This window comes from Sorex fumeus, unplaced genomic scaffold (assembly GCF_029834395.1).
Source record: "Sorex fumeus unplaced genomic scaffold, SorFum_2.1 ptg000075l, whole genome shotgun sequence".
In the NCBI taxonomy this organism is placed as follows: Eukaryota; Metazoa; Chordata; class Mammalia; order Eulipotyphla; family Soricidae; genus Sorex; species Sorex fumeus.
In genome coordinates, this window is record NW_026606132.1 from 2,527,680 (window position 1) to 2,671,858 (window position 144,179).

Consider the following 144,179-nt stretch of genomic DNA (forward strand, 5'->3'; position numbering starts at 1 on the left):
GCTCCAGCCCAGCTTTATAACAGAATAGATAAAGTTAGCTTTTTAAAAATAAGGTGATAAAAAAGGGATAGACATTAAAAAAACATAGGTCTGAATAAAATAAAAATATATTACACGTAGTATAGTGTACCAAATGATGGAGAATTAAAATGCACAAAGTAATTATTAACTGAACTAAGTGTAGTACTGATAGCAGTGCAATAATAACAAAGGCATTTTGTTGATGTTATTTTTTTTCAGGCCACACTTGGCAATATTCAGGGTTTATCCCTGGCTCTGTACTCAGGGATTACTCCTGGCAGTGTTGAGAGGACCATATGAGATGCCAGGGATTGAACTTGGATCAGCGTCATGCAAGGCTACCCACTGTCACTCTGGCCCCTAGGATTTTATATTTGAATTAAATGACTTTTGTTTGGAGGCCACACCCAGCAGTGCTCAGGGTTAAGTCCTGTTGAAGGTCAGGAGATACTTCCTGGGGATCAAATCCAGGTTAGCCACCTGCAAGGCAAGTACCATTCCTGCTGTATTATTTCTCCAGCCCATATAGTAGACGATTTTATTACTCACTCTCATCCATGGATAGATCAACTAGACAGAAAATAAATAAGAAAGCCTTAAACAGCCTTAAACGAGGAACTAGACCAGATGGGAACAATAGATGTTTACAAACTACTTCACTCCAAACAGCTGAATTTATGTTTTTATAAAGTGCACACAGATCATTATCAAGGATAGACCATATGCTTGGACACAAAACAATTGTCAATTGAGACTGAAAAGAATATACAGTGGGTAGGGAACTTGCCTTGCACATGGCTAAATCAGGTTTGATCACCAGTGTCCCATAAGTCTTCCTGAGTACCACCGGTAGTAATTCCTGAGTGCAAAGTCTATGCATCTTTGGGTACAGCCCCAAAACAAAAATAAAACCGTCAATAAACATTATGATAAAAACCATGCCAGATATTTTAATCACAAGGTTATAAAATTAGAAATCAACTGTATCACTGTATCACTGTCATCCCGTTGTTCATCAGTTTACTCAAGTGGGCACCAGTAACATCTCTATTTGTCCCAGCCCTGAGATTTTAGAAGCCCCTCCTTACTCATCTTTCCCAATGATTGGAGGATCTTTCAGGGTCAGAGGAATGAGACCTGTTATAGTTACTGGTTTTGGCATATTGAATATGCCATGGGGAGCTTGCCAGACTCTGCCTGTGTGGGCAGGATACCCTTGGTAGCTTGCCAGGCTCTCCAAGAGGTCACTGTCACTGTCACTGTCCTCCCATTGTTCATCAATTTGCTTGAGCGGGCCCAGTAATGTCTCCATTGCAACACTTGTTACCGTGTTTGGTATATTGAATAAGTCATGGGTAGCTTTCCAGGCTTTGCCATGTGGGTGTTATATATATTCTCTCTATTATCTGTTGCCTACAGTCTGAACTCCATCAAACATGGTGTGGTAATCATGAAAAATGGGTAGGAAGTGTCTTAAGATGTGTCGCACAGCCACAAAGCATGTCCGGAATGCGGCCTGGAGAGTGGCTGTAGTTGGGTAGTGGAGGTCAGCTGCCGGGGCTGGGTCCCTTGGGGCAGGGAGGGCTCTCACCCGCACCCCTCTTGGGTGCTCTGAGTGGAAACAGCCTGGCGTACAGTTCAGCGGCATGGCCATGGGGCCCTCCTTTTATACTCCCATTCAGGAGGAGCAGACGTAAGTTCTGGAGGGTGTTCGATGAGGAAATTATCTGGTGCCAACAGGGTGTGGTTTATGGGTGTGACCCCTGGGTCACCGAAGATTGGGCAGAGGATCTCTGCTCCCGGGTCCCATTGAGGCCAGAGTCTAAGGTCTATAAAAATGAAGCACTGTAGCACTTGTAGCACTGTCCTCCTGTTGTTTATCAATTTGCTCAAGTGGGCCCAGTAACGTTGTGAGACTCGTTACTGTGTTTGGCATATCAAATACGTCACGGGTAGCTTGCCAGGCTTTGCAGTGTGGGTGAGATACTCTCAGTAGCTTGCCGGGCTCTCCAAGAGGGGTGGAGAAATCGAACCTGGCTCGGCCAGGCTGGCCACGCACAAGGCAAACACCCTACCGCTGTGCTATCACTCCAGCCCTATAAAATGAAATCAACTATAAAATGCACTGTCCTGTTGTTCATCAATTTGCTCGAGCGGGCCCAGTAATGTCTCCATCATGAGACTTGTTGTTACTGTGTTTGGCATATCAAATATGTCAGGGGTAGCTTGCCAGCAAATACGTCACAGGTAGCTTGCCAGGCTTTGCCGTGTGGGCGAGATACATCATGCAAATACGTCATGGGTAGCTTGCCAAGCTTTGCCGTGCTGGCGAGATACTCTCGGTAGCTTGCAGGGCTCTCCGAGAGGGGCAGAGGAATCGAATTCGGGTCGGCCATGTGGGCCACATGCAAGACGAATGTCCTACCCACTGTGCTAGCGATCCAGCCACATATATATATATATATATATATATATATATATATATATATTTCCCATAAGGTCTTCCTGAGCACCACCGGTAGTAATTCCTGAGTGCAAAGCCAGGAATATATATATATATATATAATCATACCCAACATCTTTCAGGGCTTATTCCTGGCTCTGTGCTCAGGGATTACTGTGCAGGGCAAAGGCCTTATCCACTGTACTATCCCTTCAGTAATATATTTCTTTTTTTAATAGAATAACTGTGAGACAGACCCTTACAAAGCTGTTCATGATTAGGTTTCAGTCACACAGTTTTCCAAAACCCATCACTCCAACAGTGTATGTTTACCAGCACCAGTGTCCCCAGTTTCCCTCCCTTCAACATCCCCTGTACCCCCGCACACATAGCCTGCCTCTATGGCAGGCAATTTCCTTCTGTTTCTCTTTCTCTCTCTTTCTCACCTCTTTTGGGCATTCTGGTTTGCAATTCAGATGCTAAAAACTATAAAAACGAAAACCAGAAAAGGCTCAAACATGTAGAATATAAACAAGATGCTTCAAAATAAACGTTGGTCCAAATACCTGGGGACAAATATAAATGGAGACAGTTTATCAGAACTATGGAATGCATCAAAATCTATACTAAGAAGCAAGTTAAGAGCAACATAAGCATTCAAGAAAAAAATAATCACATACATTCAGACCCATGGAATAGAACTAAGAGCCAAGAAATGTGTCCTCCTATATATGGACAATTTATGACAAAGCATAAAATGGAGAAATGATGCCTTTCATAAGTGGTGTTGGGTAAACCAGATAGCCACATGCAAACGAATTAAAAATTCTCACATCATGAACAAAAGTTACCTTAACTGGATTTTATATTTGGATATTAGACTCACATCTATCTAAAAAAGCTGAAGACATTGGTAAAACACTTCATGATAATAACTTCAGTCATGATTTCAGGAATTTAACCTCCTTGGCAAGGAAATCAAAAGCAAAAATCAACCAATGGGATTACATCAAACTGAAAAGCTGTTGTACTGTGAAAGAAATCCACTAGCACTGAAGAGATGGCTCAAGCATAGAGAACAGGCGTAACGTGTACAAAGCCCTGAGTTCCCCAGAATGTCATAGCTCCAAAAGTACAGCCAAAAGGAATCCTCTGTGCCCCTTAATGACTGCTGAATCCAAACATCTTACCACAGGTATAACACCAAACCCTTGGTCTTCCCAGACCCCTGTAGCAATTCTGTTTTTGGTCTTTATAGGAGAAAAGTCATGCTACTGAATGGGAAAAAGTATTTGCATACCATACACCTGGCATAAGGCCAATGTCCAAAATAGAGCACTCAAAAAACTCAATAACAAAAATATCAAACAACACTGAAAACATGAGATCCAAACTATAACAACCAAATTTTTAAAAGCTCCTGTCAAGGTTGAAGCCTGTGAGGAAATTGGGAACATTTTTGAAGGGAAGTTGACACTGATGGTGGGATTGGTGCTAGAACAATACAGTCTACCATCCAACCACTGATGGTTATTTAATAAAATTTTTAAAAAATTTAAATGAGACTGGTACCTCAAATACATGCCTATGGGGAATAGGCACATAAAAATTCTCCTTCTCACTCATTATCTGTGAAATTGAAATGAATTATCACCTCAAACCAGTAAGAATGAATATCAAAATGGCCAGAAGCAACCAGTATTGGCAGGGATGTGGAGAGAAAGTGATGCGTATTTGGATCTGGCTGAAATATAGTTTCAGACACTATTGAAAACAATCTAGAGATTTCTAAAAAAAGAATTATCATAGAATCCATCAATTTTACTCCTCGGTATATATCCAAAGAATACAAAAATATAGGTATGTACACCAATGTTCACCATATCAAGATCTAGAAACAAATAAAATAACCCATGACAGATGAGTGGCTAAAATTTTGAGGCATACATTCACAATCAATGCAATTTAACTAAAAGAAAACATGAAATCTTGCCTTTTATACAACATGGGTGGAGCTAGAGGATATCATGCTAAGAAAGTTAAATCAGAAGGAGAAAGACAATACAGAATGTCATCCATCTTATATGGTATATAAAGCAAGCAAGCATGCAAATGACAATGTCCAATGTAAACAAACCCTAAGACTCTGACAAAATAATTGAGGTTAATTGTAGGTGTAACAAGCGCACACCAATAGGCGTAAAGGATCCAATGGACAGTGGCGAAGGGAGCTAGCGCTTTGGTGGTATGTATGATATGGTATGGTAGCATCATAGTCCTAAAGTATGTAAACATTCACACTGCTGTAAACAAATGTTATCTAACAAAAACAATGGGAAAGACTTGGGATTGTATAAATACTAATACAAAAATACTATTGGATAAAGAGAAGGTTCAACTTCTGTGGCCTTGATTTGATAGTAAACGCCAATATTTTAGGTCAGTGTTTCTCATCTAAAAGACATATGGCCCTCTGTGAGTCCTCAGAACATTCCAAGGGGACTGCAGGTAATGTCACATGAAATTGGATCAACAAGATGAGACTAGGAAGGCAATCAATCTCTAGAAAGGGGAGTCAAAGGGAAGAAAACGAGATCAGAAATGGGCTATGGTTGGAAAAGGGTTGAGAAACAATGTTCTAGATTGTTAGCTTATCTTGGATAAGTTTGTACTTTATTTTGGCTTATCTCTTACTGAAACTGCTTAATGTAGAAAATGGGGACAAACCACTTTGTAAGCTCCATCTTGAAATGTCAAGTCTTCATTATTCAGCGTGTCCCTGGGTTATAAAATTTGATAATATTAGTGACTTCCATTTCTACCGTTCCTGCCAAAAGAAATCAGTCAATTGCCTAAAGCTGCCAGAGATCTGCATTTCATCAAAGTAAATTATGACCTAAGAATGTTTGGCTTGAAATATTACCATTATAATGAAAGGTCTTCTGTATTAACATGTGGTGGTACTAAGACTAACAATGATAGAATTTCCACGAAGTTAACTGTCCTTGTTGAGGCTTATTGAAAAACCCAAATCTCAGATATCCAGGAATGATATCTGAGCACAGATCCAGGAATAAACCAAGCATAGCCAAAACCAATTTTCTTGCAAGGTTTTCCTTTTTACCTGAATGGTGGTTACTTGGTAATACTTAATTTAATAATTTTGTGCATGTGATAAATATTAAAATATATTATTCCCTTAAAATGCTAAAAATATAAGAGCAATGTAAACCACAATGTGAAAAATTGATGCTTTCACAATGTCTTTCAACTTGCTACACAATATGGCTGCTCATTAATGAAATCAATAAAAGGCACAAAGTAATGTAAAGATAACCTGTGTTCACTATTTTAAAGAATAAATATCAAAATAACTAAGCTTAGCATGGTTGTTGGGGAAGTTTAGAGGGTGTTTGAACATTGTATGCATGAGAGCCTAATATCAACAACATTATAAATCACTGTGTCCAAAATAAATTAATTAAAATGAAATTATGTTATTTTAATATCTTACCTATCTTACATTAATATATAGATAAAATGCTATCCATATTAAAATACCAATGTCATTTTCAAAGAAATATAGCAGCATAGTCTAAAATTTACATGGATCTACAAAAGACCACCAAAATAAGTAAAATAGAGGCATCACCCCTTATTCTGAGCCGTTGCTGTGGCTCCAGCTTATTAGGATCTGTCGCTCACAGATCTTACTTTGATTCTTCCTTCTGTCTACAATATTCTTCCCTTAGATATCTGCCTGGGTATCTCCATAAACTCCTTTAAATCTTTGCCTTCTTAGACCATCTTACTTAAAACTATTATCTGCTATTCACAAGAGAGGAAGAGTGGTAGGGCCAATATGGTGGAAAACAGAAAATTCATTAAGCACTCTTCTGTCATCAAGGTAAGTATCTATCCTGAAAACGCTGTGAAATACCAAGTCCTGCCTGAATTCCAGTGGTTTCCCTCTGTGGATTTACAAGCAAGAGCAGCAGTTCAGACATGAGATGGAATGGATGAGCTCTAAAGACCCTGACAGCTCAAGAACAGATTTCAGTTGCAAGCATATAAGATACTGGGATACAGAATTATGTTATTCTGAGCATCCAGGCTTCAAAGTTACAAACACTGGTACTCTTTGGAGGGACTGTCACACTTGGCAGTGATCCTGGCTTACTCCTGGCTCTGGACTCAAGGATCGCTCTTGGTAGGGATCAAGGAACCACATGCAGAGCTGGTGATCGAACCAGATCAGCCTTATACAAGGCAAGTACTCTACCAGCTGTACTAGCTTTCCAGCCCCTCCAGTTCCGCTTTCACCTCTACTGGTGAATGGACCTCTACTGCAAATAAAGAAGAATTGGATGCTGGGGACAGAGACACTGCCTGGTATCATCTCTACTGATGCTGTTGGTCTGACTGGGGGCCGTCATTCCTGAGGTGAGCCCTGATATCATCCCATGTCAATTTAAGAGCAAGATTAAGGCTAATGAACACTTGCTTAACCAAACAAATAGGCTCAGGTCCTGCAGGTCCATGCTAACTATTTTCTGTTAGCAAGAAGGTGGTGTTTTCTTTAACCAGTCGTCTGTTCTTGGGCACTTGGGTTTTTCCCAAATGCTGGCTAGTGTGAACAGTGCAGCAATGAATATACAAGTGAATATGTCATTTCAACTGTACTTTTTTGCTTCTCTGGGATATATTCCCAGGAGTGATATTGCTGGGTCAAATGGGAGCTCAGTTTCTAATTTTTTGAGAATCGTCCACACTGTTTTCCAAAAGGGCTGAACTAGTCAGCATTCCCACTAGCAATGAAGGAGGGTCCCTTTCTCGCCACATCCGTGCCAACACCGGTTGCTTTTGTTCTTTCGGATGTAGGTCTGCTCCACGGCTTGGAAGCTGGAAGCACATGCTGGGGGGAAAGGCAGCTCAGAAGGGAAGGGAACACCAAGTAAAGGATGTTTGGAGGATTCACTTGGGATGCAAGATGCGTGCTGAAACTAGACTTCAGACCAAACACACCGGCCACTCAATAGCTCTATTGCAAGCCACAACACCCTAAAGGAAAGAGAGAGCAAAAGGGAATGCCTTGACACAAAGGCAGGTCGGGGTGCGGGGGATGAAGTGGGGGGGTGGGAGGGCTACTGGGATCATTGGTGGTGGAGAATGGGCACTGGTGGAAGGATGGATACTTGATCATTGCATAACTGAAACCCAAGCACAAAAGTTTGTAAGTCTACAACTGTACCTCATGGTGTTTCACTAATAAAAAAATAATAATAATAAATTAAAAAAGAAGGCAATGGTTCTAAAAGTTAGATAGACACCTTTGCTGACTGTGCAGACATTCAACTCCATTTGGGCAAGTGCGATGATGGAAGCTTCAGCTTCAGTTTATTCAATCCATATCTATCAGAAGACCTTTGTGAATGCATGGCAAATGGGGAACTGCCAGACTCTGGTGATATAAACTCTCCAATTGCAATCCAAATCCTCCCGATATGTGTGTCCAAGCACTGTGACATCTTGTGATTTGCAGCCTTGACCCTAGAGTTGAAGAAATATGATTTACAATTGTCCTGGGGCATGCACAAGCCCAAATTCCCTGGTTCCACAGTCCAGGCCCTTCTAAACTGGCAAAAAGTTACTTCTCACTGTTAAAAATATAGTATACCAGGCAGACCAGCAGAGCTATTCAAACTTAGCACAAACTGGGCCAGAGAAAATAGTACAGTGGGTAGGGGATGTGCCTTGCACACGGATAACCTGGGTTCAATACTCACAATCCCATATGGTCCCCAAAACCCTACCAGGAGTGATCCCTGAACTCACACACACACCTAACCACAAAGATCAGCTCACTGAACAGCTCTTGTTGGCAAATGTGACCACACTCTTCAGTCTGCCTCTAAACCAGTTCTGCAAGGAATATTTTTTATAAAATAATTTAATGTGTGAACTCCTAAGGAAGATATATTTCCTCAATGTTTTTCTTTCATATACTTGAATTTTTAATATTGTCCAGAGTTGAATTTTAAGCAGAGAACATTAATGAATCGTAAAGGTCTTTATCACCAAGATATAATAAGCAAAATGTTCCCTCTGCATTGACTTTTTCTAAGGAAAGTTAATTAGAGTCTCAGAAGGGTCTAAAACTCTAAACAAAAAAGAATCAGAGGTTTTGATTAAATAGTTTCTTTACTTGGATAAAATAATTTGAACACTTTTTATTATTTTTTTAATTAAAGAGCCATGATTTACAAAGTTACTGAAAACTGAGTTTTAGGCCTATAATAATTCAACTATCCCTCCACCAGTGTCAACTTCCCTCCACCAGTGTTCCTAGATTCCCTTCACATCCCATCCCTCACTCCATCCCAGCCTGTCAATTTGACAGGCACATTACAAAATTCCAGACGTTTCTGCGAGGATTATTAAATGGTCTTTTATAAAAGGCAAGGAAACCCCACTTGGAAGCTCAAAAACACATAAAATACATAAATTAGGGAGAAGGAGATTAATTATGGTGTTTCCCCAGAAATTTAACTTACTTGTTTTGAATTTAAAAGGGAAAAATAAACGTAAAACTCCAGATGTAAACTAATGATTGCCTCAAGATGAAAGTGCTCAGAAGAAATTAATGAGGCAAATGGAAGCTTGTCACTACACAAAAGGCCAATATCTAAGTATAAATGGAGAATATCAAAATGTAAATGGAGAAAAGAGAGAAACCAACACAGGTACTAAAGAAAAACCTAAAATCCTCAGAGAAAAATGGCAACAACTTCCTTTATGTCAACAGTATTGCTAAATACCAGTGGTTGAACTCCCCAGTCAGAAGACACAGACTAGGTAGATGGATCAGGAAACAAAACTCAACCACCTTCTGTGTAAGAGAGATACATTTTAACTTTCCTGATAAACACAGGCTCAACATACAAGGTTGGAAAACACTCAGGCAGGCGAATGATGATCCCAAAAAAGAGGAGAGATGTTTGTGCTTGTATCAGACATAAAAGGTTCAAACTGAAAAAGGTTCTAAGAGACATTATCTATTTACGAAAGGATCAAGGGTGCTTGACTCTTATCAACATTATATACCAAATGTAGCAGCAGCAACGTTCCTAAAGCAACTTTGAGTAAAGGCATTGAAAGCAACACAATAATAGGATACTTCAAACACCCACTACTGGAGAGATCAGCCAGACAGAAAATCAATAAGAAAACAAGACCCTTATATGAGGAGTTGAAAGAATTGTGAGTTCTGCTTAATATATATGTATCTCCTCCCACAGAAGGGAGGTACAGTGACACCATGTGCTATGACATAAAACAACTGTGCATAAAATTGTGAAAATGGAAATAATATTGTTTTGGGACAGAGAGATAGTACAGTGAGTGGGGCGTTTGACTTGCACCCGGCCAGATTCGATTCTCGGCATTCCATATTACTCCTGGAGTAATTCCTGAGAAATTCTGGTGTGACTCCTCACCAAAAAAGAGTCAAAAAAGAAAGGAAAGAAAATTGCTTCTCTTTAGATCAAAATGTTTTAAACATGAACCAATACCTGATAAAACCTCAAACATTTCAGATGATACAGTGTATCACTAAGCAATCTTTGGGTTGAAGAGGAAATCAAGAGGGAGAGAAAGAAATAGAGAGAAAGAGAAAAAGAGAGAAGAAAAATGCCTGCCATAGATAAAGGCAAGCTTGGGGGGGGACTTGGTGGGAGGGAAACTGAGGACGTTGGTGCTGGGAAACGTATACTGGTTTGAGGGATGGGTGTTGGAACACTGTACGACTGAAACCTAATCATGAACAGCTTTGCAAAGGTCTATCTCATTGTGATTCAATAATAAAATCTTTAGAAAATAATTAAAAAAATTTTTAAAAATCAAAAGCCTCCTGAAAATGGACAAGAATGGAGACACAGTGGGACACAGAAAAAAAAAACAGCACTAAGAAGGAAGCTCATTGCAATACATATTTACGTTAGGAAATAAGAACGTGCTCAAATATTTTCACATCTCTGTCACTGTCACTGTCCTCCCATTGTTCATCGATTTGCTCGAGCGGGCCCAGTAACGTCTCCATCGTGAGAGTTGTTACTGTGTTTGGCATATCGAATACGTCACGGGGAGCTTGCCAGGCTCTGCCGAGCGGGCGAGATATTCTCGGTAGCTTGCCGGGCTCTCCGAGAGGGGCGGAGGAATCGAACTCGGGTCAGCCATGTTGGCTGTATGCAAGGCAAATGCCCTACCCGCTGTGCTATCGCTCCAACCCTTTCACATCTCAAGAAATTAAAACAGGGACAGTAATTGAAAAGCAAAGCAGAAAGAAGAAATAGTGAAAATAATGTATAACTTAAGAAAACAACACTACTGATTAATGAAACAACTTGTCAAAAGAATAAACAGGATTGACAAACCCTTGGCTATATTCATGAAACAAAAACAAAAAAACACTTCTAATAAAACAGATAAGAAATACAAGGAATAAGTTACCATATAAATCCAAAAAATTTTAAATATTACTCTGTGGAAATTTATAGCACTAACTTGGAGACCTTTTAAGAAATGGATACAGTGAAGGCCATTTCCTATTGACCAAAGGATCTGTACAACAGGAAGAACTTACAATAATAAATGTATATGCACCTAATGAGAGACCAGCAAAGTACTTAAAACAATTACTCATAGATTTGGAAAAAGACATCGATAGCAACACAATACTAGTGGGAGACTTCAACACCGCTTTGTCACCTCTTGATAGATCAACCAGACTCAAGCTTAGCAAGGACATACTTCATCTGAGGGAAACAATGGAAGAAAGGGACTTAGTAGATATATACAGGACACTGCATCCTCAAAAAGCTGAATACACATTCTTCTCAAGCGTACATGGAACGTTCTCCAAGATAGACCACATGCTGAGCCACAAAACATGCCTCCATAAAATTAAGAAGATAGAGATTATATCAACAATCTTCTCAGACCATAATGCGCTGAAATTAGAAGTAAATCACACACAAAAACAGAAAACTAAATTAAACACATGGAAATTAAACAGTGCGCTATTAAACAACGAGTGGCTTAGACAGGAAATTAAAGAGGAAATCAAAAGATTCCTAGAAACGTATGAAAATGAGGACACGAGTTACCAAAACTTATGGGACACAGCAAAAGCGGTCTTAAGAGGAAAGTTTATAGCTCTACAAGCATTCCACAGAAAGGAGGAGCGAGCCCACATAAATAAACTAACCTCACAGCTTAAGAACTTGGAGAAGGAACAACAAAAGTAGCACAACCCTTACAGGAGGAAGGGAATAATAAAACTCAGAGCAGAGATTAACGAGATGGAAACCCAGAAAACAATCCGAAAGATCAATGAAACCAAGAGCTGGTTCTTTGAGAAAATTAACAAAATCGATAAGCCCCTAGCAAAACTCACAAAGAAAGGGAGAGAGAAAACCCTAATAAACCGAATCAGAAATGAAAAGGGGGTCATTACAACAGAAACTACAGAAATTCAAAGGATCCTCAGGGAGTACTTTGAAAAGCTTTATGCCACGGAACATCAAAACCTCGAGGAAATGGATAAATTCCTAGACTCCTACAGACTCCCAAGGCTGAACCAAGAAGACCTGGAATACCTGAACAGACCTATCATCATCAAGGAAATTGAAATGGTAATAAAAAGTCTCCCCAAGCACAAAAGCCCTGGCCGGATGGATTCACCAGTGAATTCTTCCAAATCTTTAAAGAAGACTTACTCCCAATCCTCTTTAAGCTTTTCCATGAAATTGAAATATCAAATACATTTCTGAACAGTTTCTATGAAGCAAATATCACACTGATACCAAAAGCAGACAGAGATAACACAAAGAAAGAGAACTACAAGCCGATATCCCTGATGAACACAGATGCAAAGATCCTCAAAAAACTACTAGCAAATAGAATCCAACTACTCATCAAAAAGATCATACACCATGACCAAGTAGGATTTATCCCAGGGATGCAAGGATGGTTTAACATTCGGAAATCAATCAACATAATCCATCATATCAACAAAAGAAAAGATAAAAAGCATATAATCATATCAATAGATGTAGAGAAAGCATTTGACAAGATCCAGCACCCCTTTATGATGAAAACCCTAGCCAAAATGGGTATAGAGGGGACTTTCCTCAGCATAGTTAAAGCCATCTACCACAAGCCTACAGCAAGCATCATCCTCAATGGGGAAAAACTGAGAGCCTTCCCTGTAAGATCAGGGACGAGACAAGGATGCCCACTCTCTCCACTGCTGTTCAATATAGTACTGGAAGTACTTGTAATAGCAATTAGGCAAGAAAAAGATATTAAGGGCATTCAGGTAGGAAAGGAAGAAATCAAGCTCTCACTATTGGCAGATGATATGATACTATACTTAGAGAACCCAATAACCTCCACCAAAAAACTCCTAGAAACAATAGACTTGTATAGTAAAGTTGCAGGCTATAAAATCAATACCCAAAAGTCCATGGCTTTCCTATACGCAAACAGTGAGAGAGAGGAAAGCTATATGAAAAAATCAATCCCGTTCACAATTGTGCCCCAGAAAATCAAGTACCTAGGAATCAGCTTAACTAAGGAAGTAAAGGACCTGTACAAAGAAAACTACAAAACGCTACTTCAGGAAATAAAAGAGGACATGAGGAAATGGAAAGACATCCCCTGCTCATGGGTCGGGAGACTTAACATTGTCAAAATGGCAATACTACCGAAAGCACTGTACAAATTCAATGCAATTCCTATAAGGATACCCATGACATTCTTCAAAGAAATGGAGCAAACGCTCCTGAAATTTATATGGAACAATAAACCCCCACGAATAGCTAAAGCAATTCTTGGGAAAAAGAAAATGGGAGAAATCAACCTCCCTAACATCAAACTTTACTACAAAGTGGTAATAATCAAAACAGCATGGTACTGGAACAAAGGCAGAACTGCAGACCAATGGAACAGAGTTGAATACACTGACATCTCCCCTCAATCATATGATCATCTAATCTTTGATAAAGGTGCAAGAAATGTGAAGTGGAGTAAGGAAAGCCTCTTTAACAAATTGTGTTGGCATCACTGGACGGCTACATGCAGAAAAATGGGCTCAGAACTCTGCCTAACACCATGTACAAAGGTAAGATCAAAATGGATTAAAGACCTCAACATCAGATCAGAAACCATAAGATACATTGACGACAAAGTTGGCAAAACCCTCCATGACATTGAGGCTAATGGTATGTTCAAAGATGACACGCCACTGGCTGAGCAAGTGAAAACAGAGATAGATAAATGGGACTATCTTAAACTAAGAAGCTTCTGTACCTCCAAAGAAACAGTGAGCAAAATACAAAGACAGTCTACAGAATGGGAAAGAATATTCGCTGAATACACATCTGACAAGGGGTTGATATCAAGGATTTACAAAATACTGGTTAAACTCCACAAGAAGAAAACATCCAACCCCATCAAAAAATGGGGCAATGAAATGAACAGAAACTTTCTCAAGGAAGAAATCCGAATGGCAAAAAAGCACATGAGAAAATGCTCTACATCATTAATCATCAGGGGGATGCAGATCAAAACCACAATGAGATACCATCTCACACCTCAGAGACTGGCCCACATTCAAAAGAACAAAAGCAACCATTGCTGGCGCGGATGTGGCGAGAAAGGGACACTCCTTCACTGTTGGTCGGAATGCCGACTGGTTCAGCCCTTTTGAAAAACAGTATGGATGTTCCTCAAAAAATTAGAAATTGAGCTCTCATTTGACCCAGCGATACCACTCCTGGGAATATATCCCAGAGAGGCAAAAATGTGTAGCCGAAGTGACATCTGCACTTGTTTGTTCATTGCAGCACTCTTTACAGTAGCCAGAAACTGGAAGAGACCTGAGTGCCCAAGAACAGATGACTGGTTAAAGAAACTTTGGTACATCTACACAATGGAGTACTATGTAGCTCTTAGAAAAGATGAAGTCATGAACTTTACATACAAGTGGTACAATATGGAAAGTATCATGCTAAGCGAAATGAGTCAGAAAGAGAGGGATAGACATAGAAAGATTGCATTCATCTGGGGGATATAAAGTAACAAAATATGAGATTAATACTCAAGAATAGCTGAGATCAACACCAGGAGAATTACTCCATAACTTAGAGGCCAGCCGGGTATTCTAGGGGAAAGGACAATTCAGATAGAAAGGGGAACACCAAGTGGAGGGTGTTTGGAGGATCCTCCCAGGAGGGGAAATGCAGGTTGAAAGTAGACTGGACTGAACATGTTCGCCACTCAATGCCTCTTTTGCTGATCACAACACCCAAAAGGAGAGAGAGAACAAAAGGGAATGCCCTGCCACAGTGGCAGGGGGGTATGGGGGGATGGGGGGAGGGATATTATCCTGGTGGTGGAAAATGGGCACTGGTGGAGGGATGGGTATTTGATCGTGGTATGACCGAGATCCAAGCACAAAAATTTGTAAATCTACAACTGTACCTCATGGTGTTTCACTAAAAAAAAAAAAATCGAACCTGGGCCGCCCAGTTTGGCTGCGTGCAAGGCAAACGCCCTACTAGCTATGCTATCTATACACACATATTATATATAATTGTTCTTTGATTAAGCATACTGATATCACTGTGGATAACTTGGTGAATTAAAATTGGGAATAAAATACAATTATAAAATGATTTATGTGTTTTATGACATGGAATTTATGAAAAAATAAATAAATTTGGAAGAAATAAAAAAAAAGAAATGGATAAATTTTTATAATTTTGCAATTCCTAAGGCTCAGAAGGAAATAGAAATCTGATAAATAGACTAAGTACTAGTACTAACTCAAAACAGTAATCAATAATCTCACCCCAGATAAAGGCCCAGATTCAGATGGGTTCATTAGGGAGTTGCTGTTGGGTTCATTAGGGAGTTCTACCACACCTTCTAAAAGAACTTTTACTTATCAAACTCATTTAGAAATGAAGAAACAATAATCCTAGTTAAAATTACTTTTGAGTTGAAGATTAATAAAAAACCAAAAGCATTCAGATAAAGCACTAAATATATGATTATTTACCACAATATAACCAATCAGATTGGTAGCCTTGACCTCTGTCCATCAGGATTGGTCACAAGGAATGTCCAGGTTGCAAGCTAGCTTCCACAATCACAAATAAGGAGTTAAGCTAGCCATTTATTAAACACAATTTCTCCTCCCCTGCCTTGACTCCCTGGCATTAGACAGGTGAGACTTTATTTCAGTTAACAGGTACATTGAGCTAACGCAGCTAATCTGTAGGCACCTTTAGAGTATAATATTAAAATCAGGGTAATCTCTTTTTCTATTCTTGCCTGGAGTACTTTCGTTTCCCCCATTGTAAAGTAAATTAGACTTGTTTCACTCCGGGGACTAATCAGACCTTGGAACTATTATTAAGGAAAATATTTCCCCAAGAAAAGAAAATTACAGACCAATGTCTCTGGTCTTATGAACTTAGATAAAAGGATCATTACCAAACTTAGTAAACTAAATTCAATGATACACTAAAACAATGAATTTGTATTTATTTCAGGGATGCAAGGATGGTTCAACAAACACAAATAAATTAGTAGGGTACACCATATTATTCCAGGGATGCAAGGATCTTTCAACATACACAAAAATTAGTATGATACACCACATTAATAAAAGAGACAAAGACCATATGATAATATCCATAGATGTAGAGAAAGTATTTCACAAGATTCATATTATTCCAGGGATGCAAGGATCTTTCAACATACACAAAAATTAGTATGATACACCACATTAATAAAAGAGACAAAGACCATATGATAATATCCATAGATGTAGAGAAAGTATTTCACAAGATTCATGATGAACACTCTAAAAATGGGAATTAGAAGAAATGTTCCTCAATGTAGTGACAGTCATTTACAGCAAAGTCAAAGTTAACATTCATAATCAACAGCAATAAAAAAATGGAAAGATCTCCCCCCCTGAGATTAGGCACATGGAAAGATTGTCCTTGCTGATTAAATGACTTATACACTAAAACTATGTTACTCTTAAGAGACACAGAAAAAAAAACAGAAGGAAATGGAAAAATATTACATGATGATGGATGGAAAAAATAACATTGAAAAAATTACTATCTCTTAACATATGTTGTAAGCTAATTTGATGAAGTTTCTTCCATAGATGAAGGAATAGTAGAAAATAGTACATTTTTCTAGTAATTATTACTAATCTGGGCTGGAGCAATAGCACAGTGGGTAGGGCGTTTGCCTTGCACGCAGCTGACACAGCCAACCCAAGTTCGATTCCTCCGCCCCTCTCGGAGAACCCAGCAAGCTACAGAGAGTATCTCGCCCTCACAGCAAAGTTTGGCAAGCTACCCATGACGTGTTCGATATGCCAAACACAGTAACAAGTCTCACAATGTTACTGGGCCCGCTTGAACAAATCGATGAACAACGGGAGGACAGTGACAGTGACAGTGACTACTAATCTACAAGAAATAGAATATTCGTATACATTGTTTACTGCAAGGATAGATTTTGAAATTCCTTCAAGTTAATGGTTGAAATATAGCAGCAAACCATGACTTTTGGACTGCTACAACATTAGTAAGAGGGTAGATACAATCCTGGATAGCATAATGATAGTTGGACTACTCCAGTAGAAATATATTAATAGGAAAAGGAATTTTAATCACAGTGGTCAAAGAATGAATTTCAGAAGACATGCATTTTTAGTTTGCCATTGCTATAGGACTGGTCTGAGACTCATATTTCTGCATAAAGATAATGGGTAGATGATTCTACAGAGGGTTGATGGTAATGTCAATAATCAAATTTGGCCAATTTGAAGCTGGTGACCTGAAGAACTCATACCTTTACTAGAAGGAGTCAATGTTTTTCATCTGCAAATTATTTTCTAGCATCACCGTATCACATTTTCTACAGAATCCTTGAATCTATATCACTTATATAAAATATATTGGGCTTTTTTAGTTTTTAAAATTAAAATAAATGTTGAAACCTGATTATACTGGAAAATATGAATCTTATCCCATACATGACTGTTTTGGGATTTTTGGTAAGAAGTAGTCATATGAGTTAAAAAAAACAAATCTTTAAAAGTCTAGGCAATGGTTCATTCCTGGAAGCTTCTTCAGTAAGAAATTTCTCCTTCCTTTATACTATTAAGATGTAAAATCCTTGCATTCATCTGGGGAACATAAATAACAAAATAGGAGACTAACACCCAAGAACGGCTGAGATTAGTACCAGGAATTCTACTCCATGGCTTGGAGGCCAACCACACATGCTAGGGGAAAAGGGAGCTAAGATAGAGAAGAGAACACCAAATAAAGGTGTTGGGAGGATCCTCCCAGGATGGGAGAAGCAGGCTGAAAGTAGACTATAGACCAAACATGATCGTCACCCATTGCCTCTTTTGCAAACCACAACACCCAATAAGAGAGAGAGAACAAAAGGGAATGCCCTGCCACAGAGGCAGGGTGGAATGGGGGGTATGGGGAGTGGGAGGGATACTGGGATCCGTGGTGGTGGGAAATGGGCACTGGTGGAGGGATGGGTATTTGATTATTGTATGATTGAAACCCAAGCACAAAAATTTGTAAGTCTACAACTGTACCTCATAATGTCTCACTAATAAAATAAATAAATAAATAAAAAGATGTAAAATCTTTCTCTTTCTCATAGTATTTGTCTCATATCAGAATTATTTTAAAAAATTTAATGATTATAGTCTAGAGTCACATGTTTACAATAGTGTTAATCTTTATGGTTTCAATGTATACAGTTAACTCACACCACCACAAAAGTGTCCAAGACCCTCCGCCACTGTTCCTTTTGCTAATTCCAGTCCATCTGTCTCATCATTCCTCTGCTTTACACCATTTACTTGGTATTCTTAGTTCTGTAATCCAAAACCAAGTATTTATTGTCATTTGATTATGTTTATTCCTTTGCTTTGATTCTATATTTATAGCACATATAAGTGACACCATCCGGTATTTTCTTTCTACCTCTCGTTCATTTTGCTTAGCATGATGATGTCAAATTCCATCCAAGTTTTAGCAAACTGAATGATTTTATCATTTTAAACAAATGCATAGTATTCCACATTGTGTATATAGACTCTAAAACTCCCTTATGCTTTAATCTGTAGCTGGACATTTGGATTGTTTCCACAGCCTGAACACTGTATTGCAATGAACATGGGTGTGCATATATTTTTTCAAATTACTGTTTTTCTGTTTTGGGGATTTGCTCGAGCGGGCCCAGTAACGTCTCCATTGGAGACCTTGTTGTTACTGTGTCTGGCATATTGAATACTCTCGGTAGCTTGCCGGGCTCTCCGAGAGGGGCGGAGGAATCGAACTCGGGTCGGCCATAGTTGGCCGCTTGTAAGGCGAACACCCTACCCGCTGTGCTATCGCTCCAGCCCTGTGCTATCGCTCCAGTGGGGATGGGCTGGAGCGATAGCACAGCGGTAGGGCATTCGCCTTACAAGCGGCCAACATGGCCGACCCGAGTTCGATTCCTCCGCCCCTCTCGGAGAGCCCGGCAAGCTACCGAGAGTATTCGATATGCCAGACACAGTAACAACAAAATCTCCAATGGAGACGTTACTGGGCCTGCTCGAGCAAATCGACGATCAACGGGAGGGCCTTTACTTACTTTACTTTACTGTTTTGGGGATAGATGCAAGAAGTGGAACAACTGGATCACATGGGAATTCTATTCTTATTTTATTAAGAAATTTAAATGTTGTTTTCTATAGAGGCTGAACAAGACAGTAGTACACCAACAGTGATTGAGGTTTCCCTTTTTATAACATCCCTCACAGTTTGTTTACAGTCTTTTTGATATATGCCATTTTCACTGGTGAGAGATGATATCCAAGTTTTATTTTCATTTCCCTCATGATGAATGCGTTTTCATGTGCCTATTGGTCATCTGTATTTCCTCATTTTGGAAGTGTCAGCTAACTTCTCTTCACATACTCTGATGGAGCTATTGAATTTTTATTGCTGATATTTCTAGTGCTCTATATATTTTGGATATTAGCCCTGTAGTGTGCAAATATTTCCCCCATTATGTTAATTTTAGCTGTTTATTTTGTTGTGGAAAACAGTTTTAATTTGCTACAATCCCATTTATTTATTTATTTTGTGTTACCTTTGCCAACGGAATCAAATCACTGAAGACACCTCAGCAGTTCATGTTCTAGAGAGTTCCGCCTACATTTTCCTCATATCTTTTATGGATTATAGTCTAATCTCAAATTCTTTAATTCCCTTTGAATTAACTTTTGTGGATGGGTTTTTTGCATTTAGCTATGCAGTTTTCTCAACACAAAGCAGTCAGGAAAATTTCCTTGCTGCAATTCATATACCCGACTTCTGTGTCATAGATTAGCACTGTAGCACTGTCCTCCCATTCATCGATTTGCTCGAGCGGGCCCAGTCACGTCTCCATTGTGAGACTTGTTGTTACTGTGTTTGGCGTGCAGACGAGATACTCTCGGTAGCTTGCCTGGCTCTCTGAGAAGGGCAGAGGAATCGAACCTGGCTCAGCCAGGCTGCCCACGCTCAAGGCAAATGCCCTGCCGCTGTGCTATCACTCCAGCCATCTGAAGACATAATCTGTCTGAGCTCTCAATTCTACCCATTTGGTTTGAGAATTTATTTTAATTCCAGTATCACATAATTTTAATGTATTTTAGTGCTGGGGATCAAACCCAGTTCTGCTGCATTGAGTGAAAAGTACCTTACATGCTGCACTATCCTTCCAGTGTTAGAATTCTGCCTTGGGATTGCACTGCAAAACTAACGAGAGGGTTCTTGTCTATAAAATTTGTCATATATAATTTAGATTATGATTAGATTAGATTAGATGGCTGATCGAACTAAACCAATAAGATACCCTTCCTGCAAAATTTGAACATGGAACTTGGGAATTTGGGTGAGTTATGACGCTTTTTATTAAATTGAGGACATGTAAGCCCAAGTGCTTTGGAGACCAGTAAAAAGCTCAGAGAAGCAAAATTTTTCTGAACATTGAAGAATGGTGCATATTTACAAAGAGAAATAGCTGGAGTTTTAGGAGAAACTATAGGGGGGTGGGAATCAGAAAGTTGGTATGTGTTGCTTATTTTCTGTTCTACAAGAGAAAAATGAGCTAAACTATAACTGCAAATAGATATAAGATATATAGATATAGATATGCTTTCTGCCTATTGACAGTAGTCTAAAATGACCTTCAATATTTTGGAGCTTTACAGAATTGGAAAAACCCAATGACTTCTATAGCTCCAAATGAAAGCTGTCAAGTTCAGTGTCTGTTGGATAACATTGGGCTGTCCTTGCTTTTCCCACAGGGAGCTTAAAGTTTATTGAGCCACTCCCACAACAGTGCAACTGAGGCACACCCAATTCCATCAGGCGCTAATAATCCTATATTGCTTTTTCTCTTTCTTTTATGACATTTGCATGGTTTAATTAGCAATGACCTTTTTGTATAGACACAGTAGAACAGTTGATGCTATGCTGTGTAAGTGGGAGTTAATCAACTCTAAAATAATATTTACTCCTGGGCATCCATATTTACTTGACTTAAGCCTCTGTTTCCCTTAGTTCTTAGCACTCCAAGAGCAGGGTCCCAATGAGGGACTGGATGGACCCAGGGTAAGCTGTGAGCTACTCTGGCATCGAAATGTGCCAGGCCAGGTGCTATAGTACTTAACTATAAGTTAAGAGCACGGTCATGGACAAACTCTGTCATGATCCAAAAAGAAGTAACTGAATAAGGACTCTGCTGGGATTAGGAAAGATTAACCTGGCCTGAGGACTGTGGTTTGGAATATATAACGAGGTGTCGCCAGGAAGGGCCAATCTTTAAACTTAATATATCTCTTACTGTGTTTATGAAAAATGACATTGCTAGAAATATTGTAAGAAGTAAATTTACTATAACTGTTTAAATGGATTATTATCCGAGGAAAGGGGATACTACACCTGGATGTGCAGAATCCACACCCTAGATGGAATCCCGCTCTTGAGTGGATCTCCTAGTAATCTGGAGTGCTGAATTCTCAGATGAGATTTTGTCCTTGAGTTAATCTCCTGAAGGAGTGGCTTTACCTCTCTTTGTTGTTATGATAAAGTTCAACCCCAACTTTGTATCCCCACCCTTAATGATTTCTATATAACTATGCTGTAAGGGGTAAGAGGGGACTAGACTCTGCAAAGGAGATGCTGAGAAGGAGATATTAAAGACATTGGGGACTAGACGCTGAAGACTAGATGCTGAAAACTAGATGCTGAAGACTAGACCTTGGGGACCAGAAAGTTAATGACGATGACACGCTGAAGGCAAGGAGGAGAACTGAGACTTTGGAGACTTTGGGACTAGAAGGAGAACCAGATGACAACAATGACTGGACGCAGAGGACTTTGAGGTCTATGAGGACACTAGGATGATGGAATTTTGATTACTGGGACTATGACCAAAATGACGACTATGACTGCGCCGAAAAGGAGAGGTTGGACTATGCGGGGGAGGAGAGACAAATAAACCGACTACCAACCAGCCTGGGGACTGGTTCCTGTTTCTCCATTCTCTCAGTCCCTTGTCCGTCCTCTGGCCTGGGGAGGTGAATCTTGGCCACCGAACGCTAGAGTCCCCTACACGGGCCCATCACACAGCCCTTCTGAAACTTACAAGTGGCAAAGAATTGACAAGTCTAGCAATTGGTAGTCTAAGCAGTTCTCAAGTAGGGCCCATGAGAAATTCTCTTATAATGCGTGATATCTCATTAGTCAGAGCCACTTTAAGACTAGGGACATGGGAAGAAAGCAAATTAGATACAAGGGTACAATTTTATAAAAAGAGAAAAAGTAAAAAATATTAGAATAGAGCTTTATAAAATCCAGATCACTGAGTTTCCTCCTACCTACTCCTATCAAAAGAAGGGCCAAGTAATGACAGTATAAGAGATTAAGCTTTTGCTTTGCTTGTCGTGGTACCTTTAGATTCCAGCACTGCATATGGTTTCCTGAGTACCACCAGGTGTCACTCCTGAGCACAGACCCAGAAACAGCCCCTGAGTGTTAGAGCTGGGAAAGGTATGCCCCTTCCCATCCCTAACCAAAAATTAACCACACTTTTGAAAAGGAAACCAATATCTCAGATGCATCTTTAGAATTCCTTTATAGTTTAGGTAAATGGTTTCAGTAGTATCTAAGTATTTAATATTGTTGTCCAAAGTTACTGCAGAACACCACCTTCAAAGTGCCCATGACCCTCTATCACTGCCTTCCAAGATTCATCTTTAAAAGGAGGATTAATTGTACCTCTTCACGCTATGGTGAATTTTTAATGACCTTAATGTAAAACCATGATAAAGGTCTTTGATAGAGCGATTAGAGAGGCTGAGTATAGTTCTATGGATGGTCTATTTCTAAGAAATACTGAGGCTTGTGGAAGGTTTTAAAGAAAAAAGTTGATGGATGTTTCTTCCTTTGACTATCACCACATGAAATAGAATTGAAGTCAAATAAGTTATAGAATGTAGAATTCTAGTTGCTGTCCCCAGCATCTATGTTCTCCTTTTTAATATAAATTTCTATTTTAATCTGGCTGTTCTATCACTTGGTGTTCAAAAAATTATTTCCCAGCAACTCTTATCATTATTCATGGCTCTATTCTTCAGTTCTTGTCAAGATGACATCAAAATAGTGTTTAGTGGGCCTTCCAAGGTCTCCTTAGACAAGAGGAGGCCTGTCCTTCTTTACCTTTCTCCAACCTACTGTCTGGAGTATAGATATGATAACTAGAGGTCTATCAGCTATCTTGAGCCATAAGAATGGCAGATAGCCCTTAGGGATGATGGGACAGAGATCTAGAAGGAAGTTCTTGCTTTATTTCAGCTCTGGTACTGGAATAAAGATTTGACATAAGGCATTTGAAATTAGCTCAAAAGTATAATTTATTTATATATATAAGATTATGGAGAGATAGCTACATCAGGGCATGTTCAAGATCATTGAATCACTGAAAAATATATCAAAGAGCCAGCTCAAAGGACTAGAGTACATACTTTGTATGTGAGAGCTGTGGGTTGTGCGTTTGATCCCTCATACTCTATGGAATGCCCATCATTGTCAGGGATGGCCTACAGATCATTGAACACAAGTAGCACCTTAGTACTACTGAGGGTGACCCTAAGCAAAAATAAATTAATTTTTAAAATTTAAAATAGGAGGTCAGAGAGATAGTACAGTGGAAAAGGTGTTCCCCCTGCACACGGCTGACCTGAGATCGATCCCCAGATTTCTATATGATCCTTTGAGTTCTGCAGAAGTGATCCATGAGTTCAGATCCAAGAGTAAACCCTGAGTATTTTGGGGTGTGGCCTAACACTCCTGAATTTTTAAAAAATAAAGTACAAGTCTTGATTTATTTGAAAAATAGATTCCAGGCTTATAAGACTTTGGGTGCACTTGGCATATGCAAATTTGGATTTTTTTTTGCTTTTTGGGTCACACACAGCCGATGCTCAGGGGTTACTCCTGGCTCTGCACTCAGGAATCACTCCTGGCGGTGCTTGGGGGACCATATGGGATGCTGGGAATCAAACTCGGGTTGGCTGTGTGCAAGGCAAACAACCTACCCACTGTGCTATTGCTCCAGCACCAAATTTGGATTTTCTATGTAGAGGACACAAGTATCATTTAATTTTTGTTTGGTACAACAAAATATTAGTTGAAGACCTTTGGTAAATTGGATGGCCTGTCAAGCTCATATGTTGTTTTTTTCTAGTAAAACAATGATAAATGATTAATTTTTTTTTTTTGCTTTTTGGCTCACACCCAGCGATGTACAGGAATTACTCCTGGTGGTAGTCAGGGGACCATATGGGATGCTTAGAATCAAACCCGGGTCTGCCACGTGCAAGGCAAACGCCCTACCATCTGTGCTATCGCTCCAGCCCCTAAATGATTAATTTTATATGTGAACAATACTTTGAGTTTATTTTAGGAATTAGCTTGCATGCTCTCAGCTTGGTTGTTCTCTCTCTCTCTTTCCTTTCCTCTCTTTCTCCCTTCCTCAATCCCTCCCTCAACTCTGTTTCTTTCTCTCTCACCACAAGGTTTCATCAGAGATGTTTGGTTCAAAACATCTGTTTTGAACAAGGTGCAAAAAATGCTTACTGTTCAATCTGAATATTCTATCCTTGAGCGTTAGGTGAACATATGAGCTAAACTGGCATAATAATGTGCCCAAACAAGGCTTGGGGTGTGTCCTTGGAACTATGATAGAGTTCTTAAAAACATTGCACTCTTAACTGATAGATTATCCAGTTAGATACAAGTGTGAATATCCCAATGGTATCACAGAGGAAAGTAGAACTGAAAAATAAAGAAGAGCAGATTCCTAATCTCATTATATATAGCTATACTTTAAGCCAAACAATTTATGGATCATTCAACTATTTGAACTCATATTTTTCCTCCTTTTGTTTGTTTCTGTGCCATATCCCGCCATGCTCAAGGGTTACTCTTGGCCTGTGTTCAGGGATCACTCCTGAATTTGGCTCACAGTATCATATGTGGTATCAGTCATTGAACCAGGGTCAGCCACATACAAGGCAAGCACCTTCAACCATTTTTAATGGATACTTGAATTATTTCCACCTTTAGGTTATTGTGAGCAACACTGCCATGAATGTGGATTTATTTTCAAATTTTCAAATGTTCAAGTTCATTTTCAAATCTTCTGGATAGATATATAGGTATCCAGGTGTGAAATGGCTGATTTGTATGCTATTTATGTATTTTTTTTAAAAAACTGTCAAACATTTTTTTTCCACCAGGGACACAATATTTTATATACCTACTAACAATGTATAAAGGTTCATACATCCTGTAATGGAGCATAACATGATGCTCACCATAACCATGCTACCGAACCCCGTGTCAGGCTGTTTCACTTTGGGCGCCACAGAAGGGGGGCAAGTGAGACCCCTCCCGGACCAAGGGTGCCAGCCTGGCAGCTGAAAACCTCCAGAACTCAAGTGCTGCCATGCTCATGACCACTCTACACCGGCTCGGGCCGAGCCTCACCCCAAGTGAACCCCCAGAAAACCCAGGTATGCAGGACTTTGTGACTGAGAACTCTGAGTTCAATGGGACTGGGAACAGAGTCCTCTGCCCGTATCCCCACCCCCTAACCCCCGCCGCATCTCCAGCAACTTATCAGTCATGCCCATAAGCTACCTCTGGCTGGTGCCAGATAATCTCGTTGTTGGCCACCATCCAGATTGCATGGCCTTCTCTCCCGGAAGGAAGCATATCATGACCTTCACCATAACTATGCTGCGGGACCCTGTGCCAGGCTGTTTCACTCTGGGCACCCCAGAGAGGGTGGGTTAGAGCCCTCCTCACTCCAGGGGACACAGCCCCAGCAACAGAAAATTTCCAGAACTTAATTGCTGCCATGCTCACAAGCTCTCGCCACACACTCGGGCCAACCCTCACCCACGAGTGAACCTTGTCCTGAATCATGTGGCCACGCAACACTTCATAGGACATACCCTGCCCATACTCCAAGAGTACAGAACTACTTTTGATTGGATTCAAATTAGGAATCAAACAACCTTAGAGGGAAATATTATATTATTTCGGTTCTACTTTGGGGCAGGGTTTGGATACGAAATGGAAACACCCAAAATATGGTGGCAGGAAGGTGTATGGTGGTGGGATTCGTGTTTGAATACTAAATGTAATCGAATATTGTGAACTACATTATAAAATAAAAAAATAAAGGTTCATACATCTTCAAATCTTCACCAACACTAGGTATTACCCATATTCTAAATGTATGATTCCCCTAATGACTAATGGTGTTGAACTTCTTCATGCGCTTATTGGCTATCTGTATATTTTCTTTGGGAAAATAGAGGTTTAATTCCTTTCTTTGTCCAATTAAAATAGATTTACTTGTCTTTTGTGGAGATCTACAATACCACTTTTTGTTTGAGTTTTTTCCCCAGTATTTGGGGCAAACAGCAATGTTCAGGGCTTACTCCTAGCTCTGTGCTCAGGGATAACTCCTGGCAGTAATCGGGGAATCGCTTGTGCTGACAAAGATTAAACCCATGTCAAATGCATGCAAGGCAAGCATCTTATATAATGCACCATTTTTAGTCACTCTGATTCTGGAAATATATCAACAGATAATATACAAACTGTAAAAAACTCAGACTGGTGGGGAACTGAAAAATATTCTAGTGGAGTGCGGTAAAATCAATGACAATTGGTTTTGATCAAGGTATTATGAGAGTTTCAAAGGGGGTACATTAAAAAACACACTAAAGAATGTAGGATATCAATACCAAAAAGCCCCAAAGCACCACCATCACATTCACCTCTGAAAAAGCATGTTGAAAGTTCGATGCAAAGCAATTCCTATATAGGTATACCTACCTACCTACCCACCTATATCTAGAGTAGTATCTATTAAATTGTTCATTCACTATAGTCTGAATAACTTTGTACATTTTACAACAAAACTTGTATGCTATTTCAAATGATTAAAATCTTGTTATATTTTGTGAAAAAAAAAAAGAATGTAGGATGTCAACATGAAAATTTTCTTTGGGAGTTAAATGCTATTTTGAGTCTCAAAGTAGGCTAGCCAGGCCCAAAGTGTGAGAATAAACATTTCAGCCCAAAATAAAGTCAACCTTGAACAATGGATTTCAGGCACGAAACAGCAAGGTGTGTGCTGGGAACTATTTACAAGCACCTACCTGTTGTTGAAGTAGCAAGTCAAAGTCAGGTAGTGGCAAGAGAAGTTGATTGAGAGGCAGACAGAGACAGAATAATGCCAGTTGTTGTAGGCTATCAAAAGGTGTGTTCAAGGCTTACCCTGAGAGTTACAGGAGTCACTGAAAGGTTTGAAACAGGAGTTGCATAGTTAAACTTGTATTTTATATTAGAGCATCCCAATATTCTAAAATTTGCATCATAGCGTGCACAGTGTGATCATTTTTTCATGGCATTCACAGGCATGTATACTTGTAGCTACATGCTGCTAGAAATGACAGGTCCAGATTTTATCTGCCCAAGGCTCAACACAGTTGTCCCAAGAGTTAAGATTGGGAAGCTGTTTTAGACAATTGTGTGAAGAACAGACTGGAGGAAAAGCGAACTCGGAGGGAGTGTGTCAAGTTAAGCTAATCAGGTAAAGTGCAGAATAAAGGAAATAACTAAGTGGATTGATTACAACTAAGTGGATTGATTACAACTAAAGTGAAATATATCGTGTGTCAGAGAAATCAAAGATAATCCCCAGGTTTCTTACTTGGAAAACTGGGTTGAGAAAGGACACATTAGAAACGAAGGGTTATGGGGCTGGAGAGACAGCACAGCCAGTAGGGCGTTTGCCTTGCACGCGGCCGACCCGGGTTCGATTCCTAGCATCCCATATGGTCCCCTGAGCACCGCCAAGAGTAACTCCTGAGTGCAGAGCCAGGAGTAACCCCTGTGCATCGCCAGGTGTGACCCCCCAAAAAAGAAATGAAGGGTTATGAATATAGGGCTGGATATAAAGCTTATATTACTTTTGAGGTGACTGGCTAGAAATACACAACAGATGGTCATTAAGTTTTTATAGGCTCTGTTGGCTATGGATAATTGAATTGCTTAAACCAAGTAGCTAATTCAGTCTGGAAATCGTAAAGCTTTAAAAGAAGCTATACCACTGATTAGACTAGAGATCCACCGTAGAAAATATTCCACAGCCTTAAAGAGTTAGCTTTCATATGTGCTATGTAACTTTAACTTCTTGACTACAACTTACCTTAACAGGATAAACAACTGACCTGGTCAATCAGATTCTCTCTCACAAGAATTCGATATCAGGGCCCAATGAGTGAATCCGTTGTTTTGGAGAAACCATGTTCGAAGGTCAAATCAATCAGTCATACTCACGTTGTGGGCCAGATTATTAGAATTGTTTGGTAACTTGCTAGAAATTCAAGTTTTTTGTAACACGCCGTATCTGGAGTAAGTCTCAACAATCTATAATTTATAAGTCTTCCTGGTGTATTGGGTGCTGATATAGCCTCTTAGGACCAGACTTCCTTTGGGGTGGGTGGTGGAGTGAAGAGAATAGGGAGAGATGGAAAAGGATAGAGAAATCAGGGAGGAGGAAGAGGGAACAGGAGAAAGGAGAGGAGAGAGGGGAGAAAATGGTGGGGAGATAAGGAGTGGAGAAGAGGAGAGGAGAAAAAGAGAGAAAGGAAGAGATAGAGAGGGGAAGGAGGAAGTGGAGGAGGAGGAGGAGGAAGATGAGGAGGAGGAATAGGAAGAAGAAGAAGAAGAGGAGGAGGAGGAGGGAGAGGAATAGGAGGAAGAAGAGTAGGAGGAGGAGGAGGAAGATGAGGAGGAGGAATAGGAAGAAGAGGAAGAAGAGGAGGAGGAGAGAGAGGAATAGGAGGAAGAGGAGTAGGAGGAGGAGGAGGAGGAAGATGAGGAGGAGGAATAGGAAGAAGAGGAGGAGGAGGAGAGCCCAGATTGTCGTGCAATTGAAATGTGTAAAACTTCCCTGTTCATGACGTAACTCCTTTTTACATACAAGGTTATTCCTTTATGCAATATGCCCCAGTTTCTTAGTTGATTTCTCAGGAAAAGTACTTTTGTTCATTTACTGTATAGCAGTTGTTCAAGGCATAATAAATGATACCAAGGTCAACTATACCTGTTTCTTGCATCCCAGATTTTCAATTTCCTCTCACATTTATATAAATCTTTATATAGTTGCAAGTGAGCCTCTCACTATTCTCACAGCTCCAGCATATTTATCAAAGGAGCAGATAGCGATCTCTTTGATACGCTAACCTCAAGGGAGACAGTGTCCTGTCTCTTAGTTACTGTAAAAGGCTAAGCCCTCCTTGGCATCTTAGTTCAATTTCCAAAATCATCTCCTGACCAATCAAGTATCACAATACAAGTGATCAAGTATCACTGTATCACTGTCATCCCATTGATCATCGAATTACTTGAGCGGGCGCCAGTAATGTCTCTATTCCTCCCAGTCCTGAGATTTTTAGCATCCTCTTCCTACTCGTCTTTTCCCAATGATTGGAGGCTCTTTCAGGGTCAGGGGAATGAGATCTATTGTCGTTACTGTATTTGGCATATCAAATACACCATGGGGAGCTTGCCAGGCTCTGCCCGTGCGGGTGGGATACTCTCAGTATGTTTCCAGGCTCTCCATAAATGGGTAGGAAGTGATCAAGTAAACACCCAATTATAAAAATTATGACCATACACATATGAAAAGTTTACTAAGTTCTCTGGTGAGCAAGTTATTATCTTGAAAGCATATATGTAATAGATTGTTATGCTGTTTATAGAGGAGGGTGAGAGTCCCTTCTGTCTGTGAAATCTCTAAGTGGACTGATTGCCTATGATGATAGTCCCATTCTGATTTAAATGCTTACCCTACAAATAAGTGTTTTGTTTCACTACTATGTTTGGGTAGAGAATTGTTGCATTGGAAGGTGATCTCTTTTTTTTCATATTTCTCCAATAGTGTTTTGGTTTGTGTGGCATATCTAGGTTAAGAAAGCAGGAGGTAGACAAAGGTAATGGTAATGTTGAGCACTAGTATCCTAGTGCAAGCTTTAATCTAAAGATCTTACTTTATGTACTCAACCCACTTTATGTACTCAACAATGTCTTTAATCTATAGACATTGAAAGCTCTAGATTTTGTCAGGGAAGTGAAATAATCCAGCTCTGAACATAAGAAAATGACTCCTGTGGTTATGTGGCGGGTGGATTTGGGCTAAAAGATATAACACTGAATATGGACACAATAATTTAAATAATTCAGTGTTTTCTTGTCTAGTATTACTCAACAGTTGCTCTTGGACTGACCTTTTTCTTTCTCTTTTTTTTTTTTGGTTTGGAGAGACTTTATTAAAAAAATTTAAATTTAGGCACTTTAGACTTATGGATAAATCTGGATCTCTCAATTTTAGCACTATACTTTTTTCTTATTTGTTTATTATGTACCACACCTGCTGGTAATCAGGGCTTACTCCTGGCTCTGCTCTAAGTGATTGAGGGACTAAATAGGGAGACTATATGAGGTGCTGGGGATGGAACCTTAACGGCCATGTACAAGAAAGGCGCCCTACTCACTGTACTATCACTCTGCTCCCAAGTACTATACATTTTTTCAGACTTTTTAATTCTCTAAAAATTAACTCGTGAGATAGTTACAAAGCTTTTATGATTGGGTTTCAGTCATACAATGATTGAACATCCATCCTTCCACCAGTGTGCATTTTCCACCATCAATATCCCCAGTATCCCTCCCGCCACCCCCACCCCATTCCACCCTCTGTCTCTGTGGCAGGCACCTTCCTTCTTACTCTCTATTTGGGGGCATCATGGTTTGCAATACAGATCCTGAGAGGCCATCATGTTGGACTGACCTTTTCCTAAGTCTTCCTACCTAACAATATCAGGATCCACATACTTTAATTTTTACCATGTAAAAATCTTCCCAGAATGTGTAGATGTGAACTATAGTGGGTTCCGGTATATGTCCATCACTGGCCATTTTTTTCCTGAATGGTTTGTGTGCTTACAGGGGTCCACAACTAATCACACTGACTCTCGGAACCTCAAGCACCTCGAGGATCTACACTATCTCTGATGGTGTCTATCAGGAGAAGGGAATTCTTATTGTGGTGGTCTTTATTAGACGACAGTCAGCTAATGAAAAACACTTGATATTTTGTGAACTTATTGTGCACCAACTGGGAAACTGAGATGCACTTGTTAGCACCAAAGTCTCATTTATTGGCATCCCCTAATTAAAGTCTCCAGTTGTGATGATTGCCTGGATTCACATGGGTTCAGATGTTTCTGGAAAACAACATGTAAATGGATTTCTAATTTGGGAGTCTAAGTAGAAATTGAGAGAAACAAGACACATTGAACTAACTATCCACACATTTATTAGTAAACAAAGGCACATCAATAATCACTTACAATATAAAGATATATAATCAACACAGTTGTCTCTCTCTGTAACTACCATTTCCCCAACAACAAGAAGTCCAGCTCTTCAGATCATGAATCTCAAAGGCAAAGTCTCAATCCTGACCATGTTCTTCTCCACCCTTTCCTTGAGACTTGCACTGATCCTCGATGTGCAGACCAATTGGTTGACCAACCTTCTGTAGTCACGATTTCTAAGGAACATGCTGGTAGCAGAAGCTTCTCAGATCCCTTCGGTATTCTCAAGTCCAGTTCTTAGTGAAAAGGTGTCTGATTAAACAAATGCAATTACTACTGTCTGATGCTATGCATCCACCATTACTCCATGATCTTTCACCAACTCATGTTCATATTTTCACATGCATGCAATGAATCATTTATTAATTCATTTGAAGACATATCCCTTTCCACTGGAAAAAACCTATGGTTTTTCTTGCCTCTCTTTTGCTTTACCCCAGGTGACCTGTCTGCCTCTGCACTGTACTGAGTTCATGCATAATATTAAAATATTGAGCTATACTGATTGGAATTTCATACTTATGCTGGTTACTGTGTCAACCTTGGAATGTTTTGCATTTGTTTTCGCCATCTGCAAGGGCAGTAATTAGACTTTCTATTCCTCTCACAAATCTCACCCTGATGTCAGTGGCTGTACTTTCAATTATCAGAGCCCTTGACCTTTACTTCCCAAATTGTCACCATTCCCCTTCCCAAGAGTGAAAAAATATTAGACCAGATACTAAAAGGAAAATCTGGAAGAGTTTAGTTCAATGGGAATTTATGTAGCATAGGGAAGAATCAAGTCAAGAATCAGAGTATGTGTGGTGCCAAGCCTTTCACTGAGATATACTTCCTACTATTGTGGGTGGTGAACATAAGTGAATTCTTGATTACGAAACTGGTATATCCACTCTCTATTCAGTACTTTGGAGGAAGGGAACACTTGGCAGTGCTCAAGGGCTTACTTATAGTTCTGTACTCAGAGATCACTCCTGGTCCAGGAAACTACATGTGGTGCTGAAGATGGTACCAGTGTGGGCAGCTTGTAAGGCAAATGCTTAATCCCTGTACTAACTCTCCAGCCCTAGGCTGATTATTATATCAGCATTTTTCTAACAATGACAAAATTCTAAGTGTCTTCCTTTATTTTCATGAGGAGGTGAATGACTATACTACTCATCCGCAGGAAATCAACTGCTGCCTAAATGTTGTGGTTCAGTACCTACATGTTTGTTTCAATAGAAGATATCTCCCTCACATAGGCATGTGGCTACTCCATGACCAAAGAGCCGTGCCTTTAAAAACACCTATACTCCCATGAGAGGCACCACATTAACACTACCAGTCTTTATAACACCATAGCATGGTTTATCTCTTCTATCCCATCTGAGAGCTACTCTTCACAGCCTGAGATACCCAACAAGAAAGTTTTGAGAGAGAAAAATCCACACATCTCAGAGACAACAGGTCCGATAAATTGCTAATATGGGGGCATCTAAATTGCCAGAGACTACTACGAAGGCTAAAGAAAAGGAGAGGCTTAAAGGATGCTGGACAAAGGGGTTGAAATATGCCAAGATAAGCTTGGTTCAGATCTGGTTATGCCCCCGGGTTAACTTGCTTCCAGCCAATAGACACTTCACTTTGAAGATGGTGGGGAACGCTTGACTGAATTCATACCTCTCATTCAGCAGCTTCAAAGAGAAACTGAATTCTGAAGAGGTCAAAGATCTCTTGTAAATTTCTATATACTGAACTGGTTTGGGGCTGGAATATCACAGACTCACAGAAACATGTATAATACATCAGAGAACTGAAAGTCAAGTGATCAAATATGCCAAAATGGGATCCACACTTAGAAATAGTAAAGAAGAGCACACATGGGGCAAAGGACCTAGAGCTCTGTATGATTCAGCTGCTACCAAGACCCATTCCTCTTACCCCTTTCCTCTTAGTAGACACATGAATAATACTTCGTCATGGCCTCTCGTCCTAATACACTTCGTTTCAGTTTTCTGGTAGTCTGACTACTCACTGATGACCAATGAAGAGAAGCTCCCAATCAGTGCTTTTCACAAGTATTTAGAAATCCCACAGAATAAAGTCTTACCAGCATCATTTCTTCTCTTTAAGACCAAAAACTATTTCCCTTTCTTTATCATGCCACTTGTTGGAGAACACTAATTTCAAGTGAGAGAAACATTTTAATAGAAAAATTCTTGCATCTTATGAAACCACTGATAAGAATATCTTGAAAAGAATAAAATAGACCGCATTGGTGTCGCATGCTACAATAAAGATCAAGATCGAAATGAAGAGCTTGGAAAATACAAACTTCTGATAAGGTGTCTCAGAAGGTGTTTCAGAATTTCTGAAGAAAAATAGAAACCAGTAAGTAGGTTCTCAAAATTTTTAGTCTCCTTTAACTAAAGTACAAGTTATTTTAAACAAGTAAATATATATATATCACATAAGTAACTTCAAGATTATAGAAACAATACATCTAACACAACGGATGTATTATGTATATAATTTTAAAATACTGAAGGTATGTTTGGAAACACATGTATTCTCTATATGAATTATAGTAGTGAATCAAATCATAAATGTAAATTTATGTTAGAATTTCTAAATATCAGAATTGATAAACTAGGACATGAATAGATTTTAATTGAACTCTTAATGTGTAATATGGATTCATAAAATATACGTAACTGAGGAATTAACACAGTTTTTTAAAAACAAAATAGAAACAGATATAGTACGCTGAAATGAGTTCATGACACACACTTCTAAACATAAACAAGCACTATGACACTGTAACGGGTAAAGAAAGAAAAATTAAGCAAGATATTTGCTTTACTGACAAACAGTTGAGAGAATGAGCATTTTGGAGGCAAAATGCCATGATAAGAACTTATAAACCATGAATCAAATCCTTACTTGCTGTACAAAGCTAATACTTTTCTCATCTGTAGCTATTTTAAAACGGACATTTAACATCAAACATCCATCTTTCTTTTTGCTACGTTATACTGAGCTGTCCTTATGAGAATGTATACTTAAGAAGAGCACACAAAGAAAAATGACGTTTTCAAATCTTAATTTAAGTTTTTGTAATTTAAGAACATAATTATAAATGGTTCATTTTCTAAAAACTAAAGAAATAACATATTGATGAAAGGAAATTTATTTTGGAAAAGGTGTGATATATTGGTCATATAATTCTCTCAACTGCTAGAAACAAAGACACAGCAACAGAATGTTTCTATCATCAACAAATAGCATCTGAACACAGACATAAAGCTTTGGAACCATGCAGCTCTATGAAAGAGAATCTTTAGGTTGTAGTTTTGAGAGAAGAGATCACTGCTTAGAAGTGGGTTACTTTCAGGTCTTGTTACAGAGGTATTTTTTAATTAAAGTTTAAAGAAACAGAAGATGACTATTGAGATGTTTTAAAACTATTTCTGAATAGCTGTTATTTCCTAGAATATGAAATATATTTTTCTTTTAGCATACTCTGTTGAGGGCGGATTCTATTTAAAGATATAATTTCTCTGGAATAAACTTAACTTTGGAGTATTAATGGGTGATTCTCTCCCAGATAAGGACAAAGCTGGAAACCATGAACTAGTTCAACTAAATCCTTTCCTGGGCTTAATAACAGAGGTCCTTTGGGGGCCCTAGTCATTGACATTCTGGTGTACGTCATCTCTTTTTACTTCATTGAACACAGCCACTGTGTTTATACTCAAGAGAGTGTGACCCAGTGGCTGTTAGTATACACAAGATACCCAGTGGCTGTCGGTGGATTGGATATCTTCTGTGATGCTTCTAGGTTCATTCTTTTTATTTTAGAGATGATTCTTCCTGACTTAAATTCCTACTATAGTTCTACTGACCTTATGAAAATAGATTCTGGCTTATATATTTGCAAAAAAACACCAACAAAAAACATAGGTTAAGTTGGAAAAATACATTTGTAGTAAGGCTGAAGTTGGAGTATCTAAGTACAGAAGAAATGAATGCCTACATCTGCTATTAATAGGAATGCTGTTCAGGTTGTTAGTTGCATGGTTGACTCTAAGTGAATATGGGTTGAAGGTGAAACAAAATGAAATTTGGAACCAACAGGCCCTGAGTTACTGGACAACTATAAGGCTTGAATTGCTTTCTGGCTTTGGTCTATTTTCCTGTCTCAGTACATGACAATTATCAAAATGGGTAGCCAACAAAAACCAACTCTTTGATGGACTCCTCCAGGGAAAGGGTGGACATCCCAAGATATCACAAATTTCAGTTATCTTTTGTGATCTATTCTTAAACTTTAAACTTTGCCAAGGTCTCACTGTCTGAGACAATAAAAGGAGACAATAAAATGGTGATCTGTAAGTGACATGGAGATGAAATTGGCAGAGATGATCTAACAACAGCCTGACCAAAACATTTTTTCCAGTCCTCATATGTGTATACGGACTGGTTCTCATTTGTTTAGTTAACTGTGGGAGACTGAAATGGCATAGCGAAGCACTTACTCTGTGGTAAGGTAAGTCAGAAAACAGCTTTTGCTTAATAGGCATGAGGTAAATAAATACGTTTTATAAGGTTGTGTTAGAAGCATTTTTTTTCCTCTGGGAAAGGGAATCAAATGACCCAAATTGGCCAAATTTAACAGGTAAAATAAATCTTTTAAAAGTTGCCAATTTGTTTTTTGATTCTTGATTTTAAAGGGGTAAAGATGGTGAGCACAAACAATTGGGTTTCTCTTAAATACCTATTGACATAACTGATCTCTGTCAACTGATAACTTAGGGAGAAAGATGACAGCTAATTTGGTCATAATGCAAATACTGTCTCTTGTGTCCAGTGGTAAAAAGAAAACCTTAGCCAGACATCTGTCTGGCTAGTGTGTACATGTGTATTTGTGTGTGCTTAGAGTGAGGATTAGTTTAAGAAGCAATCTTTGCTAGTGTTTTTGCTAGAAGGTGAAGTATTTTCACTCTTGATTAGTATTGTTAAGTGAAACTGACCAGTTACCTATTACCACAAGTCTTTTCTTTTGGTAAGCTCCAATAAACTAGAGAACCTCCACACAGCAAAGCAAAAAAAATGCTTAGGTCATGGCAAAAACTCCCTCCTTCTCAAAGCTTAGAAAGAACTCTTACTAACATTACCACTATTATCACAGACTTATTACACTAAAAAAGCTCCAAGGACTGCTATCACCATGGACTATGTACATAAGTGCAAAAAAGGTGTCTCACACATTCGCACCCTAACTGAGACTATCAGTCAGCTGCAGCATATGTCTCTTAAACACTGTTAAGGGGTCATTCCACAGTATCTTATGCATGGTTTTGAAAGAATTTGTAAAATCCATTCCTTAATCTTCACTTGGAAATATCTGTGCATGTAATTCCAGAGAAAAGAATTTTGGAGGTACAGCTGTATTTGAAAACATGGTGGTGGCAGTGGTGGATACGTCAGGAAATGGAGTATCAATGAGATGGTTGCATTTTAAAGTCTCAAATATACTGCAGAATAACCTTATCCACACAGAAAATTTTATAAGATATAAAAAAGCCTAACTCTAGAATTCATGTGTTGTAAACGTTTTGCTTAAAAAGTCACACGGGACAAAAATTCAACTCACACACAGGAGTTTGGGATTGTAAGAAAAATCAAGCCTATCTGCTGAGTGAGTCTTTCTACATTGATTGTACTGTCAAAAACCATGCTTAGTTTACATGTAAATTTTCACACATACAAAAGTGTCTCAAGGTAGCCATGTTGTTCTGTTGCTAAAGCAACAACTAAATATAATTAAAGATTATCATTTGTATATAAAATTAAGTTTGTTCTTAAACTGCTAACTGCAAAGAATAGTTATGGACTATTAAAATCTTGTTACACTTCAGTGTTAGTTTAGAACCTATCTAAGTGGGTTGAGTACAGAAAGTAAAATCTTAAAACATTCTCTAACTCTCCTTCAAAATTAAATTCACTACTTACTAAAAGATGAAAAATATAGTAAAACTTTAAAAACTAAAAAAATAAAAACAAGGCACCAATTAGTGAGTTGGTGCTCAGAACTTGTATTTGTAATTTGATTTGTTTGATCAGACTAGCAATTGAACTTACAAGAAAGTTGTTAAATGCTATTACATATTGTAGAACTGTTGCCTTTCATAAGCACTGGTAAAATTAGGCCATTATCTCCTTAAATCTATTGAGCAAAACTGGGAAATTTTATTTCTCTCAATTTTATTCTCTTATTCTATTTGTAACAAACACAGAGAAGGGAGGGAGAGAGGGAGGGAGGGAGGGAGGAAGGGAGGAAGGGAGGAAAGTAAGAAGGAAGGAAGAAATTCCAGTTTCTAGTATACCAGAACTTATCTTATGGACTGAAAAAAATTGGGAAATTTTGTGGTTGCCTTTTAATTAAGAGCACCTTCATTTACAATGTCCAAAAGAGGGGACAAAGGAAAGGAATCACATTCCAAATAGCACATAAACTTCCCCTTCAAAGTTTTTAATAAAATATAATGTCAATGTTGCTCCTTTCATCAGACATCATTATGTTTACTGGTTGTGTCATTAAAAACACAGATCCAAATTCTAAGATTAATTTCAGGCACTTCCTACTGATGATAGGTAGCAGGTAATTATTTTTCTCAAATTGAAGAGCTGGTTAAGTTAAGGTTTCCTAGTGGATCAGGACAACACTTAATGGCAAGATTAAAAGTGCTTTTAGTATGTTGAATAGTAGAAGGAAATTGATGGAGTAGAGAAAAGATGGTTTTCTGTATTACAATGAACTACAAGTTAAACATCTAGAAACAGTTAAATGAAATGCAACAGGTGACTGTGGACTCATGCTCCAATTGTGAAAGCAAATACTGTATTAAAATAGAAGTTTTATGAATCCATTTAATTTTAATTTAATATTAATCCCCTTTAGATTGCATTTAAATTGTGGTCACATAGTGCTTTTTAACAAAAACTGAAACGAATAAAACTTTAAAAGGTAAGTTTTAAGAGTATTTTCTCTATGTATGTGACCTATTTAATCTAAGTATCGGTATTCTTGCTTAATTTTGAAAAATGAGAGAACTGGACAAAAGTACCAGTTATTGATAAACAAGAAGAGGCCACTGTAAAATGCAAAGATTATGCTAAGAATTGCAAGTGGTTATAATTTTTACACAAACATTTCATCTAGTAAATCATTATTTAGAGTCACTGATTAGTTCCGTGACTTGTCTTTTTACCTGGAAATTTGTAGTAAAAATCTTATTTTCTTTTCTCAAATAAAGATAATCAAATAAATCATTGCACATCTAAAGAGTACTCTCTTAAAATTGCATGCATGTCAAAATTTTGTTTGTATCTGATCAAAACTTTAGTTCTCTGGTCTTCTTAAAGTTTATTTACAAAACAACTTTCAAAATGCCAACAATATCAAAACTCGTGGCACCAGGAATACAACTACCCTGAATATTACTCACTAATATCTCCCAGTGCCTAAATCAACACAAAAATGGCTGTACTGAGTTTACTTTATATGAACATCTTCATTATCATAAGTTTTGAAAGTTTAATGAGACAGTATATTGCATCAAAATGTAGAATTACAAACATGTAATGTTTGTTTTGCTCCGAAATCTCTCTCTCCTTTAACAAATACTTCTAAGTGAACTCAGGAGTATGCTTGCAGGAGTTATGCGATCAAATCTGCCCTTCTGCAGGGCACTGGCACGGGTCATGAAAAGCTCAGTTTCACACATAGATTTCACTCTCTATTTTCTTCCCTAACCACATGAAGATCTGAGGAAACAAATGGCTAAGGGAGTCAACAGGTAAAACTCAGTACACCTTTTGTTTTCTAGTTCCAGGAAATACTGTTAACAGATAATAATGGCTCCATAGAATGACCATTTACATATTGCTGATGATCAGGATTCAGATTGATGAATAACATCAATAGGATATCAATTACCAAAGAGTTAATTTTGCTATTTTGTATTCTGAGCCAAAATAAACCTCTTTGAAAGGATGGAGTCTGAAATATTTTGAAGCAGGTGAAACACTGGAACAACTGAGCATTGGCTGTTTCTGGGTCTGACTGTCACCAAGTAACTAAGTTAGGCAAGTCCCATGCTCCCCAGCTTGGATGGGTAGGGACTTCTGTTTTATCAACAGGGAAATGGTTTTGTCAACATCATTGTTCTGTGATTCACACATTACTATCTTAAGATATCTTGAATCATATTCTCTCTTTGCTTTTCATTTTCATGAGGGAGAGCTCCCCTTTAATAACCATAACAAATACATCACTTTGAAATAGAATATTGATATGCTTATATACACTTGAAATTTGCTGAATTTTATCCTCTCTAAAAGTGAGAGACCATATATGTCATAGGAAACAGTCTATCTTCGTTGATGCACATTGTCATGTGGTTTAACCACCGTGTAAGTACTACAACCATAATAACGGAACAGAAATGGTACACTAGATACCACAGGAACTACTTATTGTTTTACTTATTTATAAAATTATTTAATAAGGAATAGCAATGTGAATTATATAGTTTTGGGTAGTAAAGCCACTCTGTGTTCCCCAAGGGATGCTAAAACATTTCTGTTGTGCTTTTAAACACATATTTCTTAAATCCAACCAAACACACAAAAAGATATGTACTTAGTGGCATGAGAGGATGTTCATGAAGGTTGGGAAAGGGCAAAAACTGATATATCATCAGTGCTATATCTCCTTCCCTGAAGTGTTGAGCAAAACTGGAAAGTCAGTTGAACCGAAGTTAAACACAGAATGTAGATATCCCTCCCAGAACTTCTGAATAAATCAAAGAATACTTTTACATCTCTCCCCATGCCTTCCTTGCTCGCTATTTCTCCAAAACTGTACTCAGAGAAATAGAGGAAGGAAGGAAGGAAGGAAGGAAGGAAGGAAGGAAGGAAGGAAGGAAGGAAGGAAGGAAGGGGAAGGAAGAAGAAAGAAAGAAAGAAAGAAAGAAAGAAAGAAAGAAAGAAAGAAAGAAAGAAAGAAAGAAGAGAGAAGAGAGAGAGAGAGAAAGAAAGAATGAATGAAAGAAAGAAAGAATGAAAGAAAGAAAGAAAGAAAAAGAAAGAGGAAGAAGGAATGAAAGGAGGGAGGGAAGGAGGAAGGGAGGGAGGGAGAGAGGGAGGGAAGAAGGAAGGAAGGAAGGAAAGAAGTAAGGAAGGAAAAGATTTTCCATCTGAGGAGAAAAGACCTAACTTGAGATCAATTCTCTTTTTTTTCTCTTTTACCCTCATTGGCTTTTGCAAGATTGCATCTTACTTATTATTCAAAAAGCAGTCTAAAGAGTAGGAGCCATTTACTTTTAGAAAATGGCATTTGTGTAAAAGGTGACAATAGCAATGGTTTTTACACTTTCCTCCAACAGGCAAAAGCAATCTCTATGTCCTCATCTCCTGGTTTAATTTATAACCTGTAATTAGCATGCCTTTAAATGTTCAAGTACTAATTCTCAGATGAAGATGACAAATGCCTTCGGTTTAGATACTCAACCCAGGAAATAGGATCCGGGAGTTATAAACTCACACAAAATGTAATGGGCACTTTACAAAGTTTAGTATAAATGCTGAGATATTCATTTAAAGGCAAATTCTTGTTTTTCCAATGACTTAAGAGGAGTGAAAATATGGGCTGCTATTTAAAGAAGTTTCCTGTTTTTTTGTAAGTAATTGTTTCACTCACACAAAAATATAGTAGTGTGATATAATTATGCAAGGTCTTATCTGCAGATTAAAATTATATACTTTAAGAACAGGTTTTGTGCCCACGCAAAAGTGAGACTATTAAAAAGTTTTCTCCTACAGAATTATTCTAGAGAGAGTACATTAACGTTAACCTGCCATCTTTCAAGCACATGTACTTATATTTTCTGTTAACAACATTTTAGTTGAAATCAAACACCACAAATATACAACAAACTACTATAGTATGTTAAACCCTAATACAATACACCACGATACAATAATGAGGAAAGGGTACTGGATGTATTTGTTACATTCTAAATCAACCCAATAGACTACCATGTAAACAAAATAGCAAGTTAACACTTTGAAAACAGATGACTACTTATCCACTAAGGATATATGTAAACAAATATTAAACTGTTATTCACTTAAGATAATGGTTATTGGAAAATCACAACAAAGAATGTTAACAAATCACAAAATTGTATGGTCACAATCTACCTAATAATTTCAAATAAGAACTTATGACAATTCCGCTTTATTTTTTGTTTGAATTTGTTAGCTCGTATGCTTGTTTTATTTAATATATTGTGTGCACTGCACTAATGGTGTTGCCAGAAGTAGACATACGAGAAAATACGTGGAGAGGCCGAACCAAGCTTCTCGCAGAGCGATTCTGATACGCCACAGGTGTACTGGTCAGAATTTGAGCTGAAATGTAAAAAAAAAAACAGAGTGGAAAAATATTAGAGATTATTTAAATAAGACTCAGGATATGTGGGTCTGGTTCCAGTTCTATGTGTGAACTACGCCAAGATATTCCCCATTCTGAGTTTCATATTCTGTATCTAAGAATAAGGGGCTTTTGGAAATGACAAAGAGTCATAAACCATAAAAATCAATTGACTGCTAATGTGGATAACATCTCGAAGTTAACAGAGCGGCACTCAGTGATTTAAGGCGTTATCTGCACAATTCCAAAACTTTTTGACAAAAACTCATCCATTCGTCTACTTCCTTCAACACTATATGTATCAGAAATAAGCTCAATGTGAAATCTAAGTGTATGAGATTTACAAAATTCTGTTCGGAACTTTATTCCCAAACATGTTCTGTCAGAAAGCTATTTATATTTGGCAATTTTTGTTCATTCTGATGTGAAATCACTCCTAAGAACCAGATACTTGTTTACCAAAAAAAGTTATAATTTTCAGTGCTACCTCCCAAGTTGCCACTATCCCAAATGATAACCATGAAAACTATTATAGTAACAACTATAAGCAATAGCAATAACTATTACAGTTAGCTAATCATGGATTGACTATTGAATTTCATGTTTGAAAAAGTTGTCTTTTAAAAAAACATTTCTTATGCCTTGCCACAGAGGCAGGGTGGGATGGGGGGATAGGGGGTGGGAGAGATACTGGGATCAGTGGTGGTGGAAAATGGGCACTGGTGGAGGAATGGGTACTCGATCATTGTATAACTGAAACCCAAGCACAAAAAATTGTAAGTCTACAACTGTACCTCATGGTGTTTCGTTAATAAAAATTAAAAATAAATAAAAAATAAAAAACATTCCTTATAGTTGAAGAGACCTGTTTATGTTTAAAGTATAATCAAATATATATATATATAATACTTTTCCCACAATAGTTCATTTTTTTCTGGGTGTGTGTGGGCTTCAGTAGGAGAAAAATACTAGCACAGAGTATTAGAAATGAAATTGTGTCCTCCTTGGCCAAAAGGAAACATTCCAGTGTGGTGATTTCAAACTTTCCGTGAGTAATGTATGCAGCCAGAATTGGTGTAGTTGTTCAATAATAAATCCCTTTAGCTAACTGAGACACCTAGAAGTCTTTAGTAACTTCAAAAGTGGCATATGGGGCTAGACAGAGAGTATGGTGGATAAAAATAAATGTTTGTCTTGCACACAGCCAACCCGAGTTTGATTCCCAGCATCACTGATGGTCTCCAGAGCACCACCAGAAGTGATCTCTGAGCAGAGAACCAGGAGTAGTACATGAGCACCACCAAATGAGGCCCCAAATCCCCAGCCCCCGAAGTGCTATGTTCCAAATGAGTAATTCTAATTAAGTGTATACTGTTCTAGTCTCTGAGGCAGGCAATGGGGATTAAGAGCAATACAGAAATCCAAAACCAAAAATTATTTTCAAAAACCATGATTTGAATGAAAATGATTAATGCAAATGATTGTTATGTCACTCAAAACTCTAAAGCATCAAAGCAATTCTGATGAACTTACATAGAAAGCAACAAAATGGCAGACTCTACAAAAGCACTATTTTCTATGATGCTAGAGGGAAAGCACATTATTTTTCTGTCTTTGAGTAAATCATCTCAACAAAATTGTGACCAAAAATGGCTTATCTTACTTTAACGAAACCCAAGCAAAATAAAACATTAAAAGAATTAAAATTCAACAGAGATCTGCGCCACTTTAATATCAGGCAGACACAGACTGTGTAAAACTCTTCGGGAACACAGTGTCTGCTGTGACTCCCATATACAAAACTGGACTTTCCACAAAAAGTATTTGCTTTCCACATTTCAGTTGGGAAATCTTCGAATACTTAAACATGCCCTAAGTTATAAGAAATATCTATGAATGAAATATTTTTTCACACCTTAAGCAAAAGCAATTGTTCAGAAAAAGGATATAGCCTGGAGATTGTACTTATATTAATACTTAAAGAAACTTACTGTTCTATTGGTAACTTCTACATCTGTGAAACAAACATGCTGCTATTCAGTTCATCTATTGATAATTGGGGTATCTATAGTAGTAAAAAAAGATTTTAGATTAAAATAGTTTCTAGAGAATTGCATTTGATTTGTTCACTGTTTGGGCACAGAAATTAATAATTATCAATTTCCAAGAAAAATTTAGATCTATTAACCATATCCCCTAGTAGCTAATTTTGTAAAGCATAGATCAGAGTATATTTTGTTTCCCTAATAAGTTTAATGGTCATCATACTTGCAAACTGAAATAGCAGTGGAACTTGCCATATTTAAACATTTACTATCTTCTTAAGGCAAGCCAGCCATGATATTGCACAATTATATCATTTCCTTACGATTTCAAGATCTGTCAAAAATTTACAATTCATCTTGTAAATTTATAATCTGCCTGTAAATAACTAATGCAAATGAAAAGAAAAACAAATAAAAACAATTCAAGCACATGTAATGTCAGCATGAGAAGGGATTTCAGATTTAATTACTGGGTAATGATAGGGTTATTTGTGCCTTGGAAAGAAATGTGTTATTTTGCTTTCTTTCCGGTGGCTCTAAAGGTAAATATGATCATTATACTAAGTGGAAGATAAAACACAACATCCAAAAACAACAGTAAGATAACACAAGATTATCCTCTTCTCTAGTGAAGAAACTTTAAAAGAAATGATTGGTATATGCATTTGAGGATTGGCATGGTAGTATCAACTGTATACTCAGCACACCAAGAGAAACAGACCAATGTTTCTCACCAATCCAAAAGCATCTACTGTGTCTTACCAACACGCTCTAGTTATCTAACAGGTGAAATAAACGGCCAAACCTGATTGCTTGGAGTTGTTGCAGCGAAGGGAACGCTGGTGGCAGATGTTGCTGCAGACACAGTGGAAGGTGTAGCACCGTGCATCATGGGCACTTTCAGTAGGAAACCACAGAAGCAACACATAGGAGGATGGAGCATTTATGTGATCATAATATAAACGACGGGCGGAATGGAGCGTGGTAGTTATCACAGCAACAAGCCATATGACATCATCATGATGAATACACCAGGGTGCAACATGCAATCACAGTCAGTGCAAAGCAACACAGCATGGAAGGAGGTAAAATTTAAAGAGAGAAAAGGGGAAATCGAATTATAGTTACCATTAAAGAAAACAGAATCTCTTTCAAAATTTAGTTGTCTTTTTTTCAGCACAAAAAGTTTCCATTTTCAGAAGAGATAACAACAGGTGCACACAAAACCTTATGTATTGATATGATGAGCTAATCTAGCAGAGAAGTTGCTGAGCTGCTTATTTGAAGTGGGTTTAGGGAATCGTGAAATGGTGTTTGGGCCAACTGACAGAAGTGAGTGCTGTCACTCGATTTTCAGGTGGAAAGGGACAGTTATATATACACTTACCTGATTTGTATGCAAGAAAGGAGTTGAATTGGTATCTGATAGGGGTGCAGATAGTAAGAATACACTGGACTATGAATGCAGGCTCTTGGAAATTTTGGCTATTTATCAAACACATACATGGGGGACTGCACAGTGAATATCCAACAAAGTCTTGTCTTCATAGCAATTATTACAGCCACAATGTGAGCAGCTGCAGCATCTCTTTCAGCATGCACTTCTTTGCCTTTTTCTAGTTTCTGTCTCATTGTGATCACTTTTTGAATCCCTTTCTCCTTCCTGACTCATTTTGGAAAGCAAAGCAAGGAATGAAAAGTGTGAATGGCAATGCCTGATGACAAGGATGCGTACAATAATTTATGTTTACACTGGCTGAATTCAAATTTTTCTGAAAGCCTACAAAGAAGGTGAAGGCCAGGGAGGAGGAAACAAGTCGCAACGTCAAAGAAGCTACTATTGGACCCCTCATGGTGATTAACAGGAACTCTGTAGTCTTTTGTGCTTATTCTAGAGATATACCCATTACACCTCTTACAGTATTGCATACAAATTCTAAAACCACTTTTTATCCTTCTGGGAGTACAGCAATGGTCTAGCATGCAGCACCACTGAAACACAGTTTGCAATTCTATGCAGAGCTCTTAAATGGGGGCACAAGGAGCCCATCTTACAAAACTAAAGACAGAGACACACTTCACAAACGTGAAGGTGTCTGTTCTCCTAAATCATATACTTGCAATGCTCCTGACAGTATCAAGGGAAACACTTTCATTCCTACAGGAGACAGCTAATCTCTCAGTAACAGAGGCGTTTATTCCAATACCAGGGTCAAACCCTGCTATGCAGATAAAGTGCTGATGCTAAGTGCTAATCATTTTTACCTTTTGTTTTATCCAAATAAACCTGTTAGTCATTTGGGGGGATTTTGTATCTACGTTGTTGACCAAGGTGTGTAAAGGTCAAACTGGTGCAAAGTCTCAAGGAGGAAAGGAACTGATAGGATACGAGATGAGAGGGAGGGCAGAAACCATTTCCTCTCATCTGTTCTTGGCCCTATTCCCTGGAGCTCCGGAAATGCTCTTAAAGGGGAAACATGCCAATTTCTAGTGTTCTTCTCAGTATTAGTGACATACAAAATAACTTCACAATGATTACCACATTATACTGGTGGCTAAATGATATATGTGTAAATGGTGTCCAATAGTATGTGTTTAGTTAGTTTTATTTCATTAATAAAGTTTTATAAATTATTAAAGCACATGTTACTTTCACTAAATAATATTTTCCACACTAGAGCATTTATTGAAAAGTCAAATGCTGCCAAAGAGTCATTCTAAAACGTTTCGGCTGGGCCTGGTTCTGCTGTAGACATCACATTATCCTGAACTCCGTGGTTTCCATCATGACACAACAGAATGTTTGTAGCTTTGTTTAACTCCTCCTTTCTCAAAATTATCTTAGATGTTACAGATAACTTTTTTGAGGGGTTGGGGATAAGGTATGTTTTCATACTTTACAAATTAAACACCTGAAACTGTCTTATGATTTCTCAGTGAAAGCTCTAAAGTGAAGAACAACACTGTCTATTCTGGCTAGGTAAGGAAATGTTTCAAATATTTCAGCAACAGTTTTGACGGTAAAATAGAGAAATGGCAGCCTCAGTATTTGGCCATAGTGGCAAACTGCAGGATTTGAGAGGATGACTACTGTGATACCACAAAGGCACAATACCCAACACTGAATTCTTAGAGAAGATCCAAACACAGCATTCAGTCACTCACCAATTTCATTAGACACAATAGAAAAACAAAAATAAATTGAGAATTTTTGTTCAAAACCTACCAACACTTGTTGTGGGAGCCATGCACAGTATTGGCCCTGTACACCATGCAGCAAAGCAAAAATATAAAGAAAAAAGATATTTCATTATTAAAGATTTATTGACAGAAATCATTTTCACTATAAAGATATTCATTGCAATACCAATTAATCAGCACATGCAAACCCAGGTATTTCCAATGTTTATAACTGCAGTTTATTTTTGAGGTCATAAACTAAAGATATCAAAGTAATTCTTAGATTCTTAGGTATAAAAGAAAAAATTGGTTTGGGGGGGCCATACCCAGTGGTTCTCAGGGTTTACTCCTGGTTCTTTGCTCAGGGAATACTTCCAGTGAGGCTCGGGAGACCATACATGGTGCTGGCGATTGAACAAGGAAGTCTCTTTCTCACTGTACTATGTTTCTGGCCCAAAGGTTTTTAAAAGAGTCACCTTACTTCTATTATATATTTATTATGGATGAATGCATCCTAAGGAAATTCTGTCATGAAGAATTTTAATTTATACAGAAGGATCTGGATTCTGGTACCAAGGCTCTCTTTAGATTAATAATATAAGTATTAATACTAAATACTACTGTTCCCTTTTTTTTTTTGCTTTTTGGGTCACACCCGGCGATGCACAGGGGTTACTCCTGGCTCATGCACTCAGGAATTGCTCCTGGCGGTGCGCGGGGGACCATATGGGATGCTGGGAATCGAACCTGTGTCGGCCATGTTGGCTGCGTGCAAGGCAAACGCCCTACCTGCTGTGCTATAGCTCCAGCCCCAACTGTTCCCTTTTATAACCAAGAACTTGACCATGAACATAAGGCAAATAAGCTTTTCATTGTGATAGGCTTTCAACATAAGAGGTTCATAATAAACTAAATGGGAAAAAATATTTCTAACGTTTTTGTTTATAAATGTACACTTTAAATGGGCCAAATTAAACAAAGAAGTCTGAAATTATTAGGAAAACTGGGTATTGTAATTGATATCCTGAAGAATTATTTGTGCTAGTTAATACAAAAAATCCTGTTTTAATGACTTTTCAAAAGTAATCAAATAATTATTTTACGAGTTATCAATTAACCATCAAGGTTCTTTTCAATTCTAGGTGTCCAATACTATGTGGTTAGTTAGTTTATAACATTAATAAAAGTTTATAAGTTAATTTTTAAACCATATTTATTTTCATTAAATAATATTCTCCATGCTAGAGAATTTATTTGCAAAAAATCTATTGTACTCCCAGTAGTAGGGATTTTTGTTTTATTCCTAAGAGGCTATACACTGATTCTCAAAGGAATGAGCCATGGAGAGAAAATTATTAATTCTCATATATAACATGTGTTTCAATAAAATTCTGGCTTAAATTTTTCTATACAATTTAGTGCAAAAATGTTATGCTAGTAAATATAGTTAAATGCAGAAGTCAACAAAATAAAAAAGGGTTAGGGAAATATAATGTAATTCCTATTTTTTTCTATTAAGTAGTTTATGGGTTTAGAGGATAAAACTATTTGCTTTATATCTACTATACTGCAGTATAATACAAATTTAAGGGCAATTTTATTGCCATTACCCTCGGAATAGCAAATACACATTTCTGCAATGCTGAGAGGTGGATTTAAAGGGCAAATGTGAGAAGTGATACCTAAGAGTCAAGGAATTAGTTTGAGATCGAATCAAATGATTTGATCACACAAAGCAAACATTAGAAAATGCTAAAAAGAGAAATGTTGACCACTTCTCCTACTTTGATTTAAAACCACTACTTTTCAGAAATCACAGAAAACCAGTTTGTTCCATAAAAATTAAATATGGAAACTTATATGATCTAGTGATACCATTCCTAGTCATTTATTCAAATGACATGAAAAAACAGTAATTCAAAGGGATTTCTGTCCCCCTAGGTTCATAGCAACATGATTCACAATCACCTAAACATGCAGCCAACCTGAATGACCACGATATATGTGCATGCACATGCACACACAGACACAAACACATATATACACTCAATGGAATAATATTCTAGCATTAAAAAAGAGAAAACTGGAGCCGGAGTAATAGTACTAGTACAGTGGGTAGAGCACTTGCCTTGCACGTGGCCAACCCAGGTTCGATTCCTGGCACCACATATGATCCCCTAAACTGACCAGGAGTGATTCCCAAGTGCAGAGTCAGGAGTAAACCCTGAGCACAGCTTGGGGAGGCCCCAAAACAAAACAAACCAAAAAAGAAAATAGGAAACTGTGCCCACTGGGACAAAATGGATGGACTTTGAGGTGATTATGTAAGGAACTGAAAGGCAGTGACCAGATGGTTTCACTCATGTGGAATATGAATTACTGAAATAACTGACAACAAACAGTAAAATGAACTCCTTGGCTCAGTAAGAACAGACAATAATGAAAAATGATGTACACCTGGTCTTGGAGTACAAAGCCAATCAGCAAGCAGTGGGGGTTGGGCGGTAGGGGAAATTAAGGTCAAATCAGAGGTGACATAGGGACAGTGGTGGAGGGTCTTGGGTCCTTTGGGGTTGGTGGGAGCAGTAACTTTATGCATTGATGCCATAAACTAACACTACTTTAATCATCTTACCTAAACTGTAATAAAAATAATTAAAAGGGAAAAAAAAGTACTATGTTGACTGCCAGATGGAAAGGTAAGGGCATGTGGACGAGTAAGAGAGGTCATACTTCTATGGACTGAACATGTTTGCCACTCAATGCCTCTTTTGCAGACCACAACACCCAAAAGGAGAGAGAGAACACAGGGGATTGCCCTGCCACAGAGACAGGGGGGATGGGGGATGGGGGTGGGAGGGATATTATTCATGGTGGTGGAAAATGGGCACTGGTGGAGGGACGGGTATCTGATCATTGTATAATTGAAACCAAAGCACAAAAAATTGTAAATCTACAACTTAAAAAAAAAATAAAATAAAATAAAGGGGGAAAAAATGGAAAAAAAAAAGAGAGGTCATACTTGTTCAGGGATGTCACTTGAATTTTGGTGGTGGTTGTGGTGACCATTTATATAGAGAGGTTTGAAGCTAAACCCTTGACATGTCATAATATTGTAAATTAGTTATAAGACAATGAAAAAGTAAAAATTTTCACAGAAGAAAACCAGTTTTTACTCTAAATGTTAGCAGATTAGGTATTCCTGATTGCCTGAATGCTAATCAAAATACCCGTGGGCATTCCTTACACGGAAGCTTACAGAGAAATCAGTGGGCACTGTATATATTCACAAAATCATTAAACTCACATTTTTCCAAGCCTAGTTCTTACCTGCAGGGATAAATGCCGGCGGCGGCGGTGGCGGCGGGAGCTGCAGGTTGGTCAGAGCCTGTTGGCAGTGGAAAACACTGGGATTAAAGACTGGAGTGGCACCATTGGCTTTGTCAAGTGTTGATCTCTTTGGTATCAGCTGAAGGGCACCAGGTGGTAGGGCCTATGAGAGGATGGATTACTAAATAGTAGCAAAGAAAGTGAAATACGGTATTCAAGCCAAACAAGTACCAGTTAGACGAGGCATAGCCTGGGCTATGCCCCACAATGGCCCCACAGCCAGGCAACCAACGATACCAGTGAAGCAATTCTTAGTCCCAAACAGAAAATTAACATATATTTCAATTGCAATCATTTAGACAAATAAAATGATCCTTCATGACTTGGGAAGAATGTGACAGAAATTATTAATAGCAAACAATCTTGTAAAATTAACATTTTAGAAATACTAATTTATTCAACTATTAAAATAATACTAGTTGAAGCAATAGATACAGCAGAAGAGAAATTTCTGCCAGTTAAAATTCTGATATGGACTGAGGATATTAACAATGTGCTGGTGATAAAACATCCAGTAGTTCCATAAAACATAATACAATTCATATAAAGAACTTTATGTTCAAATAGTCTGTGTTTCCCAACTAAACTAAGTAAAGCACAAATGAATTATCTGTCTCCACACTTTACACTTAGCATAAATAGCAAAATGTATGCAATTCTCAGAGGCTTGAGGTGCATTTCAACATGTACCACTTGCAATAAGTCTGTTTATGGTTTAATTTTAAAAGGAATCAGCATTTTAAAATATTCCCTTTATGTTTACAATACCTTCAAAATTCAGCTGTGCTTATAAGAATACTCAAACTTGCCCAGGGATCAGATTCATTGACATTACTTTACATTTGCCTTTCTTCAACAAACTATACACTGCTGTATAATATGTCCTAGCAATAACAATTAGGTATGCTTCAAGTTTTTAAGGAGACAAGATCACTTGTGTAGAGTAACTAGCCTTCCAAGCTCAAAAAGGGGTATGCCCTGACCTTATTTCCATAGCTAATGAAGGCCTAAAGTTATCTATCACTGTTTTCTTTCAGTAATCAACTACCAACTCTTCAAAGACTTTGATTAAATGCATATTGGCCTTCAGCAAAATCAAGCTGAGCCACATACACATGGCCAAAAACAGGGTAAACTTCTCATTAACAAAGCATTTCAACTGAATCCTTCAATTTTTTTAAAAAAAATCCTTAAACTTCTTCATAAAGTCCTGGTTGTTTAATCTTACCTCAAGCAAATTACTATGCATCCATTTGACCTTCCCACTAAGAGTCTGCTTTGATCAGCTACTTAGAAATCTGACACCAACAATCACAAGTATGAAGGCCTATTAGACATACTGCTTAATTATGCATGTGAAAATATGGAGATGACTGAACTAAAGCATTTTACCAAACATACCCAAAAGATCAGAAATGGGAACACACATATGTAAGTTCCATGCCTTCATATGGGAGAGGTCCATAAAGACACAAGCAATTCATTCATTGTAAATCACAGAATCACAGAATATGTGAACCTTTATTATTTTTTGGTTTGGAGGTTACATCTGGTGGTGCTCGGGGTTTACTCCTGGGTCTCTGCTCAGTGATTACTCCTGGGAATGCTCAGGGAACCATATTGGATGCTGAGCCTGGGCTTGGTTGAGTGCCAGGGAGCCCAAACTGTTTTACTACTGCTCTGGCCTAAGGAACCTTTATCTGTAGGGGACCAGTTGTATTCTTCTCCTTTATAATGGTTCACGCTGTTTCTGAACTCTCTACCATACACCAAAAGAGAAATTCCCCAAACTGGAGGCTTACGTTCTGCTTTGAACATTCTTATTTTTTAATAACCTAAAATTCCCTCATTCAAAAAATCTGAGACAAAAAGATTTTGATGAAGTCTTTTGGAATATTCATTAACATAGTATGCTAAGTAGTGAAGGAGAAAATCAATTTGGCTTTATTATATTTTTTCGGGGGCTAGAGCAATAGCACAGATGCTCAACCTTTTTTTGTTTGTTTTTGTTTGGGGGGGGAACAGGGCACCACACCTAATGCTGTCAGTGCTTACTCTTGGATCTGCACTCAGGGATCACTCCTAGCAGTGCTCAGGGTGCCGGAGATGGCTGTCTCCTACCCACTGTACTATTTCTCCAGACTAGGGCTCAAATATTTTATCAAAGAATGGCTTTTGTGGAGGGATGGGGGGTGGGAGGGATACTGGGATCCGTGGTGGTGGGAAATGGGCACTGGTGGAGGGATGGGTATTTGATCATTGTATAATTGAAACCCAAGCACAAAAATTTGTAAGTCTACAACTGTACCTCATGGTGTTTCACTAATAAAAATTTAAAAAAAAAAAGAATGGCTTTTGTTCTGAGAAAACAGGAATCTTGAAAAAGAAGAAAAAAAAACTGGTACAGGGTCCTTTTATCTGTGAGTAAAACTTGGGACAATGTGGAATATTTGTCTCAAAAAACCCATGAAGACTATATTCATATGGAATAGGGATTTCCTTGTTTGTTTTTTAATAAAATAATTGTTACAGGACAGAGAGGCCCATTTCAACTAACAAAGGAAGAAAACCTTGATGAACAGGAACATTTGAAAATAAATGTGTCTCTCGTATGAAACAGGGAGAAATCTCATAGGCTTTAGTCATATAGGTGACTTCCCCCCACCATGCCCCCATTATGAGATTTCCTTTGGACTTTGTTCCTTACTGGGGGTGTTATAACTCTATTACAAAAGGAGAGGCACAAAAGAAAAAAGAACTAGCAAGCAGCCTGTAAAAATAATTAACATTCAGGACAAAAATCAAGAAGTCAAAATTCCTGGTTTTCTACCTATTACACTGTAGTGGTACACAAATTATTTTCCTGTCTCCGATGGTTCGATTTCAAGATGAACTAACTTTCCCCCAAGTATGACTTGCAAGGTCAACTTGACAACCTCTTCTCACAATCACATAGAAAATACCCCCAACCTGGCCCCATCCCCACCTTTGCTGGCTACTGTTACTGCATTTGTCCTTAAAACCACTCCACCAGGCAAAAGAGAGAGTGAGAACCAGAGCAAGAAAGAGAGAGAGAGACTGTGAGAGACTTACTGCTTCAGAAATTCAAAGCAATTTAATGTTCTATCTTCCAAGTTCTCTGCTTTGATTAGGATCTTATTAGTAAAATGCTCAAGAAGTTGTCTCAAAGAGCAACTTTTTTTAGGATATTATGGTGAGTTAGGCTATAAAAGCCACTCAGAAGTACCTTGCTATTTCAATCATACAGTACTATCTCTAAAAGCTGAAGGGAAAGCACAGTTGATTAAAGTCATCAATACATCTTTTAAAAGAAATCTCTTAAGGAAATTGAGTGAATAAAGTAAAATCAATAGTTTCTCTATTCTCTGTATTTTTCATAGTTTCTCTCTTCATTCAGGAGTCTCTGGATTAAGGCCGAGATGGTGCCCAGACACAGTTCATGGGCGTGACAGCCAGGAACCCAAGTGGGCAGGGAGACGGGAAGGGGTGGCCATTCTCCACTGCTGCCATGTGGCCTGAAGTCTTATTATTATTATTATTATTATTTTGCTTCTTGGGTCATACCCAGTGATGCACAGGAGTTACTCCTGGCCCATGCATCAGAAATTACTCCTGGCGGTGTTCAGGCGACCATATAGGAGGCTGGGAATCAAACCCGGATTGGCCGCGTGGGTAGGGTGTTTGCCTTCCATGCGGCCCATCTGGGTTCGATTCCTCCACCCCTCTCAGAGAGCCTGGCAAGCTACTGATAGCATTCCGCTCGCTCAGCAAAGCCTAGCAAGCTACCCGTGATGTATTCGATATGCCAAAACAGTAACAAGTCTCACAATGGAGACGTTACTGGTACCCGCTCAAGCAAATCGATAAACAACGGGAGGACAGTGCTGCAGCGCTACAGTGCTAGTTTCTGTCTTCTCTGGATTTTAACCTTAAATGTAGATATTAAGGTTCATTTATGACTAGGGGTATAGGACAGTAGACAAATTGAAGAACATACTAATCATTTGTTCCAAAACAGAAGATCTGCAAATCCCAGTCTGTTCTTACCATTCCAGCAGCAGCGTGGTTCATCTGATGATGGGCCGCCTTGAGTTTGGCTTGCAGATGTGCAGGAGGATGAAAGTACTTGCATTTCTCCCGGGAGCATCGGCCTTTGATGTAATCCATGCAGATTGTCACAGTATTATCGCTTATATCAATCATGGATGCATCTCTGGGGTGAGCATAGCGGCAATCGTTCTCACCACGGGTACAATTTCCACGCTGAAATTCTCGGCAAACCTTACAGGAAAAAAAAAGAAAAGCATCACATTGATGATTGGAAAGTGATCATCCTTGATTAATTTTGCAGTGAATGTAGAAGCAAATGAACCCATTATTTTGTCATTGATTAAGGGAAAATCTAAAAAGCTGGCAATAATGTAAACTCAGATTTACTGAAATGTAAACAGAGATAATGTTTATAGTCTTAGAAAAATAAAATTCCATTCCCTCCAAACAAAAGTCTGTTGATTTTACTCACTTTCCTAAAGTATATTTACCTTATATTGAAGTAAAATGCCTTAGAAGTATCATTGCAAAGCAGTTTTGAATCCTCCACTTAATATACAACCTAAAGCATTATTAATTAAGTTTGCAAGAAGCGTTTATTTTATGATGATCCAAGATGAGTCTTTATCACATAGCAATGTAGTCATCCACAGCCAGTTTATGGACCATAACTGAGTTTCATAATTACATTACAGTATATTACTACACATTTAAGGAACTGCCAATGGGGCCTGATTTTATAAGAAATGAACTATTTATTTATTTCCATTTATAAAGAGCAGCAGTTAAGGGAAGGCTGGAGAACTTCCGTAAATCAAAAAACTTGCTGAAATTTATTTTCTTAGGTATCAAGAGATATTATTATGTAGCACACCTTAAAATAGAAGAAAGGTTGCAACATCATGTGATTCATTTACATTCTCCACTTACAGGAAATAAATTCGTCTCCTTTTTTTTACAGTTTATTTGAGCAAGTATAGATTCACTAACAGAGTAACCCCAGTCTGCAAAGCTAGCCTGGATAAAAGGAGAGCTCCCACAATTGCCTGTGCTGCAGCAAAGGAGTGGCATAGTCAATATCTGGGCGTTTCAAGATTTTCTTCAACTTTCTATACAAAAGAACCAATGCACATCATAGCAGATATCATTGTTGTAGCAACATCATTAACACTTTCCCAAAGGTATATAATCCTTAAGCTAAAAATCTAGGACAGTATCTGGCTCTGAGAAGGATGCTTTGGGTATGAATTTTAAATACAAATATTCTTATATCAAGTTCTCACACATTTAGCATTTATTGATGATCTTGGTGCACATGAAATTAATATCTACCTTGCAGTCATTTCCATAATTTTGTCACTAAAGTCTCAGGTCATTTTGCTCAATTTCCTAAAGCAAATTTACTAAAAATTTCTACATTTCTACATAACTACCTCCAGTTTATCCGAACGCATTGGTTTTATGCCAGGTGCTCCTGCCACTGGGAGAGGCGCATTGCCAGGAAACAGAACAGGTGTGTTCGGTAGAAGCTCAGCAGGAACCAGGCCCATCCCAGGATGAGGCATATAAGGACCAAAAGCCACGGCAGGATTCACTGCAAGTGATGGAGCCACTGGAAAAGAAGTCTGTGTGTTCAAAAGAGGGGGGGGAAAGAGGGTTAGAGTTAAGCAGAGTCTTCCTTTTTGACACAAGATGGCTTAAGAAAGCCTAAGTCGTAGATTTTTGTAGATTTTTTTCAGTTCCTTCTTTCAAATGGACATATGTTTTCTCAACACCTCAGCCCCAAGGTTTAGAAAAACTCAAGGTTTAACTTTCACTAACAATCACCTGTTAAGTAGCACGCAAGAACCCGTGTTCAGCTTTAGTAAACAATTTTAATCCTCTCTCTACCAATACTGGAGCCCATGATGTGAACTGATCTCTGAGGTAATCTTTAGTATTATTTTTTTTTTGGTTTTTAGGCCACAAGGCTTACTACTGGCTCTGTGGAAATCACTCCTTGGATGGGCTCTGAGGCCCATGTGTGGTGCTGAGGATTGAACTCAGGTTGGCCACGTGCAAGACAAACATTCTACCTGCTTTACTATTGCTCTGGCCCAGAGATAATCTTTATTTAAAAAGAAACACATTTTCTCGCAGTTTGAAGCTGATTTCTCTTTATTGCCTGGAATGACACTTACCTATGTTTCAGCTATTCATTCTGAATAACTCCCTCAGCAATGTTTTAAATACCTGAAAACATGGAGCTTTACTTTCTAGAACCATTCTTTCCCCAAATACAAAAAAAAACATTTCAAAAGTTTTGCTCCATGAATGGAAGGCCAGCCACACGTTCTAGGTGAAAAGGAAGCTCAGATAGAGAAGAGAGCACCAAATGAAGGGTGTTGTGAGGACCCTCCCAAGGTGGGAGAAGCATGCTAAAAGTAGTCTATAGACCAAACATGATTGCCACTCAATGCCTCTCTTGCAAAACACAGTACCCAAAAGAAGAGAGAGAGAACAAGGGGGAATACCCTGCCACAGAGGCAGGATGGGACGGGGGAATGGGGGGTGGGGGGGGATGCTGGGACCCGTGGTGATGGATGACGGGCACTGGTGGAGGGATGGGCACTTGATCATTGTATAACTGAAACCCAAGCACAAAATTTGTAAGCCTATAACTGTACCTCATGGTGTTTCACTAATAAAAAAAGAAAAAGAAAGAGACAACTGGAATGGAATGATTAGTACAACAGGTAGGGTGCTTGCCCTGCACAGTTCCAACGTATATTGAATTCCCAGTATCGCATGCATTTGATTTCCCAGGGCCTGAGCATAGAGCTAGGAGTAAACCCTGAGAACTGCTGGGCGTGCAAACCGCCTCCCCTCAAAAAAAATCCAAAACAATAGAGAGAACTGATTTTATAAATAAAGGATCACCTCAACTTCTTTTCCCTCAGTGTCAGTATCTCTAACAGTAAATAACAACTAGAGCAAAAAATTCCCATGAGCTCCCAGTAACTTACAAAGTACCTAGAAATTATCAAGGACTTTAGGAAATACCTCCCTAAAATGAATAAAATGCCTCATCTTTTTAATCCTGGACAGCTCTGAGAATCAGACAGATGAATGCGATAGACACTTTCCCTGAAAGAAGTCCTGTAGGCACAATAATATAGCGAGTGATCTCAGAAAGTAGAAGGACCTTGTGAAACTCATCCCAGTGTAGGGTCGTGAACTGAACTACTTGCCATTTCAGAACCTGTATTCTCTAGTAAGGATCAGAAAAAAAATCTGAACTAAAATTTGGCCAACCTTGTTTTTGATCAAAAAATCTCTGAGCTTAAAATCTGACCCCCACCCCTCTTTTTGTAGGATCAGAATGTTAAGAATGTTTTTTTTACATATTTCAAATGGTGAGGGTAAAGTAAAAATATGAAAACTATTTCATAACATATGAGAAATGTATGAAATTCACATACTAGTGTTCATAAACAAATTCTGCTCTACTTATCAGTAGAGTTGTATTTCAAACAGTTTTGGATATCTGTTTTCTCTTGTGCTATAAAATTACCTGTCTTATATTCTCTTTATATGTGGGTGGAGTAAGGGGATATGGCGCATACCCAGAGGTGCTTAAGGTCTACTCTTACCTCTGTGCTTGGAGACTATATGCAGCGCTAACGATCAAACTGGGGTCAACTATGTGCACCTAATCATCTAACCCCTTGTACTATCTCTTCAGTCAATACCCTATATTCTCAACTTTGTTCTTCTTGTCCTTCAAAGTCTAAATCATTTACCACTTAGTCACTTGCAAAAAATGTTACAAAACTATACTTTATGGGTTTAAAAAAAGCACTCTACCAATTTCTGGAGTGAAGTGCCAATGATATGTAAAGTCTACTGATATGACTCTAATGTTGTAGTAAGATGTCACAAGTAGAAAAAGTTTGACTTTAGAAACCAATATGAAAATGTTCACTAGTATGTTATTTTCAACAATTACTAAAATGAGGATTTTTAAAATTTTTATTAGTGAAACACCATGAGGTACAGTTGTAGGCTTACAAATTTTTGTGCTTGGGTTTCAGTTATACAATGATCAAGTGCCCATCCCTCCACCAGTGTCCATTTTCAACCACCACAGGTTCCAGTATCCCTCCCACCCCCCATCCCCCCACCATACCCTGACTCTGTGGAAAGGCATTCCCTTGTGTTCTCTCTCTCCTTTGGGGTGTTGTGGTTTGCAAAAGAGGCATTGAGTGGCAATCATGTTTGGTCTATAGTCTACTTTCAGCATGCTTCTCCCATCCTGGGAGGATCCTAAAATGAGGATTCTTAACTGTTTTTAGACTAATGATTGAGTGGCTAAAAATGAAGAGCAAATAGTTAGAATTTTGTAAGAGTATGATTTTCGGAGACACCATCTATTGGTCAAAGAATTCCAAAACAACTTTGAACAATAATACAATTCAACTATAAACTGTCTCAAAAATATGTCTAAGTTAAAGACACATTTTAGAAATATCAACAAAGACTTATTGTTTAAAATTAGTTATTCCTAAAATTAGTATAAAAATTAAAAGTATATCTCATGATAAATCAACCAGTATGTCTTCCTAAATCTAGTTACAGCAATAATATCCAGTCAACTACAATTATTGTTGGAAGAATGCAAAATATTTTCGATCACTTATACTATAATTGAAGCCTCCATTTTCTATCAGTTCTTGTCTAGAGGTGGAAGACAAAATATTTTCTAACATTGTTGACATTTGGACATAATTTGTTGACTTGATTTTAATATCAGAAAAATAGTACTTTAAACTTTTACTGACATTAATAATTCCTCAGTTTTATCACTAATTTACTATTTATATATTACAATGTCAGTTTGCTATATTAAACTGTATACCATCACCATGCATATATATTTTTGTCCAAAGCACACTGTAAATGTACAATTTTAGTTTCCATCAGGCTTTACTGGGCTAGAGCAATAGCTCAGCGGGTAGAGCGGTTGTCTTGCACGCAGCCAACATGGTCGACCCGAGTTCGATTCCTCCATCCCTCTCGGAGAGCCCGGCAAGCTACCGAGAGTATCTCGCCCGCACGGCAGAGCCTGGCAAGCTCCCCGTGACGTATTCGATATGCCAAACACAGTAACAACAAAGTCTCCAAAGGAGACGTTACTGGGTCCACTCAAGCAAATTGATGAACAACGGAGGACAGTTGACAGTGACAGTGACAGGCTTTACTAACTGTTCATATGGAGCACAACTGAATAAACTTGGCTTCACAAATTTTTGCTGGAAATCTCTACAGTCTAAATTCAGTGGGTAACTGAAATGGCCAAAAGACTGTAGAGACAAAGAGATAGTACCAGGGTTAAGTCACTTGCCTTGCTTGCACTGACCCAGGTTCTAATTTCCAGCACCACATGTGCTCCAAGTACCACCAGGGGTCACTACTGAGCAGAGCAAGGACTAATTCCCTGATCATGTCAGATGTGGCCCCAAGCACCATCCCCCATCCCCAGGAGCCCCCCGAAAAGCACACTGTAGGAGATTCACATAGCTTAGTTAACTGGTCCTCAGTAATTGAGAGTCAACTTTGCAGTCAGATGCAAACTAATAATGGTGTTTATGGATAAATTGTACCAGTTAATGAATAAATAAAAATGGCCCACAAAAAATTAATCAAGGGTTAAGAGTGAATAGTTGCCTTCACCTATGTCAGCTTTTCTGACATTATTAATCATAGATGTAAGAGAAAGCACCGTGAAGAGAAGGCAAGCAGGGAAAAGAGCAATAGAGTTTACTGTATAAAATTTCAAATATAGTGTGGGGGGGGGCTGGAGTGATAGCACAGAGGGTAGGGCATTTGCCTTGCACATGCATGGCCGACCCGACCCCGGTTCGATTCCCAGCAGCCTATATGGTCCCTCAAGCACACCCAGGAGTAATTCTTGAGTGCTTTAGCCAGGAGTAACCCTTGTGCATCGTCGGGTGACCCATAAAAGAAAGAAAAAATAGTGTGTGTGTGTGTGTGTGTGGGGTGCAGCTCAGTGTTTTAGGGCCAGAGTTTGATCCCCAGCATCATAAATATGGGTACATGAGTAATAAAAAGAGATCAGTTAACTATAGCACTCAAGAGAGCACAAATAGTGGTTTAGATCTGCTAGTATTTGGTGAAAGAAACTTCCAGAGAAGGTCAAGAACAGTTACAACTATTTAATTTTTTACAACTACATCTGGGAGTATCTAAATATAGGTCAGTATAACACATAAGAAGCCAGGTTCTGAAAAATGGACATATGACACCTTTTGAAGTCACAAAATTATTGACCTGAAAATTATTGGTGAGCAATAATGTAGTCATAGTGGCCAATCAACTTTAGCATTCACAAGGAAAGGGAAAGTATTTTTGAAAAAAATAAAATGGTTACCCAATCGTTTTTTTGTTTTGTTTTTTGAGTCACACCCAGAGATGCACAGAGGTTACTCCTGGCTCTGCACTCAAGAATCACCCCTGGCGGTGCTCAGGGGACCATACGGGATGCTGGGAATCGAACTCGGGTTGGCCGCGTGCAAGGCAAAAGCCCTACTTGCTGTGCTATTGCTCCCTGGTTACCCAATCTTAACAAATTGGGTGAAATAAAATAATTTTGGGGTAGCAATAGCAAAAACTGAGAAAGACTCCACAGTAAGCCTGGAGACTCCAAACATCACAATGCAAGTCTGGGATAATAGATGCAGAAGGTAATAATTACAGAGGTTCAACTACTACCCTTACCATCAACAGAAACAAAAAACAATACAAACTAAAACAAAACCTCTTCTGGTTAATAAAAAACCAAGTATACAGAGGGAAAAAAAGAAAATCCCAAAGCTATCAAAACATGGAGAATCAGGACTAAATGAGAAACTAAGATAATAAAAACATTAATTGATCATCTTACTATATACAGTTATATCATACATTTTTAGACAGTTGAGACTATTTTTAATTCATCATTTTATATCTTTTCCCCCTCTAAACGCAATGCACAGAGCAGATGCTCAATGAATATTTACTGCATTGAGTGAAAATGAATTCCAAAGCTTCTGATTATTTCTAGGCTTACCAGTAAGAAAACCCCAATTATAAAAAATCACAGTACAGAGGGTGGATTGATAGTAGAATAGGTAGGGCACTTGCCTTGCTATGTAGCCAACCATGGTTTGATCCCATATGGTCCCCCAAGCCCTCCAGGAGTGATTCCTGAGTGTGGAGCCACGAGTAACCCTTGAGTACTGCCATGTGGAGCAAAACTCAAAAAACAAACAAACAAAATCACAGTACGAAAGAAACACTCAAGGAACAAATGTCATGGCAGAGGTTGAATAAATTCATCAGTCATAGTCTGATGTATCTATATGTGTGTGTGTGTGTGTGTGTGTCTAGGTAAAATATTTCAATTAGAGTGGATTAATCACCTTCTATTAATATAGAAGGTAGCAGTAAGAATTATAGCAAAATGTTTTAGTTATATTGCAGCCCAAATTACTACTTTTTATTATTAAAATGTGTGGTTCTAAGGGAATAGTGTAGCACTGTAGCACTGTCCTCCCATTGTTCATCGATTTGCTCGCGCAGGCCCAGTAACGTTTCCATTGTGAGACTTCTGTTATTGTGTTTGGCGTATCAAATACGTCACGAGTATCTTGCCAGGCTTTGCCGTGCGGGCGAGATACTCTCAGCAGCTTGCCGGCCTCTCAGAGAGGGGCGGAGGAATCGAACTCATCTCAGCTGGGCCGGCTGCACGCAAGGCAAATGCCCTACCGCTGTGCTATCGCTCCAGCCCAAGGGAATAGTGAATTGTGAATATGGCCAGTATTAAAAGAATGGTTTAAGAGATAATAAAACTAAATGAAAAAGGGGTGGGGAGACTGAGAGACAGCACAGTTGGTAGGGCACTTGCCTTACATATGACTGACCAGGGTTTGATACCCCGCATCACATATGGTCTACTGAACACTGTCAGGAGTGATCCTGAGCATATATCCAGGAGTAATTCCTAAGCACCAACAGATGTGTCCCCCAAAAACCCAAATAGTAGATGGGGGAGGTATAAAATAAAATATAGTATCTCCACGAAATTTATTCAGCAAAATAAATATGATTTGATGGGGCACTTGAGATTAATATCAGGTATGGGGGAAACCATGGTGGATTTATACTAGGTCTTCTACTGGTTCTCTTAGCTGACAAATGACTGACCTATTGATTTGAGTAAGAGGGTGTTTTTTGATTGTCACCCACTGAACTTGTATATTCATGTGGCTGTTTGCTTTGTTTTACCTCCATAAGGGAAAAAAAATTTCATAGAGCCATCTAAACTTCCTGCCTGCAATTCATCATCAACAGCAAGTGATTCTGAGGTATCTGTCACTTAACTGTGACCAAGAACAGAAAAGTAAACAGGTCCACATAGTCTCATTAGCAGCAGGTTCTAACCTACTGAACTAACCAGCCTCAGAGGAGAAGCACACAAAATGGGCTGAATGGAGATTATGTTTAATTTATCCCATGGGATTTAATGAGAGGATAAAGGGAGAATGTTAAAATGCATTACTCTCAAGGAAGCTGGGCACTGCAAAATATCTCCCAAAATGTCCTCTAGAGTCCCAATGTCTCATTTTCGTTCAACTTTTGGAGAATCAAGCTTTCAAATTTTATAGTAACAAATTCGGAGCAAAACAGCTAAACTCTTTCTGGTATCACTAATTTTGTTTCCATGTGTACAGCTTCCCAAAAGTAACTGAGTAACTACTTTATTTTATTTTTTTAAATTTTTGTTTATTTATTTATTTTTAATAGTGAGACATCATGAGGTACAGTTGCAGACTTACACATTTTTGTGCTTGGGTTTCAATTATACAATGATCAAATAGCCATCCCTCCACCAGTGCCCATTTCCCACCACCACAGATCCCAGTATCCCTCCCACTCCCCATCTCCCCCATCCCCCACCCTGCCTCTGTGGCAGGGCATTCCCTTTTGTTCTCTCTCTCTTACTGGGTGTTGTAGTTTGCAAAAGAGGCAATGGGTGACAATCATGTTTAGTCTATAGTCTACTTTCAGCATGCTGCTCCCATCCTGGGAGGATCCTCCCAACACCTTTATTTGGTGTTCCCTTCTCTATCTGAGCTCCCCTTTCCCCTAGCATGTGTGGTTGGCCTCCAAGCCATGGAGTAAACTTCCTGGTACTAATCTAGGCCATTCTTGGGTGTTAGTCTCCTATTTTGTTACTTTATGTTCCCCAGATGAATGCAATCTTTCTATGTCTATCCCTTTCTTTCTGAGTCATTTCGCTTAACATGATACTTTCCATGTAGTACCACTTGTATGTAAATTTCGTGACTTGGTCTTTTCGAACAGCTCTGAGTAACTACTTTAGACTGACTAGTCCCAAGAGGAACAAATTCAGACCATGTTAAGACCTGAAGTTGCATGGGAAGGAGGAACTTTAATAACAAAGAACACAAAAATTTCTTCACAAATGTTATCAGCCAAATGTTACCAATGTTATACACATTTTGGTGTGGCTCCTCCCAAGACTTTGGCCCATGGCCTCATGTAAATGAGCACCACAAATCTCCTGTAACCTCACGGCACAACAACTTTCTGTGTACAATGTGTTGAAAACGTAAGTAATGTTAGGTAGCAGTTGCTACATCAAAAAATAAAATCTTATTTCACTTTTTAGAAAATATAGTAAAATCCAGATAGCATTTTGGGCTCATAGCAAGCCAGGCATTCACTCTTCACATATTCCTCTGAAGTGATTTGGTTAACCTCAGTCAATGTGGAACTTCATGTGATAATGACAGTCATAATTATATTAAGAGCATATTAACCTTACAATTACATAAGGCCTGTCATCTACTGACTTGAACTGCCTTGCAAAAGTCACTTTACAAAACATTAAATGTCATCACATTGAGATGAGAAAGCTAAATGTCATCATTTATTATTCCAGGAAAAAACCAAACCGACTGCAGAATCTTTATTAAAATACTCTGTAATTTCTATACTGACCAGGATACTAGCAGTCTATGATACATACATAGTTTCTGTCTCCATTAAATCTATGGACAGTCTTGCCCATCTTTATCAGGATCATTTAAAAATAGAAGCTATGAAAATGTGGGATAGCATAAATACCTCAGTCAATAAATTTAAGGAGAACTAGAAAAACTATAGCGCTGAGGTGAATATGCCAAACGCATTAAAATTTTTTGGTAAAGGAAGGATGGTTTCCTTTTGTCTTTATCTACAAAATATTTTAACTTAATATTTTCCAAAATTAAGAAGTAAATAAATATTCTGAAATTTTTTGTATATTCATTCTAAACTGGCCTAGTGGATAAATCTTACAGAACTATACAATACCTTAGAGTTATACTTAATTAAAAATTAAAATGTTGGGGCTGGAGTGATAGCACAGCGGGTAGGGCGTTTGTCTTGCATGCAGCCAACATGACTGACACAGGTTCGATTCCCAGCACCCCATATGGTCCCCTGAGCACCTCCAGGAGCAATTCCTGAGTGCATGAGCCAGGAGTAACCCCTGAGCATCGCCAGGTGTGACCCAAAAAGCAAAAAAAAAAAAAAAATTAAAATGTTAAAACCTTGGAATCTAAAAAGAATGACATTCAAAAAAGAATACTATTTATTAGAATATCTCCTTTTATCTTATCTACTAGAATATCCCCTTTTGGATCTCAAGTATTATGTCACCTTTATTCTTTATCACATTAGTGCCAGGGAAATACATACGGTAGTTTATATAAATGCATTAGGTAAAAAGAATAATAAAAATGATGTAAAAAGTTTAGAATTATCTACACAGACAATCAGATGATCCTAACAAAGATAAAGGAAAGCCTGTAGTAGAATCCTTATGTATAATCTTCGTGGTTTACAACACCACAACTTGGCCAGATGAATGAAAACTATGAAAAACATATAACAGACCAAATGGTACATTTCAATGGCTGAGCCAGATGTGAAAATCCAATAACCCATAAGTAAATCATCAGATAAACACACTTAACTAGGTCAAGTTCACATATATGAAAAGAACCACTATATTGAAAGAGAGAAACTTTTACCAGATAGAAATCATTCTAACTTGTGAAAAATGTCGAAATAATATATTCACTTTGCACAAAAATAATACACTCAGCAGTGAGAATCCTTCCTCCCCATAATGAAAATTTCTAGCTATTAAATTGAAATTGTAAAACATTGCTTTATGAGAATAAATCCAGTGCGACTGTTTCCTAAAATTTTTCAACAGTGCACATGTTTTGTCTCCTGATTATGTCAAGGGGAGTTCTGTAGCTCATGAATTTCTTTTTGCTGTAAACATCATAAACTGTCGCTCTTAAACTGCATTGACTAAGGAGTCACACCCTTAGTCTCATTTGCTAAACTTCCTCAATAAAGCTAACAAAAGCTTTCAGAGATGGAATTTTATGCTAGCAAATGTTAATTGAAACCTATTAAATACAGTGAACAAACCTGCCTGCTACAGCAAGCATTCCATCCAAATTGACTAGGTACAGGTTTTTTTATTCATTGTTCAATCACAATGAACAGAATCTTTCTACTATCATGCCATTAGGCTAGCGTTCCTTTTTTATGGGGGCTTATAATAAGCAAACTATGTTCAAGTTTCCAAAAGCAGATGTGCTCTTCTGGTATCCTAGAAACAGACCCCAAGTATGCTCTATGCTAAGACCTGAAGTTCAAGCCAGTAATATCAAATGGGTATTAATATGCAACCATATAAATGACAGGATTAGAAATTTAAACAAATACTTGGGTATTTTAGAGGTAAGAACTACAGATTATGAAAATGGGAGTGTGGGGGTGCTAAAGAGATATAAAGTTGTTCCTGAGAGTAGTTAACCAGAAAAATGAAATAAAATAATGTTACTGCTATTATAACATCAGCAACCAAAAGAACATTTCTTCTTAATCAGAATGGTGAAATTTAAAATTGCTTATACTAGCTCAATTTCAACATACTTACAAAGTAGCTTCCTAGACCACAAAAGAGGATGCTATAAACCATCTCAGAATTGGTTTTATGCTCATGATAACTGCAGAAATCAATCTTTTATCAATTTATTTCATCACAACAGCTATTGTTAAATAATCTAACAGGCAGGAAAGCAATTTCCAATTGATCCCTGGGGTCCTCTAGGGCCTTATATGTTGTGATATGCTATAAAATACATTTACTCCTGTGAATCACATCGCATTCTCCAGTTTAAAAACTCAAATTACTCTTATTGACAGAAAAAAAGAGAAACATACTCAATTCTAGAGAAGCACGGAAAATTCAATTAGAAAGCAAGAGAGGCCAGAAAGCTCAATAAACCTCTAAAAGTCACTTCCTGTTCTCGTCAGCTTGAGTCTTCATGATCATATTATTTCTGTGGCAATATCAGGATACATTCTAGGGGCTGGTATTGGGAATGGAGAGACTCTATTAGAGACTGAATAGAAGATGAATAGTAGCTCTTTATCTGTACATTACCCCAGGCTTTGCTCTCTGATTCCCTGAAACAGGTTATTTGATTGGTGCCCTGATGCTTGATGGATGAAAATATACATGCTCTTCCTCTGTAGGAAATGCTTGGCTCAGGTGTGTGATCCTATTCCTTGCTCCCTCTGAAACTGGGACACTCCATGAAATGATTGAGTATAACAGTGTGTGAAAAGCTCCCTTGCTTTTTTGAAATAGGTTTAGTTGTCTGCAGTGGAAACAGAGACTTACCCCATGTACTATCTCTCTGGCCTCTTTTCTGTTACTTTTAAATCATCTTATTATTTTGAAATAATTTTTGATATAAGTAAAGGTTATAAAAGTTTTACAGAGAGTTCTCGTATTTTACTGCAGACAACTAAACCTATTTCAAAAATAGGAAAAATCCTCATCTTCTAGTCACATTTTCTGGATTCACCAAGCACATTTGTTTCTCTGTTGCTCTGTTGATACTAATCCTCAGTATCTGAAAGACTTTCTCATCCTTACCCCTTTAGAAGTCTGAAGAAATGTTAGTATGTAAAAATGAAGCAAAGAAAAGAACTTGAAGAATTCAACCATGTAAATTACACCTCACGGTAAAGAGAAGCTCTGAGGGTGCCATTTCTTGGAATTGATCTATCAACACAATCATCACAGGGTGCCAAGACAAATATTTTAATTAATAATATAGGATATACAATCTGTTTCTTTTTGCTTAAATTGGTCTAGATATTCTGGAACAAAAATATTATGACACAAAACTTCAGTGACTTCCCATTTTTTTGCAATATCAAAGAGAAAAAACTATTAGTTGAGTGGTGCTCTATCTACATGATGTCTTTGATCTAAAAAAATGACATTATGGGCTGGAGTGACAGTACAGCGGGTAGGGCTTTTGCCTTGCACGCAGCTGACCCGGGTTCAATTCTCAGCATCCCATATGGTCCCCCGAGCACTGCCAGGAGTAATTCCTGAGTGTAAAGCCAGGAGTATCCCTGTACATCGCCAAGGTGTGAAGCAAAATGCAAAAAAAAGACATATAATGAAACAGGTTTTGCTGGGAGCAGACTGACCATGTTTTCATATTAACTTAATACTTGAGTCACTAAAGTCAATTTTCTGTGTAATTGACGTTAGTTGTCTATTACACATTGATGAAAATGGGTAACAAATAGAGTTAACATAGCACTTTCAACCTACTTCCTTGTTAAGGGTTTAAAGGAAGTAAGTCAACTAGAATTAGAATAGGACAACCTGAACGAAACGTGAGACCTGCAAGAACTCAACAGAAAAGGGATAGTTTTCAGGGACCAGAGAGATGGTGCAAGCAATGTGGTGCTTGCTTTGCACGTGCATGACACTGGTTTGAACCTGCAGCGTTGCAGCATAGTCCCCCAAGCCCTTAGTGATCCTTGAGTGATCACTGAGCACACAGCCAATAGTAAACCCTGAGTATTGCTGGGTGTGGCCCCCAAACAAAAAAAATCATCAAACACCTGGTGAGTATTCCTCAAGACTGCCATTGTCAAGGGAAATAGGAAAGACTACGAAATGGGCATAGACCAGAGAAGAAAGGAGGAAACAGGATTAAATAACTGCACCCTACAATCCTAGACTGAACACTGGACCTAAAGAGTATACTAATGAACAATGACAGCTGGGATGAAACCACTAAGTTATTTAATAGTAATGTTCAAATAGTTTTCAAAATCTACCATGAGATTAAGAGATTTACAATGACGGAAATGCTGGAAAATACGGGAACTCTCTGTAAAACTTTTATAACCTTTACTTATATCAAAAATTATTTCAAAATAATAAGACGATTTAAAAGTAACAGAAAAGAGGCCAGAGAGACAGTACATGGGGTAAGTCTCTGTTTCCACTGCAGACAACTAAACCTATTTCAATTCCTGGCACCACAGATGGACCCCTGAACACTGCCCGGAAGTGATTCCTGAGCAAAAAGCCAGGACTAGACCCTGAACACTGCTAGGTGTGGTCCTAAAAGGCAAAAAAAAAGGAAAAAAAATTCCAGCAAAACTACCATCAAAGCACATAAATAAATGGTTTAAATTAATATCTGAGAATTCAAAGGTTTACATGTAGTGGTAATCAAACCTCTTCCTTGTGTTAAGTGGATCCTTGCTTAAAGTTCTTTCCTTAACATCTTTGCTTAACTGCGTTCATGCTTAACTGCAAACCCAGCTTTTTAAATCCAACATGCCCTCACTTGCAGGACAGCTTTGTGATATCAATTAGCATATTAGCTTGCATCCTAAGTCCTTCTGTAACTCATTTCCTGAAAATCATGCAAGGTTATTCCAGTGCAGATTATCCTATCCTATCTTTTTTAAAGACATGCAATTTTTGAAAGACACAGCTGTCACTTACAAAGGATGACATCTGAGCATTCTGGAGCAGAAGCTGCATCTGTTGGGTGAACATGGCTGCGGCAGTCTTTTGTTGAATCAGATTGTTGCGTCCATTAATTTCCAGCTGAGTTTTTAAATGTGGAGGAGGGTGGAGGTACTTGCAGTTCTCCCTAGTACACCGACCCTAAAAGGAAGAATCATACAAAAAGGTTTGCTCAAGTTTCTAACAATCTGGTATGGCTATGAAAATCAAGAGTTTCTATCCAACTTTCTGCGATTGCCAAGAATGTAACTAGAAGTTAATTCCATGTGATAACTTATCAGGTCTCCCTATCGACCCTTGGAGATTAATATTCCTTAGAATCATCTTCTAGATGAGAAAACAGACTTAGAGAAGCTTCATGGGGCTATAATGTGATAAAACCAGAATGAAACTTCAGTGGATCCGACTCCAGAACTCACTTTCCTTAAGACATCGTTATTATGTTCTACTTCAACATGTACTGAATAATTTTTAAAACAAATATTAAGAATTTGTGGTAGTACTATAAAATTATATAGATCAATAAAAATTTCTCAAGATGAGATGTAAAATTGTATATGAGAAGTAAGACTCGGGATTTGTATTTGATGGAAATGAAGAAAACCGAGGGATTACATAATTACATAGAATTTACATAAAATACTTTGGCAAGTACTATATATAAAGAAATCATAAGTTTTAGATTTCAGTATTCTGGACAATTTTGGTTCTAGAGTTCCTTTTCTAGGATAAGCTGTGAGAGACATCTTAAGTTCTTTGACATCATTTTAGTTTAAGAATAAATCCCCATACCTGGCAACTCTGTGTTCCTTAGCTTCCAGAGGCAATTTCCAAAACCCTTGAATAACACACCAAAGTAATTTTGGAATCTTGACTATTTTAATGTTTTATTGATAGTTTAAGCACATGCAGACAAGATACATCTTGTGGAACCAAACATGCCTTTACAGTTGCTTCAATGCTGATACAGTTGCTGACTGTGGTATTACATGGCAGCAAAAGATGTCACTGGATAAGAATTTATCACACATATGTCAAATGTGACCTGTCGTGGTGGTGTTTCTTTAATTCATGTACACTAAAAACCTGCTAATGAGTATCTCATTTGGATTACTAGATACGCTATAATCCCCTTAAGACAAGCATGACCGCAAGCAATTCTTTTTCCCACAGTTGCAGGAGCATATGGAGAAAGGGCGTGGAGAAAAAAAAAAGTCTTCTCTTTTTTGTTGTTGTTGTTATCGTTAACCCAAGAGTGCAAACTGCTAAGCTACTCAAATTCCCAGGAGGAGACTTGAGTTAGTTCATCAAGTGTTTTCATTTCAACATCAGCTATAAATTTTCTTTATCAGTGATTCCTAAATCACAATCACTTCTCCATATTTACTTATCTTGTTGATAAAGCATTCCTATAATGTGCCTGAGTATCAAGATATGTCGTTCAAAATTATGTACATCTACACATAATACAAAACCATATGAAACTGCTTTTCTAAATATTATATCAATGGGATGAAGCAGCTCTTACTTTATCTCACCATCAAGAAGCTGAGTATGACCAAAAACTCAGTGTGAGAAATTCAAGGAACAACAACTGTTTTCTGCTAGGGTTTGTTTTTTATTTGTTTGTTTCTCCCATTGACCAATGCATATGCAATCAAATAAAATGATTTGATTGCCTATGCAATCAAATAAAACATGCAAATCAAATAGTACCTGTTTCAAGGTACATTTATATTCATCTATCATTCTGGAAAAGGAAGAATGTAACATAGTAAGAATTGAGAATGGTGTTAACCCAAGCCCCTCTGTAGTCATAAAAGTAGTCTAGGAATATCTGTACAGTTTCAATACATATGAGAACTCTAAGTTTCCTTTTACACCTAATACAACCTGCACCAGATCATCACAAGGATTTTTGATCCTAGAGACTCATGCAGCTGTGTTATCTGGCTCAAAACAGTGATAATTGTAGTGTCTATTATTAAATATGCTCATTTGTACTTGAGGGGTTCTTTTCCCCCTCCTTAGTTTAACATAAAAGATTCCATTCTTGCAAAGTTTCATCTAGCACTGCAGTTGCTCAGATCTTAAATCTCATATTGCTATCTCTGACCTCTCCTCTGAATTTTACTTCTTTTTATCAACAACCATCTTCAACTGAAGCAGTATTTGGAAATCCTGCACTCTAACCGGGTAAAAACAACTTATTACTAACCTTTCTCCTTAGATTACTTTTCCTCTTCTTACTCACACTCATGACTGTATAGCATCAGTCCCCATGTTTGGGGTGCAGCTACATAGCAGCAGGGGTTGGGGAAAATAGATGCCTATAGAGTAGGATTGGAGAGTCACCTTGATAACTTTTCCAGACAAGCAGCAGAGAGTCACAGACATTTACAAAGAACACAATTTGTAACCCTCCATCCAATCTAAGCATGTAATTGAATCAATTTTCACATTATTCCTAATTCCAAACAATATGTTTTTTAAAGTAAAATTAAAACTTTTTGTAATATTAGGACTTTTGTTGTTATTACTGAGTGGTTTATCATTTAAATTGACATCAACTAGAAAGGTGAAAAGAAGCAATTGAATTTGGGATGTTTGGCATATTTTTCTGCCAATCACAGATAAAGAATTACTACCTGTCTTTAATTTTACATCACTGTCCTTTAGATATATTTTCCTTAAGCTTTTTTTCCTTGGAAAACTGATGACAGTTTTGTAAAGCAAAAACCTAATACAAATAGAAAAGGCAGAGAATTAAACTTGAAATATTACATCAAGATAGGCTATAAAGCTAAAGCATGGAATACAAGGAAGCATGAGATTTTAAAAACATATTCATACAGTGGTTAGGGCATTTGTCTTGAACATGGCTAACCCATGTTTGATACCTGGCACTCTATATGCTTCCCTGAGTCCTGCAGAAGTGTTCCCCAAGTGCAGAGTCAGGAATGCCCCAAGCACTGCCGTTGTGTAGCCTCTCAACAAAAAATAACACAAAAAGCATACTCCACTTAAGTATGAGATTTTACTTGATTTATAAAGTATTCTCTTTTGAATGACAGAATCTCTATTTTAATTCTGTAACAATGCAAATGTATAGCAATATTACTATACCAGAGACTGCTGCTATGTTCAAGAAAGCTTCTTCGAGACATTTTTTTTAAATGTGCATTTTCTATCAAAACAAAGATAAGACCAAATAAGTTAGTATCATTGTTATCTGTGGAACACAATGTTTCAAAAAGAAAACCAACCACGGACCTCATATTTCTTTCAAAATTACTTTGGAAATCAGGATTTATTTATATGCACAATACTTAGCAATAATAAATCCCTTCTGCATAGAGCACTCATTCTTCAAGAAGCCAAACTCAATTACTGGCCAAAATAATTGGAGAGGGTATATACAAACTTTGTTGCTTTACATTTTCTAACATCTGTTTGTAGTCCTTGTAGAGGACTAAGGCTTTAGTGAGATATATGTGGATGGGACGGAGTGGAAGCAGGGGAGGGATTGCCCCGCACAATATGTAATCATCTATTGTTTGATCCTTTGGAAAACCGATGGCTTCAGAGTAAATTCTTTCTCGTTAAGCCAGCTAAGCCCTCTGAATGATACCCTATTATAATGGGTCTTGAACAGCCCAGAAACTATCTTGGTATGAGAAAAACGATCCTTCACGTTTCCCAAGCCACACTAATAGTGTCCCAAGTCCTCCTAGACCCACTGGTACAGAGCTATCATGTGCTCAGAGCAAAGCAACAGACCATGTCATAACAATTCCACACCATATTCCCATGACAGTCACCATCCACTGGCAGAGCAGGTTATATCCTTCAAAAAGCCGCTAAGGCTAGTCAAGACAAGTCTCTCCCTCTCTTTCTCTTTCTCTCTCCCTCCCTCCCTCCCTCTCTGTGTTCACTCCCTCCCTCCATCTCCTACATATGCATGCACACAATTAAAGAAACATTGAAAAGAACAGAGTGCAAACTCATTTATGCTTTTCTCAATGCTATTCCTTTCCATTGCCTTAAAAATAAATCATTCTCATCTGGTCTTTCACGATGCTACTGAGTTAAGAAAACAGCAAAGTGACTCAACAGGAAAGTGATTCTCTGCTGAAATGAGTGCTACTAGACCTAAGAATCTTCCAGTACCCCTTCCCTATCTACTCTCTCTGAAAATGCACCCAACAAGCAGCAGGGGAGAAAACGGCCAAAGACATTTCTGAACTACATCTGCATCAAAAAATTGATGACAAACAAAGAAAAAGTTGCAGAGCTTTTACAAAACCTCCAACAGTCACTCCTTTTCCCTACCTTCAGGCTTTTCACAAATGAGTACAAAACCTTTGACTGGGAGAGAGAAAAGTAGCAAGTAGCGTTGTAGAAATTCAAATCCCACCTAAGTCTTAGGAGTTATGAGAGCGAGACTGTCAGATCCAAGACTTCTGTGCACTTGGTGGGTAGAAAAACCTACAAATGTACTTCATGTTCATAAGAGAAAGATCTATCATCTATCATAATAAGAAAAGGCCCCTATGAAGCTGAAAATTACTCTTTGTCAGTCACAGTATCTTAAGGAGAAATAGCTGTTTGCAGAATGACTTGACTCTCAAATACACGTGAAATTATGGAAAAGAATTTCTCTCAAATGCAATGATAACTGGATTACTTTTCCAAACACTTCTCACTGGTCTGCTAGACAACCAAGAGTTAAAAGTCGAATGTTAAATAAAGCCCTGATCTCATGATTTGTTCTATGAACAATAGCATTTTATCACATTTTAATGACGGTGTGTTAAGTGAAAAATTCTATGGATAACGCTGTCTCACAGAAACATACTTACGTGCATAGACAGCAGCTTCGCGGAGGAAGTCGCTCTGAGTTCTGAAATATGAATCACTCATACTGGGTTGTCTGGTTCCTACAACTGCCAAGGACCTAGTGAAGATTGGAACTACTCTGAAGAGCTCTAAGTGAAGCAGCATCAATATAAACTATTAGGCAGCAATCAGGAGACTAATGGCAATCCCCCACTTTTTCCTCTTAGACGCCCGTCTTTATAAAAATGGATATAATCAGCATCATGTTCTCTTCCACAGAGTGTACCCATCTATGAACATTAATAGATATGCACTAATAGCAGCCTTCTAATCTTAAATAGAACTTTTCATTTAAATTTAGGGCACAGGCAAGAAATTATTTTAATAGAAATGTCTTTCATAAACCTTTCCTGAACACAGGAAGACAAAATGCAGGCAGCTGTACACAGACCCCAGAGAAAGAAGCAGCCAAGCGGTATATCAACTGCAGTCAGTCAGCATTGCATCCCCCCTTCCTTACCCCGTTGAATTCTGCTTTTATTGACACCCCATGTACAGATATACAGACCAAGGAAGTTGGCCGCAAAGGAAACTCTAAGCTCACACAAGGAGGAAAGTGGGAGAAGAGCAGAAGAATTTTCTTGCTTATGTGCCTCAAGAATGTTGCCAATCATAACCTCCCCACAAAGTATGTGTGTGTGTGTGTGTGTGTATGGGGGGCATCTCAACAATCACACTACTGTAAAGAGTCCACAAAGGTGACTTATATCTCAACTTAGATCTCCAAGTATCAACAAAGCGAAGGTAACGCAGTGGCTAAGGAACATTTTGTGAGAAAAAGAAGAGGAAGGAAGTGAAGTGTTTTGTCCTAATTCACAAGTAGCTTAGGAAAGCCAACAGTCAACTTTCCAGACTCCACTGCCCAATATGGATTTTCAGTTCAAAGGACTTCTGTACAGACTTCTGTACAGAACCTCTCCCCCCACCACCCCCGTTTAGGTCTCCCTCTTCGGTGCCTCTAACTGTACCTTGTACTCAGTTTTATCTTAGCACTTATCACTGTGCACATGGATAAATTGTTTACATGCCATTCTTCTCATTAGTCTTTGAGCTTATCTAAAGTCGGGCCTCTATCTTCCTCATCTTAGAATCACTGGGGATGTTTCTTCGGCTGGTAAATAATAGCCACTCCATAAAACTTGACTGAATGAGTGAATCAACTTTGTGAGACTAATTTTATAGGGCTTAACACTAAATCTGCCTTAGAAGCATTGTTGCTTTTCTGGCTATTTCCTTTCCTACGTTCTTTCTCTTTCCTCCAAGGAGAACAATGGCCACACATAACAGAGACTGTTCCTGGCTTACAAATGGACCGTTATTTGACTTACATTTTTTTAAAAAAAATGGCTAATTTATACCTTTTCTTCTTTTGCTAGGAATATAAAGCTAGGGGTCAGTGTGATTATCACAGCCGAAAAACTCAGTAATTCAGTGTAACTGAACCGAAGTGTCAGGACTCCAGTAGGAACACAGACACAAACTCTGTTCTAATTGCAGGGGGGTGAGGTCACAAAACATCTCCCAAGATTTAGGACCAGCAGAGCTGGAAAAAGGAACCTGCAGCAGATTCATATCTAATCAGCACCTGAGCCTGTCCAAAGGGGGACATGCATTCACAGGGTCAGCTTAGAATCAACTGCCTTCTCCAAGTGCTCCACCCCCACTAGAATTTTCCTGAACAAGTTGCAATTCAAATCCCCTGAAGCTACTTAGACAAAGGTGGAATACAAACCTTTAGAATAATCACTGTTTGTGGGACCTTCTCCTTCTCTACTACATTTCTTGACTTTGGAAAAACGTCCCCGAGAGACTTTAACAAGAACCGCATTAAGCAAGTTTCATATTAAACATTTGTTTTTAAGTTAAGTATCAGCTGATATTGTCTCTGGCATTTCTGAAGCACAAACACTAAAATCATAGTTGGTGTTGAGACAGAAAGCAAGCTCAGTGAAACCATGTCTCCCCCAAACCCCAAATCTGCTTCTTACCCCATCCTAGTCCCCCACTCTAATCAAATACAACTTTAACTGATTTTTAAAATTAATCAACTTGTGTATCTCTTATTAATTATATCTCTATAATAAGCTACTTAAGAATGTCTCACCTTGTTTATGAAACAACTGACATTCAAATTAAAACCCAAAGACAACTGAAGCACAGTGGTCCCAAGTGATCAAAAATCAGCAAGTTTCTCTGAGGCTAAGTATTCAGGGGAGCAGTCTATAAAGTTATTGATGGCTGCCAACATCAAATGTCATAAAAATATAGTACAAAAGGAACATAAAAAACTAACAGTGTTTACTCAATTTCTTACTCCAAGCTCCAAGAAATTAAGCAGAGATAAAATCATATAACCATCACTCTTTCAAAAGTTACTTATTACATCGACTTGGTTAAAGAAACCACATGAAGGAGTATTTAGCCCTTGGCCCATAAAATCTCCTGCTAAAAGCAGTAGTTCCCTCACCTTCCTTTTCCTGACACCACATCTGGTCATCTACCACAGTGACTTAGAACCAAGACAAAGAGATCACCAACTCCTTGTGCCTTTTCTTCCCAAGTAGGATTTCTGCCTAGAATCCTATCTAGGCTTGCCAGATTTACCGGTCGAAAATAGAGGACTCGTGGTCAAATTTGAATCCCAGATAAAGAAGTACACGTTGAGTGTAACTATTCCTCATACAACATTTTTCTCTGGCAACCCTTTACCCATTCTTCTATTCCACCCAAGGGAAAACTGAGCTAAAGTCACAACCTTAAAACCCCATTTGAAATTGTTCACCTTCAGGTTTTAAACAGTCCCCTGCATGGAAATCTTCCCCTGCTTTAGAAGACCTTCAAGCAAAGCAGAAAGCTCTCTCAGCCCCAGCTTACCTGACCAGCTGCAAGGGATTTATGGAAGTTGACTGTTGGAGGAAGCATTTTCTATCCCTTAGCTCCTCCCACCAAAAGCTTCACACAGATCACTACGCTGCCAGCCACTCACTGCACTTTCCCACCCACAAGTGGTGCAACAATACAATCACATGACTTTAATGCTTGCCTGAGCTCCTCCGTTAGGTTAGGATGGAGAGGGGCATGGTGAGAGATCCAAACCCCCTAACAATTGACTCTAAATATATACACATTTCTTAGCAGGAGTTATTACATGAGGATGAGGTTTTTGGGTCTGTAAGGTTTTGATCTGTGTGTGGGAGGCAAGTAGAGAGGAGGGCGGTTAACTTTTTTTTTTCTTCAGTCCTGCCTGAAGAAAACATCTCAAATTCAGGCAAATGCTATCCTTTAAAATTCAGGAAAATTGCAGCTGAAGCATCATGTTTCTCTACTCACATATAAAATCTATACAGCTATAAATTGAAAACATGCTCCAAGTAGTGTGAATCGCCTTTTTCTCCCCAGCCCACCTTTGATTACTCATATAAAGAGGCACAATTAATTCAGATGAACAAAATTATATATTCAGGATAAATGGGAAACAGTAATAGCGCTTACAGAATGTGTATATCATCGAGGTGACTGTTGTAAACATCTAGGAGTCTGTTACTAGGAACAGTCTGAATTGATTTTTAATTAATTCAGAATTCAGACTTTCTCCTTTGAATGACCCGATTCAGAATTGAGGTTAAAATGATCAAAATTGTCCTATACTGAAGCAATGGAGATGTTTACAGGCAACACGTCAGAGCAACACTCACTAGTAAAGCTGGAAAGGCACTTAGAGATTATTTAGGTTAGCATTTGCTAGTGTGTGCAGTGCAGACCACTATTCTCAAGAGTCACAATCCAGCTTCCTGGAGAAATATTTGCACAACGACCTCTCTTGGAGAGTGACAATACATGACAGGTTAAGAAAAATTCTCCTCTATGTCCTAGGCAAAAAAACATTCTGACTTCTGTTAACGTGGCAATTCCCAACATTGCTAAATCACAGAAATCACGCCCCTTACCCCCACTAAAACCTTTTAACATATCTCATTAAAACATCCTTTTGAAAAACACTAATCTAATTCAACTCCCATGTCATTTCAGAGGTAATTAACTTCCGTTCAGATATTTCCTTTCTATTTCCTCTCCTAAGTTTTACATATATGTACATATGTGTATATATATATATGTGTATATACATATATATATGATCCAAGTTCCAAAGTTCACCAAACTTGGATCTTCTGTTGAAATGAAAATGAACACTTTTTCCAATATTTCATCACTACAAAGCTAATAAGATGGAGATGCTTTTCACCCCATGATTGTTAGAAAGAAAGAGTCCACAATTTTCCTAATATGCCTTACCAAAACTGTAAATCTTATCTGAAAACATGACTGCCATAGAGCTGGAAAGAGAGCACAGAAAGTAAGACACTTGCCTGGTGTGTGGCTGAACCTAGTTCAATCCCTAGCACCCGTAGGGTTCCCTGAGCTCCAAGCCAGGAGTAATCCTGAGCACCATTGGGTGTTAGCTCAAAACCACTCCTTCAAACCCCTCCAAAAATGGGCGGCTGTAGGTTTCTCCTTTGTTTAAAAGTTTTGGCCAGAAAACTTGTGAAATAGTAATTTTAACCCTTCTTTTACTGCCTTCTCTCTCTGACTCTACCACTGTGAGTTTTGTCCCTTGGAACCATGCCAATTGCCTTGGGTTTTCCATGACATAAGGATCTTAAGTGACTTTTAGCTACCCCAAAACTGGGGAAATTATAAGGTATTTGAAAAATCCCTCAATTCATAATTTGGCACTAAATGTAAACCATAGGGTTTTCACTTAGCAAAATTAAATTTCCTGTCTCTAAATAAAAAGAATATGATTGAGACAAATAGTTTACAATAATATAAGATGAGAAAGGTGCAGATTTAAATGATATATCTGGCAGGGCTCAGTATGTTATAAAGAATAGAATAAATACTTGCCTCTATGGCCAGTTATATCTCCCTCCACCCAGAGATTATATAAAGGACAGAGGTTCACTTACATTTTGAAATTTTAGGCACAAAGATAAAAGCCAGTCCTTCTTTAGCTAAACATGATTCTTCCAGATAGAGATATTTTAAGTAATATCGAAATGATAGCTGAATTCCTTCCGCACATTTTTTTTTGCACTTGGGCCACAATCACTGGTGCTCAGTGTTTACTCCTAGCTCCATGCTCAGGATTCCCTATGTGGTGTTGGAGATTGAACCTGGGTTGGATGCATGCAATATAAAGTGCCCTACCTGACATACTATGACTCCAAACCATAACTCTTGTTGAATTTTCAAGTACGAAGTCATGTTTCAAATCCCATTTGGAACAAAATGCATACACTCTAAGTTATTACTTCACAATACTGCTCAATTACAAAAGTAATTAAAAAACAAATGAGCAATTTCAAGCAGGAAGTATTATTTTTTTCACATGAATTTCCATTAAAAGACTTTGAGAAGTGGGCTTGCTCTTCAAGTTCGGGTTCTCCCTTGAACATACATCTCAAGGGGCTGGAGCAGGTAGGTCGTTTGCCTCGCATGTGGCCGACCTGGGTTCTATTCCCAGCATCCCATATGGTCCTCTTGAGCACCGCCAAGAGTAATTTCTGAGTGCAAAACCAGGAGTAACCCCTGTGCATCACCGGGTGTGACCCAAAAAGCAATAATAATAATAACAACAACATACATCTCGCTCACTTGAACATACATTTTCACCTCACATTTTTTAATAAGTTTCATTCAATAAAAATTATGTCGCTTAATTTGGTTTGGTTTTTGGGTCACATCCAGAAGTGCTTAGAATTTACTTCTGGTTCTGAACTGAGAGATCTCAACTGGTGGGGCTTGTGGACCATACAGGATTCCACGGACAGAACTTGGGTCAGTTGCATGCAAGGCAAGTACCCAACCCACTATTATATCACTATGGCCCCAATAGAAACTATCTTGATTAACAGAAATTGGCTTTGAAAAGTGAACTAAGTCTACATTTTGTAATAATAACATTTATATTCGTCAAAGCTTACAGAAGGTTTTGTACTAAATTGTTAAAACAGTAACAACGTTAGCTTCTATTTTAAAACATAAGCATTTGAAGAAGTGATCTCCAAAGAAATTTTAAAATCCCAAATTTATCACTATTTTTTTAAAAAGTGGCTTTGTAAAGCAAAATAATTATTTGAAAAAGCATCTGAAAATTAGGTCAATTAATTTTCATTTTTGTCCTACAGACGTGAAAATTAAGTTTTTGACCCAAATTCTTTTTCTTTTAAATATAACAATTTATTATGACTGGTCTGAATTGCTGGTCAAACATATTAAATTTATCTAAGGCAAGTTTCAAAGATGTGAACACAAAGCTGGATGAAATCACCACTATTCCTTTGTCAAAGTACATGTTTTCAAACAATCTTATCCGACCCTAACATCAAATATGGGATCTCTGTTCTGCTAACATTCTGTGAGCAGTTTATATTTGATGATGAGGGGGCTGAAGCGATAGAACAGTGGATACAGTGCTTGCCTTGCATGTGGCCAATATGGGATCGATCCCCAGCATCCCATATAGTCCCCCGAGCACTGCCAGGATTAATTCCTGAGTGCAGAGCCAGGAGTAAGCAGAGCATTACCAGGTGTGCCCTCTCCCACATAAGCAAACAAACAAGCAAAATCAATTTTTAAATCTTTGATGATGATGAAACTGTCCCTGGTATTTAATGAACTAAACTAAGGTTGTCCACAAACAACATACCTAGAAGTGAGGTTAGTTTAAAGAAGATAAAATGATAAACAGAGGTTTTATGTTTTAAAACAAATCAATAGGAAACATAAATATCTCCTATCCTTACAGCGAACTGAAATATGACCTCCATCAAAGGATTCCTAACTCCGACATAAAAAAGAAAAAATAAAGAAAACTGAAGAAAAATGGAATTTAATTACACTAATTTTTAAAATCCGTGAATTGTGCTCCCTAAGTCAGTTTAAGCAGCTGACAAGAGTTAATGGGAAAGTAGTAAACTTGTAAAGATGTTGTATTCTTTAATGACAACATGCTATTTATATGAAGCATGAAAATTTTTCTGTAGTCATTAGTGTTATGGTGATTGATAGTCGAATTGGTGTCTTTTAATTAGTAAAATACGAGTTTGGGGAGGGAAAACGAAGATACCAATTTCTCCCACTATCTGACCCAGTCTGAAGTGCTGTAAAACAAAGAAGCAATAAATAACCATTAAACTTACATGGAAACATCTTCAAGCACTACTAGACTCCCCAAACAGCCTACTAAATCATATTAAGTAATAAAATAGAAACAACGACTGGAGAGATAGTACAGAGGTCAAGGCCTTGCATGGTTCAATTCCTGGCAGATGCAGATATGTAGATATGGTCCCCAGCACAGAGCTGGGAGTAGCCCCCAAGGGTGGCACATCCTCCCTACCGATATGCTGAAGCAAAAATCACCGTAACCTGGAATAAACGGAGCATTATGCTAAGTGTGTGATTGATTCCTGGGGAAGGAGCTCAACATGGCCTTGCATTGCTCAGGTTGCCTCTAGAACAGCTACTGCAAACCCCAACATTGCTTTTCAACTTTTGTATTACAAGCAGAAACCCTCTTTGATTCTCTGGCTTGTGAAAATAAGTTGCAAAGTAATCTTTTTGTAAAAGCGAAGTGGGAAGAGTTAGCTATAAACACATATCTAGCTCCATTGTGCCTTCACTGAAAATGAGACTTAAAATAGATAAATTTCAGAAAACGGCTTTCTGAAAAATTCAGTGAGTGCAGTTTTTGTGTTTTTAATATTAGATAAATCAAATTCCACTCCAGAAAACTATTTGGAAAAGTGGTGAAAGTGAAATAAATTAGAGAGTATAATATCATTGAGTCAAAGGGTCTTTTTTTCAAGTAAAAAAAACTGTTTTATTTACTTTTCTACTAAAGCGCAGCTTTTAATTATTTTATTTTGATTTGTGTTTAACATTGACTTTTAAAACTCAACTCTAGTATGAAAGGTCAAACATATTACCCTCTAGATGTAAATCAATTCTGATCATTTATGACAGGCTGGAGAATAATAACACACACAGCTTTAGCTCCTATTACTCGGCATGTGACGACTGTTGACATGCACTTAGAGAACAGATTGAGGTCCCTATAACATTACATTTTCCATTAATATCTTGAAAAAGTAGTCATACTGACTAAACTGATCAGAGGGATAAATCCCTCCAATTGGAGGGACTGTGGTCTGCCTTGCATTTTTTACACTATGTCTGCCTGAATAAGAACATCTCATTTTGTTGTGCTGCACATTTTTCAGTTATTTTATGCATTATCTCACTTAATCTTCACACAATCCCGAAGGGGTCAGTGTTTTACCATGGAGCCGAGGCACAGAGAGGTGTGAAAACATACACGAGGTGACAGTACTAATCTAATAAACTGGGATTTGGGCCGAGTGGTACAGAGCATCTGCAGCACAATCTTAACTGGCAATGACGAGGTAACTGGATGTCCTTTCCTTTTCACATAATATCCACCTGAATAATCACAGCTAACTTTATTGTGTACTTACCATGTGCACAGTTAGAAGTACTTTTAATGCACTGTGAAAACTTTTATCCTTCCTGAAGCAGAACAATTAGTGCAAACATGTCCTCCCTTTGCACAGTTTTTCAATTAATGTTTGCTCAATAGAATTCTGCCAATTTGTTTGGAAGAAGCAGTGCCCTAATATAAGGAGTTGGGATACAAGAGATTCTGCAAAACTGACAATGGCCTGACAAAGTAATTAAGTGCAGCAAAACCACATGGACATACAGAATGGATGAAAGTGGGGTCCAGCAAAGGCACTGTTTGTGTGTGCGTTTTGTGACTATTATTACCAAGCCAAAGAATCTTTTAAACATAAAATAGATGCACATGAGTTAGAAGCAAGGTTTACTCAGGCCAGAAACGTTTGAGTGCTGTAGGTATAAACTATCACAAAATAGAAAATCTTCAAACAATGACAAAAGATCAGCCTTATCACAAAGTAGCACAGGGCGTTCTGAAGCATTTCATTCCACTAAAAGCACAGGGAAATGACGACTGACATACAGTGCATACACTACCTTACAAAAGACGGTTCCAGCAAAAGCTTGCTTTTGAATGGAGATTTGATTTAAATGACCCAAGAACAGATATGCTTTGGAATGGTACAAAGCAGAGTGATGATTTGTGGACCTAGGAACCAAGGTCTGACTTTTTAAGTGCTTTAGCAGTAGCCTATAAATAAGCTCTATTTGTTCATCTTCTTTCATATATTACTTACTTGCTTTTAAAAATTTTATTATTTTTTAATTGAATCACTGTGAGATAGACCCTTACAAAGCTGTTCATGATTAGATTTCAGTCATACAATATTCCAACACCATTCCCTCCACCAGTGTACATTTTCCAGCACCAGTGTCCCCAGGTTCCTTTCCATCGCCCACCTCCCCTCCCAACCCCCCCCCCAGTCTGCCTCAGTGGCAGGGGCTTTTCTTCTTTCTCTTCTCTCTCTCTCTCTCTCTCTCTCTCTCTCTCTCTCTGTCTCTCTCTCACTCTCTCTCTCCTCCCCCCACCTTTTGGGCATTGTGGTTTGCCATACTGATACTGAACAGTTCTCAAGAATATCCCTCATTTGTTAATTCACTTATTTGTTTTCAGTCAAATAAAGAATTCCTTTTTTGATCACTCCCAGAGGAGCTCAGGGGACCACATGTGGTGCCAGAGTTTGAATCAGGGTGGGCTGCGTACAAGGAAAGCTGTTTCCCTCTGTACTATCTCCTAGGCCCACATTTCCTCTTTTTTTTTTATAGGAACCTTCCTAGTGGTGCCCGTGGGGGGGGGGGTTGTGTGGGAGGGGTACTTTGGGTGGTGGTGGGGAGGACATGTGGTGCCTGGGATGAAACTACTCATGGACTGGAGCATGCAAGGTATGCACTCCACCCCTTTCGGCTATCTCCCTGACCCCCAAGTAAACATTATTTAAACAACAGTGAAGACTTAATGCAAACCAGTACCTGGTTAAATAAACTAAACACATCAGTCAATAATACCAATCTGTTCATTTTATTCAGTGTATCTGTTAATTTTATTCAATGTATTTGTCATTTAGAATTTTCTATAGCTATTCAAAGACAAAGTGCTTAGAGACACACGTTGAGGATGAACATGTGTCTGGATCTTGGAAAATGCGACTAGTTCAATGTGCAGTACCAAAAGTATTTATACTTTTAAAGACAATATGATAAGAAACATAAGAACAATGATAAACAATTTCAATATTAAAATGGATTGACATTGGGTTACAGGCTCTCCATACTTTGATTTCTAATGCTTTTGGTCCTAAACAAAGCAGGAATATATTTAAATTTTAATATAAATATTAGTATTCTATTAGAGTGCAATACTGGGATTTCAGTGCCCTAGATTCTAATTATCTTTAGCTACATTATTTTCCAATTCCATTAACCAGTTTTTCTAGGAATACTTTCTGACCATACAAAATTCATAGAATCTATGAAAGAATAAAGGAATAAAGAAGAAATTTAAATATGCTTCAAAGTGCAATCAATACAAACTGTTAAAAAAAGAAAACTATGTTCTATTGCCTACTTTACATTTATTTTTCTTCATTCTTTACAAAGAACTAAAATTGTTACTGTTCATTCAGTATAAAAATATGACAGATCCTGTACTCTGTGTTATCATTTCTGTCTCCACCAAAGGTAATGTCTACTCTCAGAAGTAATTTTTTTTAATTTGGGGGCCACATCTGACAGTTATCAATACCAGTCCTGCATGCAATACATGTCCAATGAATTATTTCACCAGCCCCTAGGAGTAATTCTTGTTTATGTGAGCAACAAAGTTATCCAGTGCCTTTGGGTGAAATTTATAAACAATGTTAAGAAACCAAAGAGAGTTCTTGTCATAGACCTGGGTATCAGTTAAACAGTTGCTGCTCCCACAGTTCAGCAATTGGAGAGGCAAAAAGGCGGAATAAGGAACCAGATATGAGCTTTCATCTTATCCTTGAAAATAAATGAGAAAAGAATTATTGCACCCTTATCAACTGGCAATAAGCCAGATCCTACTCCAGAGACCAGCTTATCTAATCAAGAGGGGATTTTCTGTTGTTTTTGTTTTTTTAACCACCACAAGCTTCTTTAACATCTAGTGAAAGTTCATTTCAGAATCACCAGAAACGGAACATTCAAAATAATTTCTGTTATATTAAAAAGGCATGGGGCATCACACTTTTTGTTGCCACTTTTTAATTTTAACATGCTGTTATAACTTGTTTGAAATGTGTATTCAAGTGCTAAAAAAGTCAGGCAAGTCATTTATTCCTGGTAAGGATCAAACAATAAAATAGACCATAGGACAGATACTTAAGGTGCTTAAATTACTAGTAAGTACTTAACTACAGCAAAGAGAACTTTGACTACCATTTATATAAATTACTATAATAAAAGTGAATCTCAGACATACTTATAAATGTTTGGAATAATTTTTTATATTTGTTATTTTTCAGTTCAATAGCTTACAACACCTTCTTTAGGGGATTGGAGTACTAATTCCTTTTTATTAGTGAGACACCATGAAGTACAGTTGTAGGTAGACTTACAAATTTGTGCTTGGGTTTCAATTATAAAATGATCAAATACCCATCCCTCCATGAAGTACTAAATGTTGACTGATCTTTTCTAAGGGTTATAATAGAAAATGAATTTCTTTTTTTTAAAGTTTCAAACATTTAGACACCAATGCTATTCTCATCAAGTTATTTGTATCACGTGAAGTGTCCATGAGAAACTTCTATATGCACCACAAAATCCGAAACTCTGTTTTTAGATAAAGAACTGTTGTGTTAAACAGAACTGAAATGTTCCTGGGATTCATGCATTTGGTCTCAGAGTCTTAGGTTAGCTCATAAGCATTGCAGTTCTCCTTTGGGTGACTATAATAAACTATGTTATAAGCATATAACACATATGCTAAGTTTCCCAAAGACATATAAGTATTCCAGAATGAAGGGAGGTCAGGTTCATTCTAACAGATCTGAATAGGACTAATGACTCGAGAACAAAGTAATTTAAAAATGAGTAGAGAAATAATGTGTCGAGAATTCTGAAACGGAGACACATCATCCTGACTTCATGCTTCCAGGACTGTTGTGGATTTTCTCCAAAAGTTTCCAAACTTCCAGTTTCCATCAGGATCATCAACAAGAGGGCTTTTAAAAACACAGACCCAACCCCAGAATTTCTGATCCAGCAAGTCTGGAAAGAGAACGTAGAATTTACATTTCTAACAAGTTCCCAGAAAAAAAAACTGGCTTTAGTAGTTTGTTGACCACACTCTTTGAGAACTTCTGCTCTATCGAAATAGTTGTCCTATCCTAACAGCTGTTCTGTCCAGCCATGGATTTAGCTATTTACTAAGCATTTTCTTATCCTACTGCTAATTCAGTTTTCAAAAGGGCATAATGAAGAGATTTTGAGGTTTTAATCCCATATCTGAGACCTCAATAATCACATTAGCAGTCATGAAAGAAAGACACTCCAAGTGATACCAGAAAAAGGAGGGAACTCCTCAGAATTCTACTGCTCCTAGGAAACAATTCATTGTGTTTGCAAAGGAGTAGTAGAAATGATAAAGTTAACTATATAAAAGCTCTGCATTGCACTGTGTTCACATTTGTACTACAAAACCCCAAGTGTTTTTCTAGAGCACATGTACTCAAATCTACCCCGTTAAAGATTGTATAGTAAATTCTCCTTTGCTCTGTAATAAATTAGTATCTTTACTCACTGGAGAAACTATGTTCATTTAGAAGTACATTTTATCCCGCCAATATGGAAAAAGACAAGCTAAAAGCAGGGAAAACACTTTTCAGATCAAAAGGAGCAAACAATCCAATGCTGACCATAGCATTTCAGCTGGATAATCAAAAATTAAAGTATTGATGGATTCCCAATTCACAAAGCAAGCATTAAATACAAAATTCATGAGTTATGCCCTAAAGTGAAACAGTAAGGAAACAGGACATCTATCTCATATAACACATTCTCCTTTTTATTGTGAAGAAAATAAATGGAATGTCTATGAAGTTCCAAGTTTGTTCTACTCGTTCCTTTCTGCATTAAGATTAGCCTCAGAATTATTTAAGATTATTTCTGGGTATCCCTGGAAGCCTGTTTTAATCTGGATCCCCAGTTGGCAATACTGGAATGTCTGCAATACATTAACATGTCTAAATCAAAATATTCAATTTAATAAACTACAAAGAAGAATTTCAAAATAAAATTAGCCATTTTCTCTTGCTCTCTCACTTACTATTCCAGTTAGATTCATATGCATATGCATTACATATGCATATTGTCCCCCAAGCATCATCATGGGTCACTCCTGAGTAGAGCCAGGATTAGCTCCCAAGCACTGCATGGTGTGGCCCAAATTGTTTCACCCCTTAAAAAAAAGAGAAAGATACATTTCCAATATGGTGATTTTTTAAAACAGAAGCTTTATTGAAATAGAATTTTGTTTGTTTGGGGGTCACAGTGCTCAGAAATTAATACTGGGTTTATGCTCAGGGGACCATATGAGATGAGAGGGATCAAACCCAGGACAACCACATGCAAGCAAGCACTTTACCTACTGTACCATCAATCCAGCTGCTAAGCTGAAGAGCATTACTGAGAAAGGTGAGCAGTGGAAAGAATTTTATCAAAAATAAGAATGGGGTGTAGACATAAAGAAAGCTAGAAACACATCAGCAGGTTTAATGGGAAGAAGGAAACTCTGCTGAACCTCCTTACGGGCTATTTAAACACAGTTCTCTATTTTGGCTTCAAAGAAAGCAGAGAGTTTATAATGGGAAACTGTGATAAAAATTGTCACAATTCTTTTCCTTGGGTCGTCTAATGATACCACCCACCTTCCATTACCATGCTGCTTTATTCACTACACTTTCATTGTTTTGTTTTAAATGTAATATTGGAACTGAAGCGTTTCAGTATGAAAAGTATGTCTCAGTACAAGTCTCCAATTTTCTTTCTTTACAATCTCTGACTCAGAAGTGATGTCTTTTTTATTCGCTATGTGTATTTCTCTAGTAGAAGAATAGGAAATTTTTGGGAAATGCCAAGTGAGGTATGATTAAATATGGCTTGTAACAAATATTCCAAACATGGGATAAATGTTATGAGCTACCAAAAGCAAGACCTTCACAATTGGGTAGAGTAAAAGAATACTCTGTGTTTTGTTTTAGCAAGACTAACTGCTTACTTGCAGAGGACACTCACAAAGATAGATACTACTCCAAAGCATTAATGACAGAGGAATGCTGCTAACTATTTAAAACCATTTAAAGTATATTTCTCTGTTGAAACATTTTTCTAAAATATTTGAGGCACTTTCCTGGTTTTGAAAGTAGAGTCAGTTGTCCAAACATGAATCCTATCTTGATTATTCCGGATTGTGCCCGAGGCCTGCATAGTCTGTTCTGAAACACAGAAATCACTATGTAGAAATACAGATGAAGATGGAAAAGATATAAAAGACTGAGCTAAGTGCACAAACTCAAAGCTATAGCTCATAAGATCAGAAACCCTTTTTAAAATTTCTATCTAGAAATTACTTCCTTGTTATTTTGTTTTATCTCTTAAAAGCATATATTTATTCCTCTAATTAAGTTCTAATAATTAAGGGCTCTAGTTGAATTTGTTTGAAAATGACAACCCATGGACTCTCTAGGAGAAACTCTTTTTCCTCTCAATGCTCAAACTCATTGGACTTTAAAATATTACAGTGCATCAAGGGCATTATTATCTAAACTTTAAATATATTTTTATTGGAATAGACAACTCTCTATAATATAAAACCCCTTTCTGAAGATTATGACCTTGTATTTGATTCATTTGACTCTAATTTATCTTATTAGTACTGATTATACTATCAAGAAAACCTTGATTTTCAAGCTAGGCATTTGCTATAACATTCCATTTCAAATATTTTAAAGAAAACGCTAATGCTTGGATGTTGCTAGACTATTGCACTAATCATCTTAAAAGAAAATTTAACTGTCATCACTCAGCAAACTGAATAAACTCCATATATAAAGTAAAATCACTCAAATAGCAACATCTGAAGGACATGAAATAGCATTTTCCTAATGAACACTTCTAAAATGCTAAGGGAGGTAATTAACTTTGCAAAAATCAGCAAGCAATGGGCCTTTAATTCCATGTTAAACGGTGGTCAAATGAGGAAAATAAGTCCAGAGGCGTGCATACAATTTTGACTCACTTGTAAGTAAAATAAAAAATGGAGCTATAGAGGCAGGATAAGCAATACAGGCCACTACAGATGTGAGTCTGTATCTGCTCTCACTCAAAGTGATTCAAAATACTCATTTTCATTCAAAAGATTCTTTCCAAGCCCCTGTGCTAGACTAACACACACAATAATGTCCAAAAAGACAGCATGTAATAGAAAACAAAACCAAAATAAAAGGTGCTATAGACATTCCCTTAAATTCAATAAAACTGGGGCCAAAGTGATAGTACCGCTGGTAGGGCACTTGGCTTGCTTGTAATCAACCCAGTTTGGTCCAGGCACACCATATGGTCCCTGAGTCCTGCCAAGAGTAATCTCTGAGCGTATAGACAGGAGTTAGCCCTGAGCACAACCAGGTATGGCCCCCAAACCAAAAAGATAATAAGTAATTAAAATTCAATGAAGTGTGTTATGAAGGTGAAGACACTAGAGTAGAACATCAATGCCCTAGCAGCATCTTAACTCCATTACGGCATTTCCCTTCCCAATACCACCACCGAATTAAAATTATTATCATTTCACCATCCATACATGAACATTTCACCCCCTCTCTTTTTTATTTTTTATTTTTTAATTTTTATTAGTGAGACACCATGAGGTACAGTTGTAGACTTACAAATTTTTGTGCTTGGGTTTCAATTATACAGTGATCAAATACCCATCCCTCCACCAGTGCCCATTTTCCACCACTACAGGTCCCAGTGTCCCTCCCACTCTCCAACCCCCCATCCCACCCTGCCTCTGTGGCAGGGCATTCCCTTTTGTTCTCTCTCTCCTTCTGGCTGTTGTGGTTTGCAAAAGAGGCATTGAGTGGCAATCATGTTTGGTCTATAGTCTACTTTCGGCATGCTTCTCCCATCCTGGGAGGATCCTCCCAACACCCTTTATTTGGTGCTCCCTTCTATATCTGAGCTCCCTTTTCCCCTAGCATGTGTGGCTGGCCTCCAAGCCATGGAGCAAACCTCCTGGTACTAATCTCGGCCACTCATGACACCCCCCTCTTTTTTTAAATCCCCTGTACTGTCTCTTCAACCACTTTCTAGGAATTCAACTTTCTTACCAGTATCTTTTGCTGTACTAATTCATCCTGTGTAGGCTGATGATGTCATTTCTCTGCTTAAAAAATGTCAGATTCTTCAGGAGACAAGGAAATTCAAATCCCATGCAGACTTTGAAGACTACTCATCTGCAAATATACTTTACTTTTTTATTTTGCTAAGGCAAGGTGACTTAACAGCCCTACTCCCCAAATACACATAATAGTTTTCCCACTGCCTTTGCTCAGGTTATTTCCTCCGCCTCCCTTTCAAAGAATATCTCAAATGCCTCTCCCAGTACTACATCTCTGACCACTTCAGTTCCATTTAATCCTAGCCTTACTTCTACCTTTAAACTCTGTCTGTTTGCCACCAGTTTGTACCTGGTTTATAGCACGCACTACAAGCAAATCCATGCCAAGGGGTCAGGAAAAAATGAGATCTTCTCTAACTTTGTAGTCTTTGTAGTCACTGAGCACTGTGCCTAACAAATAATAGGTTTCAATAAATGTTTGTTGAGTGAATCATTTCTTTGGGGATCTGAATTTATATAGAATGCATAATGTATTTAACAGAACTCACAGCATTAAATGACCCTTGACATTTATAAAATTCTTGTAGTAAACCACAACCAGTAATCCCACAAATTGAGTGTTGCTGCCTGCTCTTGTCTGAAGAGAAACAGAAGTAGGATTCCTGGGACTTGTTCAAGGCCACACAAGGAGCCCTTATTAGTGCTGTTATTACAAGGCAGTGTTTTCTATGCTTATGACACTTGCTGATACCTTGTTTCATTTTAAATATTTCTAGTTTCATCTGTAGTTCATCCTAGAAAGAAACATCAATCAGGACTGCTTTTAAGACTTTTTAATTAAGCCATGAAATATAATTAAGCCATGAGAAAGAAGGATCTCCTATCACTTGCAACAATATGGAAGGACCTTGAGAGTTTATGCTGAGTGAAGATACAAATACTATAGAGTCTCACTTATACACTAAATATGAAAAATGTTAAACTCATAGTAAAAATACAGTAAAGATGTCAATTATTAGAAACCTGAGGATGAAGGAAATATGAAGATGTTAGTCCAAAGTTCCAAACTCCCAATTACAAGATAGGTAAAACCTGGGGCTCTGACAATATAGTACTACAGTTAATACTGTGTTACAGATTCAATAGTTGCTAACAGACTTGGTGTTAAATGATCTGATTATTCAAAAGGGTAATTATATTAAGTGATAGAGGTGTTAACTATCCTTTGGTGGTAATCATTGCCTAATATGCACATGTAGAAAATGATTATATTGTTCGCTTTAATCTTGTACCATGTTGTATGTCAATTATGGTGAAATAAAGCTGTTGAAAAAGCAAAGCCTACCTTTGGTGGAATAGTATCAGAACAGAAACAGACAGGTTATTCAACTTTCCAGTTAATTGGGAGTGATGAATGAATTTGCTTCTGTATAGAAAGCTTTCCTGGCTAATCAGAAAAGGGAAAATTAGCAAGAAAAAATTCTAGATTCTACATTTTATGTGATAAGCATATACATAACTGGTGACAGAAAAATGTCAGAAATAGGTATTTGTTGGAAGTTCTTGAAGAAAAATAAACATTCTCTTATGGTTACTTCAGAGTTAACTGTGTTTCACAAACAGTATGTAAAGAGATTTTTGAGCAACAATGTGCCCTTAAACATTGAATGTTCGGGGGTGGGATTGATTTTGGAATGTTATATCCCTGAAACCACCCTATTATGAACAACTTTGTTTGAATCATGGTGCCTCAGTAAATGCTCCTGAAAAAAGTAATAAATAAAATTCTACCATTATGGACACTCATAAAAAATAAAATTAGTTAAATTAAGTCTTCAGAAAGACTTGGAACTGAGTAGATCATTGATATGTGGTAATGCTGTCTATTCTATGTATATAGATGCATACCAGATGGGAATTTAAAGTCACAGAGAAAAAATATTCTGCCTTTCTGGTGCCAAAGAACTTTACTATGATATAGGTATCCAGTAAATCATTTTATCTGGAAAATCCTATCCTATCCAGATAGGATATAACTGACTTCAGGAGTTTGTTGTAGTTAACACAGTTATATTACTGTAGACCACATTTTCAAACTTAGAAATGCCTTCCTTGTTCACTTTCTTTTTTGTTTTGTTTTAGTGAAAGAAAATCATTTTACTGAAATAAAGTTACTTAAAGAAGTGTGAGAGGACAGAAAGAGAGGAATATGAGTTCAAGAGAGCACACGGAATTCTCCAGAGTAGAAAAAAATCCTTCATTGTCCACTTTATACCTACAAAAACCTGGATAAGAACAAAAGACTTTTTAAAACTAAATTACAGTAGATGAACAAAATTTTTCATTTAAAAAATAGGGAAATGCCAATTTCTAACAAATAAATGGAAAGCATACATGGATATACCTTTGACCAAGATACATTGGTAAAATAGATGGATTCTGCAGTCATATCTGCTTCACTAAATAACAGATAGACATGTTTGGACATGACACTAAGCAATATTATATATACAAACTCCTCATAAGAAAACACTGAAAAATAATTTAACTCCATAAGCAACATGACTATATGCAAACACTGTAGTTGATAAAATAAAAGGCTGAAGAACAAATGCAATCATTTACTGACTTTTAAGAAAACAATCTAAAGAAAGGCAGGAAAACACATGAGCTAAACCTCTAATTATATCTAGCAGTAAAACTGGACCCTGTAGTGAAAATTGAAAGCATGGAAATAAAAACATTGAAAACTCCAGCAGGATTGCAAATATATGAGTCAGAAGGAACTAAAAAAAACCCATAAATTTAAGAAACAATGATTGATTACACAGTGGAGGAAATGCAGGAGAAAATGAAAAGATTATTTGGAGATAATGAGGAAATAACAAATAGCTAAGATTCCTCTGGAATATATAACCCCATAGGTCAACAATCAAGCAGTCAACTAAGAGAGAAAAACAGGGACAGTCTGAAGAGGTAGCTAGGCTGTAAGGGTAAAAAGCATAATCAGTAAATGATATGTGATGAATAAAGTCATGTTCCTAGAAGGACTGATTGCTATTTCTACATGCAGAGAAATACCCTGCATTCACGTTTCACAAAAAAAATTGAACTAGAGAAAAAGACAGTATTCGTAATTATTTTATACATGTATGTTACATTAAAGAGAGCTAATTAGTGATCAAGTAGAATCAGATAGATAGTTGTCTAATGTATAAGGCTTTCTTTTATAGACTTGGTAGACAGAAGACAATTCTCAAATTTTGGAATTTCAGAGTTTTCACATTAAAATGGGTTCTTACAGCATAGGGTCAATCTTAATGGTAAATCAAACTGTGGTTAGGGAATACATCCATGGCCTTGTTACAATTCTCACCAGATGGCCAGTTGCCACCTTAACAGCAAGGGGGAGAGAGAGAAATGATCTTGAGTTATGCTCCCATAAAACATTTTTAATGAGTTGGGTTAAATTCCAAGTTGTTTTACAAGACACGATTTGACCCAGAATGAGACTGAATGAACTGCTACTGCAATATTTTCAGCTGATCTGTGACAAGTTCCTCCCTAACTGGCCAACACACTGTACTAATGACTATATAAAAGAGTCAGACCACAAGAATTTCATAAATTAAAATGTACAGGATCCACCATCAGTTATACCCAATTATGGCTAGCTAGATCATCAATTCAGAGTTTACAAAAAACGGAGAACGAGAGTGGAGACATCATAGCACCCTGATTCTCAGTGATTAAACAAATTTTAGTAGCATTAGGTTAGATAACATTTTTAAAATATTAAACACCCTACCTGTTCTAAAACGTAATACCCCAATTGATTGCAAAGAACCAAATATAAAGCTTAAAGTCTTAATCAAAATGCAGTACCATAAAGCTAAAACTGAGGGATGAGGAAAGGGAAAGTTAGGTTCTTTCCATTTTTGAAGTGTAAAATGTCAAATAGAACCACAAATACAGTGCACCCAATATAATATCTGGTAACTGTCATGCTTTTGGTTTGAGAAAACAAAAACTCGATGGGTATTTTCACCATTTCTTGTACTCCATAGGGAAACAGCTATTATTGGAAAAATAGCAGAATCCTGACTCACTTTTGATGACTGTTTATGTGACCTTGAGTAAGTGGATTCTTCTTTGCTAGATCTCTATTTTGCCATCTGAAAATGTCAACAAATGAACCTTAATAGTCTTCCTTTTACAGCCCAAATTCTTGATTAGCTATACTTGTGAAACTCATGAAACAGAGATGAATGCTATCTTAACTTTTTTATTATGGAATTCATACAGCTAGTTGTGGTCACTTGCAAGATCAGCCATTGCCTGGATTTTAGCATTTTCTCATTACCATTCCTCCAATTTTTTTTTCAAAAAGAAAATAAATGAACAGATACAATACCCCACTATCTTTCAGAGCATTAAAAGACAGGAAGTACATATGTAAGACAGAAAAAGCTAATTCTCCGAAATATTTGATTTTGAAATAACTTTAGATTTACAGAAAATTTGCAAGGAGTAGAAATTTCCTCACTACATATTCTTTATTCGGATTCCTGTAACAACTTACATCCCATATTTAGTACACTTATCAAAATCACTAGTTTTTTGATAAGATTGACTCTAGTACAGTGGCAGTGACTAAACTTATTTGAGCCATTTCAAGCAAATTCCAAACGTCCTCCCCAAAATCCCTTTCTCTGTTCCAGAATCCAATTCAGAATCCCATATCGCATTGATTTGCCCTGTTTCTTGAGTTTTCAATCTGTAACAGTTCCTCCATCACAGACTGAAACAGTTCCCCTCCCCCCGTTTCCTTTCTTTACCATGACTTATCCATCACTGGGAGGTCCTTCAGCCTGGCCCCCGCCTTTTATAAGTATTTCCTTACTTTCTGACACCACAAGACATTACAGGCTTATCTTGTATTTTTCCCTCCCTCAGTTCAGCATCAGTTATCATACCAAAGGAACTTTGTTCTTCATACTGGAGGGTAGTATTAGAAACCAAGATCTGGATGCCAATTGTGCTTATTACCATTGGACAGTCATTATCTCTAGGACTCCAATTACACATTTAGGATACAAAGATATGGACAAATTAATACATAGATAAAACTTATACCTATTTATGTACTTATCTGAATATATATTAAAATAAAGACAAGTTTATACTTACATATAATCCATATCACAAGTCATAACTGCTTCCTTCCCGTTTCTATTTTTAACTTTGATAGTGAGAAAATTAGTGGTTCTATTTTCTAGTCACATTATTTTTAAAACTTTAACACCCAAATAAAGCACGTATGTATGTGTTTAATAGATTTGCTAACTAGAGCTAAGTACTTGTGTGAAGTTGTTTATCTTGAACGAAAACACAGTATCTCCAGGTTTCTTCTTAAGATCAGTGTGGTATAACCTTTCCTTAGACAGTATTTTATCTTAACAAAAGGCAAGAAGAGTATGCTACTATTTTTGTTTAAAAAAGGAGAGTGGAGTGTACATATTTGCTTTATACGCAAAGTGATCTACAGAAAACAGAATATAAAATATATTGTTTGGGAGGTTGCCTGGCAAGAAGAGATGAAAGGGAAACTTCACTTATGTGATACTTATTTTTTATTGGGGTATAGTTCATACATGATAAAATTCACCTTTTAAACTGTACACATCAGTGGTTTTTAGTATATACATAAAACTGTTCAATCATAACCACTATTTCCTGAATATTTTTATCACAACAAAAAGAAGCCCTGTACCCATGATCAGTTACAGTGTAGTATACCCTTCCTATCCTCTCCTTTCCCCCAATGTCCCCAGTATCCACTAATGTATTCTGTTCTTGAATCTGTGAACTCTTGAGTATCTAATACAAAATAAAATCTTTCTGAGTTAGTTCTTTTTCACTTAGCATGCTCATCTATATTATAGCAGGTACTAGCAAATCTTTCCTTTTTATATCTGAAATTTATTTTTATATCTGAAATACATGATATCTTAATGTGAAAATATATGTATTACATAAGCTACTTTTGTAATTTATGTGTATGTGGGAACAACTTTTGTCTATTACATCACGTTATTTATTCAGAAATTGGTGGCAAATTTTTAAAAACATTTTAATTTAAATATATGAGCCATTCAAAAATAAAATTTAAAAAGGTAAAAGAAAACAATCCCTTAATAAGAAGCAAAGCTAAGGTAAAAAATAGTCACATAAAAATATGAAAAGAATAATGTATGGAATGTCCAGCCCTCCTGGTGGAAACCCTGATTTTTTTAAACACACCAGACCCACTCCTGCTTTACGACCTTTGCTGTTACTATTTCCTTTATCTGAAATAGTTTCAGAAATTCTCACATCTCACTCCCTCACCGCCCTCGTGCCTTTCTTCAATTATCCCCTCACTACAGAGGCCTTCCTAGAATCTAATACAGAATACCTGGCTGTTCACTATTGCTTTTCCTCTCAATCTAAATATTTGCTTCCATTCTGCCTACTCCTCCTTTGCCCAAACTGTTCATAAAGGCAGGGATTATTTCTACTTCAATTTTATATACCTGTATCTAGAACTATACTTGGCATACAATGAGGGCTTAATAAGTACTTATTAGTGAATGGGGCTGGAGTGATAGCACAGTGGGTAGGGCGTTTGCCTTGCACACAGCCGACCCGGGTTCGATTCTTTCGTCCCTCTTGGAGAGCCTGGCCAGCTCCCTGTGGCATATTTTATATTTTACATATAGTTGTTGCTGTTTTAGTAACAACTAGTCTCACGATGGAGACGTTACTGGTGCCTGCTCGAGCAAATCGACGAACAACGGGAGGACAGTGCTACAGTGCTATTAGTTAATGAAATAAATAAAATGAGTCAGGGAAGGAAAGGGTCCAATGAACTGTGGTTGATGAATATTGGTAATCCTGAAGTGGGCAATGGTGTGGTGACTTATGTTTGAAAAAGGCATGCGGTTATGTTCATGAAATTATATAGTATTCCAAATCAATCTTAACACTAACCAAAAAAATGAACTGCACCAACCATTCATCCACCTATCATTTGTCTACCAATATTGAGTGGTATTCAGTGGAGGGGGAAAAGAAAGGTATTTGGAAGACAATTCTCTCTTTTATTGGTGGGAGGCCATACCTGAAGGTTCTTGGAGCCACTCTTGACCAGTGCTGATCACATACAAGGCAAATGTCTTAACCCCATATTATTTCTCTATCAACAAAATTCTTAGCTTCTCTCTTAGGGATTTTAATGATATTATATCAAAGCAACATAATGGGAGAATTGATTCACACTATTAAGTTGAGGGGACGAGATGGAAGGGTATTGGGAGAGGAAGGTGGGTACACTGGTGATGGATGTGATGTTGGATTTATGTGCATAAGAAACCACTGTAAATAGTACTGTAGACCACAGACTCTCAATAAAAATTTTAGAAAGTTATAAAATGGCCCTTATGGGGGCCAGAACAATAATACGGCAGGTAGGGTGCTTGCCTTCCACATAGCCAACCCAAGTTACATCTCAGGCACTCCATATGATCCCCAAGCCCTCCAGGGGTGATCCCTGAGCACAGTGCCAGGAGTAAGCCCTGAGTACCTCCGGTCATGGACCTAAACCTCCCAAAATAAAACAAAATGTGTTCTGAAGGCTGGAGCAATAGCACAGCGCGTAGGGTGTTTGCCTTGCACATGGCCGGCCTGGCCGGCCCGGGTTTTATTCCTCTGCCCCTCTCCGAGAGCCCAGCAAGCTATCAAGAGTATCTCGCCCGCACAGTAAAGCCTGGCAAGCTACCCATGATGTATTCTATATGCCAAACACAGTAACAACAAATCTCACACTGGAGACGTCACTGGGCCCGCTCGAGCAAATCGATGTAGCTACAATGCTACAGTGTTCTGAAGGCAATTTTGGTTTTATCTCTCAGGCTGGCCTGATTGAAAAGGCTTTCCTTTTTAATTAGAAGTAGCACATTAAAAAACTAACAATAATAAAAGAAAACATAAACAACAAAGAACTTAAATGGACTTTAAGGAGAGAAAGGGTAAGAAGAGCACATTTTGATGGGAACAGCTGAAATACACCCTCCATTAGAGCAGCTATTAATAGGGGTCATCAAAACATCCCCATGGGTAGACTGAGCACATCAGACTATCTTGCTCTGTTTATGTCCTTTGTCTATTTTTATAAGAAAATATCTTTGAATGTTTTTGTTTTTTTCACACATTAAGCTTAGTGTAAAGGTAAAGGCCCTCCCGTTGATCGTCGATTTGCTCGAGCGGGCCCAGTAACGTCTCCATTGGAGACTTTGTTGTTACTGTGTCTGGCATATGTACTTTGTTAAAATAACAGACTTTCATCTGTCATATATGTCACTATTTCTCCCCCAAATCACTGTTTGTCTTTTAACTTGATTGTTTCCCTGCCATTTGGAAATAATTGTTTTTAATACAGTCAATTGTATTAATTATTTTTATGGCTTCTTCTGATAGTATGCTCAATATAGCCTTCCCCACCCTGGGATTATCAAAATGTTCAACTGAGTTTTATTTTAATGCTCTCACAGCTTCATTTTATTTTTTCAGGGCATCCAGAATTTACTTGGTGAAAAGACGTATCTTAAGTGCTAATGGTGAACAGGCTCTGTTCCAAGTGCTCTCATTTGTACGGCAGTGACTCCAGAGGAAGGTGTTAGTAGGGGCCTTCTATTCACACATGAGGCATCTTTGTGACATGGAGCCTGGGTACTTAGCCAAGGCACACAGTTAATGAAAGCTGGCTCATTCAATGCTAAAGCTTAATCGTTTGTTTTAAGAACCAGAGTGGCTTGTCCAAAGTTTCTAGAATATAGTAAACAGTGAATAGAAGGTAGGGATTTTTAATATAATTACCGAATTGTTGACATAAACTGATATCTGCATATTATCTGCATGAAAGACAGTAGCACTGTAGCACTGTCCTCCCGTTGTTCATCGATTTGCTCGAGCGGGCACCAGTAACGTCTCCATTGTGAGTCAAATACGCCACGGGGAGCTTTCCAGGCTTTGCCATGCGGGTGGGATACTCTCGGTAGCTTGCTGGGCTCTCCAAGAGGGAGGGAAGAATCGAACCATCATTGGCCAACCTCTCCAAGCCCATTTGAAAGATAGTATCTCTTAAAAGAAAACGTTTCTAAAACTGTTCTTTTGCAAAGAAGAAAAACATTTGAAATTGCATGGAATAAATGAAACCTTTTCTCAAAACAAACAGCTAGGATTAAAAGAAATTTTGAGAGGCCAGAGCTATAGCCCAGTGGGAAGGGTGTTTGCCTTGAATATGGCCAACATGTGTTCAATCTCTGGTATCCCCGAAGGTCCCCCAACCCTGCCATGGAGTGACCCTGAGTGCAGACCCAGAAGTAAACCCTGAGCACGACTGCCTGGGCCCCTCTCCCCCTTCCAAAAAAACAAGCATTAATTTTGAAAGGATGTAAACCAAAAGTTTCACTAGGAAATAAAAATTATAGGTTTAGGTTTTTGTCTTTGTTTCTATTATTTTTCTTGAAAGGCTATGTTTTATTTTCTGTATAAAGATAGTCACAGTAAGTGGGGTGTGTACATATATATGGAAATATTTATATGAATGAGATCAGAATATCTAGAGTTTTTTTTAATAATCTGGGAAGAACATAAAGTTGACTGGTGAGATGAATAGAGATATAAATTGGCTCTCTAGGATGAGCAAGAGGGGAGAGGAAGTGACATTTGTGAATGGCAGGAGATGAGTCAAGGTTTTAGCCTTGGTTTTCGCGCAGTGGAGATGACATTTTATTATATTTTACTTACATTTTATTACATGTTATTTTTATTTTTGTGATTTTTAGTTTTTCTTTGGCATTTTCCATTCCATTCATTGAGAAGCGAAAGCTTACAATCTGAGGGAATATCACTTATCAGGAAACAGAGGCAGAAAATCCATTTCCTGACATTGGAAGCTAAATTACAGGTGGTCAGGGGCACTGATACCTGCACAGGGACCACTACACAGTACGTGAGGGGAAAGACACAGACATCACAAGACCTATGTGGCTTCCCATTCTTCGCTGTTCTGTCTCTGTAGTGGTCTGATGGTGCTGCTTTCCCTGCCATTCTCTGATCCATTTCCCCCTCTCATCACTTCTTGATTAATCCACCATTACCCAAGCTTCTAAGTTCATTACCCAAACTTCTAAGATGGACATTTATTCCTGTTTGGTTCCTATATGATAGTACGTATTGGAATGTCTCTAAAAATCAATAGCATGTTGTGGAAAATGATGAATAAGTCAAGAAGTTATGTATCAACTTCCACAAAGGGGGAAAAATCATCCTATTCAAGTGACTCCAGTTAACATAATGAGCAATAAATGCACCCACTTTATGTAAGCTCTATTGGATATCCAGCTCCTACTGGTGGCTCTCACACAAACTGAAAGGCATCCTACAAAATTCAACAGTTAACCAGAATGTCCAAATCAAGAAAGATATGAAAAGATTGTGGGAGGTTGGAAGAAATTAAGGAAGTATTCAAGTAAATGCCATGTGGGAACCAAGGTTGGATCCTGAAATAGAGCATGGAAATTAGGGAGAAATGTAATAAAATTCAAAGAACCCCTCCACTTTAGCTAAGGGTATTATACTGAATTAATTTTCTTATTTTGATAACTGTTGGATGAATGGCATGTTAAGTTGTTGACACTACAGGAAGTTGGATGAAGATGGTATCCAAGAACTATTTTTTAATTTCTGTAAGCCTAAAAGGCTTACTTATGAGACTAAACAATCAATATGTATTTGTTGGGGAGATGTAAATCATAATTTAACATCTTTCGGGGGGGAGGTTGAAATGTTCAAAACAGCACTCACTTATACTGACAGTTTTAAAGATAAGTAGTACAGCAACAAAAGATCCTCAAGTAAAATGTTCTGTGCTTCCTCTCTCACTGTGACAGGTGCTGCTTACTTCTCTTTATAGCATAAGCAAACCTCTCTGATCAAGCTCATAAATGGCTCTAAATCTTGCATAACCAAATGACCTTTGGGATTATGTTGCTAAGAGCCTGATGTTCCTGGTAACTTTTCCCTTAGCAAATAGAATGAGGTAAATATTCAGTCAAAACTAATCAAACTTTTAACTAGTGAGAACTGCCATAATTAGTAGTACCACCACAGAATCGACTTGTGACTCAGTACAATAATCAATGGCTATATATTCATATCCATATGCCTATATAATATGGCTCACTTGTCAAAATATCATTATACTTGTGATGATATATAATGTTGGGAGAATAGGAATTATTTTATTAGTGTTCTTCACCCACGCCCAGTTTTCAGAAACATTATGTGAACCAGTAATGATTTTCACCTAACTGTACTTGCTCCTAAGGCCTTTGTCAGGCTTTTTATTAACAAAACTGCCTAAAGTGAACAGTGGAGTGAGCACATGTGATGGGTGTTGATTTTTCATAATGAAATAATGGCAGCATTCATCTCTATCCTGGATAACAGGTGACTAGCACACTGCTTCAAATATAGACAATATAACCTTGGCTACAGATACAATCACATAGATTCTGTATTGGCACTTTAGGAGTTACTTTTTAAATCTAAATAGCACTGACTACAGATGCCAACGTAGATCAATGGCAAATAAGTAATACTTGGGTGAGATATTCCAAAATAAACTGCCAAATTGTGCTAAGGAAACAAGGCAATGAAGTCACAAAACAGCTGCAAATGATTCTTTGCAGAATCATATTACTTGAGATTCTTTTTTATAACTGGGAATGATCTATGGCCTATACTATCTACATCTCTACCTGAAGATCCTGTGACCTTCATCACTGAACACTCAGAATTCATGGAGTGATGGGTACAGTACTTCAGCACAATTAGTTATCACACTTGCCCTCCTTATTTTCATAACATTCCCTCATTTAAAAAGAATATAAGACAGTGTATCTATTGTACCTATTATGAAAGCAAAAAAACATCATCTGGTAAAGTACCTACTGCTAATGGAAGCTTTATGAAAACAAAAGACACAAAAACAAAAGCAGCAGTCCCAAACATCAAATTATTGCTTCATTTATTTAACCACTCACGGGAGAGGAAACAGCACACAGACGCATTTCAAAGGTGTTTCAATTATACCAAATCACTAGGAGTAACAACTGCCGCAATAACTATTTTAGTAACTTATCTGTTATATTATAGATATGATAGTAGCACAACACACGTAGGTAAATTACCTTCAACGTAGTAAAACTTTCATGTGCAGCCTGTGTATGAAAGTATATCAAAGAAGAGAACTACAAAGCTTTCTGTGGGGACAGTGATGTAGAGAAAGCATTTCAAATAATTAATTCGCATCCATATGATGAATTATTTGAAATGCTTTGTATATTTAAAATATTAAATTTCATTAAATTTTGAGAATGTAAGAATTATGTAAATCATCTTTATCTTGTGTGACTGGTCATCAAGATCTTAACGTAATGCAAAATTATATTTCAAACACTGGAAGCAGTGAGTAGTCAGTGTATTTAAATAATTGAGTGCCTCATTAGCCACTATCTATGTAGTCTCTGCATTAAACATTTTACAAGCTTTAAAGTAGTAGTGCAGTCTGCATTTATTAATCCCCTTCCATATTCTTTTTTCCTCAAAATGTTTCCTTTATGACACTCTTGCTTTTAAATGACAGAAGGTAGCTGAAATACATTAATGATTAAGAAGATCACACCTTTTCTACTAGGTGCATATAAACATGGAATTTACAAAGCTTGTAAGGTATTCTGTATCAAAGACTAAGTCATAAAATTAGTAACACTTAGCTTCAACGACGATTATCACGTTCGTGGTGAACAGGTACAGGCATGCCCATATAGAACATGAGTTTGTAGTTTTAATTAATAATCCCTAATACAATAAAACTACTTTTTAGATCTTCTAAAAGACACATTTACAGGAAAATCTTTTCTTTAACTTCACTTTTTTTCTCCCTATTTTCTCTCTTTATTGTTTTGAATTTTGACATTTATTGAAGTCACACTGCATTAAACAAATTGTGTGGTGTGTGCTTTTATTATAGTACATGCATTTCTATTTATGCCTTTTCACTAAAATCTCTACACTAATTGTGGAAAGTAGGTAGAGAGGAATTACGCATCTGTTAGAAATGTTTTATCAGATTAAATAGCCACGATGAACTAAAGCAGTGAGCGAGAGTCTATACTCCAGATATCCTAAAACAACATAGGTAAAGTATGCAGCACTCTGGGTGAAAGGCATCTATAGGAACTGGATGAAAGATACCCTTCTCCCCACCTTTCCCACAGCTCTTTACTGTTTCAGGGCACTGCAATGGCCACGAGCAGATGTAAAAATGCACAAAAAGTCACTGAAGATTAAACCTGAATTAAGTGACATGAAGCAAACAGAATTAGCCCTTTAGTGCCAGTACTTGTTCTTAAGAAGAGCAAGTACTCAGACATTTTCAGTGGTCAAAATTACCTCTATCTTTATGTTAACAAGTTTTCTTTCTTGAACTGGAATTGTCTGCAACAAAAACTTTTAACTACAACATAAGTAAAGTTGCTGCTTAAATAGTATACTACATGACAGTGCTTCCTTATGAAATGGTTGTACGTTAAAAACAAATATTCATACTGCTGTAAATTGTGATATCTCAATTAACAAAATGAAAATCACAACAAAGAATTTGTATCTATTGACTAATGCAGCCATAAATGAAAATATTAGCAAAACAGCTGCTGATGAAGATAAAACAATGTCTAGATACTGAAGATGTTCTTATTAAGCTTAATTCTCTGACATATTTAAAAAATGTCCAGTTCATGATAGTAACTTATTAAATAAACCAGAAGTCTATTAGCACTTTTATTACTACACTTCAATTTGTACATATTTATCTTTATCTAAGTGCAATTTTCATGGAAAAGACATGAAAATCAGTGCATTCTCTTGGTCCACAATAATATATATGTTCTACTCTCTTCATGCATCTCATGTGGCCCATATTTTGTTTTTATTTTGGTATATAATATTCTGGTTTGATGACATTCATAATAGGACTTATAAAATGCATTCAAAATTCTGAAATTATTCAGTTGTTCAAATAGAAAATTAAGTACGTTTAGTTTTATAGCACTGTGTTTGAGCTAAAGGTTCAAAATAATCCTTAAGAAACTTCAAAATGCCATTAATTTTCCTCCAGGACAATGAGATTTTTGTCCTCAGCCTGACTTTATCTCCTGAAAGCCAACTTGTCCTTACTAACTACATTTCAATAACATACAAATAAACCCTAATTCAGTAAAGCATTCCCTTAGGTAGTAAAGGATTATAATCACTCAATCATATACAAAGAAGTAAAGCATGGCAAAGTTGCAACCTCTTCCTCCAATGAAATAAAACTCCTAAAAATTATTTCCTAGGGTCTAGCTATCTTGTTCTTCAAGGAGGTCTACTTCTATAAATTAAAATCAACATCCTATAGTTTTTGAGAACTCAAAACCAAAATTTTGAGAAATCAAAATCAAAAAGAAGAAACAACACTCAACACTTTCATGCTATTATTAACTTGACTAACTTCAGAGCACAGATTTAAAAAAAAAAAAAGAAGTCACCAACTTAAACATTCAATGCATTTAGATGAGACTCACCTTCAAAGAATCAAAACAAGCCACCACACGACCATTTTCCACATGGCAATCTCCTGGTGGATGGGCAAACTTGCAGTCTGCATCAGCCCGAGAGCAAGTTCCTCTCTGATATTCTCTACAGACTTCTAACGTCAGCCACTTGGTATCACGAACCAGGGAAACATTGACAGACGTCATATTGAATACAAAATGAAAATCAAGTGCACCCTCTTTAGGACAATATTACTGCTGTTGTTAAAAGATTAAAAATGAATTCAAGCTAAATGTGAAGAGATAATAGGTTGCCTTGGTGAAATGATTCTTTGTTAGCACTTAGGTTTTCATTAAAGTCAAATTCCGTCTAGTCAAACAAAAAACCAATCATAAAATAAAAACTGTATCAGAATGACTAAAAATCAAATTAGAGACCAACTCCTAAGAAGGCAACTGTAAAGGTTAAGATATTGAGTGTTTTATTTTGTTCCTCTGCTGAAATTACTTCAAATAATTGGCAGACTTTCAAAAGGATTCTGTGCTCTCCAGTTGATGTTTTCAATTATTTCTGCAAAAAGCATATGCTGCTGGCTGCCCGTCAATTTGTGGAATGGTCTCAGTTCAAGAGGAGAAAAGTTCTTCTCCCAATTTCTTACCTTTAAAGGTTAAAATTGGGATGGATGCTACAATTTTTAAAAAAAAATTTTTTTGTTTGCACTACAAAATCAGGAGGAGGGAAAATGACTTTGAAAACTGAGAATCAAAGAAAAAAGGAATGGGTAAGTTGCTGAGAGCAAACTACAAGCACACCAGATTTGGCGGGAGGGGAGGTGGTGAAGGAGGGGGGTGAGGGGTGGTAGGGAGAGGGGTTTATAGAGAGACAGCTCTAGAGTGGAATCCAAGCAGCAGAGTTTTCAGAAAAGGCACTTTTCAGAAACCTGCAAGAAAAAAACATAAAATGAAATTAGCTAATAGTATATAATGCTTCCGTTTTAAACACGAGCTATAAAAAGAAATAACCCTATCCTATTTAAAACTGGAAGCATCTAGATACAGACAACGCAACAGAGTAAAGTCAGTCATTGAACATATTTTAAAGGGATTTTTCTCACAGTGAACTGTGCAGAGCAGAAAAAAAAGAGCAAATCCAATTTACTATTATGTGGCAGGAAAGAGTGCAAGGGGGTAAGGTGCTTGCCTTGCGCACAACCATCTCTGGTTAAACCCTGGCACCACATGGTCTACTGAGCACTGACAAATAGAACCCTGGAGGCCTCCCAAACACTACCAGTCCAGTTGACCCAGCACAACCATTCACAGCACCCCTAGGCTCCTAAGTACTGCTTGGGAGACTTCCTCCAGCACCCCACTAAAATATTTACTGCTACAATATAAGCTTAGATTACAACCCATTTTTTACAAAAGTTGTTTGGAGACTGAAAAATAATACAGAGGCTAAGGAGCTTGCCTTGCAAACACCTGACCCACGTTCTAGTCCCAGCATCTCGTATGGACTCCAGAACTCCACCAAGTGATCCCCGAGTAAGAGTCCGGTGTAAGCCCAGAAGTCCATCAGGGGAGGCCCAGAAACCATAGATAGGTAGGTAGGTAGGTAGATAGATAGATAGATAGATAGATAGATAGATAGATAGATAGATTTTTAAAATATTGTTTCATTTTGAAGAGTTTGAGGGCATATATTCATTTTGAGGTCCACTGAACAGAAAATGCCAAGACCTGCCAATGAGGGCTTCTTATTCAGGTAATGATACACCCATGTGTCTCCAGAGGCTACACCAATATGCTTTATAAAACTGGCTTCGCTACAATCTGAGTTAAGACTTGATGACTGCTCCCCAAATCTAAAAACCAAGAATCGCTAAGAAAATTTAAGTTGCGCTGAGACAATTCTGTGTGTGCATCTGAAATGTAACTGTTAATGATCACATAAAATAGTGGTTGCATCAAAACCTGTAGTCACTACAAATGAACTCGGACAGCAGATGGAAATGTAAAAATGTGCATTAGATAGGGAAAGAAATCATTTGAAAGGAGGCTGAATTTAGTTCTTTGTAAGTTCTGTTATCAGTTTTTATGAAGGAGTATTGGAACAACTCAGGAAGTTACAACAAATATAGCAAATACGTGTGACAGAACAGGCAGTTCACTCGTACATTAAATACAGTGCAGCTTTAAGGTGTGCAGTTCAAATGAGTGTCAACCAGTTACAATTTCTAACAACTCAGCTGAGAAGATAGATGAAAAGTAAATTTACTGAAATTTTTCCCTGAACGCATATAGAAAGAAGAGCGGTTTTCGAAAGAAAAAGTAAGAGATTTCGGATACCAACCAATTGTTAGTTTCATCCAAAAAAAAAGCAGAATTGAAGTTCTTGAAAACATTTTATTTACTTTCTATAACCGAATCTTTAAAAAATGACAGAATCTGAAATTTGTTTGTTCATTCCACATCCTAGAGGAAACTCAATATCACCTAATTTTTCAGATACTAGTGGGAAATTAAAGTTCTAAAAAGTTCATGTAAGCTCATCCATTCAAGAAAAAAACATGCTTCCTTTGAGTTATTCTTCATAGAAATTTTTTTTTTTTGCTTTTTGGGTCGCACCCGGCGATGCTCAGGGGTTATTCTTGGCTTTGCACTCAGGAATCACTCCTGGCAGTGCTGGGAATCGAACCCAGGTCGGCCGTGTGCAAGGCAAACGCTCTACCCGCTGTGCTATTGCTCCAGCCCCAGAAATCTTTTAAAAATGTATTATGTGTATCTTTGTATTCTTTTCTTTAAAAGGTATATATAATTTGGCCTCCGGTTAAACTTGAGGTCAGCAATCTCCTGGAAATTTTCATCCTTCAGTGGCAGATTATTAATTGGCGGATTATTAATTGTCATGCATGCTGTCACTTCTCTTCCTGCCACAATATCAAAGTATCTGTAGATCCTCAATAACAGTGGATTTTCTAGCTCCCTTTCTGAGGAACCGAATAGGCAATTAATAATGCTGAGTACGAAGTCCTAAAGGTCTAAGTAACAATTCACAGACTTTTCATGTGGATATTCTATGGGTCCTCTTACTGTTTTGGGGGTACTTCTGCAACTTAATCCATATGGAGCCCTATTCTACAGGCCTAAATTTGTCAGGGAAATGACCTCTAGAAATATATTCGAAATATCATTTTAGGGCCAGGGAGATACTACAATGGGTAAGGCCTGTGGCTCTGCACACAGGTGGCCCTTGTTTGATCCATGGCATCACATAAGGTCTCTGAGCACCATCAGGGGTGTCCCTTAGCACAGCCAGTATAGCACCCCCCAAGAAGATATATATATATATATACATGTACATATACATATACTTATTTTAAAAATATGCTGGTAATAAAGTGTAAATAATAATCACAATACAATACCATTTCACACCCATTTGGATGGTTATAATAATATAAAAAATAAACTGGAGACATTGGCACCATCAAACATTTTGATGGGAATATGAAATGGTGCAGTCGCTATGTCAGTTTGACAGTGCCTCATAATGTTATTAAGAATTTTACCTAGAACATCCAAGACTAGCCTTAAACCCCAGAGAACTGAACACAGGGTCTTGAAGGGATACTTGCATATCCAAGTCCATGGCAGCACTATTCATGATAACCAAGGGACAGAAACAACCAAAGCTCCTTAAGCAGATGAATGGACCCAAGTGCTCATCAAAAGATGGATAAAATGTATCACAAAGTAGAATGTATTCCACCACTAAGAAGTATGAAATCCTAATACATACTGCACTTATGTGAACTCAAGTATAAACAATATGCTAAGTGGAAGAAGCCAATCACAAAAGTCTACCCACTGGCTGGTTCTATTGTTAGATACCCAGAAAAGACAAATTAATAGAGTTGGAAAGCATATTAGTGATATCTAAATATCTAAGGTCTGGGCAGGGGAGAAACTGGAATATTCCATAGGTAAAAACTTCCTTTGGGGGAATGAGGAATATATTCTGGAATTAGACAGTGATGATAGTTACACAGTCTTTAAAAATACATTGAAACCCACTCACTCACTAAATATATACTGCAATGGGTGAATTTAACAGTACATACATTTTTGTCAATAAACTTGTTGCAATTTTTTAAATCTACAGATACATAACCCTTTTCAAAAAGCCTGACCATTAATGAGTTTGGTTACTCCAATCTTTCTCCTAGGTTCTCCTTAGACACAGAAAGTTCTTAACTAGTAACACTAGCTGAATTTCAAAAGAAAATTCATTTTCATACTTTCTGTACTGTACTATTCATTACTACACTAGTCATGAGTGATTTTAATGTATTATGGAAAGTACCCGCAGAGAGCACATTCTGCCATTTTTTGTGTCTTATAAAGGTATATTAAAATTGAATTCTACAACTAATCCACATAGTCTGCCAGAACACATTAGAATGAAAAATTAACTAAGAAGGGATATATATTGTGTATACATATAATATATATCCAAATAAGTCTCATATGTGTTTTTTCATAACATAAACGGTGAGGATCTAGAAAAATTTCTGCAGAGTTTCATCGCAGCATAGAAAGAAATAGTAAATAATAAATTTGAGTTTTGAACTTTACAAATGAAAAGCACAAATAGGAATTGGAGTCTGGCCAGACCCGTTTATGTAAAATCAAGAAGGGAAAAGAAATTTTCTTCCTTTTTAAAATTGGCCTGTAACCTCTGATGGAATTCTGGCCAATTCCTCAAAACGGTTCTAGCCAACAAATCGTTAGATTGGAGCTATTGCGGAGGCTGGCTCAGAAGAAGCTAAATACATCTTCAAAAGAGAGCTGATACAAGCATGTAGAGTTCTCCATCTCAGCTCTCATTCCATGCTGCTACTTGAGGGGGTCCTTCATGTATTTTAAACCTCAAATATAACCCCCAACACCAGGACTGCCCCCTCCAGCCAACCACTCCTCCACCAACTCCACTAGCATTGTCCGAGCCAGCACCTAAAGCCCCTCTGCTAACCTGGCCCCTCCACCAGCTCTGACCCTCCTCCCACCCCGCCCCTTCATTCAGCTCCACCCCTCTTCCAGCACCGCCCCCTTCAGCAACTCCGCCTCCAGCTTTGCCACACCTGATTGGCTGCTACTACTGCCTCTGTGCTCAGCCGTCACTTCTGGTGGAGCCTGGGGGGCCATGTGGTACCCACTGTTGAACCCAAGTCTCTGGAATGCAAAGTATGTGAATCAGTCCTTTGCTTCTCCACCGCCCACCCCTGTCATTTTAAGCTCAACTTTGTTAGGGGAAACAGTACAGTCTTATAGTCGCTACCTTAGACTTGGATTAAGGAATACAGTTTTGCTCTTTATGGTTTGTCATCCTCTAAGATGGGACATGCAAAGCTACTATTTCTATTCTGGAAGGGCTTCTCGAGTGCTCAGAGGCCACTCCAGATAATATTCAGCCAATCAGAGGATGTCGTGATGCTCAGGCCCTGTACTGTGGCAACCATAAGGGCCAGAGAGATGGTGCATGTGGGCCGGCAGGGTTATACCTGGCAGTGCACCAGGGACCACTGGGAACACCATGTAGTGCCAGGGATCAAATCCATGCCCTAAAAATTATTACTTCCTCCTGGTACATTTGGACTCTGAACTCGCATGCATTTATTTCATTGATCATTGGAGCTCTAAAAATTCTCTAAAGCATGGGTAATATTCCCCCCAAATATCAATGAAATAAGGCTGATAGAAATTAAATTGCTTATTTGATGTTTGTGTTTGCTCTGGGGTCACAACCTGCAGTGCCCAGAAATTACCCTTGGCTCTCTGCTCCAGAATCACTCCTACTGGGGCTCAGGGGACCCTATGAGGTACAAGAGTTCAAACTCAATTCTGACTCACAACAGGCAAGCACGTTACCCCTATTTTACCTCTCCAATATCACCTATTTGAAGTTTCAAAGCCTTAAGTAGAAGAACCATAATACAAGACAAGATCCCCTGACCCCCAAATCTCATTTTTTTTAGTTTGTCTCTCTTGGGCATCTTAAATAAGGAAAGCCATTCAGTTTTGTAGGAAACGTAGGACTCCTTCTCAAAATTACATTCAAGACTGTTGCCTCACCATTTCCATAGTATTCTTGAGCTGTACTGAACCAAAATTTACCAAGCATGCACTTTTTCCTGGATACTGTTCTAGATGTTGAACACTTGTATGATCCCTTCTGTTGTAAAGCTTTCAATCCTCATTTAAGTATAAAATGAGCACCTAAAGGCACAGTGATATGAAATTCTCAAAAGAGTTATAAAGAAATGAGAATAGAGAGCAGGTATCCTAACCTCAATGCAGGCCTCTAATTTGCCAACCACGGTATACCAAGCACTATGATCTATGACACAACTAAAACACAACTCACATGGTAGCACTGTAGCACTGTCCTCCTGTTCATCAATTTGCTCTAGCGGGCACCAGTAACATCTCCATTGTGAAACTTGTTGTTACTGTTTTTGGCATATCTAATACGCCATGGGGAGGTTGCCAGGCTCTACTGTGTGGGTGGGATACTCTCGGTAGCTTCCCGGGCTCTCCGAGAGAGACAGAGGGATCGAACCCAGCTTGGCCGTGTGCAAGGCACACCCTACCCTCTATGCTATCACTCCAGCCCAACTCACATGGTACTGCATAAAAATAAGTTTCCAAAAAGAATACCTCTAAATTGCTAGTATCACTGCTTTGACTATTCTTCTTGCAGAGGATACTACCCTCTTATAGATGGGGAAGCATGGAAAGGTTAAGTTAGTGTAATTTGCACAGGATCGTGTAGCTAGTAAAGTGATTCAGCCCTGATTCAAGTCCAGATAGAAGAGAACCCATCCTCTTATCCTATCAAATACTCATACAGGGGTCACATTCTTCCTCAGTGCAAACCCTCTTTATTAGACTCTAAATTCCTTGAGGGTTCAGATCATGCTTTTCACCAGGATCTCAAATTTAAAATGTCAAAACTAAAGACAAGGAAAGCCAGTCAGCAAAAGTTAGTTTAAGTATCTTAAATTAACCTTTCTGTGGTATAATGACCACAAGGAAGGTTTTGTCAGTTTGCTAGGCTGGCTGAGCTTTGGGAATTTGTCAGTTTCAAATTTATTGGACCTGCAAAGGTGAATATTTTCAAACTGGAATGTTAAGACTTGAGACTCTTGACATACAGAGCATTCAGTTTCCAAAGAAGAATGGTCTATTCCTGCTCTCATAATGGCAACAAGATCTTATCCTGGCTTTAGAGTACGAATATAGGCTTCACAAATCATTCATGATAATATTTTTGGATAGCAGGTTAATCTTTGGAATGTTTTTGCCCAACAACTGGTGTGATGAAATTGAGTAGAGAGTGAGGCAAAGAAGATTTCACTTTAAACCATACGAAGAAACATTCCTTAAGTACTCTGCCTTGAAAATAAAGTCCGTATTGACTTTTATTTATGCTGGTTTTGTTTGAGGGCCACACCCAGTGGTGCTCAGGGGACCATGTGCAGCACCAGAAATCTAGTCAGGGGGAGCCACAGGCAGACAAGTGCCTCGACCTCTGCTCGATCTTTCCACCCATAGTTTTGACTATTAGTTGATGATATATAAGAACTGTTGATAAACGTAACCCATTGTTCGATTCCCAGGACCGGATTGAGCACCTCAGGAGTGATAAAGACAAAACACACAGAAAAATACATAGAAAAATGAAGTCATTTACATTAAAATTACATATATACTAGATTAAATGCATCCTTTTTTTTTTGTTTGTTTAATTTTGGTTTGGGAGGCCGCACCCGGTGATGCTCCCGAGTTACTACTGGCTCTGCACTCAGAAATCACTCCTGGCAGTGATCAAGGGACTACACGGGATGCCAGGGATAGAACCCGGGTAGACCGTATGCCACGCAAATGCTTTACCCTCTTTACTATTGCTCTAGCAAATGAATCCTCTTTAAAGGTTCATACCTTTCTCATGAAAGTTTTCTTCACAGTGAAACAGAAGAAATAATGCCTATTTATCTATGGAAATGGCATTTTCCTCATTTGCAAGGCACTGGCAACAACTACTTTTGCCCCACTTTTTTTTTTTGTCGGCTTCCTTGTTTGCCTTCCCTGCACAAGCCAGCACATAGTATAGAAACATTGCCAATGCTTGGTTCAGAAGATCAGAAAGATACTGTTTGGCACCTAAGGCAGTATCTGAAGAGTCATTTCTTTAAATGCATTTATCAACCTCCTGAGTAAACAATGAAAACACTGTTTTCTTTCTTTGCATTTTAAGCTTCCCTTACATCTGTATTACCTCGGAATTTCTGGCGGCCATTTATCTTGGCTCTACAAATGTATGACACACCTGCCACATGCTGCTTGAATTGGCAAGCTGACAAGGTTTTAAAAGCTTTCAAGTTTTCAAATTCGCTTCAAGTTCTATTTCCCTAGCGTGCCTTGGTTAGTGGCCCACCAATAGGTGTTCGTTAAAGCATATGAGAATTGTGCAGTACTGCAGATGGAAACCATGACTTCTTAAGCATCTTCTGGAAAACGAACTTCACTCTCCAAAAAGAGTTGTAAAAAATAAAGATATGTTGCTTATGTGCAGAGCTTTTTCATCAGCTTTGTTTTAAAGTGCCATTGCATCCTCCTCCCCACCTCTGAATACTCCTGGGATAATAAATCAAATATATCTCTTTGAAAAAGGCAGGTAAATTACTCCATTTTATAAAGCAATTAAAAGACCAACCATAGATCATACACATGATCATCAAAAGACAAAAAACTACCCAACAACAATAAAATGAAAACTTTTTTTCAAAAAGTCACACTTGGGACCAGAGAGTGATGAAGTGCCTGACCAGGGTTTAATCCCTGGCACCCAGTATGGTCCTCTATACCCACCAAGGGTGATCCCTGAATACAGAGCCAGGAGTAAATCTTGAGCACAGCTGGGTGTGGTGCCAAAACAATTAAATAGCCAGTGTCTTGGACACTTTTGTGATGGGAGGTGCAGTAACTTTTTACATTGAAACTATAAGGCTAACACTAACGCAAACATGCTCCTTAAACTACAATAAAATTGTTCATTAAAAAAAAGGTATCCTAGAAATTGAGCTCCCATTTGACCCAGCGATACCACTCCTGGGAATATACCCCAGAGAGGCAAAAATGTGTAGTCGAAGTGACATCTGCACTTGTTTGTTCATTGCAGCACTCTTTACAATAGCCAGAAACTGGAAGAAACCTGAATGCCCAAGAACAGATGACTGGTTAAAGAAACTCTGGTACATCTACACAATGGAGTACTATGTAGCTCTTAGAAAAGATGAAGTCATGAAATTTACATACAAGTGGTACAATATGGAAAGTATCATGCTAAGCGAAATGAGTCAGAAAGAGAGGGATAGACATAGAAAAATTGCATTCATCTGGGGGATATAAAGCAACAAAATATGAGATCAATACCTAAGAATAGCTGAGATCAACACCAGGAGGATTACTCCATAACTTAGAGGCCAGCCGGATATTCTAGGGGAAAGGGCAGTTCAGATAGAGAAGGGAACACCAAATGAAAGGTGTTTGGAGGATCCTCCCAGGAGGGGAAATGCATGTTGAAAGTAGACTATGGACTGAACATGATTGCCACTCAATGCCTCTTTTGCAGACCACAACACCCAAAAGGAGAGAGAGAACAAAGGGGAATGCCCTGCCACAGAGGCAGGGTGGGGGGGGGGGAAATGGGCACTGGTGGAGGGATGGGTATTTGATCATTGTATGACCGAAACTCAGGCACAAAGATTTGTAAATCTACAACTGTACCTCATGGTGCTTCACTAATAAAAAAAAAAAAAGAACTATTCCATTATCCCAAATGTCACCTGGCCAGTTTATATTGAGCAACAATGAGACATATATGATAATAAATGAAATTTTATTTGAGAAAAATGAAAAAAATAGTGTCTCTTTCAAACATTAAACTTTAGAAAATCAACTGACTGGTTTTATTTTCCAAAGATTTCATCTTTCTACAGATTGCCCCTCTTTTTTGGAAGTAGAACAGATTTTATTTGGAGGTCTTTGAAGTTATGGAGAGGAGGGAAAGTGTGTGTGTGTGTGTGTGTGAGAGAGAGAGAGAGAGAGAGAGAGAGAGAGAGAGAGAGAGAGAGAGAGAGAGAGAGAGATACTCAAGGGAGGATATGGGCTTCTCCAAGGCTGGAGAGAGTCCCTAGATTGTCCCTTTTTTAAGTGACTATGGTACATAATGAAAACTTGCTAAAAGAATATTTTACTCCATGGCTTGGAGGTCAGCCGCACATGCTAGGGGAGAAGGCAGTTCAGATAGAGAGGGGAGCACCAAGTAAAGGGTGTTGGGAGGGTCCTCCCAGGATGAGAGATGCATGCTGAAAGTAGACTATAGACCAAACATGATTGCCACTCAATGCCTCTTTTGCAAACCACAGCACCCAAAAGGAGAGAGAGAACAAAAGAGAATGCCCTGCCACAGGGGTGGGGTGGGATGGGGGTGGGATGGGGGGATGGGAGGGATGCTGGGAGCATTGGAGGTTGGGAATGGGCACTGGTGGAGGGATGGGTACTCAATCATTGTATAACTGAAACCCAAGCACAAAAATTTGTAAGTCTACAACTGTACCTCATGGTGTTTCACTAATAAAAATTTAAACAAAAAGAATATTTTATTTTACTTAAAAATAAATTTATATTTTAAAGCACTGTTTTAATAATATTTAATATAACTTTAGATTATACAGTAGATCATACAGTATACCATATTTAAAAAAAGTTTTAGGGACTGTAGAGCTACTACATCGGTTAAAGTTACTTGTCTTGCACACAGCTGACCAGGATTTGATCCCCAGCACCCCATATGGTCCCCTAAGCACTACCAGGAGTGTTTCCTGAGTGAAGAGCTAAGAGTTAGCCCTGAGTACTGTTGGGTCTGGACCCTAAACCAAAAGCAGTGTTTTAATTATAGTTTAGTTAACATGATTAAACATGTTAAAAGTTTATGGTGCTGATGTACAATTACTGCACCCCATCACCACCAAATAGCCCACAACTATCCATCACTGTCCCTTGTCACGTATAACATTTAAAATTATTCAATTTAATATATAATTATTTATATACTAGATTCTGAACAGTTGCTATTAATTAGCACTGCTTATTTAATTTATTGCTTATAAATTCATTTTATTGCTTTTAAGTATATTTAATTTATTGCTTATATGCATGGAGCAAATATCTTGGTACCACTAAAATATCTTTATTCATATAAAACTAAGTTTACAGCAGAAATAGCTTATTTGGCAATTCGAATCCTATAATGGTCGAGCATGTGGGATACATTAAATACAAAATGAGTACAAGTCTAATTGGGTTCAAAACTGCTGAATGATTCTGCTGAATATTCATCTAAAAATTTTAATAGAGTATTGAATATGACTTAGGCACTAATCTAGAAGCTGGGGATTCAAAGACAAAATCCAATTTCAGAAAATCATACATTCAACTGGTTGACCATGGATGGGGATGGGATAGGAATAATAAAAACATTCTACTTAACAAATATTTATTAGTATACTAAAATTGAAGCAAATTTAAGCATCCTTAAATTTAAAATATTCATTTTAAAAGATCAGTAAATAAACATTTCTTGTTCACTAATTGTATACAGAGGCTTGTATCAGAGTCTTAGGGAACCAGAAGCACTTTTAAAAACTGCCTCTCAGGGGCTGGAGCAATAGCACAGCGGGTAGGGCATTTGCCTCGCACGTGGCCGACCTGAGTTCGATTCCCAGCATCCCATATGGTCCCTTGAGCACCCCCAGGGGTAATTCCTGAGTACAGAACCAGGAGTAGCCCCTGTGCATTGCCGAGTGTGACCCAAAAAGCATAAATAAATGAATAAATAAATAAATAAATAATGCCTCTGTACTCAATAATCCTCTACTGACTTGGTGAAGCAAGAACATACTACTAAATAATAGCACTGTTGACAATTAAGAGAAAAATTTCATAATATGAACAAAAAGGAAATGGAAATTCTGAGAAAAGAGTGTTATCCCAGCCTGGACTAGTTAAAGAGAGTTTTCAAAGGAACGTGGAGGTGGGTCTTTCTCCAAGAATGATGTTCATCTTGGAGAAGAGAAATAGACTGTGGGCAGTTCTAAGAGTCCTTAAATGATGTGGATTTGTTATGGACATGTAAATCTCTCAGAGGAGAAATGTAGTGAGCTTAACGCAATCTGTGAACATTGATCTACTAATGGAAAATAGTTTCCTTTAAGGATCCCACAGCAGCATTCAAACCCATGTTTATGCCTCCAACAGACTCTGCAAGACCAAAAGACGCAGGGTAAATAGATGAGGATCAGAATGTTCCTCTTCAGATCTTTCTGTGAGGCAAGGACAGGCAATGGCAGTGATTCAAGTCAGGCCAGCAGAAAAAGTGGACAAAAAAGCAATTTAAAAGGCAGCTTCCCATTCTGTTAATTTATCCATTTAGTAATGATGTCAGGCATTATTACTGCTTCCTTCTGAAATGACTCAGATCTTTTTTCAATCTTAATTTCTAAAATGAAAATTCCTTTTAAATGCATTTGAAATGTCAAGACTTTTTCAGTTATATTTTGTTAGTGAGTTCATGCCAGTAAAGTTAATTTTTCTTTTCATAATATTATATTCACTTCCTTACTCCACTAATGTTTAATATAAGCTTATTAATTTATCATTAATTCATAATACTATCAAATTCTGGGAGTACACGCTCACATCTCTGCATATGTATGGTACAATGTACCCACCGCCTTATTCCCACACCACTCCACACCAAAAAGAAGACCTTTTCCCATTCCTTTATTCTATCCCACACAAAAAAGAAGATTCTTTTACCATTTCTTTGTTCTATCAAAATTATGGTTTTCACCAAGTCTAATAATTATTTTGTACATGTTTGGCAGTTTACTTCGGTATTTATATAATACATATGAGTGAAACCATCCAGTATTTTTTTCTAACTTATTTCAATTTGCCTAAATTTCATTCATATTGTTAAGAAAAAAACTTATCCTTTTTTGGTGGCAGTGCTCACCAAAACTCTCATGGTTTCATCCTGGCTCTGCACTCAGGAATTAATCCTGGTGGTGCTCAGGGGACCATATTTGGGATGCCAGGGATCTAACCCAGGTTGGCCTCATGTAAGGCAAGCGTCCTACCTGCTGTTCTATCTTTCTGGCCTCAAGGCCTTATCCTTTTTGATAGCAAAGTAGTATTCCACAGAGGATCTATAACACATATTTTTTATCCAGTCATCTGCCAATGGGTATTTAGGTTGATTGCATGTTTTGGCTATTATTAATAATGCTGCTATGAACATATAGGAGCATACAGCATATATTCTTTTGAATATATACGTGTGTGTTTGTGTGTTTGTGTGTGAGGATGTACGTAATTTTGTTTGGTGGTCATACCTGGCAGAGCTCAGGGTTTGATCCTGGCTCTGTACTTAAGAGAGTTCACTCCTGGCGGGGGTTGGGGAACCATATGCAGTGCCAAGTATCGAACCCAGGTCAGCTGTGTGCAATGGAAGTGATCAACCAGCTGTAATATCTCCCTGGTCCCTGAATCAATATTTTTATATCCTTCAAACGAAATCCTGCGAGTGGTACTAATGGATTATATGAAATCTTCATTTTCACATTTTTCACTTTTTAAATTGAGTTTTCAGCAATTTACATTCCTATTAAAAATATACTGGACTTCTTTTTTGGTCAGCATTCTAACTAATGCCTATGTTTCAGACCTCTTTATATAGTCCATTCTCATGGATATTAACTGATATTTCATTGATTTTGATTGGCATGTTTTCCTGGAAAGCGATATTCTGCCTTTTTCTCCCAATGTGTCTGTGGCTCATCTATCTGCTTTCTCTGTTTGTTTGGGGTTTGGGGCCACACCCAGCTATGCTTAGGGCTTATTCCTGATGATCTCAGAGTTCATTCATGGCAGTGCTTGGAGATCAAACCCAGGTCGGTCACATGCAAGGCAAGTGCCCTACCGGCCATACTACTGTTCCGGCCCATGTCTTCTTTGGAAAAAGTGTCTATTTAGGTTATCTTCCCTTTGAAATAGTTTTTATTGTTGTTGTTGAGTAACGAGTTTCTAAATATAATTTGGGTATATCAATCTGGACATATGAATTTTCACAGATTTAAATTTAAAAAATAATGGTTTTGCTGCAACTAAATCCTATAAATTCCTGCTGTAGAATTTTAACCAGTACCTCAGTAGTCTAAAAGTGTTAATGACCCTCTCAAAATACATATTGAGTTGAAGTCTATTGAATTTAGAGGACCAAGCTATCCATTGAAAATATTTTGCGAAAACTGTTTAAACGCTTTCAAAAAAAAAAAACCTAAATAACTGTAGTCAAACTCTGGTTCACATAAAGGTAACTTTACCACAGAGGTAAACTAAGGCAGCATCTAAGAGTTTCAATTGCAGAAAAGTATTCATCATTGTATCTAACAAGCATCCCAGGGTATCCCTGAATTCACCCCTGGTACTATAGCCAGTGCATTTGGAATCCAAATCTCAGTAAAAAGTCTCCCAGTAATTATTAAGAACACGTATCAAATGAGGGAAGGATAGTTGCTGGCAGGTGGTGGGGAAGCTTTGAAGCGATTGGGGGAGATCCAAAGATTTCTACTATCAAGTAGCTTAATTCATCAGTGTCAAAACTTCTGTTATACTTAAGGAGAATTTCCTGGGAAAGTGAATTTTCTGGGCAAGTGCTATTCTTAGTATCTAAAGTTAATTTTGCTAGTAGAATTATTTCCACAATCAAATCATTTATGTGACTATATAGCTATTTATGAACCAACTGCTTAGAATTATTATGAAAAGTGGCTGCTTTTGCGTTAAGAATGAAGAGTTGGGAGCATGAACCTAAGAGTATCCTTTCTTAAACATATTTAAGAAATCAGTTTTAATATCAGGATGATTTACCCTGCCTTGGATATTATGGGTATTTATAGAAACTTTAGAGAAAAGGGAAAAGAGACTAGTTTAAAAAAACTCAATTGAATTTTGAACAAGTAGTCAATACCCTTTCCAACATGAAAGAAAAGCATACAACTGTAGCACTGTAGCACTGTTGGCCCATTGTTCATCTATTTCCTTGAGCGGGCACCAGCAACGTCTCCATTGTGAGACTTCTTGTTACTGTTTTTGGCAGATTGAATACGCCACGGGGAGCTTGCCAGGCTCTGCCGTGCGGGCAGGATACTCTCGATAGCTTGCCGGGCTCTCCGAGAGGGGCAGAGGGATCTAACCCGGGTCGGCCACGTGCAAGGTAAACGCCCTACCTGCTGTGCTATCACTTAATCCATACAACTGTAATAGAGTCACTATAATATCATCCTCCTGGAATAGGTCTCATCTCTCTCACAGTCAATCTCAACAAGTCTCAAAAGAAAACTTACAAAAACACCAAGTAGGAGGGAGCTGGAAAAAAGATAGACTTAATTATGCCATGAGAATGAAAAGCAACATTTTAACCCTAAAATGGAATATACCTATAAGAAGAACAATTCTGTGAAATACATTAATTTTAATTCAGATTCACCTCAGTAAACAAAGAAATAATTTATGTGCCTACTTCTGTATAATGTACAATTATAACTATAAGTCCATAGTTTAATAAGGAGGGTGAAGAAAATCGAGTTCTCATCAAATATGAAAATACACCAAATAACTCTAAATGAGCTCACAACAAAGTTATGAGAGCCAGTAAGAAACAAAGTAACCTATTGATTACTTCACCCCTGAAGAAGAAGAGGCCTGAGATGTTAATGCATATAAAGCTAAAGATTCAATTTTATCATATCTTAACAATCTGTAGTCAGAAATAGGTAAATAGGCAGATTACCAGAAGTTTAGCCCAAGTGTCGTGATTCATTTAGTTTCTTTCACGGACAAAGAACTTTTTTAGTTAGAACTAAATTCCTTGCTATGCAGGCATTTCAAATGCTGAAAATCAGAAGGGTACTCTGTAGGTTTGAATCTCTAAGGATGGCACCATATCTCAGAGATCATGAGGATTTATTAACTCTTGTGGGTTTGTGTCCTCCATTAATTTCATCACAACTGCCTTGACGCTCACCTTATGTTTCACAGATCACTTCCGTCCATGAATACATGGTTTTGTGTATTCAGCTACCATTCTACTGTAGGTTTGATCAGACACTGAAATCTCTTTCACCCTACATTATCTTGGAATATCCCCCTTTATTTTTTTTCTTTTTGGGTCACACCAGGCGTTGCTCATGGGTTACTCCTGGCTCTGCACTCAGGAATTACTCCTGGAGGTGCTCAGGGGACCATATGGGATGCTGGGAATCGAACCCGGGTTGGCTGTGTGCAAGGCAAACACCCTACCCACTGTGCTATTGTTCAGCCCCATATCCCCTTTGTTTTTGAAAAACTTTAAGAGTTAGAAACAGCTTACCTACTTATAAACTAGGCACAGTCTGACACTTTTCAGAGCTTAAATGATCTGGAATATTTATTCTGTTAAGTGAATGTTTAGTTTGAGCTTATATTTTCCTGTTTTTACCTGTGAGAGCACATTTCTCTTACTGTACTCTGAGTACACACATATAAAATATGCATCAAATATTCCCTGTATCAATTTTTAACCATTGGAATGCTTGGAATTTCACTAAATAAAATTTTACAAAAAATGAGTTTAGAGCTCCAAAAACTACCACTGAAAACCCAAGAGGAGTATAAGTGTTTTTGCTGGGCACATTTTATGATACATTCTAAACCTATATCTTGGTCATTAAACAATTTGTATTCCTGAATATTAATACTAATTAACAGCTATAGAACTCTTACTCTGTGGCAACTATTATGTTAGATGTTTTTATCTTCATTATCTTAAAGCATTCTAATATCTATAAGTAGATAATACTAAGGAGCAATGTTAACATTTAAGTTGAAAGCAAAATCTGTCACAAATCCCAATTGTAGGCTTGTCACCAAATAATGGCTTTGAGTTTTTCAATATTTAAAGTCCTCAGATGTCACAATAATAGAGTCGTAGACACTGATAAAAAAAAATCTTCAGTTTCTCAATTTTCTTTCCAGCTTTCAGTAATTACAGTATGATAGCTCATTACAGGCTGTCGATGGAAGCCAGAGGATCGTGTATTGCTTATAATTTTTTTAATATATCTTCTCATGCAAGTCTGGCAAATAAGTTAGAGAATACTTGACATGCTGGGTTTTAAATCATCCACTCAAAAGAACATGTGGTCCAGAAATCTGGTATCCAGCTGGCAAGGGAAGCATAAAAGCCCTTGGGCATAGTAAACCCCTCCTTTCAATAATAAAATTTCTCTACCAAAAACGTTATCAAAATAAAAACTTTGAACCAAGATTTTAAAATTATGTCAGAACTGGGAAGGTAGCTGTTACTTTAAAAAATTCCCCCCTCTACAGCTAACTTGTAAGCTTATAATATTAAAGTCTGGTGTACGCAAATAAGAGAAGGCAAGACAAAAAATGAAAATGATTTTCTCCACGTGAGAATGTCGGGGCAAGATCTGATTAAGATCTTGACAATCAAACAAGAAACTGAAAACAAGACTTAAAGAAAATAAGACTTAAGTCAAAGCATCAAAGTATATATGTACACAAAGGTAAACACCAAGATATAGAGACATTTAAAGATACCTATGATTAAGACTCATTCAAAGATCAACTCAGCTTAAATGGTTAGGCAAAAAAGGAAGATGGGGAGTGGGAATGCCTTAAGTACTCAATTTGAATGACTACATTATGATTTGATGAATGGAATGCTCATTAGAGTTGATCAAATGCTGCACTGTTGTTACCAAGTTATATCTATCAATTATAAATCATGTGTGCTCACTTTATAGGGATGATGAGAAAGTAAGGATTAGCATTATATTATCTTTATCCTAGAATAATGATTCGCTAAAATGATTCCATCTGGGTCATCATTGAATTTAATTCAATCATTGATTAAATTTATCACTGCAGAGGACCAAAATGACTTGATTCTACTTCAAACAATTGTATAATCCCACAAGAGATTACAAGGGCTCTCAGCATTACAGAAATGTTTTCAAGTCACACTGAATTTACATTCTCAGGGTCTGAATATGAATGGTAATACCAATGACATGTACAACTAAATAGTAGTCCCACTAAAAAAATTCAGGTCTCAGGCAGCAACATGATATTCATATCAGTAGCCACTGAAAGAATACAAGTTGGATTATGAGGTTTGCCAAAAGAACAAAGGAAACTCACCAACAGTTAAGGATTTTGAGAATTACAATCACAAGTAATCCTGAAAGATTATTACCTCCAAGTAAATAAATGAGTAAAACTTTATTTGCTGGCCCATATCCAATTGCTTAATGTGCATTGATAGTAATATTTAATTTCTCTTTTTTTATAATTATTTTAAAGTATCTAGAGAAACTGCAATTTATAACATTAATACACATGCCATTCCAACACCACACCCGCCACCAGAATGTTCAATTCTCACCACCAAAGTCCCAAAGGCTCCTTCTTTTCAACTCCACCATTAACTTTATTTTTAAAAAATTATTCTTCAAAAAAAAAATAAATAGTGGTCACTCTAAGTGGTACTCAGGGCCAGATTCCATTGCAGTAAAGGGCAGGGCACTCAGTGCCAGGACAGAACTCAGTGCCTTTTTCCATGCAACTCATGTGTTTTGCCATTTGAGGCATCCCTGGCCCCTGAAAAAAATGTTTATAGAGAACTAACTTGGGGGCCACGCTGCTGGATATTGAAGATACAAATACAATTAAGTCATAGATTCTCATGTGTGTGCTTTATGTTCAAAATATTAAATAATTTCCAAAATATTAGTAGATAGATAACATGGTTTTAGGGATCTATATATTATCTATTAGACTCACAAGGTTGCTGATGAATAAGTACAACCATAATATCATAAGGAAATTTTTCCATTCCTTGTTCATAATTCTTAGTCATCTTTCCATGATATATTGAACTGTAATTTTGTATTTCCACCAGACATTCTCTTGACACTTTTGACTCCTGAATCAATATTGCTGGATTATTTTCTCACCTAATACCTCTTCCTCATTCACAAATACACCTGCACAGACTACAGTAAGTCTTCTATCTCTACCATTCTACTAAAAATGCCCTACCCAGAATAATTGCTTTTAAAGCAACACTGAATTTGAATGAAACACTGCTAGAAGTGTAGTGACATTGACTATCACCTCCCACAGCACAAGTATGTTCCCAGTGAATACCACTTTAATCTAATATTATATAAATAGTTAAGGTAGATGTATTCCAATAGTGTTTACTCATTGAGAAAATCCTCAAATTCTCAGTTGTGTGTAACTTATTTACAAAACCTGATATCTTCCATCATTCTCTAAATAAATACAATATACAATCCACAGTTCCTATTCTCATGGATGTTAATAGTGTAGCAAAATATAACTGAATGCCATGTTTAATAAACTTAACAGAAAAGAGGAGCACTACATGAAGTTGTTTTGAATATGTGTAATTTTCAGTGCCATATAGGATTAGGAATTGTGCCTCCATAAAAAGGAAGAAATACCATTTACTCTTCAAGGCTGCAATTCTCAATTCCAGCAAGAGAAGGCCTCACCAGATTCTCAATGTAATGTTCAACTACAGCTTTCTAATATGATTTCATTACATTACAGTTACCTGTACAGTTACCTTTACCTTTACCTTTTACTTTGCACCAGAGATTTTAACCTATCTATGACTTTATCATGCTAAGAAACTGTAATGCCAAGCTTAATATATAGACCAAGTTCAGACCTAGTTGTTTGTGGTTCTAAGTTTGTTCTATAGGGCTAGAGAGATGGTACAGAAGTTAAGTTCTTGCATGCAGCTGATTTTGGTTCCATCCCTGCCACTTTGTATGGTCTCCTAAGCATTAGTATAGTGGTGCAAAGTAGACATTCAAAAAACTCAAGCTGGTGGCACTGAATTGTTATTAAACAAAATGCAATGGTAGATCAGTTGTTGGGAATCTAAAGAAAATTTTACAATATGAGTGATAACATTTACAGTATTTGTTTGATGTTATAATCTTCACTTTAGCCAAAATGAACATTTAAATGAATTGACTGTGGGAGAGTGCAAAGGATCTAGAAAAAGTAAAGAGTATCTCAAGGGGCAGAAACTAGAGCTGATGTAACAGCACCATTAGAGACTGGAGTAAAACTTACCCAGATATTAGCAACATCAATTAACTGAACAGTGAAATGTCTATATATTCAGAATAAAGTTTGAGTTCTTTACATTTGCAAAAATAAACAGGAAAGAATGAAAACAATACCTTTCCGTATTGTTAGGCAATACTTTTTCCAGAATACTTTAAAAATAAGTTAAAAATAACAAAGTCTCATGAAAAATTAGAAATGTTGAACAACTGGTACCTATGTGGACAGGGGTACAACCCATTGTTCCTTTTGGGGGTGTTAAACCCATAGAAGATATATTGCCACAGCATAGTGATTAAGAGTAGTATTTTTAGGGGCAGGAATGATAGCACAGTGGGTAAGGAGCTTGCTTGCATGCAGCTGATCATGGTTTAATCCCTGGAACCACACAGTGTCCCCAAAGTCCCACCAGGAGTTATCTTTGTGCAGACAGCCAAGAGTAAGTGCCAAGTACTGCTAGATGTGGCCCCCAAACAAAATATGAAAAGGATTTCAACATAGAGAAATTCATGGCATTCCAGTATGCAAACAATGAAGTAGAATAGAGAAAAATATTTTAATTGCATTCAGGATTGGCCTGGAGCCGAACCGGGTTCAATTCCTCCATCCCTCTAGGAGAGCTCGGCAAGCTACCGAGAGTATCCCACCCGCACTGCAGAGCTTGGCAAGCTCCCCGTGGCACATTCGATATGCCAAAAACAGTTAACAAGTAGTTTCATAATGGAGACGTTACTAGCACCTGCTCAAGCAAATCGATGAACAATGGGAGGACAGTGCTACGGTGCATTCACTATTATGGCCCCCAACATCAATTTATCTAGGAATTAGCTTAATAAAGAGGTGAAATACTTAAAGGAAAGTCACTACTAAAAGAAATAGAAGGCACAAATAAATGCAAACATATCCCTGTTCGTAGATCGACAGGATTAATATTATCAAAATGACCATCCTTCTCAAAGTATGACACAGATTCAATATAGTCCCTATAAAAATATCCATGACTCCTTTTAGATGTAACTCAAATACCACTGGAATATATATGGAGCAATAAACATCCCCAAATGCTCAAATCAATCCTAAGGAGAAATAATGGGAAGCTTTTCTTTCCCCAACTCTAAATTACACTATAAAACTACAGTAATGAAGACAGTGTGATACTGGAATAATGATAGTAATGCAATAGTCTGAGACTAATCTTTGACAAAGGAGCTAGCAGTATGAAGTGAGGCAAGGAAATCCTCTTCAAAAAATACTGCTGGGAAAACTGGTCAGCCACATGGGAAAAAATGAACTCAGACCCCCTATTTCACAACTTATACAACAGTCAATGAAAATGGATTAAAGACCGAAATAACAGTTCTGAATTCATAGGTCATGTTGAAGAAAACATAGGTAGAAACCTTTATGACACAGATCAAGAGGCATCTTTAATGATTCAATACCACTTGCCAGGCAAACAGAAGCAAAACAAATCAAATGTGGGCTATAGCAAGTTAATAAGCTCTGCTCTTCTAAAAAAGGTATGACCAGAATGAAAATACACCAGGAGGAAATATTTGCTCACCACTGATCTGTAGCACTGTCCTCCCATTGGTCATCGATTTGCTCGAGCGGGCCCAGTAACGTCTCCATCGCGAGACTTGTTGTTACTGTATTTGGCATATCAAATACGTCACGGGTAGCTTGCCAGGCTTTGCCGTGTGGGCGAGATACTCTTGGTAGCTTGCTGGGCTCTCCTAGAGGGGCGGAGGAATCAAACTTGGGTGGGCCGTGTGGGCCACGTGCAAGGCAAATGCCCTACCCTCTGTGCTATCGCTCCAACCCACCACTGATGTGACATAGGGTTAATATAAAAATATATAAAGCATTTATAAAACTTAGCAATAGAAAAAATTAATGGGAAGAAGAGATAAAAAGACACTTCCTTAAAGACATAAAGATGACCATTAGGCATATGAAAAATGTCTTCCACTTGTCATCACGGAAATACAAGTCAAAACAAGATATCACTTCCCACCAGTGCGAATGGAAATTGCAAAAAAAAAAAAAGAACAGCAACAGCGTGAGCCATGAATATGGAGGGAAAAGGATCACTCATTCATTGTTTGTGGAATTGTCAACTTGTTCAAGCTCTTTGGAAAATATAGACACTTCTCCAGAAACTAAGTGTGGAGCTTTCATACCCCTCAGCAATTCCACCTCTTGGCATCTATCCCAAGGATCCCAAAATGTTATTTTAAGAAGACATTTGTTTTGCTACATTCACTGCAGCATTAGTCACACTAACCACGACCTAGTAGCAACCAAAGTGCTTAAGAACAAATGACTGGAATACTACTCAATTGTAAGAAAAGATGAAATCATGCAGTTTGCCTCTATGTGGGTAAGATTAGAGTGTACCATGCTGAGTGAAATCAATCAGAAGGAGAGGGACAGATATAGAAAGATCTCTCATATGTGGAATATAATGAAACATAGTAAGGGAATAATAAATGGTCCGAGGTGGAGCCAAAGAAATAGTACAGTTGGTAGGGTGTTTGTCTTGATGCAGTGGCCAGAGTTCAATCCCTGGCATCCCGTCTGGTCCCCTTAGCCTGCTAGAATTAATCCCTGAGTTCAGAGCCAGGAATAAGCCTTGAGCCCTGTTGGATAACACTGGGTTGTCCTTGCTACTCCCACAGGGAGCTTAAGGTTTATAGAGCAACACCCACAACAGTGCAACTGAGGCACACCCAATTCCATTAGGCACTAATAATCCTAAACTGCTTTCCTCTTTCCTTTATTTCATTTGTATGGTTTATTTATTATTTCCTTTTTGTATAGACACAGGAAGACAGTTGAGGCTATGCTATGTATCATGGGAATTAATTGAGTCCAAAATAATATTTACTCCTGGGCATCCATATTTACACGATTTAAGCATCAGTTGCCTTTAGTTCCTAGCACTCCAAGAGCAGGGTCCCAACAAGGGACTGATGGACCCAGGGCAAGCTGTGAGCTACCTGACATCAAAATGGGCCAGGCCAAGAGCAATAATACTTAACTATAAGTTAAGAGCATGGTTATGGTTATGGAAAAACTCTGTCATGACCCAAAAAGAGGTAACTGAATAAGGACCCTGCTGGGGTTAGGAAAGTTTAATCTGGCATGAGGACTGTGGTCTGGAATATATAGTGAGATGTTTCTAGGAAAAGCCAAACTTTAAGTTTAATATATCTCTTACTGTGCTCATACAAAATGATATTGCTAGAAATATTATAAGAAGTAAATTTACTATAACTGTTTAAATGGATTATTAGATGAGGAAAGGAGAAAGCAATACACCCTGGATGGAATCTCGCCCTTTGGACGATCTCCTAATAATATGGAATAATCTTAGGTTTTGTCCTTGAGTTAATCTCCTGAAGGACTGGCCTTTGCCTCTCTTTGTTGGAATGATAATGTTCAACCCCACCTTTGTATTCCCACCCTACATAATTCTTATAAAACTATGCTGCAAGGGGTAAGAAACTGAACTAGGCTGACAGAATACTTGTGGGCTGGCAGAGACTTATAGGAGGTAGACTAGACTCTGGGAGGGAGAGTTGTTGAAGATGCTGAGGACAGAACAGACCAGACCAGAACAGAAGAACAAGAGTAGATGAACAGAACAGGAAAGAAGAACAAGAGTAGACGCTGGGGAAGGAAAACAGAACTACTCTGGAACGAGACTCCGGGGCTGGACTCTGGCAAGGAGATGAACACTAGACACTGAAGACTAGATGTTGAGGACAAGAAAGTTGACAACGAGACATTGAAGACCAGGAGAACTGAGACTTTGGAGACTTTCGAACTAGAAGGAGAACCATATGATGACGATGACTGAAAGCAGAGGACTTTGAGGTCTGCAAGGAGACTAGAAAGATGGAACTATGACCAGGACTATGGGCGACTGGTGGGAATAAACCGTCTGCCGACCAGCCGGGGACTGGTTCCTGTTTCAGTTCCTGGGGAGGAGGCTCTCAGTCACTGAACGTCGAGTCCTGCATGTCCAGCCTGTTCGTGCCCACCGTTTTTCTTCTTCTTTTTTTTTTGAAACTTACAGAGCACCACTGGTTGTGGTCCCCAAACAAAACCTACAACAGCAAATGGCCAAAGGCAACAAAACATGAGATTGGTGTACAGAACTGAGTTTTCCTGGGGAAGAGGGGGTTGTTGATAGGATACATTGTTGGGACCTTGGTGGAGGAAAGTAGGCATTCTGGTGGTGGATGTGGTGTTGGAAAGATGTATGCACAAAATTATCATTAGCAGTATTGTGAATCATGGTACCCCAACTAAAACAGAAGAACAAAGAAGAGGATTTTGAAGTACTAAGGTTCATGATTCCACCTCTTACCTACTAGTTGAATGAATTTGAGAGGATACTCAAATGCTGTTTCATCATTATCAAATGGTATCAGTTTTATATATTGAAAAATACAGTGTTTGTAAATTATTTAGAATAGTGATTGACACAAATAGCACCAAATAAATGCTTCTGGAAAACAAATCACCTGAACCCACATTGTCCGATATGGATTATACAATGATAAAATTAAAATGCTCTTGCTATCTTTCTGTCATTTATTCCAAGGTCATCAAGTTCCTTATATACAGTATTACGAACTCTAATAGTAAAGGGACTGGAGAAATATTATATCAGGTATAGTGCTTGCCTTGAATCCAGTCGACCTGGGTTCAATCCCCAGCATCCCTTATGGTCCCCGAGAACCACCAAGAGTAATTCAGAGTAATGCAGAGCCAGGTGCAAGCCCTGAGCATCAGTGAGTGCAGCCCCCCAAACAAACAGACAAAAACAAGAAACCTAGCAATGAACAGCAAAAGTGAAAGAAGTAGATTATTCTGTCTCTCCAGGATCCATTAAGTGAAAACTACAGTTTTCAATTGCCACAGAAGAGGCAAATGTTAGTACAACAGAATGAAGAGTTGTCCTACAGCTTGAGTTTGATCACAACCCTGGAATAATTACTTCACTGAGTGGTGCATTTCCCTTTTTATTGAGTTTCTCCCATGCTGCATGTGAAGTCTGGCTAGAAATAACAAAGTCACTATGCAAAGCTAAACTGCCAGGAGTGGGTAAGTTAATATTACAGCGTTAGTGGAAGTGCGTTGCTAACTTATGTGCTTTATGTTTTGGGGCCCCCACATGGCTGTCTCAGGGCTTACTCTCAGCTATGCGCTCAGGGAGCACTCCTGGCAGTGGTTGCAAGACCGTATGTGCTGTCAGGATCAAACTGGGGTCATCCACATGCAAGGCAAACACTTTATCCACTGTACAATCGCTCCGAACATAACTTGTGTGCTCTGGCACTGTACTTCAATTGATCTTTGGGCGACACAAATTTCAGACAAGGGCTAGAGAGATAGTACAATGGATAGGGCACTTGCTTTACAAGCAGCTTACAAGCAAGAAACAGTTCAGTTCCTGACACTACATATGGTCTCCTGAGCACCACCAGGAGTGATCCCTGGGCACAGAGTCAGAAACAAGCACTGAGCACTGCTGGGTGTGTCCCCAAAACAAAACAAAAACAAAATTAATGCAGATAAATCATCTTCCACCAAGAAGCTTTATAACTTCTTTAGGAAGATAATTTTCACCCCCAAGTTATTAGAGATAACATATAATTATAATTAAGCTCTGCATCTCATTTGCTTTATAACCACTGACTACCATATCTATAGAGAATGATACGCTGTACCCTTAGGGGACATTCTCTTTTACAATGACATATTTCCAATAAATCACAATAACTAATGAGACTAGAAGAAATAACCACAATAGGGTTCCTTGTTTTCCTCTAATGTGAATATGAATGTTTTATATTTTCAATGTATCCCAAATAAAAACTACTCTATGATATCAGCAAGTCCAGGAAATGGAACAAAGAAAAAGAACCACTCTACACCTTTTCATAATGCTCTAATAGTTCTTTTTCATTGACAGCTTGTTGGTTCAGTCATGAATTCAAGCAGACCAGAACTAAGACACTTTAATTTTTACTTTAATGTAAGCCTGATTTACATACTCTCAGTGTGGGAAATAATAATCAAAAGACCAATTCCCTGATTTTTCAGACAAAAGAACAGGAACGTAAAGGCTAAATGACTTGGTCACAATTACAAAGAGATTTAGCAGCACAGCCAGAGGAAGATCTCAGTTCTCATAACCAGAGTTGAAAACTTTCATCTATTCCTTGGAGAAAGTTTTTACCTTTCTTTTGTTTCCTCTCCTTCCTGTCTCTCTTCTCTTTTCATATTTTATTTATGAACAGAAAACACACTGTCCTCCCGTTGTTCATCGATTTGCTCGAGTGGGCCCAGTAACGTCTCCATTGTGAGACTTCTTGTTACTGTGTTTGGCATATTGAATACTCCCGTTAGCTTGCCCGGCTCTGTGAGAGGGGCGGAGGAATTGAACCCGGCTCAGCCGGGCTGGCTGCATGCAAGGCAAACACCCATCGCTGTGCTATCGTTCCAGTTTTATTTATATTGCATTTAATTTTCTTTCCTATTTTATTTTCATGTGCATGGAATGAGAATCTATGGATCATCAGAACTGAATGCACTGTGTTCCTACTTTTAAAAACTATTCTAGTGGGGAATGGGGCACTGGTGGAGGGATGGGTACTCGATCATTGTATAACTGACACCCAAGCACAAAAATTTGTAAGTCTACAACTGTACCTCATGGTGTTTCACTAATAAAATTTTTTTTAAAAAACTATTCTATTTATTTCAATGGGAAGTTGAAAGAAATACTTTCAGAAGTTAAAGAGCACTGGTCTTATTTTTTTTAAAAAAAGACTATAAAACAGCCAGGATCCTCATAGGAAAATTAATAATTGATCTTTACTATAAATGCACATTAACATTTAAAATAATCCTAGCATCACAGTCCAAAATGCAGAATTAAAATCGTTTATAGAAGGTTAGAAATATCTGATGAAAAAGAGAACAGTACAAGATTTTTCAGAAACCAAAAGGGAAGGTATATATCATTTCCCTGTATATTTGTGATAAAGAAGTACACTCAGAGGGGAGTGGTCTATACACAACTGTGTGAGGTGTGTGTGTGTGTATGTGTGTGTGGTTTTGGAAAATGGGGTACAATCCTCTATGTACTGGTCAAAATAAAATTAAACACTATACTGAATACATAGAAGCTGTTTCCTATGTAAATACTTCTAAGGAACAAATAACACTTCACCAGAAACCTCAAGAAATCTGACTATTTATGATAATTACAATCAGCAGCACTTAGCACTGTCCTTCCGCTGTTCATCGATTTGCTTGAGCGGGCACCAGTAACATCTCCATTGTGAAACTTGCAGTTACTATTTTTGGCACATTGGGAATATGCCACGGGGAGCTTGCCAAGCTCTGCTGTGCGGGCGGGATACTCTTGGTAGCTCGCCAGGCTCTCTGAGAGGGACGGAGGAATCAAACCTGGGTCAGCCGCATGTAAGGCAAACGCTCTACCTCCTGTGCTATCACTCCAGCCCACAACCAGATGCAGAATTAATATGAACAACAGAACAGAAAGCTTAAGCAGAAAGTCTACAGGAAGCTTTGTATAGAAATATGCCCCAGTGTTTCTTTAAGCACAAAGTACTGGGGCTAGAGAGATACAGCAGGTAGGGTGCTTGCCTTGCATGCAGCAGACCCAGGTTCAATCCCCATATGGTCCTCTGAGTCCCTCCAGGAGTGATCCCTTCGTGCCCTGAGCACTGCTGGGTACGGCACAAAACAACGACAAACCCCAACCATAAATTATTTAGCATAAAAAGGAAGAGGAACTTTCTTCTTAAAGGAAATGTAAAAGAAACAAAGTTATGAATAAAGTTGGTGGGAGAAATATTTTTTATAATTACATGTTTATTTATCTTAATATCATTAAAATGTGTGCATTCATGTCTATGCCTTGGTAGCTAATAAATTGTTTGCATTGATCAATTTAATTAAAAATGTTACTACTGAAAGAAACCCGGCTCTGTTGTGTACTACAAACCTAGTCTCACTATTATCTACACAGGGGAAGCTCACAAAGAATTTACAAGGTACCATCTAATGACAACCAAAATTGCAAACATAGTGGCTCTCCTGCATATGGCTAATTCTGTAATCATACTTTTAAGAAGAAACAGGTATCGTGGGGCCAGAGAGATAGTATAGTATAGCAGGCAGAGCGATTGCCTTGCATGTGGCTGACATGGGTTCGATTCCTTTCATTCTATATTATCAACCCAGCCCTGGTTGTCAGGACTGATCCCTCATCCTAAGCACGCTGGGTGTGGACCAGAAACAAAAGAAAGAAGAAACAGGTATCCAATAAAATATCACAAATACTAGCCGTGACTTTACAATAACTGATTTTCTCATTCTTGTACTTAAATATACATATATATGTTTACGGCAAGCTATTGAGAGTATCCCTCTTGCACGGCAGAACCTGGCAAGCTACCCGTGGCGTATTTGATATGCAAAAAACAGTAACAATAAGAGGTCTCATTCCCCTGACCCTGAAAGAGCCTCCAATACGGGAGCGTTGGGAAAGACGAGTAAGGAGAGGCTGCTAAAATCTCAGGGCTGGGACGAATGGAGACGTTTCTGGCGCCCACTCGAGTAAATCGATGAACAGGATGACAGTGATACAGTGATGTTTACGGTTCAGTCTGTTGTATAGTATTCATCTGAACACGTAAGATTTATAAAGTGAATGAATTCCTCCCTTACAATCGAACATGAGATCATGTAAGGGAGGAATTCATTCACTTTATCATTCACAGACAGTTTAACAAAGGTGTAGCTACTACGACACTTAAGAGAGGATGGTGAATTTTTTTTCTTTTTCGGTTACACCTGGCGAAGCACAGGGGTCACTCCTGGCTCTACACTCAGGAATTACCCCTGGCAGGGCTCAAGGGACCATATAAGATGCTGGGAATCGAACCCGAGTTGGCCGCGTGCAAGGCAAATGTGCTACCTGCTATGCTATCGCTCCAGCCCCAAGGATGGTGAAATTTTTTATAGGATGAGAATATAATCCACCATGCTATTACAAATATAAAAATGGATACGCATAAACTTTCTCATCAGTTTTATGAAGATAAAGCACACTACTATCCAAAGTCATTGATTATATAAAAATATTTAAATAGGGGTTAGAGAGACTGAATGGGAGGTGAAATACTTCCCATATGTGTTGCTGAACCGACCTTGGTTTGGCCCCCAGTACAACATGTGGGTCACCCAAGCAAAGAACCAGGAATAGTCCCTGAGCACTGCTGGGTATGGCCCCCAAATCCAAAAACAAAATAAGATTTTAAAAATTCAATTAATGAAAACATTTGAGAGTATGCTTATTTGGGTTTTGTCATATTTTTGTCATAGTTACAAGAAAAAACTTTTGCTACAAAATCTTTCAAACTACTTTTTTTTTGTCTTAACTAATATCATATTGTAAACCTAACTAAATCTTTTTTCCTTACTAGACATGAATGTCTTAAGGCCAGCATTGTTGGATATAAATTCTTCCTAAGGTTAATAAGACTGTTGGAGTTTTGCTTCAATAGAATTTAACTCTAGGTGTATATTTTTCCTTATTCAATACTCTGTTAAATTTGTATTTTATTTTCCTAATAATAAAATACAAATAAAATGGTTATTGCTGTGGATTTTGAATAACTGAGTTCCACTCAATATTATACTTCACTCTAAAAAAATTATCAACAACCCCATTATAAAGTAAAACATCATTCTGCAATGTAAATTTAAATTGTCTTATATGTCAGCATATCCAATTCAAACAAAATGTTTATCAAAAAGCTTTCTTTTAATTATTGTGTATTTATTTCTTGAAAACTTCATTTAGGAAACACCATAAATTTTGTTATACTAAAATGGTGTCACTGTATCACTGTCCTCCCGTTGTTCATGGATTTTCTCGAGCGGGCCCAGTAACATCTCCATTGTGAGACTTTATTGTTACTGTGTTTGGCATATAGAATACATCACGGGTAGCTTGCCAGGCTTTGCCATGTGGGCGAGATACTCTCGGTAGGTTGCCAGGCTCTCTGAGAGGGGCGAAGGAATTGAACTCGGGTCGGCCATGTAGGCTGTGTGTAAGGCAAACGCCCTACCCGATGTGCTACCGCTCCAGTCCAACTAAAACGGTTATCCTTTTAATAGAATATTTATTGTTTATTGCATGGTAAATGATAAATTGCTGGTCTAAGCAGTAAATATCATTTTTCAAAGAAAAATGCATGTGGTATTTATCTAAACACACCAAACAACATTTCCATTTGTACAGTGTTCTTTCTATTTCGAACATGAATTTGGAATATTTTCCTGTGATAAGCAAAGTGTTGTTATTACTTGAGCAAACTTCCCACTAATCTGAACCTCAAACAATTTATGGAAGTCAGGGAGATAGCTAAAAGAGGTCGAACTGCATGCGTTATATGCACAAGACCCTAAATCCAAGCTCTAGTAACACAAGGCTCTGCACTAAGTACTGCCAGATGTGGCCCGGGTGTCTTCCAGCACCCTGGGCCAGGCCCAAGCGCTGGACCTTCACAACTTTATGGTGAGTCAAGTATGCCTGGCACTGAGTGGTCATAGCAGCTGCACCAAACACTTCTAAAGAGACCGTCCCCCAACAAAAACATTTTAGTGTTGTATATCTTTATTCTTTTAGTCTAAACTTCTTCTAAATAATGCAGAAATATTTGATGACATAATTTTCCTGCAGAAACAAATTCACGTGTATAACATAATTAAAATACATGCCTCAAAAAATTTAATGGTGAACTAGTTCATTTTAGTCCCTGCTCCAACAGCCTTTCCCATATTTTTACTAGTAAGATGTATTTCTCAATATTTCACCAAAAAAAGTGAACAGAAGAGTAAGATCTATATTTTTTCTCTCCACAAATTCTATATGCTTTGCAATGCTTTCACTGAAAGCAGCTACCTCATTAGAATGCTGGCTCAGTTCCACAGAGAATTTGACCTCAATTCTATGACAAATACAATTGTGTCAATATTACAATTTTGTCAATTAACAAAATACAATTTTGTCAATATTGCTAGTCTTTTGCAGATGCCACAAGTCTCATCAAGGTCTTATTAACACTTCATGTTGTTAGACAATAAAAGTATAAATATAAAATTTCTAGAAACAAAACCCTGGGACCAGGGACTCCAGTTCTATTGCCAACAGCCCCATACAGCACAATAAGTTATAACCTTGGAGCCCCATAATGTCTTTTACCAGTCGAGGTCTGGAAGTAGCATCCTCTTTTGTTTGTGTTTGGGCCTTCCCCAGTGATCAGGTTAGAATCTCAGTCAGCTAAATGCAAGGCAAGTGCTTTACCCATTGTTCTATCTCCCGAGCTCAGTATCTGATCTCTTCATAGGACCCTACTCTTTCAGAATGCTCCTGAAAACAGGACTGTGAAGGTCACAAAAGCTTTAGTGGGGCAAGAGGTAGATCTCACAAATGGCTATGTAACAGGAACGAGATCCAAAATATTATGTCACACAACATGGGAACAGGCCAATCAGAACTCATGCTGCTCTACTAGGCATTGCCATTTTGGTTATACAGAATCATAGTGTTGTCCAGGAAGAGAGTACTAGAAAGGTTGCTCAGGTCAGTGTCTATTTACCAACAATAAGGAAGTATTCTCACACAAATTGCAGTAATACATGGCCATACGGATGAAAAATAAAAACTATCATGTATTGACTCTGTGATAGCTGCTTGTCAAAGAATATTAACTGTTAAGATCCTTCCATACAGAATAATTTAAATGGTTGTAAAAGAGTTTACTTGAACTCAAGTCAAAGAACAAGAGGCAGTATTAGGCTTTCCACAAAGCCAACTAGGAGAAAGAATAACTTGGATTCTTAGGGAAAGATGACAGAACCTTCCTGAATTGTCAAAGCCAAGTAAGGTGTGCCAATGATTAGAAATACAAGGGAACTGGTTATAGCTGCCTCTGTTTATTTATCTTAGAAAATCTCTGGAGAGTTAGTCACTGCACGCATGATGATTTCTAGAGATAATTCCAGTAGATTATAAAGACTATTTATTGGTAAATTTCTAAACCCAACTTAATTGCTTGCATATTTTATTTAAGAAACCTTCTGAATAAAAATTGATAATGACCATACTCAAGAGACCTCTATTAACCCATTTACTCATTGCTACTGAAGAAGCTTTCTTGGTGTGTAAAAAATTAATATATTTCTACTTAATGACAAAGATAAAGCTGTAATCCAAAGATAATGATGAGAAGACATTAACAGCTTAGTCCATAAAGGTTGAAACAAAGTTGATCTCCTTGGACCACACCATTCTAAGTATAGGGGCCTTGTTCCAAAAAGGCTTCCATTGTCTATGCCAAACTTCCTCCCTCACTCCTTCATGGCATTTTCAACATTTTTGCCCATATTTAATTCTGAAAATGACTGTTCTCTCATCACAGTATGGAAATGATAATATGAAAAATACACAAAAAACTACATACAAAAAATTACATATGAAAGAATATATACAAAAAATACAGAAGAGTGTAAAGGTATTAAGGCACAAATGGTAATCTCAATGTTAATTTGTTTTTCTAAACAACTTTGCATTTCTCTTTTTTTTCCAAGTAGAATTTTTAACCGCTGCCAAAAACATCTATCAGCAACAGAAGACTAAAAGTCACCATGAAATTTTGGCCCCTAGACAACATACTGGCTAATGATGCTGCTGGCTGATTGAAAAAAAAAGTGTTCATGTAAATCACAATGCTGGCAAACAGGCAGGCATCAATGCAGTCAAGAAGTATAAATTCAGCTCTGTTGTGTGTCTTCTTGTAGATTTTAGCTGATCATAAAAACTGTGAAAGCACTTACCATGCGGCACTGATAGCGTATAAGTTATAGAGATTTTTATTAAACATATGGGATACAGTCACATGATTTATTATAAAACTCTGTGGTCACATAAATGAAACAGGAATGAATGTCAAAGTACGCCTCTCCTTTCCAATCACATTAAAAAAAAACACTGGAGAACTTGCTTGGCTCTTAAGTCTGAAAAAGACTCAATGAACTATAGACTCCATATGGAAAAAACATTCACACTAATCTCCAGTGATTTGAACGCTATTTAAAGATGAATGTGCTTCACTTATAAAGAGTGAAATAATAAACCAGAGAGATAGTATAAGAGATAAGGTGCTTGCCTTGCATTCAGCTGACCCCGGTTCGATCTCCCCATAGCACCACCAGGTGCAATCCTAAGCACAAACCCTGTGTACCACTGAGTGTAGTCCCAGAACTAAAACAGCAATAACAAAAGAAATAATAAAGCATGAAATTTCAGCAGGATCAAAGATATAACAACAGCTATATCCCCGGCATTAACCTTAGCTTTTTCAAATACGTTAATTTGTCTACTGCTCAGAACTATTCTCTGAGACAGATAGATTATTGTCCCCATTTTATAGATAAGCAAACTGAGACACAGAAACATTAAATCACTTGATTCAGGGTTACATAGAGGACCAATGAAAGAGTTAGGACCATTAAGAAGGTTCTAAAATGCTTTCTGTCAAACACTTCTCTGTACTGCCTTCTCTGGGCAGAGAAGCACAAAAATATAAGCTAAAATATATAGACTATTTGGGATTTGGGCAGATAACAAAGCCAAGTACATTCTATAGAAGCATAAAGATTCTTCCAAGTTCTACTAAGATATGATTCTGGATGTGGAGGTGCTAAGTAATACAATCATTTAGGTTTTATTTATTAATAAAATTTGTCATTGCATTGTATTTGTTGCTAAAGCACATGGTATTTGGTAGATTATATAGTTTACCTTTACTGGCTTCTTATCAGTTGTGCTCCAACGGTAGGGAAAATATCCCAGATAACACATGCAGAACTGATGCATAACAGATCCAGTTCCAGACCTATACTCGGGGTTTCTGTCTCCCCATCAAAATGACCTGCCTACCTCCATTACAATGGTAATCACACACTAGAGTAAAACTCTTTCTTGCTTAGTTGTCTGCTTAACTATGAACTTCTCAGACGCAACTTTTAGACCTCTACAGTGTTTAGCTATTTCATACATAATGAGTTCAGCGTCTGAACAACTATTTGTATACCAGTGGACATACTGACATCTGCTATATGGAAGACACTGTGCACATCGGTATGAACTCAAAGGTTTGGTTCATCTGCACATAGTAGGTAGCACAGCAAAAGTGTTCAGTACATAGTGGGACTAGTAAGAAAGGTACCTCAAAGAACAATGATAGACTGTGGGCATCATTATGTAAGAAATCAACTTTTCCCCATAAAAATGACAAAATAAGTAGGTATCAAATCTGCACTGCCCCATTACTTCTCTTTAAAAACAGAAGAGCAGGTTGGGATGTAGCTCATGAAGGGTCACCGATAAAGTTTTGTATGAAGGAACTCCAGGTTAGATCCCTGGTACTGCATGGTCCCTTGACAACACCAGGTCTGGCCTGGCAAAAATTAAATAAAATGAAATGAAAGTATATCAGCAATCTTCTCAATTTAGCGATTACTTATGTAAATTATTGAACTATTAAAATTGAGATATTAAATGATTCACATTAGTTTAATGCAGTTGCATTCATTAAATTATTACCAATTATTAAAATGGGTCTGATATAATTTCCATTATGCATAAGTGAGCACAACCATTAGTAACAGCTTTACTGATGACAGAAAACTCTTACACCATAATACTAACCCTATTGAAATGTAGTAAGTCACAGATATGTGCAATCGAGATCACAAAATTTACAACATTTTGAAGCCCCCTACACTAAAGCTATAATACTTTCGCCTATTCTGGATCACTCATAAAAACGGAATCATGGGCCAGAGATAGTCCAGCCAGTAAGGAGCTTGCCTGACACACAAGCTGACCCAGTTAAATTTCCAGGCACTACATATGGATGGACTCCTGAGCCCAACACCTGAGTATAGTTCCAGGAAGAGCCCTTGAGCACCACAGGGTGTGGCCCCAAAACAAAAATATTGAAAATAAAATGAGCTGTGACAGGGAGCTAAGACATAATACTGTAGTCACAGGGCATGCCTTGCACAGCTGATCCCAGATCAACTGGCACCAGAAAGTTCCTAGCTTCCACCAGCACTACTAGCTGTGGAATTAGCAGCCCCTAGGACTATCTCCTGGGCTTTGTTCTGGAGCATAGAGCTTGAGCAGCATTGTATCCTCTGGCCCTGCTTTGAACCTTCTGCTGACTGGCTGAGAACTGCAGGAAGTAGATCCTGGTCCCCCCTGAGCACAGCTTGGGACTCCACCCAAGCAACATAAAATTAAATGTTCTGTGACAATTCCACAGATTTCATATAGCTCACATTAATAAAAAGAAATCCCTAGGGCTGAAGAGATAGTACAGGGATTAAGGCATTTGCCTTGCACACAGTCAGCTTGGGTTCTATCTGCAGCGTCCCCTATCACCAGGAGTGATTCCTCAGCATAGGGCCAGGAAGGACCTGAGCACCGCTGGGTGTAGCCCCAAAAGCAATAATAATAATAATAATAATAATAAATTAAAAATAACAATAACAACAAAAGAGCAACAAAGTAATAGTAATAATAATAAAAACAACCACTCCAGCTTCCCTGTACCCTTAATAGGCCAGGCTCCTGTGCACAGTGCCAGCCTCCCGTGGATAGAACTTGGCAGAAACTCAGCTCTGGGTCTCCTCCAGGTGGGGTCACTCTTTTAGTACTATGAGTGGCAGAAGAAGAGATGGCTGTGGTCCAACAACCACCCCGTACAACTGCTTGGCCAAAGCAACCTTGGTGATGCAGTTCACACCATCCCACAGATTGAAACAGGCCCAGATCACTGGTCAGGTCCAGTACATATTCCCCTTCCTCAGGAATCTCAACAAGATCTGGAAGGGGTCCACCTACCACCACTTCCTCAGGAATCTACAAAGCCCCAGGCCAAGGGCAACTTCTGGATGGCCAACACAGAGCAATTTCCATTTAGAGTTTCATTTATCTTTTGGTTTGGGAGCCATACCTGGTGGTACTCAGGACTTATTCCTGACTCTGCAGTCAGGGATCACTCCTGATCCCTGGGTCTCAAGGACTATTTAGGTTGCCTGGAAATCAAACCAGGGTCAGCCACAAGCAAGCCAGTGGCCCTGCCCTCTGTATTGGCTTGCCCCTCGGATGGCTTTTTTTTTCTACTTTATTTTATTGGGCTGGAGCGATAGCACAGCGGTAGGGCGTTTGCCTTGCACGCAGCCAACATGGCCAACCCGAGTTCGATTCCTCCGCCCCTCTCAGAGAGCCTGGCAAGCTCCCCGTGATGTATTCGAAAAGCCAAACACAGTAACAACAAAGTCTCCAATGGAGACGTTACTGGGCCCACTCGAGCAAAGCAAATCGATGAAAAACGGGAGGACAGTGACAGTGATTTTATTGAAGACCCATGATTTACAAAGTCACTAGTTGAATTTTACTCAAGAAATTTTCTGTGATGATCCTACTCCCTGTGTCATCCATCTTCCTCCAACCGGTGTTTCCAAGTTCCCTCCTGCCCCTCAAGACTGCCTGCCACCTTAACACTTTTTTTTTTTTTTTGCTTTTTGAGTAACACCCTGCGATGTCTAGGAATTACTCCTGGTTTTGCACTCAGGAATTACTCCTGGCAGTGCTCAGGGGACCATGTGGGATGCTGGGAATCGAACCCAGGTTGGCCACGTGCAAGGCAAACGCCCTACCGGCTGTGCCATCGCTCCAGCCCCAAGACACATTTTTAAGGTTCGGTGGTTGTCGTTTGGATCTCGTTTCCAGTGTTGCTGCCACTGTAATCTGGCTACATAGCTATACACTCCCCCTCCCGCAAGCCCTCAGATTTTTTTTAAATGTTGTATGTCTGTTCCTTTACAATCATCTCCCCGCCAAACCCGGAGGGCAGAACCTTTGTTGCCTAGCCACACAAAGGAGCTACCTACTTCAGCTGAAGGACAAGCTCTTCGCCAAGGCTACTCTAGGCCAGCTGGCAGGCCTCAGCGGCCCTCCAACGAGAGCTTTTCAGCATAAAGTCTCTACTGGGGAAGCCTGAGAAGGGGGCGGCACTACACAGGGTTCATTGTAGAGTGGGGAGAAACAAATGGCACCCATCCCGCTCTCTGACAAGCCTCGGTGCATCTTCCGCCCCCTCCCGGAGCCCAGGAGAGAGAACACGGAAGACTTCTGGGGAACGGGCAACAAGTGGATGCTCCCCAGGAGGCACTTTCGCTTCAGGCAGGGTACCTCAGATGCTGGAAGAGTACTCCGTGGGGGGTCTCATTTTGGGGGGAAGCTGCCTATCTCAGCTTTGCCAATCTACGCTCACAACATTATAAGGCCCCCCTTGCCGACCACCGACTTCTGGCCCCCAGACTACCCGCAGTGGCGGATTTGGGGGGGGAGGGGGAGGGGTGTCTCCTTAAACCCACAGTTGCCCACGGCTACTCTAGTGTCCCCATTAACCTCTCCCGGATAGGAGGAGGCAGGTAACAAAGGCATCTATGACATGCGGGTGACGCGCGCCAGTTACCTCGGGAACCTGGCCAAGCCCACCCAGACTGGCTGCTGCCCCAGTACAGCTTCTGAGATTCCCCTGGCAGGGGCCACTATCATCTTCTCAGCCCCTCCTACCACAAACTACTCCTTGAGGGGAAACGGAAGCCAGAATTACCGACAGCCGTCTGCAGTTCGAGTAACACCATCTGCAGCCAGAGTAACATCATCCGCAGCCAGAGTAACACCGCAATGGGAGAATCCTGATGTGCAGTGAGTCCAGACACCGACTTGGTAGCCCCACGCGCTCTGAGGTCCCGACGACGCCATCGGCGTCATCACTCCTGCCTGTCCTTTCAGAATTAAGGCTAGATGGTGA

At 38.1% G+C, this 144,179-nt stretch overlaps 1 protein-coding gene across 2 annotated transcripts; it reads right to left on the reverse strand.

Moving 5' to 3' along the window:
• Positions 1–40,891: 40,891 nt before the first annotated feature.
• Positions 40,892–106,551, reverse strand: MBNL3 (muscleblind like splicing regulator 3). Of its 2 annotated transcripts, XM_056130220.1 has the most exons (9): positions 105,838–106,551; positions 69,778–69,942; positions 56,249–56,440; positions 54,813–55,046; positions 50,685–50,742; positions 47,401–47,436; positions 44,980–45,071; positions 44,121–44,194; positions 40,892–42,107 (listed from the first exon to the last, which is right to left on the reverse strand). In XM_056130220.1, the coding sequence occupies exons 1-8, from the start codon at positions 106,012–106,014 to the stop codon at positions 44,138–44,140; spliced, it is 1,011 nt and encodes a 336-aa protein (XP_055986195.1). In that variant the 5' UTR covers positions 106,015–106,551; the 3' UTR covers positions 40,892–42,107; positions 44,121–44,137. The 2 variants fall into 2 exon arrangements, with proteins under 2 accessions (XP_055986195.1, XP_055986194.1); XM_056130219.1 differs by lacking the exon at positions 44,121–44,194 and having other exon boundaries at positions 50,685–50,847.
• Between the last annotated feature and the right edge of the window lie 37,628 nt (positions 106,552–144,179).

Excerpts from the sequence above, each read along its gene's own strand:
- MBNL3 (XM_056130219.1), bottom strand. The coding sequence starts at position 106,014 with ATGACGTCTGTCAATGTTTCCCTGGTTCGTGATACCAAGTGGCTGACG. Across the intron at positions 56,441-69,777 it reads ATGCTCAGATGTCATCCTTT|ACTTCTTTTCCAGTGGCTCC; the intron begins GTAAGTGACAGC and ends TTGAACACACAG. Across the intron at positions 47,437-50,684 it reads GCCGGCATTTATCCCTGCAG|GGCCAATACTGTGCATGGCT; the intron begins GTAAGAACTAGG and ends CATGGTGTACAG.